The sequence below is a fragment of the Peromyscus maniculatus genome, chromosome 17 (genome assembly GCF_049852395.1).
Source record: "Peromyscus maniculatus bairdii isolate BWxNUB_F1_BW_parent chromosome 17, HU_Pman_BW_mat_3.1, whole genome shotgun sequence".
Lineage (NCBI taxonomy): Eukaryota > Metazoa > Chordata > Mammalia > Rodentia > Cricetidae > Peromyscus > Peromyscus maniculatus.
The window spans coordinates 20,152,360-20,293,246 of record NC_134868.1 but is presented as its reverse complement, the minus strand read 5'-3'; the positions used below and the strand labels follow the sequence as shown (position 1 = coordinate 20,293,246).

The 140,887-nt window shown below is 39.0% G+C and overlaps 1 protein-coding gene and 1 pseudogene across 2 annotated transcripts; both read right to left on the bottom strand.

Annotated features, from left to right (window-relative positions):
* Positions 1-19,677: 19,677 nt before the first annotated feature.
* Positions 19,678-84,212, bottom strand: Neil3 (nei like DNA glycosylase 3). 2 transcript variants are annotated; one of them, XM_006970907.4, is made up of 10 exons: positions 80,445-84,212; positions 56,706-56,830; positions 41,230-41,364; positions 40,012-40,225; positions 38,567-38,641; positions 36,923-37,089; positions 30,420-30,589; positions 28,586-29,006; positions 21,983-22,157; positions 19,678-20,132 (listed from the first exon to the last, which is right to left on the bottom strand). In XM_006970907.4, exons 1-10 carry the CDS (start codon positions 80,598-80,600, stop codon positions 19,950-19,952), a joined length of 1,821 nt encoding a protein of 606 aa, XP_006970969.1. In that variant the 5' UTR covers positions 80,601-84,212; the 3' UTR covers positions 19,678-19,949. The 2 variants fall into 2 exon arrangements, with proteins under 2 accessions (XP_006970969.1, XP_076409434.1); XM_076553319.1 differs by lacking the exon at positions 56,706-56,830 and having other exon boundaries at positions 80,445-80,566.
* A 29,174-nt stretch (positions 84,213-113,386) lies between these two features.
* Positions 113,387-121,566, bottom strand: LOC121823576 (small ribosomal subunit protein uS9 pseudogene; annotated as a pseudogene).
* Between the last annotated feature and the right edge of the window lie 19,321 nt (positions 121,567-140,887).

The window sequence follows — 140,887 nt, the reverse complement described above, 5'->3', positions numbered from 1 at the left end:
AGGCACTGTAAAAGCAAATCTTTCTCTGTCTTTTTCTTGTAAGGGTATTGAAAAGAAACAGTCTTTTAAATCAATAACTATGAGAGGCCATCCTTTTGGTAACAGAGTAGGCAAAGGCATCCCAGATTGTAGAGAACCCATTGGCTGAATTACTTTGTTAATTGCCCTAAGGTCTGTTACCATTCTCCATTTACCAGATTTCTTTTTAATAACAAATACAGGAGAATTCCAAGGGCTGGTTGATTCTTCAATATGCTGAGCATTTAACTGTTCTTCTACCAGCTCTTCTAAAGCCTGGAGTTTCTCTGTTGTTAAAGGCCATTGCTGGACCCATACAGGCTTGTCTGTTAACCATTTTAAAGGTAGAGCTGTTGGTGTCTTTGGAAGATCATCAGTTATTGTGCCCTGTTCTTGTATAATATGGATGGCTGGTGACCACTCATTAGAACAATATCTTCTAATATTTCTCTCAGTAACATGTGCTAGTTTATGATTTGTTTCTGAGATTGGAGGGATGTTAATCTGAGTATTCCATTGTTGCAACAAGTCTCGACCCCACAGGTTCATAGTTATGTTAGCCACATATGGTTTTAATTTTCCTCTCTGTCCTTCTGGACCTATACATTCGAGCCATCTTGCACTCTGTTTCACCTGAGATAATGTCCCAATTCCTAACAGTTGAACGTTTACCTCCTGAAGAGGCCAAGTTGGATGCCAAAATTCTGGTGCAATTATGGTAACGTCCGCACCTGTGTCTACCAGACCAGACAACAAAACACCATTTATTTTTATCGTTAATTTTGGTCTTTGTTCATTAATAGAAGTTTGCCAAAAAATTTTCTTTATGTTTTCTCCTGAATTTTCTATTCTCTCTGTTTCATCATTCTGACCAGCATGATTTATTCCAATAGGCATTTGGTTATTTAATCGCTCTCCAGAGCAGGCATTTCCTCTATGGCTGCCGGAAAGGTTTGAACTGGATTTGCACTGGGGGCCTGCCTGAGGCCCCTCTGGGAGTTTCCCGAAGACTGAGGCAAAGGATTACCCTGTCTGTCCTTTGTTGATCTACATTCGTTGGTCCAGTGTTTTCCTTTACCACACCTTCTGCATACTCCAGAAGGAAGGGGCATTCTGTTGCCATTGTTCCTTGATGAAACATTGTTTCTGGAAATGACCTGTCTACAGTCCCTTTTCAAATGTCCTTGCTTTCCACATCCAAAACGTCTAACACTCCTCAAACCTTTTGAAATTACTTCTCCTACCCATGTATCATCATGCTCATCAGCTTCAACATTAATTGTTTCTCTAATCCAATCTTCCATAGGTGCAGATCTTGCCCTTAATGGCCTGATTATTCTTTTGCATGCTGCATTCGCATTCTCAAAGGCCAAAGATTCAATTATTGCCTTACCAGCTTCTGAATCCGAGACCGTTCTCTTTACTGCTGAAGCCAGTCTTTGTAAAAAATCTGTAAAAGACTCTTTTGGGCCTTGCTTCACCTTTGTAAATGACTCAGATTTTTTTCCTGGTTCCTCAACTTTGTCCCATGCATTCAAGGCTGCCGTTCGACATAAAATTAGGGTTTGGACATCATATAAACATTGTGCTTGTGCTGAAGCATATTGGCCTTCGCCCATAAGCTGATCCTGGCAAACTTGTACTCCTTTATCCCTCCATTGTTTTTCTATGTTTTTAGCCTCCTCCTTAAACCAAGTCAGAAATTGAAGTCTCTGGCTGGGTTCCAGAACACCTTGTGCGAGGTCCCGCCAGTCCTGTGGTACTATCCTATTATATGTTGACCAAGTGTTTAACATTTGCTTTACATATGGGGAATGCATGCCATAAGATACTATTGCCTCCTTAAACCTTTTTAAATCCAACATTTCAATTGGAGCCCAAGTATTTTGTGTAGCCATTTGATCAGGCATCTGCTGTATTGTTACAGGATAAATTAAGGGTGACTGTGTGAAAACAGGCTTTCTTTCTGCAACCTTATGATCCCGACTTGAAACAACTTCACTGTTAATTTCTTCTGTCTGAATTTTTACAGGTTTAACAAGTTCTTCTAACGCTGTTATCCTGGCACTTAAATTGACTATCTTTTTAAATATTAAAATGTGGATTATTATAGTGATGAGGTGCATAATTCCACCAATACTAATATTATATAGTTGTTCCATTGCCAGACTGCCTAAAATTTCGAACAAAAACCAATTTTCTTCCAATGTACACATAAAACCCATTTGTTTTTTAATGTGGAAAAAATTCTCTTTTAGATAGTTTCCTTTAAAATATCTGATATATTATGACTTACCAAATCTGCGTAGAACAGTAGAAATCTGAGGGGATTTTCAAAGCAGCCACCTAGTGTCCCAGGTGTAAATCCAGAGAGAGAGAGAGAGAGAGAGAGAGAGAGAGAGAGAGAGAGAGAGGAAAGAGAGAACGCACAAGAAAGCGTAGCCGGCTAAAGCTTAAATGCAGCCACGTGTTCCCTCTTGTGCCGAGTCAAGGCTTGGGTCTGGCTTCCTTAAGCTCCGACCACGTGCGTTGGCTTTACAGGCAGGACCCTGTTCGGCAGGGCAGGTCTGAGTTGTTTGTAGCACCGGCTTTAGGCAAGCTGCTCACAGATCTAGGCCCGGGCTAGAAGTTGCTACCCGGACAAGGACGCCGGCAGCTTGGACTAAGAAGCCGATCGCCGCCGGCCGCCGTGTGCCGCCGCTGCCGCCGCCGCCGCCGCCGCCACGGGCCGCCTGCCGCCCTTGCGGGCCGCCTGCCGCCCTTGCGGGAAAGCGGACCTGCCGCCAAGCCAAGCAGTTTTTAATGGATTCTTGTCACGTTGGGCACCAGATGTAGATGTAACCAACCGTCTTATTAAATAAGAAACACAGAAACAATGTAAAAGAGAAAGCCGAGAAGTCAGAGCTCAGAGCTAAAATCTCACCCTTCCTCCTGCTGTCCCAGCTTCGCGAAAAGAGACCTTCTTCCTGTCGGTTCGTATTTTTAAAGTATGTTGTTCTGCCTTCTCATTGGTTGTAAACCCAAACACATGACTGCCTCGTCACTGTCTGAATGTACAGCCCCCTAGGTCTTAAAGGCATATGTCTCCAATGCTGGCTGTATCCCTGAACACACAGAGATCTTATGGGATTAAAGGCGTGTGCCACCACCGCCACACTCTTGCTATGGCTCTAATAGCTCTGACCCTGAACACACAGATATCTATGGGATTAAAGGCGTGTGCCACCACCGCCACACTCTTGCTATGGCTCTAATAGCTCTGACCCCCAGACAACTTTATTTATTAACATACAATCAAATTAATATTTCAGTACAAATCAAAATAATATTTCAATACAATTAGATTACCACCACACCTTTCAAAATAAGTCATAGAAATGCAAAGGACGTATATTTGATCTCAAGTGCATGTTTCGGTAGTGTTACAGTCTTCCATTTGTATCAGATCATTGGATCGGTGGATTCACAGCATAGATGTTATTCAGTCTATTAGTGAAGTATCTTAGGGTATATGAAAATTTCATTCAGCCTCTGAAATGCATATCCCATGGCCATTCACTTAGATAAAAAAGACTTGAAGCCTTTTAGGAATGATAATACTGTATATCAGAAAAGCTATTTTGAAATGAAAAAGGAGAGTTATTTATAACTTTCTATTTTTATAACTTTCTATTTCTATTTTCTATCCCATGACTTCTATTTCCTATTCCTTGTGAAGTTTTTTTTTTTAATTTTTTTTTTTTTTACTTTGTGTGTCAAGAGGTTACATTTCCAATAGGTGTATAATAAATAAAATAAAGATGTGTTTAGCGTATATTTACCTTTGTAAAATGGCACTTATCTTGCATTTTTCCTTGTGAAAGCATATAGATGTAATTCTAAAGACAGAGCAAGGGATGAACCTGATTGTGGAAATGGGAAAGGTAACAATCCCAGGCAATAACGGCTCCCATACTTTCACGTAATGTCTGTCAGAGCATACAGGGGTGTGATGCTGGGACACTCATCATTCCAAGAGTGTTTCAATTAGTGTGGAGCCTTCTGTACACACTTGAGTCTCTGGGGGAAAACAAAGAAAATAAAAATATTTCACATGATGCTGATTGTCGTATGCTGGAGGGGCTGGAGGAACATTTGGTTGCAGTGATTACCAAGAAGAAACTTTTCACTGTTGATCCCAAGAGTCTCTGTGAACTGGCATAGGATAACCAGCACATGCCTTCATCCTTCCCCACTTTTCTGCAGGCCTGAAACCATACACATAAAAAAGCCCCCACGACCAACATCTTCAGGATTTCTCAGTGTCTCTCTGTCTCCGCACCCTTGGAGCTGTATTCAGGAAGGGTAGGGGGGAGTGAGATGCCATGCTGTCACCTGACACCAATTCACCTGGGAAAAAGCTGCTTGGGAACTCAGTCGGGTTTCTTTCTAATGTGTGATATTGAGCGGCCATTGTTTTTTCATTACTCTTGACTCTGCTTCTGCTTACTCCGCTTTTCTGATTTGTTGCCGACATTGACATAAGCTTACATTCCAGGCCTCTGATGAAAAATTCACGAAAAGCCCTCTTAGTCTTTGTTAGGACTTACACGTGAATCACTTTCTACCACCACTCCTGAGATGAAGAACAAACAGCAGGAAAGGCAAAGAGGATAGAATTTGCTCTGCCTAGCAGGACCACTACTTACTTGCTAGGCCTGATTAGTCTAGGGGAGGGAAGAAATGTCACCTCAGGAGGTTGAGATAAAGTCACCCTCCCAAAACAAAGTCAGGAAAATTCAAATGTATTGGACGAGATTAGCTATCTGTAGAAATGCCTTTCCCCAAGGAATAGCCAGAAGCATTATGTGGAGAAATTTAGAAAGGCCCGAGGAATCTGACAATAGCAGAAGCCTGATTGTATCCTTATATTTCCAGCAACAATCTAATCACAGTAAATGGATGAAGCTGTAACACAATCAAGCAGTAACTTAATCAGTTATAGTGAATAGATTAAGTGCTCTAATCACAATCAATTTCAATGTAACCCAACTGAAGGAAGAATGTTCTAACAGAAGGGGGTGTCTACAGGGAAGTGGGGGACACCAAGAAGCCAGGCTTTGTCTGGGACTTCAGCTCCCTCCAGTGTAAGGTGTATAGCTACCAGCTGTTTGAGCAGGCAAGTGGAAACCAAGGACTGTTTCCACAGTAATTTGGATTTCAAAAGTTTATCAAGGAAGCAGCAGTCCTTATCAGCACCAGTGCCAAAGGACTGCATTTCCAGAATCAGAAAAAAATGGCCAAAGACAGCAAAAATAATGAAAGAATAGGATTCATATTCATTCAACAACCATTCATGGAATGGCTTCAGTAATGCTTTAGACACTGGCCTAGGAGCTGGAGGCTCAGTATTGAATAAGAAATCTTTGTACGTTCTCATGGAATAATCTTTCTGAAAAGGAACTAGACATTGTTTAGGTATTTATTACTTGTATATATTGTATATAGTTATTGTACTTTTGTATATAGTTTTTCTTATGCTAGTTATAAGCTTTTTCCTTTTTTCTTTTTATTAAAATAGAAAAGGGGAAATATGGTAATATTTTATTTGTATTAAAATGTTATTTGTATGTTAATAAATAAAGTTGCCCGGGGGTCAGAGCTATTAGCAAGCCATAGGAAATAGGAGGGCAGTGGTGGCGTACGCTTGTAATCCCAGTACTTGGTAGGCAGAGCGAGGTAAGTCTCTGTGTGTTCACGGATACAGCCAGTATTGGATACACATGCCTTTAATCTCAATACCAATCATAGAAAACCTGGAGGTCTATACAGACAGGCCGTGACGAGGCAGTCATGTGGTTGGGTTTACAACCAATGAGAAGGCAGAACAGAAACACGATAAAAAGACAGACACACAGGAAGTAGCTCTGGTTCGGAGAGGTAGGACCACCGCAGGAGGAAGGGTAAGGTTTTAGCTCTTAGCTCTGACCTCTTGGCTTTCTTCTTTGCATTGGTTCTGTGTTTCTTATTTAATAAGACAGTTGGTTACATCTACAATAGGTGCTAAGCCTTATCTGTGACATTACTTTATTACCTTGGTGATTATTTCTAGGGAAAAAAAAATATACAGGAACTGAAAAACATCACAGGGCCCCTAACTGATCTGAGACTTAGAGAAAGATCCTTTGGGTTGACCTACTTACACCTTATTAAAACAAAGAGACTGAGAACAGGAATGAATATAAGTTGAACTAAAATTAGGCTAATACTGTGAATAAAGTAAGTGACAATAAGTTCCTCAAAATGATCTGTGACAAACACAATAATTTGCATAGAGACTATTTCGATATACAGTTGCTAATGTTCCTTTAAGAATAGCACAGGGAGAGGCTTATGTGTTAGTCCCCATTCCATACATGTACTATTTATAGAAGAACTACTTCTGATACTTTCAGGATAATAGCTTCAAAGATTTTATACATTTGGAGTTGACCATGGACCAAAATGTGTGCTCCTGACACAAAATGAGGATGCTGGAAATGTGTTATGGCTCCAACCCCATTGTAAAACACTAGTCAATCAGCTACAGTATATAACACCAAGTGGAGCATGCAAGATATAGTAAAGCATAAAGGTACAATGATTACAGAGTGATGCTGAAGCAGAGCATTCTCCTATAATTTCCTACCCAAGGCAGAGAAGTGTTACTGTAAGGTTTTAGAGCAGCCAGGCGCATGCTCTAAGTGGGTCTCAAGGGCACTCAGGCCGAAACGGCATTGCCCAAGAATGTGTTAGAGGTTGGCATGCCAGGACATAAAATATGGAGTGCTAAAACACCACACAGTGTGAGATACAAGGAAGGCACGGGCATATGTTAGCTCCCTAGTCACAGATCATAACAGCAAAGAGTAGGATCCAATGAAGCAGGCAATGGGCCCATTGCAAAAGCATACCTCCTGGCAAACACGCAGAGGAAAAGCTCCAGGGATTGCGAGGCGCTTCCACTAATTGACAATATCCAGGATTATAAAATACCATGGTTTTTTTTTTTCCTTGACATATATGTCTTAAGCTTTTGTTGAGAAATTGTTTGGGGTGTTATGGTAAACGTAATGGGGTGAATAAATCGTGTCTTTTGAAGGTTTGTAGTTTACATATGCAAGATCTGGTGAGACATCAATTCAGCAGCAGAAACTGTGCAAACGCAAATGGTATAAAGGAAAAGAGAGCACAGAAGAATCAAATACCCTGAGTAGAAATAGAAGAATTTTTCCCCCATATCCTTGGCTTCCCTAACCTTCACTACCCAGCTTCACTTCAGTGAAACACTTCCCTTCTTATTACTTCTCAGGATCCGTGAACTGTTCAATCGACAATCAAGACAGGGTGCTTCGTACACTGAGATGAGTGCTATTCCATTTTGTTTTCTTCTAAAAGTCTCTCGGTGGGGGCGGGGAGGGATTTAATCATGAGGTCTTCATGGCAGTCAGTATTCATGAAAATAAGAATCTCTCATTCTAAATTTCTAAACAACTGTGCAACAAACATTAGACCCCAAAATGGGAATGCAGAAAGTCTGTTTTAACTTCAATGGATAAGAAACACAATAGTAAGCACAACCCACTCTGAAGCGATAGATACAAGGACTGATGACCAAGGTAATCAAAATGAGGCTGTGAACCATACATTGCTTAATTCTTCAAATGATTGTGTGTGTTTTTTTTAAACCTATTGAGAAACTGAAAAACACAATATTGCAATCTGTGGAGAGGTATTAGAGGTATTCTAATCCAACTTCCTGATGTTATGGCTAAGGGCTCTGAAACTGGAGTCCAGGGTCTTTACAGAGTTTTCCATTAGGAATGATAGTTATTATTTCAGTTTCATTAGTACTTTATGATAGATCTGCAATCAGATATTAGATCACCAGATTGCAATCCATTCACTGTTCCTATTCAACCTCACATTCCTATTTCACATCAAATAAATTCAGCCTAAGTATTACAATAACTCATCTAATTATTTCACTATATCCAGAAGTGTTATATAGACACTCTACCATGATGTATTAAAATGCTGTCCAAAACAAGTACAATTATTTTGCTGTAGAACAGTGGTGCTCAGCTCAAAGTCCTAAGCATCTGTAAGGGTCAGCTAGTGAGCTTGTTGAAGTAAATATTCCTGGTCCTTAATGCTGGAGAGTCTAAGAAGTCCTAACTGCTGATTTTGCTGGTCCACACTGCTGCATTAATACTCTTATCAGCAAGACCCTAGGAAACAGGCAAAAATTATTGTAAGCCCAAACAGTGCTCTACTGGTGCATGGGGCTGGGCAATATCAATTAATTTGTGATGAATAAGCAGCATGTATCAAATTACCACAACCAGGGTTGGTAGATTTTAGCTTTAGCTATCTTTTAGAAACTATTTCCACTTCCTATAGTATCCTTCTAAACTCCACTTGCAGCTGATAAACTCCTCAGCTGCCCAGAACTACCACTTTGTGAGAGTGCCCAGCATCCTCCAGGTTGCAATGACCTTGTGTTTGGATTTGACCTTCATACCCTGTGTCTCCTCACTATAGCTCTGGCCTTTCCGACCTATAACTGCTGCTTTGCATACTCATTTACTTCAAAGACATTAAAATCCTTAAGACACTCTATTCATAGTATCTAGAATAGCCTCAATCACAATCAAATGTGTTCTTTGGATTCTCACAAAAATAAAGATAAGTGGCATTGTGAAGGTGGCACAGGTCTTTAATCCCAGCTCTTGTGAGGTAGAGGTAAGAAGATCTTTGAGTTCGAGGCCAGCCTGGTCTACAGAGTGAGTTCCAGGACAGCCATGGCTACACAGAGGAACCCTGTTCTGAAAACCCCAAACAAACAAACAAACAAATAAATAAAATTAGACAACTGACAAAAAGCATAAAATATTTTAATAGAAATAATTATCTATGATGAAAATTTAGGGCCCTTAATTATATAAACATGATCTATCTAATACGATATAGATATATCATCCATCTATTATCTCTCTCTCTATCTATTATATATCTATTTATCATCTATCTATCATTATATGTATCTTATATGTGTATATATACAATTATCGATCATCTACCCCATATTTTTAATAAAATTATACAAAAATGAAAACTAATTTCCTATGAGGAAAATATAAACACAAGTAAAAATTCTCTATTGAAAACTTTCCATGCAAACATTGTAAACTTACCTCCCAAACGTCCAATACCATCAAAGGTAGCCACATTCCTTCATCACTGAGACATTTTCACCAGAGTTTTATTTCATGGACTCTTAAAATGGGAAAAAACTTTGATGGAAACCAAGGTCCCTTCTAACCATGCCCACCTTCAAATGAGGTTAGTATGGAACCCTCTGACGATACCACAGTGGACCAATTTTAGATTTAAGAGTGGTAATTTAGTTGGGCCTGGTTATACAATTCCAGCTGCCCAACTTGCTAAAGATGACAAAGCAAGAGGATTACCAGTTGGAGGCCAGCTTGGGCAACTGAGTAAGACTTTGTCTGAAAATAAAAAGTGTAAGAATCATAGCAAAGTCGTAGAGAGCTTGTCTAGCATGCATGAGGCCTTAGCTAGGTTCAGTCTCCAATAATGATAGAAATATATATTTGTTTTTGTTGGTTCTGTTTTTCTGGATAAATACAAAGGAAATATAATCCTTTCTTTTTCCATATATGTATTTCAACTGTTTCAATAAAGTTGTAATGCTTTTCTTAGAACATTTTCATTAGTGAAAACAGAATAGAAAGAGAAAGCCACATTTTTAAGTGAAAAAATATTAATATGTGTTTCTCTCTCTCTGTCTCTGTCTCTGTCTCTCTCTCTCTGTCTCTCTCTCTCTCTCTCTCACACACACACACACACACACACACACACACACACACACATTCTTGGTGCTCTTAAACTTAATCAGGTCATTAAGAGAGATTGCTAGAGAATGTAAAAAATCAAGTGTGAATTTAAAATAAAAAGTATGTCTGAAACACACATGTGAAAGAAATATTACTACTTGATCCCTGCTCATTGTCCTGTTTTTAATTTCCTATTTTATGAGGGTTTTTTTTATTAGTCATTGATAATATGTTCGTTTCAATAATTTCAGTTGCAGATCTATAGTTATGTGAACATATATCATCAGAAGGAAGTCTCAAATGGCCACGTACAATCAAACGTTAGAGTCTGTCCCTGATTTTGTTTTGTAGTGACACTCCCACCAAGTTCAAGACACGGCTAATGACTCTCCTTCCTACTTGAAGCCTCCACGTCTGATAAAAAATGGAATAGTTGAGTTTCTGCAGCTGTTCACAGGCTAATTATCTGCAATCATTTCTGATTACTTAATAGGCCATGGTAGGATGTGTGTTTGCTGCTATGTGGAGTTTACACATTAGGCTTTAATGTGCTGATATGGTTCCTTCTTGGGCTCACTGCTGCTGGCTAATAGGCCGTTCCTGAAAATGAGACCATATCTCAATGGAATTTGCTTGTTTATTTTAAATAAGTAATAACTACAAATTCAGGTCCTAGATCCAGTGTTTACCATTTTAAGAATGTACTTTCTAAATGCTGTATCATTTCTAATGCATGTGAATTATTCAAGTTTGCAAAACCAAGTTATTAAACTAACGAGTCAATACCTACTCAAATACACAGATTTAACATTTTTCCTACTCTGATAAGCATTCTAAATTCTTTTTTTGTTTTGTTTTGTTTTGCTTTGAATAGCAAAACAAATTCTTTTCAATGGCACCAAACAAGCTAAATGGGATAACATAATGATGAGAAAAATAGAGGCATATTAAAAGTAGACAAGCATTTATTAATATGAAGTCAAGATGCCCAATTTACCATTTGGGAGCAATACAGACCTGTTAATATGGAAGGTAGATAAGGAGTTGTCATCATGAGACTATGGATTTGTTTTGTAGTTCTGAATTTAGTTTGAAAAGCTTGAACATAGTGGAAAAACTTAGAAGGCTGGGGTTTTGTTGTTGATGTCACATGTCTGATTTCTGTTATTAACATGGATGCAAGAAATACACGTAGATGTTTTAGGGGGTTCGCTTCACCCTTCTTTGCTCACAAGCTCTGTTCTTTGCCCTATTAGCACTTTACCTTGTTTAATCTATTTTAAACAATGTGTGTTTCCTCCTCCAATGTTCTTGTATGAAGAAGTTAGGAAGTGTTAAATAATAAACAGATATCTCAATCCAAATATGTTTTTGACCCTGCAACTTGTAAGAAAAATCCAACCACTCCATTTTCTGCCTTTCCCACGGCAGACCCTGCTCTGTCTCCTAGAGCATCAGACAAACCCCATTTCAATAGCTTTCAGTGAACAGGTCTCTTGTCGCTTTGCTCATGCCCATCACCCTGACTCTACGAGATGCTGTCCTCTGGTCCTACACATCTGCTCTTCCAGAAACTTTATATACTGTATTTCCTGAACTTAAGGCCACGGGGGGAAAGAAATGGGGGGGGGGAAACAATGGGAATAGAATAATTATAATGAGTCAAGACTCATTATTCTGATACAGAATTTCTCTTTTGAAATCTCTAGGTGCATGTTAAGTGTGCATGATGTGTTTCTGAGTTCCGGTGCATGCACACCAGAATGCTTATGTAGAGGTCAGACTGCGGCATTGATTCTTGCCATAAACTTATTGAGGTTGGATCTCTCTTGCTTCGGTTGTTGGCTCTGTCTTCCAGGGTAGGGTAGGTGGCTTGTCTTTTCTGTCCTTGACTCACATTTTGCTGTGGTTGTGTTGGGATAACAGACTTGTGTCACTGTAAACTTTTTATAGATGTTTTAGTACTCTGCTCCAAGTTGGTAAGCACTTTGACTAGCTAAGCTATCTGCATGGATGCTATTCTATTAAGAATAAGAAATATGCTAAATATTAGAGTCACAGCTTTTCATGAATTGGCACTTTTATGTATTTTCATCTTTAAGTTTGGATGTCTCATTGATATCATAAAGCTCGCCCCAGCATCTTTTAAATAAAATGTTCTGCCATTAAAATGTTCTGTTCCTCAAACTCATCATGCTTTTCCTTATGTTCTAATGTTTCTATCATGCTCCTTTCAGTCATGCATTTCCTCTTTGTCCAATTAAATTCAAGTCCTTTAAGTTTCTTATCATGGCTATTTCTCCTCTGAAACATTAGGTAAAAAAGTTTGGGCAGATAGTAGTGGTGATGCTATTAATAGTGATAATGAAATTTAATCCAGACACTCAACTGTAGGGTCTGGGCTGAACCCCTTCCATTAATATTTACATTTTATCCTCACAGCAGTACTATAAGAATCCTACTATGATGAGCATTTAGCTGCTGAGGCAACTAAGATGCAGCACAGTAGCCCAAATTTTGTAAAATCGAAGTCCTATGGTCAAGGTCAAAGGTACACACTTTCCTACACAAGTCTACTGTGTGACGTCTGTTCCCACAGAAATTGTTTACTTGGACTGTGCTCAAGACAACATGCTCTCTGGCCTCGGCAATGCTGCTCAGCCAGCTCAACAGTATTCTGCAAACAGACCTCATTTGGCCCCGAGACCTTCTGTATCCTGAGCACATCTGGTGATAAGTGATGAGCAATACTCTGTAGGTTTTTCATTGTTTCTGTATCCCTGCTTTGAACTCTGAGCTCTCCAGAATAAAAGCTTCACAGAATACCAGAAAAGGACTGTTGCTCAGCATAGCCTTTGTTGAACCTTGAATTTTACTTCAGTTCCTCGAGAACAGTCACTAGCATAGAAAGGTTGGTACAGGTATTTGAACTAACAGCTTGACTCCAGAACTCACCCTTGTCTCAGAGTCTGAGTCACTAACAAGGTGTATCTCCTCTCCCTCAACAGTAGCTGAGTAGATCCCTTCTTATCTGTCCAAGTACTAATTAAGCATCCCAGTATACTGTGGCTTGCTTCTCTGCCAACAGGGTCCTTACATGGAAAGAGTGACTTATTTTATGGCCCCTGATCACAAAATTGACCATCTCAGGAACTCCACTTATATAAGGCCATGAAATGGGAACTGATATTTCTTTACACACTTATCCCCGTGTTTGCCTTCAGGTATGATAAATGGCTGCTTGACCAGTTTGTTGCTCCACACATCCCTCTCTGCCTGCTCCCACGGTTCCTTGCTTATGCTGTGCCAACCGCCTGAGATGTTGCGCCACACAGGCTAATCTTCAGCATGGTGAAATTCCAATTGCTCTCTTTCCTGAAGCTCTTGTGACTGGCAAATGAAATGCAATCTTTGCCTCCTACACCCCTTCTCTCTATGTATATTGAGCTATTATCTCTTATATATCAATTTCACTTATGTATTTATGTAATCTAAATCTAAATTTATCTAAACGTTCCCCATCAATGGATTTTTCACAAAGTAAATGCTCAATAGCAATTACATGAATTTGAAACCAAATTATGTAAACTACTTAGCTTGTTTCTAGACAAAATGAAGAAGTTCAAAGTCATGGTAGTGTAGGAAACAGTGACATATGTTCAGCTCTCTGTGTCATTAAAGATGGCATAGATATAAGCTAACATTGTTTTCATCTCTGCAGTGAGTATAGACCTGTTAATCCAATTAATTCTGATTTGCAAGCACATTTCTAAAAAATGTCAAAAGAGGATTTCTTTTCACTTATTCATTACGAAAGTTTAGTCTTTAGACACTGAGGAATTTCTTTTCTAACATACTAGTAAGTCTTCCTTTCAATGACATTTAAGTATATTCATGTTTGAGCAGTGGCAACAAGGTTGAAAATGTTTAAGAGACTGAAAGTATATTAAGCTTATCTACTACTAAATTCAACAGATGTACATCATGTTTCTACTATGTGTAAGCGAAATAATTAAGTATAACTCTATAAGGAGTAGGAGTTTGTATATGATCTGAAGTTTCCTGAAAAATACAATACCTACCTAGAATATTCTACAAACTAATTAGAACTACTGGATTGTGGGAAGTTAGAATGCTTTATCTTGGGCTGTCTTTAGTTCCCTTAATAGCCATTTATCACCAACCTCTGCATCTAACCTAACATCCCTTTCATTCACAAGCCTCTGAGATGCATTAATATGTCAGCTGACCGCTTGCTTCCACAACCCTTAAAGCTGAAAAATGTCATCAGAAGGCACCCAAGACCTGTAGTAGAGATTTTCCCACTTTGTTGTAACCACCTACCAACATGTCTGGTAAATACATTGAACTATGTCCATCCTTTGTTACATAATTCCTAGAGTTTATAATCACTTCTACAACAGATCATGTCTGCTGTGGATATCGCTCTGTATAAATAAAACGCTGATTGGTCAGTAGCCAGGCAGGAAGTAGAGGCGGGACAAGCAGAGAAGAGAATTCTGGGAACAGGAAGACTGAGTTAGGAGACCCTGCCAGCCGCCACCATGAGTACACATGTAAGATAGTGGTAAGCCACAAGCCATGTGGCAAGGTATAGATTTATAGAAATGGGTTAATTTAAGATAGAAGAACTAGATAACAAGAAACCTGCCACAGCCATACAATTTGTAAGCAATATAAGTCTCTGTTGGGTTTGAGCAGCTGTGGGACTGGCAGGTGAGAGAGAGTTGTACTGACCATGGGCCAGGCAGGACTGGAAAAAAACTCTAGCTACACATGTCATGTGAAATAACCCAAATTGTTCCAGGGCCATGGTAACATGGTCAAACTATCTTTATTCTCTTTGAAGCAGGGCCTGTGCTTTCTATCAATGTGTACAATTTCTTATGGAAGTTAACGTTAAGAAATGTGGAGGGTTTAACTCTTACTATAGTTGTTCAGCACTACAGACAGAAGGAGAGAGTCAGCTATAGTATTAACCTCTCATCCGTCAAAATATGAGGTACTGCAAAGATATACAAAGAAAAATGATTTTATCTTTTGCAGGATCTGTAACCATTTCTATACCATTTTTGTAAATATTGGTAAGATGACAAAGACATTTGACTGGGCCAAACATCAGCTGTTAGTCTGAATCTGCTGTACCCATCTATGCATTTTCTTATAAATTTCTGTTTTAGCAAAGATTCTGTCAGATTAGTCAGAATTGCCTCATGTTCCAAATTTGAACAGGTTCCCCATCATCTACCAAGTCCCAGATGTTGTTTGACCACCCTGGCTTGTCTTCATTAAGAATCCTGTTAGACTGATTTAGCTGGCATCCTCTTTATTATGGATGTTTCTTCTTCGTCATTCTCCATCCATTGCTCCCCACACTTCTCTGAAGCTATAAATTCTAAGTTGCCATGATGAGTTCAGAGCCCGATCTGTTATAGTGTCTCCACTGTTCACTTTTAAATACTTTATTTACTTTTTTTTTGGGGGGGGGGCATGGACAGCGTCTCTTCATGTGGCCTGGAACATGCTATGTATATTAGGCTAGCCTTAAACTAATAAAGATCCATCTGCCTCTACCTCCCAACTGCTGAAATTAGAGGCATGCACAACCACACCCTGATTCTATGGTTATTTTGAAGGTCCTGAATAAGATGTTCCTCAATCATGCCTTAGTGTTATTGAACACCTTTAATATGTATAGATTGTTATAATTTAATAAAAAGCTTTAGAAAAGTATATGAAACAAATATTTTTCCAAGGAAAATAGAAATTAAAGTAACGGAAAAAAAAAAACCTTTTTTTTTAAAAAATTATGAAGTAACACATTCTATAAATTTTATAGAATAAAACCCACGGTATCTCATCTTACTACTTGCAATTATTATCATTTGTGCGTTTCTTTCCTTTTATGTTCATGTCGTTTATGACTGTTAGCTATAATAAAACATGCATTTCTGGGCACTGTCATTTTTGCTTAAAGGGGCAAAAAGAATACATCACTTAGATGATGGGATTTAACACTTTGTAAAGCTTATTTAAACTATGACTTAATGAAACACACTTCCCTATTTAGTCTATACAAGGCTTCGTTTCATGGACTTGGAAAATCACTGGTAACATCGATAGCAACAAAAGCAAAATCGACTTGCCGGGGTGGGCGAGAGGATAAAAGAAGTTATCCACAGGAAGTGCTCGAGAAAGCAGCTGTCTTCAGTAAGAATTCAGTGAATAATGGCTCTTGAGGTTATTGTCGTCTTCGTACTTCATACTTTTCTTCTCATCTTTCTTTGTCTGTCATTAAAATACCTTGTGCTGGTGATGATACTGTCTTGAAATACCAGGAAACAACAGTCAGACCCAAGGAGGTGACTGCCAGACTACACAGCTTCTTCCACAAATTAAACTGAAAGACTGGCACATACAGTCTCTGGGATCCAGCAGAAGCCCAGCCCCTGAGTCTGCTTTGTGGGTTTCATTGGTTGCCTGAATTACTTCAAGATTTGGGTTTCCATCTCGTATAGTTCCTCCTTGAAATTCACAACCACAGTTACAATAACAGACTTAACATCCCTTTTAGAAACCATCTAATATCTGGACCATACTGGAGTTGATCCTGATGGGTTTTTCTCTGAAATGGATACAGACCCTGACTTTCATTTGATAGCATTCTGTGCATTATACCATGAATACTGTGGATATGATGTGGCTCTTGATTCTCTGTCTTTAAACAGTTTTGATGTTTTCATCTCAGCGGGGAGTTCATCTGGTGAGATTTGACTACAAACTGTCTTGGCTAGTGGTTCAGATCTTTAAAAAATTATCAATGTATTTTAATTTGTTCCTTGAGAATTTCATACATGTATGCAATCTATTTTAATCATATAGACCCCCAATCTCCCTCTCCAACTATCCCTAGACTTTAACATGTCAACCTCCCAACTTCCTATTTGTTTTTTGTTTTTTATAATACCCTACTGAGTCCAATTATTGCTACCCTGTTGTGTATGAGTATGGGGTCACCCACCGGAGCACAGAAAATCTACCAGTGGTCATACCCCCAAAAGAAAATTGACTGTTCCCAGCAGCCATCAACTTCCAATATCTCTTCAATAAGGAGTGGGGGCCTCATGAGATTCTGCCCCTCATCTATGATGGAGTTCCGACTCACTTGATTTTTGTGCAGGTGTTGTACAGATAACCACAGCTACTGTGAGATCATGGGTGTCCAGAAGATACCTCCACTCTTAAACTCTTTCTGTTCTCTCTTCCATATGTTACTTGAGCATTAGGACATGGGGAGTTGATACAGAAGTCTTATTATTCATGAATTCTCAGTATTTTGACCAGTTAGGAACTTCTGCATTAACTGCTGCCTACTGCAAAAATAAGCTTCTCTGATCAAGGCAAAGAGCAGCACTTATCTATGGGTATAACTGTAAATATTCAGGAGACCGTTTGACAATATGGCTATTTAGAAAAATAATAACAGTAGGTTCCCACCTAGGGCCTATGACCTCTGTAGCCATGGGCTTTCGGCCAGGTTTTTAGTACCAGGCATGAGTTATCTCCTGTGGAACATACCTAAATCAGAAAGTGATTGGTTATAACCATAACCTTCATGTCAATATTGCACCAGTGGGCACATCTTATCTGGCAGGTCACAGACCTAGAGAAGACCATTAATGACACTTCTTCCCCATTCCAGAAGCCTGCACAGAACGTCCTCCCATCACCATGCAAGCTAGCCAGTAGGGAGGGAGTACCCTAGTCAGTTCCAACTGATTTCTTGAAGTCCTGCAACCAAAGTGTCGTAAGTGACAGCCTCTTACCATCTAGTTACAGTGAGCAACCAAGAACAATGGCAATATTCTGTATGGTTGTGGGAGCCACTGGGACCTCCTTGAGCAATTAACTCAGAAAGAGGCACCCCATACCTTGTACTGAAATTTACACTTAAAAACCTATGTCTTTTGAGAGCAGCACTGTTCACCCAGGAAGAGTACCTCTGTACATACTCCTTTTTTATTTTTTTTTTAAATTAGCTTATGCAGCAGTGGGTTCTCACGAGGCTTACAATCTTAGTGTTGGCTAACCCATCTCCTTTCTCTCCTCCATCTCTACTTAGACCTTTGAGCTTCAGCATCAATGAGCTTTTGCTTAACATCTTTCACTATGAGCCCTATGGTCTACCTGTCCCACGGAAGGATGGTATAGTGACGATGTGATGGATTAGGCAGTACTGTAAGACAGAACAGAGGGGTTCTCCCTCTCTGAATACCTCCTTTCGGAGACTGCCTTTACTTTCTGGTGGCTCTGGTAGCCACAATGGATGAACTGGGGTTCCTACAACTCAATCCTATGATTTTGTTCTGCTCTCAGAGGGGGAAAAGAAGCTGTAAGAAATGAGAAATCACCTCCAGTGGCTTCTTCTTACAAAGCATTCCTTAAAAAAAAAAAAATCTATATTCTCTATTACACCATTGAGTATGATGAATTTATCCAGGATCTAGTTGTCTATGAGAGTTAGCTACTCAAAGGTTATTGGCAAATGGAAGAAAAAGCTCTCTTCTCATTGGGGAATTTTGTTAAAATTCAAAACTTAGATGGGAATCATAATGGTGTATTATAAATATTTAGCCTTGCTAAATAGGAGTGAGTTTTGTCTATCCAACCGAGTCTTTGGTGTTCCTCAGTAAAATTCTCCTACACACTTCCTACTAGCTAAGGATGTAAGTTTATTGTAATTATTGTAAATTGTGGTTATATTTTGATTGTATTTGTATTATTTTCAGCGGTACGTTTTAGGACTGGAACATCATGGAAGTCGTTGGATGGTGGCCCTTCTTCTCTCTGCTGCACATCATTTGCTTTCTTTCTTCATTACTGGCACACACTCTCTACTTAATGTCAAGCCAGCTGAGAGTACCAGTTGTCCAGTTCGGCTCCTGCTTTGTCACACAGATTTGTTGCCTCATTGAGCTCTTGGGGGAATGATCATTGATCTTAGGTTGTTTCTATCTTTGCCTTTTCAGTACAGAGTTAACACATAAAAGGCTACGAGTGTGATGTGGTGTTGGCAATCATTTCATGAGTTATTAACTTCAATAGTTCTGCATGGACAAGTTAATGGTAGACTAGAAAGGGTTTGCTGCCTATTTAAAAAATGCATTGACCCTTCTCTGGAAGGATTTTTCTACAAACATGCAAAAATACCTTAAGATTGATAGTTTTTTTTTTCTCCCCTTGAAAAACACAGTTGGTCTAACTTTAAAATAAAAAAAAAAAAACAAAAAGGAGTGCTAAAACAAAACTAAAAATAAATGATGACATAGGAATGGAGGTTTATGTTATAATCCATGAGCAAGGATCAGGTTTTTTCATCAGCATCACACACACACACACACACACACACACACACCAAATTAAAAAAAAAATTAAGGCTTTTGGACAACACTTCAGGTCATCATTAAAGTAATACAGTAAGATTTGGAAATGTATTTACTTTTTAAGGTAGCAAAGGACATTAGAATCAAGATTAGGAAAACATCAATCCACTGCATGTGACTTCTATCATATTAGTTTAGATTCCTACAATTTTCTATGAAAACACTGAAAATCATTGAAGGTTTCAGTGTACCTCTAGCATCTAACAGGAACTTAATATCTATAACAGAATGAATATCTTATAATGTTATGTATTACAAAATCTCCTAAAAACAAGGGAATTTCTGCTCACCGAAGAAGTTATGAGAGACCAAAACAATACTTTATTGAAAATACTTTATTGTCATTATTATTAAACGTATTGAATAGACACTTTAAAGGGAATGTACTGTCCACCTGGTGAAATGAATGTGTTCATTATGACAAAGAAGTGAGAAGATGACATTTAAACCAACAATACTTCTCAGATACTACAGCATCTTAACTCATATGTGCCATAGGCTTTCTATAAGCTTTCTACTAAACAACAGGGACTGAACATTGTGAGTTTGACAAACTGATATGGCAGACATTCTTTAAAAAGTGAAAATATTAACATCCTGGAATGATTTCCACTCCCGGTCCACTTTCTGCCCACTGGAAAAAATTGCACTGCTTTTCTTTTTCAAAAGGGCATACAAAAAACTTCTTCCCATTATTAGGTCCAATCTTCAGCACAGTTCTCATAATGGAGCGCTTGCCATGTCTGCACAATGGGAAGGATAAGTCTGCCCACTAAGGGAGAAGAAGACAGAAGACAGGGTATAAGGAATGCATGAGGTTACGATGGGCACAGACAGTCTGATGTGATACTAATTTCACTGCTGTGACTAAAATGTGACAGTGTGAAATAGATGTGAACTATTAGTTGCTGCACTTTTTGTTTTGTTTTGGTTTGTTTGAGACAGGGTTTCTCTGTAGGTTTGGAGCCTGTCCTGGACCTCACTCTGTAGACCAGGCTGGCCTTGAACTCACAGAGATCCACCTGCCTCTCCCTCCCAAGTGCTGGGATTAAAGGCGTACGCCACCACTGCCCAGCAGTTGCTGCACTTTTTAAATGTCAGATTCTATAAGAAGCATTTTATTTATAAATTTGCTTGAATCACACACTAAGTTGTCCTAATATCAAACTTCACTTTATCTAAAAGCATATAAAAATTTCCTCCCTTTATTCAGAGTAACTGAGAACTATCAGAATCTTGATATTAAGCTATCACCAGTGTCCTGGCTATATATCTGTTCTAGTTAAAATATTATCAAATATTTGTTATAACTGTAATACTACATCCCATTAGCCTCCTAGAAATAGGAAGACCCCAGCAGGTACTTGCCCAGACTAAATTAAGCAAAAGCCACTCTACTCCTCATTATTTGGTCTCAAGAGAGGAATGAAGGAGGCTGTGATAGTATCAGCATTATAAAATTACTAACACCATTTTCCATTACATTTAAAATGCTTCTTCAGGAAATCTACGAATCTAGTATGACAGAAGCATATCTTAGGTGTAGGACCTAAAATCATCGAATTTAACCTGGGAAAGTCCTTAAGAAAGTTCGCACACCAGACAGACAGACCAGTGTCTTATTTCCCAATAAGACGAACCAGCAATGTTCTGCTCCAGCACAGACACGGATCAACATTTTCCTTTTTCTACTAGGTGTCATAAGGAGTATAAACTAGGGAAACGCGTGTCTTTAATCACCAGAATAACATTATCACAATGTTGAGAATGGTGCACTCGGGGGAAAACAGACAGGGAGACTGGCTGAAGGGACACACATGCCTGTCTCCTGCACCAGATACGAAGACTCACCTGGGGCTGGATTATCACAGGCTGTCATTCCTATCTCCTCTACACACACGCCCCACCCCCAGGTTACACTTAGAGTAGAATTCACTAAGGTTATTGTAAACCCAAGGCGATTATTGCCATGTATGCTGACTTGTCTCGTGTACTCTCTCTAATTCATAAGTCATGGGATTTTAAAGAATTCTTATTTAGTATTTCTTAGTGACTTAATGCCTTCCTTCCTTCCTTCCTTCCTTCATTCCTGCCTGCCTTCCTTCCTTTCTTCCTTTTTGCTATAGGATTTCCCAATCCAGGCTAGTCTGGAATTCATTATACTAGTCTGGTCTCAAACTCAAGACCCTCTTGTTTCAACTTGCACAGTACTTGGAATACAGATGTGAATCACCACATCTGGCCTCAGTACTTTCCTACCTATCATTATGAATCAAGAACAACATTGATACACTTGTAATTACAAATATGAAACTCCCTATTAATCCAATAGCTATTCTAGCATTAATATTATTTGCTGAACAATACTATTATTTTAAGTTATTTAACACCCATGCTTTACACTGAATACTAATATGGCCATTTAAAATGAAAAGGAAAAGCTAGGTAGAGTGGTGTGTAAATGCAATCCTAGAACTTGGGCGGTTCCTGTCTCAAATAAATAAGCAAGCAAGTAAATAAATAAATGAATGTATAAGTAAAGCTGCAAGCACTGATATTTGTCACATTACAATAAACAAAATTCACTTGAGGTACAGTACGCACGGGAAATTTTACACATACTTGAAAAAATCCGCACTGTGCTTCTCTGGGTAGAGGGCAGGCATAAAACTGCCTCCCCTTGTTTTCTCCGTTCTTCCTCACAACTCGGAGAACACAGGGGCGGTGGTGCTTCTTACACCGAGGGGTGCCAGCATTTACAGAGGGAGCGTCATCCGCTGTCCGGGTTTGGAGTTCACTGTAATGACAGGTCACACAATAACGGTTGCCCAGCAGCACTAAAAGGGTCACTCATACCACCCGGCCCCATCCATTTAGTTTTCCACCTATAGAAGAGGCAACTCTAGGTTATTATGCTCTTAATGGGTTTTCAGGCAATTCTAATTGATTTTGAAACTCATTAGATCTCAAAGGCACAAACCTTAAATTTCAGGAAGAAAAAAGAAAAAGGTGAATTTCTATGTGGTCTATTGGATTTTCTTAAATTTTCACTTCTGATATTCCATTCTTCCCCTTACCATATATTACAGCATATACATTCGCTTCTGTTTCCTCTAAGATATTCTCAAGTCTACCTGGACCCTATCTCACAAAGCAAGCTGGAATACAATCATCTCTAATTATTTTCTCATCTGCAGAAATTCTCACTGCACTGAGGAGGCCATCTTGAGACCATCTATTGTCCACTTCAAAACAATTTTCTACGCCTTTCTTTGATCAAGATTACTATGTTACTCACAATAACATTTTCTTAAGAAACAAGCAGCTTGGAAGAGCAGAAATGTGAATTTAACAAAGCTTAGCAGAGGGGACTTTCAGCTCTACAATTAAAACCCAGAATGTTTGGAGGTCATGTCTGCACACAGTGAACAAAGACCAGGAGGTGATCTTGTCCTTCAGCTATATATGCAATTTCTTCTTTGGAAAAAAAAAGTTTCATTATAATTTTTAAGTTTCCATATCTTGTATGTTGTACGTAACACATATAAAGTGACCAGTTCAGAATAAAAGTGATCACGGCAATGAAAGAAGAACACGGGAATTTACATAAGTTGTAGACGATGTACTTAGCATGGGCAAAGTGGGTTCCAGCCTCAGCGCCAAAAGATAACAAATGCAACCGCTGTAACAAGACCAGGACCTCTGCATAACATCCCTGCTTTCAAAAATTCTCTTCACAGTAAAATAGTCTGCTTTTCACATGGTGGGAAATTTCTAACGATAACAATAATAATAACTGTCTTCAATACCTAAAAATTAGGAGTATTTTCCTTTTTCCATGGTTTCCAAGACTAAATTTTGCAGTATTTGTTTCTATAATGATACTTCAAGCAGCGTACCTAATTGAAATGTTCAGAGGATACGACCGTTCACTTGTGGTGTAAATGGACTTAAACTTTATAAAAGATATGATTAAACATATTACTTTAAAAATATCTGTTGGCATAGAACTTAAGCGCAGATATGGATGTTCATATAGCAGCTATGTGTGATACGAAAGTAGCTAGAGGCATCACTATGGACAGCATGATCATTAAATATTATCATCATTAAATATTTCGCCACCATTAAATATTATTAAATAGTTTTATCGCTAAATATTTCACCAGTATGATTTTGTTGTTTCTCTCTTCAGAGTGGCCAGTAGGTGATACTAATATTTTAGAAAGATGGCTCACACCAAATCGGGAATAGGAAAGCCTGAAGGGCCGGGCTTTTGTTCCCCACACCCTCCCTTTAAATCTATAACGTCCAGAGAAGCTAAGAATCCATACAGCTGCAGAGAAGTCAAGAGATGTCAAAACGGAAGGGGATGCCACAAATAGTATTACATTTAAGGGAGAAAGAAAATGAGGTTAAGGGTATTAGCAGACATAAACGGAAAGGTGCTTATGGAAATGTGCACGCATAAATACACAGTTTGTATGTACTTTTCTGATGGCCCTGGTAGTTCAGGCTTGAAATTCCAGTTCTTCAGAAGAATGGGAGAAGAGGTTTGTTTGTTCAAGGCCAGCCAGGTCAGTTTAGCAAGAGCCTGGCTTAAGGAGAGAAGGGCGGCCTCGGCATGGAGCTTACTCAGTGTTGCACACACCTACACTACTGTGAGAGGGGCCTCAGCTACAGCACCCAGAACAGAAGAACAATACAACAGTTTTATGCACGATTTTTAAAGTGCTGCCTTTGGCAGCATTTAGTCCGGCATTTCCTAATTCATTTGCCTTAGGTTTTAACTCAAAATTTCACAGCCCTAAGGAGAGATATCAATTTTTTTTTTCCTATGAAGCTTTTCTGAGGTACAGGAGTAGGGGATAGGACTCAATAGGCTCTGGGCCTTGTCTCTTCTTCATTTTTGTCTTGCATTCTGTGTCTTCCATTCTGTGTCGTCTTTGGCGTGAAGCTGGCTGTATGTTCTATCCTTGGTACCCAGAATCTGTTCCACCGACTAGCAACATTAGCATCACCCAGGGGCTCCTCAGACACACAGAACTCCTCGCCCCTCCTCCAAATCCCTTTGGGGTGGCATCTGCTTGCTAACAAGGCTCCCAGGTGATTCATATGCACATTAAGTTGTGAAGTGCGGAGTTAATGTAACCAAGCTCCTCCTGCCACCTGCATCCATCACATCAGCTCTAAATATGCACAAGCTAACTTCTGTTTTACGATGGAAAACATTATCCGGCCTAATTAAGTGTTCTGCTTAATCGAGGATATCTCGGTTTCTCTTTGTTTCAATCATTATTTAGAAACTTTCTAAAGTGGAGCAGAGCATTTTATAGGTAAATTTAGCATAAAGAACCGTTGAATTTTATTGTGGCGATGAGGCTCATCATTTGAATATTGATTTATAAACAGCATAGTAATATGGTAGACCAGGATTTGGCAAAATCTTTTCAGACTCATCATTTGAATATTGATTTATAAATGGCATAGTAATATAGTAGACCAGGATTTGGCGAAACCTTTTCAGACATGTATTTTAAGCTAGTGAGTCTGTGGCAACTACTCAATTTCATTGTTTATTAATACAAAAATAACTAAACAAATGGAAATGAAACATCACACAAACAGGTGTCTGTTGAATCTGTCCTTGCTGGCTGTAGTTTGCTGGAGTAGGCATCATCAGGATCATGGACAATGCTGGAAGCATAACAAGTTCCCCACAAATAATAAAAAGATAAAATTGCTGTCTGGCATGCGTAAAAACGCATGGGTTCTATTCTTAGTACCTTAAAAATAAAGGGACTAACAATAAAGAAATCAGACACAGATTAAAAATTGTCCTTGTAGCCAGGCGGCAGTAATGCACACCTTTAATCCCAGTACTTGGTAGGCAGAGTCAGGCGGATCTCTGTGAGCTCCAGGCCAGCCTTGTCTACAGAGCAAGATCCAGGACAGGCACTAAAACTATGCCGAGAAACCCTGTCTTGATAAAACAAAACAAAAATAAAAATAATAATAATAATAATAATAATAATAATAATAATAATAATAATAATAATAATAATTATCCTTGTGATGGAAAACTGTTATACTATCCATCATTAGTTTAAGTTATTGATTTATATATTGAATGATTTATTATAATAAAAATATTGCTTGAAAATAATTTTTGAATTAACCAGTCCAACTGAAGATTTGATAACCCAATATTATTTCAAAGATGAAAGTAAACAGAAATTAAATGAGTGAGGTAACTGAGGACTCCAAGAGGTGAAACAAGAAACACTTGCAAAGCATTAGATATACCTTCCAAACAACTAATGGGAGCAGACATGGGAAAAATGGGGATTACTTCAAAGGTGTCCTTTTACTCTCCCATGCGACCCTTTCTGTGATATTCCAGCTAGAACACACACTTTCTTTGAAAATGTATCACCATGTTTCTTCTGTGTTCACAGTAATTGGATCAGAGATATAAAACTGGTTTTAGAAGCTAATCGTTAACTGCTTAAAAATGGGTTCGATGATCTGATTTAACATCTGGTAACTGGATAACATTCAAGTATATTTAGAGACCAACCCAAAAATAAGCATGCAACAGCATGGCAAAGAGATCGCTAATTAAGGGAACAAAAGTCAAATTAATTACCCTATGATTATTAAAGAAAATAAACTGGCTATAAATCTGAGTGGAGCACCTGTTTTAACAGTGTTTTGTGGTGAGCCTCTGCTAGGCATCTTGTCCACGAGAGGAACACTCTAGCTGCCAGACAAGGAGAAAAATGAAATAAATGATAGTAATTTGCAATTTCTTCCTTGTAGAGTAGCTGGGTGCAGAAGGGATGCTGGGTGAACTCATTTCATCACATGACATTTACTCTGCTGGTTGATCTGGATTGATTGTGAGGTTTCTTCCTGATGCTCTTCTATTACACACACACACACACACACACACACACACACACACACACACACGGCTGTAACATTTCTAAGCAATGCTGTGCACTGTGATTAATCATATGATTCTACTGTTAATAGCTTATGAAGAAATCATTTAAATTTAAGGTTACATTAATGGTTTTTTTTTTTAATCCTTAATTCATTAGTTAAATTGTCTGGTGGTTTTATGTTGTTTGTTTTGTTTTGTATGAAAGGAAAAAATAATATGCCAGGATATTTCATCTGGGCACAGTGAATGGCACGCTATTTTAAAGCAGTCATTTTCACTTCCTTCCAGTTACACCACTGAAGAGAAAAACTGCTTAAAAGCTATTTTCTTCTACAGGACAGCCTCCCAACATAGACTGTACGTAGCTCCTACCCAATTTTTGTCATGAGGTACCAATTAGGGCTAGAGGGAAATGTTGCATTTAGCTAGTCAGCTAAAAGTTCAGGCCTCCATAGCTTCATTGCGATATATCACCAGTAGCAGTTATATCAGTCAAGTTAAGTGATTATGAACAAAATATTTTGCAAAAAAAAAAAAATCAGCTTTTCAAATCATCAGGATTAACTCATGATAGAAGATTTTGAGGTAGGATAAAAAGTTATAGATAAATGCATATACTAGGCAAAAGCTGTCTGAGAATTGTTATGAAATAAGCTTTAAGGATTCACAGAGTTTGGATTAGGAGTTTCCACCAGGCGGTCCATCATCCTACTGCCCAGAGGTAGAATCCCCCCATCCATAAGCACAGATAAAGGAACACGGACAAATGCGAATTCCCCTGAGATTACTTCAGGTTCCATGGTAACTGTCTTCCATTGGTAAGAAAAGACATGCAGGGGGAAAAAGACATTATTTGCTTTATTTTAATCTATATTTAAAATGCTACAAAGGATCAGTGAGATGGCTCAGCGGGCAAGTGTTCGATGCCAGTCTGAAAACCTGGGCACGATTCCTAGAACCTGCAGGGTGGAAGGAGAGAACAGACTCCAGCAAATTGTCTTCTCACCTCCACACACCACCCTGCTTCAAATACATTAATAATTTTTAAAAGAATCAAGATGCTATGTATAAGTAAAGCAACTGATTTGTGATGAAGTAATTTGAGGAAAAAGTGTGGAAAGATGTTCTCTGACAGATGCTTATGGGACTGTGATAGGAAGCCTAGGTAAGGAGAGGGAATGAGGTCAACAGGGAGGTCTACAGCCCAGCTAACAATTGGGGATCTTCTCCTGGCCATCTCGCTGGTAGTTTCATAAAACACCACTGGTATGTGTGGTACTTTGCAGGAATTGTAACTTTCATTTCAGATACAAAAACAGCATGGATGCTCTTTGGGAATTTTTGGTTAAAATAGCAAAAAAAAAAAAAAAAAAAAGAAAAAAGAAAGAAAGAAAGAAAGAAAATCCCACATGACCACAGATACAACTACTTTTTTTTTTTTTTTTTTTTTTTAACAGAAATGCAGCCAAAGGTATCTCGGGTTTTTCTCTTTTAAAATAGAGGACACACACTAAACTTCTGTATATGATGGTTTCCCTCAGAACTTTGCTTCATTGGGAAGAAATGCTTGGGCCCCAGCAGACCACAGTGCTCCTCACAAGGCTTGGACTTTTCCATGGTGAGCAGAAGCAGGTATGCAGTAGAAGGCAGAGCTCAACTTTTGGTCTTTACTCGGGCTAGTGGCACAAAGGCTAATAATTTCTCTCAATGATTGACAAGCTCTAACTCCCAATCAGGCACATGACATGAGGGAGAGAGCTGGGACCCTACAGTGTCGTGTACAGTTAGATTGATGTTAAGGTTGGGTGCAGGTAATGCATTTTCCACTTACAACAGGCTTACTGGGATACAGCTACCTTGGCAACCAAGGAATAGCTATACATAAAACATCAGCAGATAATTGGTATGATTGTGGGTGTTTTAAATAGTTTTCTATATATTTTCTGATATTTTCCAAATATGTCATACTGAACATATGGTTATATTCAGGAAAAGATGAAAAAAAAAAACTTGTTGGAGTTGCAGGAAAATCTGTTCCCTTTCTTTCCTGTTCTAACATCGATTAGCTAGAGAAAGAAAAGCAAGCAAATTATTATAATAATTTTTTAATGCTTATGTTACTAAAAGCAATTTAACTTTCATAGCAATGGATGGATTTTCTGCCTTCTTAGAACTGGGTGCAATACAAATGCCTTACTGATCTTAAAAATACTTCAAACAATAACAACAAAAACTTAACGCAAATACTGTGAAGACCAAAGTTAGAAACATCATACCTGTTAGAAAGTCCAGAGTTGTAATGTTTAAGGTCTGCTTCTGAAGAGTGAGCTGTCTTCAATTTTTTATGTGTTGAACTAAATAATTTAGACTGGGCACACACTGTAGGCGATATGTTTACCTTGTTGGATGGCTGAGTTATAGACTTTGTTCCTTCTTTGGAGGGGTACTGTAGATCACTACAGCATGCATCTGTAGGAGGAAGGTTTGGAAATTTCCCACCTCTTATCTGGTTTGGGCTTTTCTTTCTGGCCAAAGCACTGGATTTATTACTGAAATCAGTCAAGACAAGGGTCGTACTTCCAAATGCAGTTTTCCGGTTGATCTTCACTTCTGTATGTGTGTTCTCAAAGTTATTACACGGGTACTTCACTAAATTGCTGAAGTCAATGGGATTCTTTCCATTCTTGAGCACGGAATCTGGAGAAAGATAAGTAATTCTACAGTATTCTAGAAATATAATATGCCGACTATTTGAAATAGAACTGATTTAAAATTTTAGTTGTCACACTAAGCAAGTATGCACAACCATGTTACCAAGCTCACTTGGACAAGTTACAGTTGGGTTATCATCGGCTTAGGAAATAAAATATCAACAACCTATAGGAACCAAAAGATGGTGCCAGCAAGGATTTGTATTTGCTTTCTTATGTTTAAATATCCAAAGACTATTCAGCTATCAGTTCTGTTAATATTAGGAGAAGCAATTAGCATTGGTAATTAACAATGATCTCCCAGAAGGCCTCAGCTCTGCAGCTAGAGACTAATGTATGGTCAGGAACATTCATGATTGACAGGACCAAATGAAAAGTTTACTTAAGATTAGTAAAAAAGAATTGTAGACACTCGATGCTGATGAGAATATGTTTCAACAAATATTGTAGAATTTTGGAATCAGCATCATGATGTGATCTGTATTATGCTTACGATACGTATCTTCATATTAACAAGAAAGAGTTGATAAGACATATAAAGGCATTTCAGAACGCTGAAATAAATGCAGAAAACTAAGACAGTTTTCCAAGCTTCTCTTTCGGGTGACTGATAGTGAAGGAAGTACAGTCCCTCCTGCGACTTAGCAAAGCTGTTGGAGGGGTGATGCCCGCCTCACAGGCCCAGGGAACAAAACACAATACAGCCGCTAACACAATGCAGGGGTCCCTAAGTCAAGAGCGAACTTTCTCATCTCTAATTGGGGAAAGAAATAACACTTTGAGAACACAATGGGAGCCCCATCAGTGAGATGGCTCTTAATCACAGGTTTCCTCTGAGGTTTTACATTCTCTGAGCGCGGGAGATTGGGAGCTATAAAGAGTTATTTTGAAGGATTTCAATGAAATCAGTACAATTGTCTGGGTAAAGATTTTAATAACAAGGGGTAGGAAGGAGAAAGAAGAGAAAAAATTCAGCCTTTTCCAATTCCACCTGCAAAGATATTCGTACAGAATTCTTCCCTTTCAATTTATGAAACACTCGGGCTGAATAACAAACTGGAAAGTTGCTGAAATCTGCATAAAACAAAGCTTTATTGAATAATTCATTAGAAACAGTAGAGAACAGATGTGATCATCTCAGGGTTTGAGATACAAAGGCACATACTGTTTTAGGAAAAGCATGTTTCCCCTCCCTGTCTTTTTTTTTTCTTCTTCTTTATTTTAATATTTTCAACAGACTATCAGCCTAGTTTACATAAAAAGGCTGGCAATTCCCCCTAAACATCTGAGAAAGAAAGCATTTCACTTGGTTATGGAATGTCAAGGTGGAGTAAAATATATACCTGACAATACAATGCATCTTCTTGCAAACTTTAGGAACTCAAAATGTCAGTCTTACCAACAGGCCTTGCGGTCAAGCAAGCATCACAGGCCTTAGCAGAGGGTCTATTTATGAGGGTACAGACCGCACAGGACCACTGTTCTTCACACTTCCTAGCCACAGAGTCCATAAGGTAGTCTTTTCTCCTTGAAGTCCAGCTGATTACAGCTTCTCTCGTTGGCAGTTTGCTGTAAAATAAATTTTTAAATCAATCATTTATATTCTTAATGCTTTATTCTTATCCATTCTGGATATTTTAGAAACTGTTCTAGAAGCATTGGGACCCCAATTCTGTTTATTATTATTTAGAGGTCACTAGTGATTGATCGAAAACTATATCCTAAGCCCTACTGCATGCTGCTAAATTCTAAAATAAGCATTTTATATTTATAAAATTTATAAAAGTACTGTGTTTAAAACAAGAAACAAGCTAGCTAAAAGCATTTGCTATAACCAGTAGGAAGTATTTTGCAAATATTTTAAATAGTACTTTCCAAAGCAAATATTATTTATTCAATTAAATCAGAAACAGAAAAGATTATGCTATAAACAGAGTATTAAAAAAATGAAATAGAGGACATGCCCTTGAAAGAGTGCAAGGCAGAGTATGCAGGAGGGTTTGGAGCTAGGAAAGGAAAGGAAGAAATGATACAATTAGACTATAGTTGCAAAAACAAAATGAAAATTATACACTAAAATCTCAAAAAACAAACACAAAAAAATAAAAAAGGGAATGAGAAAAGCTTTACGTGACTTCATGTTTCCAGAAAATAAAATTCTAGAAATTCTAGGTTTTTAATAGTATTTGCTAAGCAATATGTTGATTGCTTAATCCATAATGATGAAAAAAAGATATTTATGTGTTAGTTCTCACAAACCCTTTTTACATCTACCAAGTCATCACTCTTAGACATGTAGTTAATAGGTTAAGGAACAAATGATAAAGATAAACTTGACTTTTAGTGACGAATGTAAATCATGATTCTGTACCCAGAAAACACTGGCTACTACTGAGTGACAAGAAAGTGCCCTTCTAAAGCTCTAATACCGTTCCTGTCCTGGGTCCCCTGCAGTTAAGCAGTACCATAGCAGCACCACTGATTCCAAGCGTTAACACCCAGAAAAGCTCTTGCAGAAAAACCTATGCAGCTTAATTCTTTTCAGAGCACAGGTTCTCTGCATCTCAAAGGGAGCCTTGACTTTTGTAACTTCTTGCTCCTTCTATACAAGCACACCAGCCCTGACATCCAGGCTTGTTTGGTAAAATAATGAATAGCCCAAGGAAGTCTGAAAGTAAGCTACATCTCATCATGACTCCTCTATCTTTACCTTGACTTCTCACACTTAGTATCAAATATGTGTATGGAACTGGAACCCTACAGAATTTGTTCCCCTGACCGAACTCCTGGCCATGACATACTCTGAAAGACAGAAGGCTGCATTTGTTCATAGTTGAACACAATGTAAGTGACCCTCAGATTCCCAGTGTGCCCCAAAGGTTTATCATCATCAGCTTCTCCTATTGTAATCATAAGAGGATGTACCTAACTTCATCTAGAGGCTTTTGAATCTCTTTGCTGCTGTTGCTCCATGCCTTCATTGCCTAGTATTAAATTCTCCCCATCTCTCCATGGATATGTGACAAGAACTCACACTTCCAAGGTTGTAGGAGACTGAAGAAGGATCTCCCAAAGACACCAGGTCATAATATCGGAGAACTGGAAATATTGATTTAGAAAGAGTCTTTTGCAGGGGAAGTTAAGGATATTGACCTAGGAAGTACTGTCCTAATAAGAGGGGAAAGGCAGACTTGACACACAGAAAAGGAGAGGGTACTGGTGACGCAGAGCCAGAGACTGCAGTGACATGACCACTTGTCAAGGAACGCCGGCAGCCACTAGAGCCTCCAAGAAGCAAGGGGTGGATCCGAGCCCGGACCATCAGAAGGAAGGCACACTTGTCAGTACGTTATTTTGGCAGGATGAAATTCCTCAAGCTTTTGGCATCCCAACTTGAGTGAACGAATTTCTCCTGCTTTATGCTGAAAGTGTGGTAATTTGTCATAAAACCCACATGACGCTAGTACAAACAAAACCCAACCCCCCCCCCCAGTCTGTAACCCTCCCACTTTGTTTCAGTAAAGCATTTTCATAACATAACAGGACAAAACTCTATCCTTCACCCTAACATGTCCTGACATCTGACACCCAGTCCATCAGCAAATCCTAAACTTAATCTTCTGCAGCTTAGTACGTGCTTCTAACAGTGTAAGGCGGAGAAGCTAAGGAGATGGAGGCATTAAGACCAGCTGCTTGCCCGGAGCACACTGTGACAGCACTGGATATCTGGGTCACCAGTCCTGAGGCTCCGGTTCCTATAGCCTTCAGCTAATCCTAGGAACTACCCTAATATTCATTTGACTATATGGCCCCTTTAGCCTATATTTTGACATGGCAACTGCAATCAATCCCCAAAGCAGCTTATCATAGCAATACTAAGTCACCATAGGGTTTCTTCATGTCTTCTAAATGCCCTCAAGTTGTTCCACCCTCCTGACAGGCGAGACCCACGGTAAGAACTTGCTTGTAGATCACACTAAGTTCTCAGTAACCTGCAACCAATTACAGTTCTATTCTATTCTAAACAGAAAGCCATGGTCAGCGCACTATGGATGTGTCCTTCCTTACACAGGAACGAAACCCCTGAACACTCGCCTGTGTGAGTCTCTAAATAAACAAGCTGTTTCCTCCCTGTCTTCCCCACATTCTGGTTCCCTTCTAGAGGTGATGAATCCCTGCTTCTGTCCACACTAAGCTGAGAAAGATGACCTTGTCCTTTCTTCCCGGATAGATCTGCTGCCGCCTCTAGAGCTCCCTTGTCATTAAAATAAATACAGTTCTCCCCAGCACCTTCACCACCGTGCTTTAACCATGTGACGTACCGATTTCCCACCTCACTACCTGAGAACTCTGAGGGGTGTGTGATATTCTGCCTTGCATTCCCAGAGGCTGCACATAATACCAAAGTAAATAATATATCATAAAAATTAAAAAGCAAAACTTTATAAGACTATAAAAGAGTCAGTTTCACCTAATACAGTCACATACGTAGGTTCTGCTGACTGAATATTAAGAGCCAAGAATAAATTATATCAGCATTTAAAAGGGGATGTATGTGATCAACAGAAATCAGAACAATTGGGAAGGCTTCACGAGAGTTAATGGGGTTGGGAGATTTTTGTGTGTGGAGAACCATTTGGATCATTGCTCTTGATCTATACAGGATTCTTTAAGTCATCTTGAAATACTCTCTCTCTCCCTCTCCCTCTCCCTCTCTTTGCAGAGTTCTCCAGCACCTGGGGATTGACATGCGACCTAAGCATTGCTAGGTGAGTGTGCTACCACCAAGCTCTAACCTCAAATCTTGAAATAACTTTAAATTAAAACAAAAAATTTTTAGTTAATATAAAAAGTGCCCAGATATTTAGTAGAAATAAAGACTGTATTTATTCACAGAAATCTTAAAAATGGGGCAAGTAGTATTGGTTTTCAAACTTTAAAAGCTATACATGTGCCGGGCGGTGGTGGCGCACGCCTTTAATCCCAGCACTTGGGAGGCAGAGGCAGGCGGATCTCTGTGAGTTCGAGGCCAGCCTGGGCTACCAAGTGAGCTCCAGGAAAGGCGCAAAGCTACGCGGAGAAACCCTGTCTCGAAAAACCAAAAAAAAAAAAAAAAAAAAAAAAAAAAAAGCTATACATGTATTTATCTTGTGTGAATGATTCTCCAGAGTGTTAAACTGTAGGCCAGTATATAAAACAAGATTAGCATGGAATGGAGGAGAGGGCTCTATCTACCTCAAGACCCAGCTATACCACTCCTGGGCATATACGCAAAGGATGTTCCACCATACCACAAGGACATTTGCTCAACAATGTTCATAGCAGCTTTATTCAAAATAGCCAGAACCTGGAAAACAACCTGGATGCCCCTCAACCAAAGAATGGATAAAGAAAATGTAGTGCATTTACACAATGGTGTATAACTCAGCTGTTAGAAACAACGACATCAGGAAATTTGCAGGCAAATGGATGGAACTAGAAAATATCCTCCTGACTGAGGTAACCCAGACCCAGAAAGACAAACATGATATGTTTTCACTTATAAGTGGATATTGGCTGTAAAGTGAAAAATAACCATGCTACAATTCACAGACCCAGAAAAGCTAAGTAATAATGAGGGCTCAAGGGGGGAATACTTGGATCTCCCAGGGAAGGGAAAATAGAATAGACTTTGAGGGTGGACTGGGGGCATGCGGGGAAGGGAACAGGAGGGATCAGGTGGAGGTGCCAGACAGGGAGAATACTGGAAAACAGGAGGGCATTATAGGACGAGCTAGAAACCTAGTGCGATGGAAACTCCCAGGAATCTACGAGGGTGACCCTAGCAAAGACTCCTAGCAATAGGGGACACAGAGCCTGAACTGGCCATCTCCCGTAACCAGAGAAGACTTCCAGTGGAGGGACGGGGACACCAACTTACTCCTGTGACCTTCGACCTACAGTTTGTCCCGCCTACAAGATGTGCAGGGGTAAAGGTGGCACAGAGATTGTGGGAGTGGCCAACCAATGACTGGTCCAACCTGAGACCCATACCATGAGAGGGAGCCCACCCCTGACACTGCCTGGAGCACCAGGACCCAAAGGCTGGGTAGACCAGAGACCTAGGATAAAACCAAACACGAATGGATTAAAAAAAAAATGTCAGTATAATGATGCCTAATGATACTTTGCTATACTCCAATTGTCCAATTTACTCTACTCCAATACTCAAGAGAGGCTTCATTCAGTAACTGGTGGAAACAGATGTAGAGATCTACAGCTAAACGTTAGGCAGAACTTGGGGAATCTTGCAGAAGAGAGGAAGGAAGAACGATAAGGAGCCAGAGGTGTCAAGGACCCCACAAGAAAACACAGAATCAACTAACCTGGGCTCATAGGGGCTCACAGAGACTGAACCGACAACCAGGGAGTCCACATGGGACTGACCTAGGCACTCTGTACATGTTACAGTTGTATTACTTGGTCTTATGGGACTCCTAACAGTCGGAGCAGAGGGTGTCTCTAACTCTTTTGCCAGCTTTTGGGACCCTATTTCTCATACTGGGTTGCCTTGTCCAGCTTAATCTGAGGGGAGGTGCCAAGTCTTACTGCAACTTGATATGCCCTGTTTAGTAGACATCCATGGGAGGCCTGCCCTTTTCTGAACAGAAACAGAGGAGTGGATGGGGGAGGGGCTGGGAGGAGAGGAAGGAAGGGAAACTGAAGTTAGGATGTAAAATAAATAAATAAAAAGTCATTAAAAATAAATAAATTAATTAAAAAACAGGATTAGGGTGGAATAGAGGAGAGGGATTACGCACCCCATGACAGTTCCAATTCAGCAGAGCTAACAAGTAAACCTAAATCTCTTTCAGGAACTCTATGAGTCTTTAAGCCTCATCTCCAAACCCTTTGGAATTGACAAATATCTTGTTTATATGGTTAAATATCTTTTACTGACTACTTGGAAGAAAAAAGGAAAACTTTCAATCTCAAAATCTGGAAGGAGCTATAGATGTAGACAAACACAGAACATTAATCATTTATTCAACAGACAAATACAGTGAAGGTTTTCTATGAACTAGATACTGTTAAGTGCATGGAGTCAAATACACATATAACTGTCCCATGAAAAATAAAATCGGAAACCCACACAACCAATACAATTAGCTGTCCGACGACGGTTCCTATAATAAAACAGGTGGACAGGAGGAGATATAAGATACCTGGGAGGCAGAGCAGGAGTTATACAGAAATAGAACACGGAAGGAAAAAGCAAGCCAGTGGATGTGGATATATTTATGAAAACATAAGGCGTGCCTCTATGCGCTCCACAGAATAATGACTCACCCTCCTCCTCGGGTTTTGCACAGCTCAGTGAGGCCTATTTCTTCCTGTTTGCAATCACATCATTTTGTCTGCTCCCACTCAAAAGCAATAGGTCACCAAAGCTCAGGTCTCGGTTCATTTCTGCTTCTAGTCTCACTGAGCTGAGCATTTTATGCTTCACCTAAAAATACCACGCTGGTAACCCTCGGCCATTACCCATCTTGTCATGTGGCCCATGAAATGTCCCGGGCGGGCACTGTACTGACACCTCGTTCAAAAATCTAACTTATTCTATTCCAACTTTCCCAATGCTGAAATTTCTAAGATTTGGTTTGGAGTTGCTTGCAATCATTCTTCAAACGAGACCCGTCACAATTCTTATTAACTTTAAAAACAAATAATTCTGGTTCTAGGTCTAACGTGTTGACTCTGGGTCTGACAATCATTCTCACCCATGCCTTGGCAATCATTTTTCATACATGTTTTCAATCTCTTTGTTCTGTAGTAACTACATGCGATCAGTAGTAGTCTGGCAGCCCTTTAGTTACATGTTCAGATTATTAGCCACTGGAGAGATAATCTGAGTTTTCTTACCATATTTGAACAGACTGAGGGTTTTCTTTCTGACAGTGAGGACAGAAATATGTCATCCTGCTGTTCTCCCCTAAGCGACACACAGTAATTTTGCAGTGGCACCGGCCACAGTTGGGACGCTGATAAACCGTATAGTGTTTAGAAATGGTAGATCCTGCTTTACAACACTAAAAAAAAAAGAAAATACATAAAATTAGTCTGTTTATGCTCAAGTCTGTTGTTATGGGGAACAGAGCTATATTCAGAAAATTGAGTTATCTCTGCAAATGTCAAAAATTTGTACATAGTTCCATATAATTTTTCATCAAAGTAAAAGGTATTGACAAAATTTAGTAATGTCTATCAAATAAGATTTGTATGAAATAATTGAGTCATTATGTTTTAACTTATTAGTATTCCAAGCTGCTCTCTGCTTTATCCTCTTATCTAAATGATATATAAAAGTTCTATATTTTAAAATCTCTTTTATGCTTTTAAGGCTTTCTTAATTAAACATAATTACATGGTTGTAAGAAAAGGGCTAGATTAGCTTCAAATCTGATTGCTTTTAGAACAAGGGAGCTACTCACTCAGTTTCAACGGCCAAAAAAGTTATTTTTAGGGGATAAAATTTAACGAGAGCATTTTCTTTGTTGGCCTGATAAAGGACTTTTTTTTTTTTCTGAACTCTAAAGATTTGCTTGAAAAGAAAATAAAAACTCAAATACTATCCTAACAGAGAATATGCTCTATTTTGGTATAAATTTTGTTTCAAAAGATGTTTTGGATTTTCTGCCATAGTTTTATTCTATACTCAGTGTTGCAAGTTCCTACAGAGAGAATATCTTTGGTTTCTACCAGCCGTATAAAAACATAAAAATTCAGAAATATGACTATATACGGGCTGAAACTACACAAACAGCATATGCCAATTTGAGCATGGTAGTGAAATGCCCAATTTGCTGTGGGCAAAGTGGACTGTTTCCTATAGTCATTTTTCTCTGGAAGAATAAATGGGCACGGGTCATTGTAAAATTGCCATGATTACTGAAGGTAGTCATGGACTGTGAGAGGTTCATTAACTTTAGGTCAATTAATGAAGACCATTATAACCCCTTCATCTCTGAGCACAGTATAAAAACACACAGTTTGAATTGTGGTGGGAAAACGGGCTTAGTTATTACCCATTGTTTATATGAACATTATACAACTTGCTAACTAACATGTTAATAAGTGCTTGTGTTATCTCTAGAACAGCTTTTGCTGTACAGACAGAAATATAATCTCTTATTAGATTAAAAAAAAAACCTAAATTATCGAAATAACCTAAACCACACATAATCATTGGCAAAACCTGAATGAACCCAAGTCTGTTTACCCCTAAGTATTAAGTCTGTGCTTTATATGTCCAGATATAATAAGAATTCAAGTAAAATACTAACATAGCTGCTATCTAAATTAGTATAAGCATAACTAAATATACTCAGAGTGAGGCGTGTTGACCTAAAATTTTAAGACACCAATTGCCCTTTAAGATGTCGCTCTTGCTCCCTGGAACTCTTTCCTCTTACCACTAGAGGGCGACCTGCAGCTTTAACACCCTGGTAAGTCAAAAGAGGAAACCACCGGTGTAACGAAGGCGCAGTTGAAAAAAATCTTTCCTACCCTATAAAAGAGAATGCTGAAATCGCGGATCATCTTCACAAGGTGGTGGATCTGCTCCTCTGATAGCTGACACACCTTAACGCAAAACAATATTTCATAATTTATTCGTGACTGTAGCAAAACCTCAACAGTTCTTTTACAGAGAATTAACAACAGATTCAAAATTCATGCCCATTCTCTCTATCATTCTCTCTTACTAACTCCAATGTTAGAGATCAAAACTGGGATCTCACATGCTAGACAGGCTATCTCCCAGACCCTTGGTTCTCTTCGAGAGAACATTCTCCAAAGAAGTCCACGTGATTTTTCAAAAGCTGATTTTTGTCAAGATCCTATTTCAGTATTGCTGCATTGAACTAAGTTGTTTTAAGTGTTAAAAAGCAGAACCTAACCTAATATTATCATGAACTAGTTTCTTTTAAATTTTAATTACTAATGATTTGGATTTTACCCAAATCAGCGAGAGAAACTATATGCACAAAACAAAGAGGTCTATGTGGACTTGTACGTAACAAGCTCTCCTTAGCAGAAACAGTTGATACAGTTTGGATTTAGTTAACAGGAACAAATGTGGGAAAGAGCCCTAAGTGCCAACTTCCTCCCTAGAAACAAATGTCTGGATGGATGCTGCCGTTCTGTCTCTCCCTTCTCAGAACCCTACTCAGTTAATCCCTATTCTCCATACCTCCTCTCAACTAATTCTGTCTCCTAGAAAAACAAGTCTCTTCAGTTGGAGAACAAAACAACAAAACTGAATCCATTCCTCGTCCTGGTATCCCATTCGAAAAGTCTACTGCTTTTCCCTTCACGCCAATCTAAGCTAATTGAACAAGGACTGGGGATTTTCTGTCTTCTGCTCTCTGCTCATTCATTCTTTAGTCCCTGCTACCTGAATTTCATCCTTATTCAGCAAGAGTTTTTTTTTTCTATTATTTATAGCTATAAATTAGAATCCATGCATATGGTGTAGAGTATATATTTAATATGCCAGATAGGGAAAAAAATGGTAAGCCTAATTTATTTATTCATACATACCACAAATATCTCTCTAAAGCTAGACACTGTGCTATTTCCCTATTTCAGTGAAACATCACTTACCTCCTTAGGGGTGACCTTCTAGCTGAAGAAGAGAAGCTTTTTTTTTTTTTTTTTTTTTTTTTAAAGCATTAAGTATAATGAGTAAAATACCTTTGAAAGTAAAACCAACACAAGGTATGGGGAAAATAAAATCAAAGCAAGCTAAGAATTACAGAGGGTAGGAATTGAGACACGGCAGCTCTAACAGGGAGTCAGAGATGACCACACCAAGAAGTTGACTCCTAAAGCCAAGACTTAAGAGATGCCTGGAGTAGGTAGAGATATGTCGCTAAACACAGCTTTCTGTTTCACACCGGATCCTTACGTATTTAGAAACAAGTTGGAATCAAATTTGGAAATACTCATACTTTAACAGCTGGATGGAGACCACTGTCAAAGAGAGCTTCATTTTTGATGATGTTCCCTACACCAGGCAGCACTTTCTGATCCAGGACCACATCGCAGAGCATCCGACCTTGCTGCTTTTTAACTTCGCTTTCTGCTCTTGAGAAGCTGAACTTCGGTGAACACACGTCCAGTTCTTCCATCATTCTTATTCTCTGTTTGCTTTCCATTGAATTCCTATAGGAAGAGGTATAGAACACATGAATCATAAGTCTGCCTCCTAAGTTTAGATTCATTAAATGGGCTTTGATATAAATGCAAACACTTATGGCATATGAATTCTTTGGGTGAACAGTTGTTGGAATACATCGCTGGCTGGTTAGAGGTCACAGTCCGCCATAAGCCTAGCAGTGTTTTTTTTTTCTCTAAGCTCAGCAATATGGAACTCCCTCCCTCTCCAGTAAAGCTTCTTGCTCTTGACCTGCCCTTATCTGGAGAATGTCCCTGGGCCTGGAGGGCTGACCTTATCCAAAAGCTGTCTCTAAACCAGATGCCTGTTTCTAAACTAGATGCCCGATTCACCTTTAGCTTGACCCGTGGCACAGATCCCTGCTAAGAAGACTTGTTCTAAGGAGCTCTGCTATAGGACCCTACTGCCACATACTAAGCCTTGTGATAGGAGTGTGCCACTTAATTCAAATTAGGGCTTGTCCCGAGGTTCCCCCACGCCTATATATTCCTTATGCTCTGGAAGAAAGTTGAGCGGATTCACGGAAGTCTGTCTCCTGGAGGGCTGTCTCCGTTCATGCTCATGGGCTGCATACAAAGCTTTCTGTTATTCCCTCTGCCTCTTTTCCCTCTCGACCTGACGGCCAACGGTCAACAGAGCAAGAGGACCCCCACAAACAGTGTTGACCTGATTAATGACATTTGAAGGTTCCTTTATGACATTTTGTGGATTATGACGTGTTTGTTAACTGACATGTGTGGTGTGGAAACCAAACTGCAGATCCCTGCTACGCTGTATGGCAGCTAAAGCACAGAGTGCCTTTCTCAGAATCTTTATTCTCGGTGCTAAAAGTTTAGCATCTCTGCTAGTTCTTCTGTTATCTAACCAAAAAATAAAACAAAAGTCAAGTCCAGTTACAAAAACAACTCTACTCCTTGTCCTGGCATCCTATTTTTATTTTTTTATTAAATGGTTAAAAATTCCTTTTTTTTTTTTTTTTTTTTTTTTTTACCTGAGTTCCACTGAAGAGTCGAAGAAACAGATCAAGTCACTGGTGAGCTGCACTTGGAGAGTTGGAGAATCCCCACCTCTGTTTTCAGACTCACATGGGTTAATCAAGATGGAGCCTTTCATCCCAAAATGAATCCTGAAACAGAGACAGCCCATTTTTGAGTAATAGAAGCATATCGTGCATTGCGTTAATTGCTTTTTAGAAATTATAAACAAACTAATGTTACACAGGATAGTTACTTTTAAAGATAGCTAAACTGCTAAAATCACTTCCTAGAGAAAGTGTAAAGGTTCCAACACTTAGCCGAAAAGAACATAACTGTTTTTCCCCCCGAGTCAGATAAAATATCTTTGTTCACAGAACAGTCTAGCATCTTTCCACATTTACTTATTCAAAAGCATAAACCCTAAAAATTGATTATGTTTTGTTTATATATTCTACAAAGCCACGAACATTCAGATTCCTTAGCTTAGCTACAGTGAATTGGAAGATTTGTAAAACAAGGTCTACAGTTTAATATACGCTTCTCTTCCCCTCTGTCTGAGCTAAGCATTGAGACATTTCACACACACACACACACACACACACACACACACACACACACACACACACAGATTTGTGATAGACATAAATGGAGGGAGGATGCGTCAAAAACTTGTCCAATTCCTTTCATTTTTCATTTACTTTTATATATATCGGGAAGAATGGATTTATAAATATTTACAGTTAACTTCAAAGCTACAATGGAGTGATGAAAAATTCATAACCTTTCAGATTTTGTAGAATTGATTAGCATGTCCAGTTAAAAAGAAGTGATTTTTTGTGAGACCTCTGATGAAGATCAAAAATTATCCTCAAGATGAAATGCTGTGTCCTGCCTTTCAAATGTTTCCTTACAGCTTTGTTGAGTTAATAAATACGGTTCTTTTGGCAGCAAGTGTTACTGCTGTGCGCTTCTAATTCCAAAGCACCGCGTTACAGTATTGTACAAGGTTAACACGTCTAACTTTTAAAATGTGGGTTTTAAACTCTGTGTGCCCTACTATCAATCATAAATGAATTTTACATGCCCCATAGTTCTTGACAGGAAAAATGGGTACCTGTAAGTACTTCATAATTTAGCTTATGGAGGCTCAGCCCCAGTGAAAGGTGTACAACTGTCATGCCCAGAAGCCATCATATCTAAAATCTTTTCAGCGGCACGGCTCATAAAGTGGATTCTAAATCACTTCCCATAATGAAACCACATCCACATCAAACACCTCAAAGGTTAAGACCCGAGTCGAAGGCAGGAGTAGCCCCAATAAGAACTACGAACAAAGCAAGTACACCTTTGTCTTGTAAATACATTCAATTTAGGGGCAAAATGCACATGAAACGACTCTATCTTGTATTCCTTTGCATTTATATTATTAAATAGCTAACTATTGTGATGATTAAGCTCCAAGCAACAAACAAATGTCATGTGTGTTGCTACTTACCTTTTAGAGTAAGAATATATAGGCATCATGAAAAACATGGAGGATTTTAAAACAATCGACACAGATTTGATTCTCTAAATGTCAGTTCATGGGCCCCTATTACATCCAGGAAAGAGATTTTAAGAGGAAGCCACCATTAAGAAAATAGGTAAGTAGCAAAGCTAATTTTTTAGGAAAGTTTTAAATATCACGTGTGGGGTAATGTGATGGTTTATAACCCCTACACGCATGGAGGAGCTGGGCATGAAAAGGGAGGCATCGGGTCAGGAGACAGAAAAGGGCTGCCTTTTGAACCCTGGGAGCATCCTTAAGAAAGCCTGTCTGCTTCTGGAACATTCTCTAACATGAAGCGGAAGTGTTGAAAGGTATAGCTGAGGAGTAGCATCCAATACCGCCTGTATGTGCAGAGGGCTCAGGACACCTCCTCTGCCCAAGCAGTAGGTTTGGACCTGATGTATAAGAGTTAAATGCCTGGAATAAGACAGGAAACCCTTTTGCCACCAGGTGAGGGCTAACGAGCGCCTGCTGTTAAGAATGAGGTGGAAACAAAAGCTACTGGTCCCTGGAGATGAACCTGGAAGCCAACTTCGGCACAGAATCCAGCAGAGAATCTCCTTAGGGAAGAGAAAGGGGAAGATCTGGACCCCAAGAGCACCCACAGATGCCATGTCAGAGACTGCCATGGTCAAGAGAGAGGCTGTGAGCCTGAATACTGCAACCCTATGGTCCACACCAAGGCCTGTTGAGAAGAAACGAGAACCTCGCCTCCTCCATTGGTCTATCAGAAGACTTTCATGAGAACCTCGCCTCCTCCATCGGTCGGTCTATCAGAAGACTTTCATAGGGTAACAGCAACAGTGGTCTACAGCTAGGGAAGGGAGAGTGGAGATCCTGGACCGTGAATTTGCCCGGATGGCTGAGAGCAGCAAATGGAGCAGAGTCAAGGAGAAAGCACACCGTCAGCCATGCAGCAGCAGTAAGAGCTGGATCATCTTCCTTCTCTTTTTTTAATGTTCAGCATTAATTATTAATGTTTAAAATGTTTGCAGAGTGGGAGACAAGTTTGCAAGACATCTAAAGACCCGGAATATAAACCAAGAATAAATAGTGATAGGGCCAGGGGTGGTGGCCCGTGCCTTTAATCCCAGCACTTGGAGACAGACACAAGGGGTCTTTGTGAGTTCGAGGCCAGCCCTGTCTACACAGTGAGTTCCAGAACAGCCAGGGCTACACAGTGAGACTAGTCTCAAGACAACAACAGCAGCTAGGAAAAAGAATAAAAGAACTCACCATCCTTCAAAAGAACAGGAAGAACGGTGCATAGGAGTCACTCCACAGTCAGGCAAGTACAGCCAGAAAGCAGTCTTACAGGTATGGAAGCTCAGTGATATCTGTAAGCAAGACCTCCCCAAACCCCATCCACCAGCCCCTAGGGCGCATGCGTACACACACACACACACACACACACACACACACACACACACACAGAGTCTTAGCTCTGCTGCCTGAGTGGGAACTCTGATGGGCCATTTAGAAACAGACTTCCCTGCATGACTGACTGTCCATCCATGTAAGTGATGAGAATCTAAATGTTGCCTGGTCTTGCTGGTGTGTGTGGAAGTGCTGGAAGGCATGAAACAAAGCCCATTGCTCTGTATATAGCAGGCTGTCACGGCTGGGCTGGGCTGTGCAGTTCTGGAATTTAAACCCAAACCCTGGCATATTCTGGCACTATCCCTGAGCTGTTACAGCTCAGCCTTTTTTTTTTTTTTGACAAGATCTCACTAAATTGTTCATGCTAGCTTGGAACTTTTGATTCCCTCTGCCTTGGCCTCCTGAGTGCCTGGGATCACAGGCATAAGCCAGAAGGCCTAGTGATGACAATGTTTTGTTTCTAAGACATGTGAAATGAATCTGTCAGGAGAGTCAGAAGTTCGAGACAATCCTCTACTGCAATGTAAGTTTGAAGCCAGCCCGAGACTTTAATACCTTACCCTGTCTCAAATAAGTCAACAAACCACTTGTACATACACTGTTAATTATATGTACAATTTCTTTGTCTTTATGTATGAGCTAAAATGTAATTCAAAAAGTGAAAATATTTGTGTTGGGCTTGGGATGTAACTCACTGGCGGCGTGCTTAGCTACCATGTGGAGAGTCCTGGATCCAACCCGTCATTGTATAAGTTTCCTCCGAGATTGAAATATTCCATCCTGCAGGGAAGCTCCTTAAGCAGTGAGGTAAACAACTCAAAATATATTTAGGAAGGCTTTGAAACTGGCCAGATTCACTAGTCTCCTCCTTGCCAGAGTAAACAAACAAACAAACAAAAAAAACAAACTGATAGTCCCTCTCACAAGGGCAAAGCCAAGCTGCAAAGCCTCCCAAGACCAGAGCAGCACCCTGGAAGAAACAAACCAGTTGAGCTACCCTGAAGAGGCACCTAGAAAGGACACTCTCCAACCTGATGAGCTGCCTGGAGGCTGGGCAGTGGCAGTGTGCTCCAAGTCACCAGCTTGGTGAGCTGTCATCCATGCTGGGGTGGGCTTGAGTTGATAAAGCCATCTTTGAATCATTTCTGCTCCTGCAAGCAACTCCAAGGACTTACCATTTTTATCATTTAAATAACAGAATCATCAGCCACAACCCTGTCTGTCCTCTCCTTCAGCTCTGCCAAAAGAGCCTTCCTTTAACATGCAAAACCCCCCAGAGTGAGGTAAGACTTAAAGATTCCTTCCTGGAAAGCACTCAGGGCCTCCCTGACACCCCACAGTGTCACTAGGGGTTGGAGCTTGCCTGTGGGACAGACAGACATGACTCTCCTCTTCCTTGTTGTGCCATGCTGTATCTTCCGGTCCTAGAGATGAACAGTAAACTGAGGGACCAGGTGAAACCCAGAAGGTCTGATTTGAATGAAGACTGGTTCAACACACAGAGGAAGTGGACAAGCAAGCGGTGTGGCTGCCCCGCTAAGGCCCTGGTTAGTGGCAGACAAGAAGGCCTTCATGAATGCCTGGAACTTACCGAAGCCCCAAAAGACCCAATGTAAACCAGGTGATGGGCCACGGTTGCCGCCAGCTCTCTCATAGACGTCACCATCATAAACCAATCACTTTTTCACATCTGCCTTAGACACCAGCCTGACGTTTTGGCCTCTTTGCTTGGCGGGCTCTTGCTGAGGTGCCAGCACAAAGCCAGCTTGTAAAACATTTCATTCATTCCCTGGGAGACATGTGACTGCACACCCAACCATGGGTAGCAGTTGCCCATTGTGGTAGAGGGGACTGAGTGGATTGAGGTGCGGGAGCCCACACACTAGGCCTTCAGTCACACACCCTAAGCCCTAAGGATGGGAGAAGGGTCTACATGAACTCACTTGCCGCATTTATTGTTAGGATCCTGCCCTCACTCCTGCACACGAGCAGTTAGGGGTCTTGCATCTTGCGTCATCAGTGTGCACTGGCGACTACATACATGCCTTAAAAAGCCCGATGCAAACCCCATCCTCTCTCTCCCGGTTCTCTCTCTGCTCTGCTCTGCTCTGCTCTGCTCCCCCCCCCCACACACACACCATCTCTCTCTCTCTCCAGGCCTGGCTCTCCTTTCTCTTTCCCCTCCCCCCTTCCCCTCCTAATAAAGCTCTGAAAACTAACACTGCGTTCTGCTGCGACCGTGACCTTTCCACTCGGTAACCAGTGCCGCATGGCACAACCAGCACCACCACCAGCACCATTTATCATCCTTTCATTGATTATCCTTAATCATTAACTATGGCTCCTCATGATAGTAGCTGGTCCAGGACCCTGCGGGTTAGATGTCATTTGTTCACTTTGAGAGCTCCTTTCCAAGCATCGTCACTAACAGAAGCTTTCTGGCCCCTTCCTCCACACACTCTCCTGGCCACTCTCCACAACACGTTCTTTCGTAATCTTGTGGCCATTGGCTATTTTTGTTGTTTCCAGACCAAATGCGAAAGACTGACGTAGACCTCAAGGTCATACACGGATTGCTTTTTAGTGTCTGATGTGACCTCAAAGGCCTCAGACGCTAGCCTGAATTTTTTGGCCTCCTCTTTGTTTGGCAGGTTCTTGCTGGGGTGGCAGAGCAAAGGTAGCTTGCAATACACATCATTAGTTTCCTTGAGGGAGGCATTTGCCCTCACACCTTGCACGTGGTCATAGTTTATCATTGTGGTAGGGGGAGACTGGGTAGACTGATGCTGTGATCTGGAGCTCTGTGTGATGAAGCCTGGCAGCCTGACGTCTCCAGGGCCAGGGCATGGCTGCTGCAGGTCTTGGCCACCAAAGTACTCTGTGGGGTAGAGACTGATGGACAGAGATCTCCAGGGCCAGGGCCTACACTGACATCACAAAGGGCCCTTTCAGAGTTACAGTCCATTTCACAGTCTGCAGCTACTGCTTAGCCCAGAGTAGTACGCCCCCATCACACAACACACACACACACACACACACACACACACACACACACACACACACACACAATACTACGAGGTAATAAGAGAAGAGGGCTACACTTTTTCTTAGGATGCCCTGGGGTATCCCTGTAGCTGGAAGTTTTCCTGTGTCCTGCCTGGTCCATAGTCGCTCAGACCCAAGTAAACACACAGAGTCTTATGTTAATTAAAAGTGCTTGGCCATTAGCTCAGACTTGCTACTGACTAGCTCTTGCACTTAAACTCAGCCCATTTCTGTTAATCTACATGTCACCATGTGTTCCATGGCTTTACCTGTGTGCCATTACATGCTGCTCCCTGGACAGCAGGCTGGAGTCTCCTGACTCAGCCTTCCTCTTCCCAGAATTCTCCTTGTCTGCTTATCCCACCTATACTTCCTCTCTGGCTACTGCCCAATCACCACTTTATTTATCAACCAATCAGAGCAACACACATTTACAGCATACAGAGCGACATCCCACAGCACTTCCCCTTTTCTGTCTAACCAAAAAGGAAGGTTTTAACTTTAATATATTAAAATTACATATAACAAAACAGTTATCAAGCAAGAATTACAGTTATAATATCTAGTCTATTTGTATTTGGCTAAATTAAAATATTTTATCAATCCTATATTTGTGAGTCTAAAGTTTCATATCTAATTTACCTTTTATCATAACCAAGGTAATTTATAATTATAACTATCAAAACCTCAGAAGGATATAATATTATCTAAGTAAACAGGAAGAGCATTGTAAGCAATTTCCAAAAAGCTGTGGAAATGACAGAGACAGCTGTTTATTTGGGTCTGAGTGACTGCAGACTGGGTGGGACACAGGAAAATTTCCAGCTACAAGTCCCAGTGGGTGTGGAAGGACAGATGGGCTGGGCCAGCAGCTGGCAGCCTTCATCCTCTCCAGGGAACAAGCCCATCACAGCCAACCCAGTCTGTCCCTCAAAAACTGAGGATGCTCTTTTTCCCATTGGTCTCAGTTTCTCCAGCTATGTGAAGCCAATCAAAGATTTTAACATGTGTGTATTCACATATATAACATAATATAATGAGTATATATACTTACACATGATTATGAGATACACAAAAATTAAATGATGGAATGTGAACTGTGGAATAGTTGTTTAAAAAGTAATTTTAATTATAATGTAATAATTAAAACACTAATTATAGTAATTTTACTTATATAATCACTCATTGATCTACTAATGATTGATATATTAAGACACATGAACAAATGAGAAATTTTAACATATTTAACTAAAAAAACAAATCAGAGATAAGGAGTCTCCTCAGTGAGCAGATTAACAAACTGCATCCGTAAATGAATTTAAACATCCAGTAATAGAAATAAAACAAAGGAGTAAGGCATTGATTTAGACACACTTAAAGACAAAAAAAAAAATCTATTTACTGCTGTTTCCTGTGTTTACTCTTCTTCCTGCAGATTCAATTTTTCACCAGCTATTTATTGCCTACGTGAGACAGACAGACCTCTCCACATTGCATGTCTGCTGTGTTGGATTCTCAGAGCTTTGTTCATTTGTTCCTTTCAAGTCTTTATCGTCCCTTCATTTTTCAATACATACTTTCGGTGACTTTAGAGTTCTTAGTTGAGGGGTTTATTGTTCTGGCAATTCCGGGGCTTCCCTGCTGTCTTCTGTCTTGCAGAGTTTCTGATGAAAACCCCAATGTAGTTTTCAACTTTGTTTCTTCATGTGTCTCTTTTCATCTAGTTGTTCCCAGGATTTCTCTTCATTCTTGGCTTTTAACACAACGACTAGGTCTGAGTGAGGGATATTTGTTTTTATTTGACATTCTGTGAGCTTTCTACTACATAGGGTTTGCCAAGGACAATACCTACTTAACTCTATTAAAATTTCTTTTTGTCCATTGGGTTAGTTACAAGCATTTGTTTTAGACCATCTGACTTATCTTAACTCCTCACTCACTCTGTGTCTTTCACACGTCTCTGTCTTTGCTAATTTTTGTGTTGCTATGATAAGACATCTTCACAAAATAATCTAAGAAGGAAAGAAGGGTTGGCTTTGACTCAAACTTCAAGGGTGTATACATATACATTCCTATCAAGGCAGTATACACCCCTATCAAGGTAGTATACACCCTATCAAGGCAGTATACACCCTATCAAGGCAGTATACACCCTATCAAGGCAGTATACACCCCTATCAAGGCAATATACACCCTATCAAGGCAGTATACACCCTATCAAGGCAGCATACACCCTATCATGGCAGTATCCATGCCTATATCACTATATAGGCAGTCGGGGCTTAAAAAATCAGGTCACACTATCTCTGCAATAAGAAAGAAAGCCATTTGTGTTCTACTCAGCTATATTCCCCCCTTTTATGCAGCCCAGTATCAAAGCTGCTCATCTTTGGGCTGAGTTTTCATAGTTCAAATAACTTCATCAAGATACTCCTTTCCAGGCATGGCCAGAGGCTAATCTAATCTAGATAATCCTTCACAGCTATGCCCAGAAGGCTTATCTTCTAGATGATTCTAGATCCTGTCAAGTTGATAATATTAACTATCACATTGGTTGTTACATTATTTTTTTATGTCACCTGTTTTGCTTTCTCCTTTCTTCCAAGGCCTCCAATCGCAATAAGCAAGTTAACAGTGTATCAGTAAAAATCTACATAAAAATCAGAAAGGACAGAGAAATTAACAATTAGTTGGAGGACAGTCTTATCCTAATGCTAGAATTAAACAGAAAAGTGCATAAGAACATAAAACTGTAGGACAACATCTCACATGAAAACAAAAACATTCTCAGTAAAAGACGATCTAGCAAGGTGCAGAATGGATAACCCATCATAACGAAGCAGAGGGTATGGTAGGAATTCAAGGATCACTCAAAATTCAATCCCTATAATTCACCATGTAGATGAACTGCCAGAGAAAGAGCATCAGCACTGAGTGTGCCCATAAAGCACCCTTTTCTCTTCCCACCTCAAGGGGCAATGAAAAGACCTGAACACATAGCTAGGGCTCTCTGGAAAGCCAAAGAACCAAAACAAACTGGTATTGTCTAGACCAAATAGTATTATTTAGAACAGGCCTGTTTCCTGAATACGTGCTGAGTCGGCTATTCCTTTACATACTGGGTGTTCGAGGACAAAGGAAGTTGAGCTAACGTCACTGTATTTTCTAACCTTAAAAACCCTTCTCCTTGCATTAACTGAGGAACGTAAGCGAACATTATGGAAAGGACAAGTACTTTCAGTCCATCCAACAGTCACAGGACTGTACCCATACTCAGCAGCACTGCAGGAGGATGCTGAAGAGAAGACCAGGGATTCCAGTGAGACCCAATGAGGGACAAAAGTGCTTCTGGTCCAGCCGGCCACCCCTGGACCTCAGCAGTGCTGCAGAGCAGACACTTCAACTCCTCAGCTATTAGCTTCCGTGTCTCTCTCTCGGTTTCAATAAACTTTTGATCTCACAAGCCACCCTGCGTTGTTTCATCCTGTCTGCCAGCAACTAGTGCAGCTATCTATGCTGGAGATGTTACAGCGTACAAACAAGAAAGGTGCTAAAAGATGCAGGGGAAAAAATAGCAAACAGAATGAGGGTACACTATTCTCACAGTCCATATCACAGGACGGTTCTTAGTTAGTGCAATCTAGGAAAAAAGAGAAATAAAATATGTTTGGGAAAGAAAGAGTCAACAGCCTCAGTTCACAGATGGCAGAACTATTTATACAGATCGCCTCAAAACAAAACAAAGAAAGAACCTATATAACACCAAAATATGCAAATAAGAAAACTAGAATAATTGAAGTCAGCAAAACTGCAGGATGCAAGGTCAAGACACACTCAAAAATTTTCCTAGAGACGAACAACTCAAAATCCAGCTCTTTACAAAAGTACACTTTACAGTAATACCAATAGTCAGTTTTTCTGGTTAACCTTGACGGTCAGCTTGACAAAACCTAGAGTCATTATGAGGAAAACTCCCAGTCTAGGAATTGCCTGGGTCAGATTGGTCTATGGGCATGTCGCTTGAGCATCATCTTGACCACTAATTGATATAAGAGAACCTACTAACTGCACATGGTACCACCCCTAGGTAAATGGTCCTAGGCTATATAAAAAGCTGGCTAAGGGCTAGCCAGTAAGCAGTATTTCTCCACGGTTTTTATTTCAGTTCCTGCTTGAATTATTGCCCCAATTTCCCTCAATGATGAACCATGACTCAGAAATGTAAACTAAAATGAGCCTTTTCTTGGTCATAATCTTTGTTAGAGCAACAGAATGTAACTAAAGCATCAACTTATCTAGAAATATAAAATAAGCCTGGAACTGAAAACTCAAGAACACAAATAAAAGAAACAAAACAGGCCTAATAAACATGTGCTCTGTGTTAACAGAGCAGGACACAGTATTGCTGATCTAACAACAGTCACCTTATTGGTATACAGATTCAATGCAAACTCTATCAAACCTTCAAATATCCTTAGACAGAATTTTGTAGCAATCAAAAAGCTGAGCCTAAAATTAGGAAAACCATAAAAATTAAAATAGCAAAAATAAACTTGAAAGAAAATGGATATCTACTACTATAGACGTTTTCTAAAATATATACATATATAAATTTAATACAGAGCTACTATATTATGAGGGAGACAATACCCAAACTACACATCATATGCAACCAAATAAAATCACCAATACCAGGAATGGATTAGATGTTTTTAAGTCACTGGGAAAACTGGTCCCATATATCACTTCCCCAAACATTATTGTTTATCACCAAACTTGACAGTAAGACTCTGTTGCTGAAGATACCACATACTTAGGGCATAGAACATGGAAAGATCCAGCAGGTACTCAACTGGAAGCTTCATCCTTATTGGCTAGAGTTCTTAGTACTGGAAGCTGTTATACACATCACTGGAGAAGAAAAGTAATCATGAATCTCACCCATGATTACTATGGTAATCTATGAGCTGCAAAAATGGTCAGCCCAATGAATATGTCCTCTGGTGCAATTGTGGCAGGGATGTCATGGGAGAAAACAAACACTTTTTTAAAAAAAAATGTATTTAAGTCCCACTCAATGAGACACAACCCATACCAGACAGTGCTAATGAAGCCAAGAACCTGAGACTAAATAAATAGGTCATGGACCCTAGAGGAAACCTACTACTACCATTTTGCTCAATGAACAAAGCAACAAAATGTCTCTTGCTGACCTATTGTTATACACATATATGAGTGTGTCACTCAAACCTAATCAGGGAAGCTTCTGCTTGTACATGGCTCTTAATACAGAGACCAACAACTGGACAACAATTAAAGAGTAAGAGACTTTAGAGTACTTAGCCCTATAAGGGATGTCCTTCCCAAGGCTCAAGGACCTATGTGGAGGTTGGGGGAGGGGGACAGAAAGATCGTAAGAGCCAGAAGTGGTGGATGACTTCAAGGAAACAGAGTTTTCCTACACACACAGAATAGGTGCACATATGAACTGACAGAGACTGGGAGAGCCTGCAGAAGACAAGCACAAGTTCAATATGGTGATATTTTATTTGTGCTGAAATGTGATTTTATTTGTATGTTAATAAATAAAGTTGTCTGGGGGGTCAGAGCTAATAGCAAGCCATAGAAGAAGCTGGGCGGTGGTAGCACACACCCTTAATCCAGTCACATGGCAGGCAGAGTCTGTGTGTTCAAGGACATAGCAGGCCTGGAGACACACACCTTTAATCTCAACACCAGCCATAGAGACCTGGAGGTCTGTATAGACAGGCAGTGATGAGGAGGTCTTGTGGTTGGGTTTACAACCAGTGAGAAGGCAGAACAGAAAGTCAATAAAAAGACAGACACACAGGAACTAGGTCTCTTTCTCAGAGGAAGGACAGCAGTGCCAGCGAAGAGATAAGTAGCTCTTAGCTACTGCTCTGACCTCTTGGGCTTTTAACTCTGCATTTGGCAATGTGTTTCTTATTGAATAAGACCGTTACATCTAGAGTTCAAAGCAGACAAAATTCAAATATGGAGAAGAGAAAGTCCTACCCCTAGCCAAGAAGCTACTCATGGTTGATAGCTTCTGGGCGAGTTCTTCAATGGCGTATCACTGGACATACCAACCAGACTTCAGGCGTAACTTGAGCTACACAAATCGAACTCCATTTTTTTGTTTGTTTGTTTGTTTAAAAAGAGAAAGAACATGAAGTTTGCTGTGTGGAAAGGATGGAAGGCTCTGGAAGGAGTTAGGGGAAGGGAAAGAATATAATAAATATATATTGAAATTCTCAATGAACAAATAAAAACATTAAAAAATGAATAAAGCAAGATGACTCATCTACCATATTTAAACTTACTTTAAAATACTGTATTATTGATGAAAATGGATACCTGGATCCATTAAAGAACATGGCGATCTCAGGAATACACAGATGAGGTCAACTGCTTCTCAATAACTTTGCAGAGAAATTTACTAGAGAAAAGGTAATTTCCACAACAAAAGTGTCAGTGAGGACAACTGGATAGAAACAGGAAGAAAAAACACAAACACACACACACACACACACACACACACACACACACACACACACTTACAAAAAAGTACAATCCAAGGGCTAGAGAGATGGCTCAGCTTTTAAGAGGACCTGGGTTCAGTTCCCAGCATATGGTGACTCGCAGTCATTTGTAACTGCCATCCCAGGGAACTTGAATGTCCTCTCCTGGCCCCAGAGGGCATGCATACACATGGTGAGCATACAAACATACATACAGGAAAGACACCCATATGTGTGTGAACACCAAGTATTTACAACTCTGACATATACAGTTTCATAGAATTCTTATCATACTTAAATTTCAACCAACATGTTTTGTGATGGAATATGAAAACTATACTAAGCTGCAAAACTCCTTTATAAGTAGTTTATACATCCCACGAAGACAGATTAGCAAACTAGGAGGAATGGTTATATTATCTAATGTCTATGAGATGGAAGGTTCATACTAAACTACAAAACTAATTATGAAAGTCAATTGGCAAAATATATAAAATATTAGAAATACAGTTTCTAGTCTCTGAATAGGTGTGCAAATCACAGTCAGTTGTCAGTCACATAAATCAGAAATCAGAAAGCACCAAGTGCTCATAAGTGGAATAGTTACATCCGTTTTGATGGTGAAAGTTAGTCCACACAGTAGATCTGACTGATCGGATAGACACATTGATGCATGTCCATGCTGTGCTAGCCATATATGCGTCTAAAGTAAATAAAAATGAGATTTGGTGGTGGGGTTATTATATGTGTTTATATTTCTTAGTTTGTGGTCGTTATTTGTTGCAATTAGGCCTGGCAAGATGACTCAGCAGGCAAAGGCACTTGCCATGGAAGCACCGTGACCTGAGTTTGCAAGCACCAACACAAAATGGGGAGAGAACAGACCGCACAAGGTTGTCCTCTCAGCTCCACATGGGTGCTGTGATATGTGCACACACCAGACAACAACAAATGCAAAAATTATTTCGCCTTGTTTTAGTTGAAGCGTGTTAATATAGACATTCATCTCACAAGACTGCAACCATGCCTATAAAAGTGCATATGAAACACTGTTTAGTATTCCATGGTACTATTAAGATCCCTTAGATGAAGCCTTTACTAACAGAAATATTAAACTCTCTAATTTGAATTTTTCTTAAGTGGAGCTTTTTACACAGCTAGCTGTCTTCGAGTGGACCATAGAATGATTCTCTTACAGTACATTCTCCTTTCATAAACAAATGAATCCCTGAAGGTTGATAATTTCCCTGTGAATGAACATGCGTAATGACTAAAATGCAAAGGGAATTTTGATTATGCTAACCTTGGTATTTGGAGAACTGAAAGAAATCTTCTAAGTATGTTGCTTGCTATACAATCTCTGAGATACAGACAAGGACTGTGGCCAGAAAGCAAGCAAAAACCAAAGACTACATTTCTATCTAGAGTGCACAGACCTGCAGTTCCACACAAATGCCACCTCTCTCTGATGGAGTCATTTATTCCCTCAGAAGCATAGGTCAGGAGTGCATTTTTTAAAAATTAAAGTCATATTGTAATAGGGGATGTAGTTGATTTTTGATTGCTAAGTTCAGATTCCAACATGTGCCAGTGACCTTGAATTGCTACATAGAATAATCATTAGGGCCGCAGGAAATTCAAAGTAAGCAAGCCGGTGAATTTTTTTTCCCCACCCATATAGATAGAGAGGTACTCTCCAGGGATGATACTGGTTCACGTAGCTTGAAGATGGGACTGCCCTTGTTTAGAACTTCATGGAACACTTACTGACAGCTCTTTGCTGAGAAATGATTCCTTCCTTATCAGTGTGGTAGAGAACATTTGATAAAAGCCTCCCTTACATCCCACCAAAATAAGTGTACACCTAACACCAAGAATCAATACCATATCAATGTTTTTGACTATCGTCCATGGGTCCCTTTGTGTATGACTCTGTCCAGAGCTAAGTGCTTTCAATCTCATCAATCTACTGAATGTAACCGGCCATATATCATTACTGCATGAACCAGCAGACATATGCTGATGTTATCAATTCCAGAGTAAGGAAAGCCAGGATGTGACAATGTTGCCCAAGGACAGAAGCAGCTGACAACTGAGAGAACACCTCACAGGGGAAGCAATTACAGAAAGCTGAAGTCCTCTAAATGTGCAGTAGATGAGACACAATAAATAACAATCAGAGAGCCATGTCACCTCTCTGAGTGTTAGTCACCTTCAGTTAGAAGCCCAGGATCCAGGGAAAGCTCTTTTCCTTTTCATGTGATAGCTGCTCAATCCTTTAAAGGGACACCAGAAAAAAAAAAGTTCCAGGAAGCAAACCCATATTCACACTTAGTCAAACCTGAGGCTAACCTCTAAAACCACACTGCGATTTAACAGACATAACGAACTCACAGACCTGCCTCATTTCCCTGTAAGTTAAATAGGTGGTCATGCTAGCCTAATTCTTATCAGGGCAATCAAGGCCATATACATATACATCTGGCTTGTCTTTCTTTGCTAATACATTATCTGCCTATTTCCACAAGAACTTCAGTATTTCTGCAGGGAGTTTATGAATTCCTTAAGTTCCCAAATTCCATTCAGAGCTTTGGAGAAAGAAGACAGAAAACAAAACAAAACAAATCTAGTAATGCACTTAAGCCAAACTAGAATGTCACAAATGCAAAATAACCTATGTTACCAAAAGCAATTAACATTTGCTCTGATGTACTGGAGAAGCCCAGCTAGTCTATTGACGCCTTCTTCCAAAGAAAAACAAATTGACCGGACTCTAAGTAATGATGACATCACAACATACTCTTCTTGAGCTTATTTCTTTCCATGGTAGAATCCCAGCCTCTCACATTGGAGTTCTCTTAAATCTGGAACACTTTCTATATGATTAAATGTGAAACCTGGCAAGCTGCAAGCCAGGGCTTCCACATACATTTAAACATGGAGCATCATGATGTATTGTACAGGTTTATCTTACCGTAAAGCTATTGGGCCAAAGTACATAAACAGCTCCTTCCCCAAGGTTTCCACGCCACTGTAAACGTATCCATTAAACAATCTCAAAAACTGCCAGCCAGGATCTTTAGTATTCATTGTAGCAGCCTAGTAGAAAATACATACATATGTAACACACACACACACACGAAAACTTTAAGCACAATTATAATGCAATTCATAAATCCATTCCCATTACTCTACGACCAGGTTCATTCCTAAAAGAAAAGTGATCTCTAAGAAGTCAAATAATAGAATCATCTATATACATATATTTTGTCCAATTACTATGCAGTGACTGGAAAAGAAAATGGCCAATGTTTTCAACTGAAAAATAAAAGTTACTATAAATAATTAAGATGACCTTTTCCCAAGACGATTGTGTGTGTGTGTGTGTGTCCACGCACTGCATGCATGTGCATGAAATTACAGGAAAGCTATGAGAATGTTGTAAAACTAACAAATAAAGCTTTCTACTTCCAAAACTACATATAATCAAGGTCCTTGAAGGGGTATTCTGATTGGATTACTAAAAGTGATGAATAAAACTAAGATGAAAACTAAGATTTTAACTATACTGGTGTGTGGTGGGCCAAAAGAATATATTATATAGAGTCAGCTGTGTATTAAAGTTATACTTTGAACAGCCAAGGGTCTGTCAAAAGGCAAGCCATTTATTATGAATATTTGACGTTATCTAGCTCTTAATATTTCAGCTGTCTTCTACTATGAAATTCTTGCGTGCCCAAATATTCCCAGAACAATTGGCAAACAGTTCAGCTCTTCAGATCTGCTGAAGGTCTACATAACTAACTTTCCTGCTAGAGCCAGTGCTAGAACCAGGCAAAGACAAGCTGGCAGGGGTGACACATAGCTTTGTTTCTTGTGCTAATGAGCCTCAGACCATCAATCCTCTTCCCTTGAGGCCTAGTGGGTCTCTAGAGCAATTGACTGAGAACAAAAAAAGGTTTTTACATATCAAGGTGGAAGGTAGGGTGGAGGAACATTCCTGAGGAGACAGAGAACCCATGGCCAGAGAGAGAGAACACTGCAGGATAGAAAGACTTGACCAGGAAGAAGAGAAGAACACAGAAGTAATGTGGATAGTAAGGCAGAACTCTTGAGCCAGGAGTAGAGAGCAAGTAGGATGGAGGGAGAAGAAACAGAGGATGATAATGAGGCAGGAAGCGTAAGAGCTTAGTGTTGTGCCCAGATCGTGACCCCCAGAGAGACCACCAAAGACGAGCATGCCGGAATGCAAAAGCAAGGTTTAATTCTGGATATCCAAAAGCAATACAAGCCTAGGCAGGGACTTCATCCAATACATCCAACGAAGTGGAGGCTGGAGGAAGCGCCCACCTGTCTGCAAGCTCAGTTTTTAAAGGGAAAAGTCACAAGGTTACATCATTTAGGGGTGCTAGTACGGGTACAATTCTGATTGGCTCGCTTCTAGAGACTTCTAGAAATTACTTCTAAGGGAGTGGTTGCCCACCACCATTTCTCACTGGCTGCCCTCAGGTGGGGGCATTTCTGTGGCCAGTTACCCTGGAAACCAGGGAGAGGACATTCCATAGTCTGGCAGGCATTACCTCGTGACTATCTTGTGACTGTGAACTTCTACACTTCCTGGTTTCTGAAATCTGAACTGACTGGTTTCAGTAACTAATGGCCTATTCCCAAAAGGAGAAATCTTAGGCCTTAATTTTGGGGTGAAAGCATTTCTAAGATAGCTCATTTTGGTCTCACACTTAGTTGTTAGCAGGACTTTGAGGAACAGTAAAAGAGAAGCAAAGAGTAACTAACTGAGTGTCAGGATGGAACTGAAGCTATGTAGACAGGGTTTCATCCCAGAGAAATAAAGTAGAGGGATAAAGAGTTTGGTGTATCCAGATTTATTTTTGTCCTGAATTCCTGATGGAACTGTAGCTGAATAGATGGAATTTTTTTTTATTTTATTTATTTATTTATTTATTTATTTTGGTTTTTTGAGACAGGGTTTCTCTGTGTAGCTTTGCGCCTTTCCTGGAACTCACTTGGTAGACCAGGCTGGCCTCGAACTCACAGAGATCCGTCTGCCTCTGCCTCCCGAGTGCTGGGATTAAAGGCGTGCGCCACCACCGCCCGGCTTGAATAGATGGAATTTTATCTTAGAGGAATAAAGTTAACAGACATAACATAGCGTACGTAGATTTTTATCCCTCAGATATCCCACACCGGATGTAGCGAAATCCATGGACCCTGGGTATTCCATACCAGTGAAATTTTAGGCAAGTATAGTTAAGTCAAAAATCCACACTAAAAGTTGGAGAGAACTAGCAAAGCCCTGAGCTATCCTGTAGCACAGGGACACTTAGGAGAGCTAAAGAATGTGACCTCCTCTTCCTATGGTCTGTGGAAGATGAGAATTAAAGCGTGGTGTCCAGAATAGGGAATCTAATTCAAGATCTGCACCACACAAACCATAATGTTAACGCAAAGAAAAGAAAAATTCATTTTCCCATCAGCCTTCCGAAACCAAACAATATAGGTAGAATTCCAATTCATGTAATCACAAACATAACTAATACAAAACATACATACAAAATACAGGTTCTTTTGACGGGGGAAGGTAAGGAATGAGATTTGGTTCAGATATTGGTAATGTTTGTTTTCTTAAGCTGGGAAGGATGTATCCTAGTGTTCCTTATATCAAGTTTTATCATTCAGATATGTTTCATAGGCATCATTTAATGAACACTCAAAATTGAATAAAAATTTTATATAAGATAAAATAAGTGAGGATGGAGAGATAGTTGAGTTCTTAAGAGGACTTGCTGCTGTTGCAGAGGACTGACTTTTGCTCCCAACACCGACAAAGAACTCATAACTAACTCCAATTCTAGAGCATCCGATGCATTTTTTCTGGTCTCTACACACATATGTGGTGCACATACACAATGCAAGTAAGATACTCATACATATAAAATAAAAATAAATGTATCATTACAAATGGTAAAACAGGCACAGATAATAACCACACGTTTTTAAAAGATGGTGTACATCAAGGACAGAAGAGATTGTTGATCCCTCGGGGATAGAATTACACGGATTTATGAGTCACCCAGTGTGGATACTGGGAACCATACTTGGGTCCCTGAAAGAGCAGCAAGTGCTCTTCACTGTGAGGGCTTCGATCTAGCCCCAATCTACACATAATAACATAAAATGTTATTTCTGTCCATCTAGATGAGCTTAGACTCATGTGCTTAAGGGTTGCGGCTACACTCATTGGGGTCAGAAGAGGGCCTGTGGTATCCCTTTCCTCACTCTGTCTTTTGTCCTGTGAGGTCTATCCCTGAAGCAGAGGCCTGTTTTCTCAGCCAGGAGAAAATCCAGCAAACCCCAATGGCTGTCCTGTCTTTAACCACTCAAGGCTGGGTGGCAGGTACTTAAAGGGATGCTCAGTATGTTAGGTAGGTGCTGAGGTCGGAGCTCTGGTCCTCCTAATTCTGCACCAATGCTCTAAACAGTTGAGGTATCACTCCAGCCCTCTTCCCCAAAACACAATCACACACACACACACACACACACACACACACACACACACACACACTCTACAAGCTATACTTTACACATTACCTCTTAATCTTGGATAATCTGTCATTTACCACTAATTTTTTTTCTTTCTTCTCAAAGGGACAAAAATGGCTCAGAAGACTCTGAACAGGGGTGAAAAAAGGTTTCATCTTCTCTTCAATTTCAGGTGAAGTAATATTCTCCCACAATTTTCAAACATTTGGCTCATGAATATGTGTTATTCTAAATGACTGATTCTAATGTTTCTATTCTTTATTTTTACTAAACTGGTCTTTGTTAAAAAAAATAAACTCTAGTGTTTATTTCTGAGAAATGATAAGCAAATATGCAAGAAGGCTGAGAAAAGCCATTCTTCCATGGCTCAAGATTACAGTAGAAACAGCTCATGCCAGAATTTTCCACTGCCTAAAGTTCAGGGACCCTTAAAGGCCTTTTAAGTCTTTCTTTTATACCTTTTCTTTTACTTTTTCATGTCCCTTGGTTCTTTGAGATAGGGTCTCATTATGTAGCAGTGGTTATCCTGGACTCACCATGTAGACCAGGCTGGCCTCAAACTCACAAAAAATCCTCCTGTCTCATCCTCCCAAGTGCTGGTATTAAAGGTGTGTGCTACCATAACAGGCTTAGGTCTTGTCTTTGTGGTCAGTATTGGGGAATTAGCTACAGGCTCAAAATAACTAATAAACACAAACAAATAATGGTTAGAATAAAAGCCTTCCAGTTCTGCAGAAAACACAGGAAGAGCCTGGAAGATTCTAGTATCTGAGTTACTAGTCCAGGAGTTACCATGTCCTTAGAACTTCTGCTTCTGAATCTTCTTCTTTTTCACAAATGAACCCAAAGACCTCTGTATGATGATCAGCTACTAGCAAGGCAGGCTAGAGTGTTCAGGGAGGGGAAAACATGTGTTCACATCTGCTCTGCTTTGGTAAATGAATATGTGACTGCCCTGGATTGACTAACAGCAAGAGTCTTGCTTTTCTGTCTCCAGGAGTCTCTAAGCCACTTACATACACTTCAAGCCAAGCATAGACTCCAACCCAGAGTTCAAGGTAGGTTTCCATAGCAACCGATTAGTATGTATAAAGTTCTTTAAACTAGCCAGGACACTTTTAAAATGATGAAATACAGAGCAGACATAGATCTTTTATGAGTAACTTTTGTCTAAGTACAGATTAGGTCACATTTTCAGGATTCCAGATTTAAAATCTGTCATTTTAAATTTTCACTTATAAGCTAATGTCTCAGAACCTTGTTTCTTTGCCATTCCAATGTCAACTATCTCTTATTCAGCCCTATAAATTTTTCATTAGTATCTGGTTTTAACCATACATACTCTCTGGAATGTTCTATTAGGGCTTCCAGCAGAGTGTCAGGGATGAATCACATCCAACACACACACACACACACACACACACACACACGCTTGGATCTAGCATGTTTCCCAAGTTCTTGGTTCAGCGGGAAATAGCTACTCGTGCTTTGAGCTCATTTGGCCCAATGGTTTTACAAATTAACACCAAATTTAAAATCTACCCAATATCTGGTCAATTACATATGCTTTTGTTAGCTGCCACATTGCTGTTTTTCACCTTAGGGTCCTATACCACGTTGCCCCACATCCCTTCCCTACATGGGAACTCACAGAATTAGATGGTTCTTGTTACCCATTTACTCCCGGCCCAGACGTTTTTCTTTCTTTCCTTTACCCAGTTCTGACTTCGCCATGGTTTATAATGGCTCTTGGCAAAGGCTCAGCTGCTGTCACAATACGGGATAAGATAGTAAATGAGACCTAATTGTCTCATGTGAAGTCTCCTCAAATTGCTAAATTAACAGCTTTGACAAGGACTTACATCATTTACGTAAAAACTGTAGAAGCCAAAAGCTGACAGTTCATGTTATTCTCTTCGCTTTGTCTACAACTGACGCTCTCTTGACAAGCAAAGTGGCGCATGACATCTAGAAAGACAACTCTTTCCATTAAAAATGGCCGATTCGTGACTGTTTAATTGGATTACTTCATTTCAGAAAAGTTTATTGACATCCTTGTATATTTCAGGCTGGGTTCTAGAAGCTGAACAGGTATTAGTAAGTCAAATAAATTAAATCACTCCATCATTGTGGAGTTTATACTCTAGTGGGGAAAAGACCAAGAGAGAAGTATCAGAACAGTTTTTTAGGATATTTCAAAAAGAAGTAAAAGCTGGGTGGTGGTGATACACACCCTTAATCCTAGCACTGGGGAGGCAGAGGCAGTCAGATCTCTGTGAGTTCAAGGTCAGGTCGGTCTACAGTGTGAGTTCCAGGAGAGCCAGGACTGTTCTGAAGAGAAATCCTGTCTTGAAAAACCAAAAAGAAATAGAGATTATTGGGGTTGGGGATTTAGCTCAATGGTAGAGTGCTTGCCTAGCAAGCACAAGGCCCTGGGTTTGGTCCTCAGCTCTGAACAAAAAAAAAAGAAATAGAGATGAGAAGATCAAGGTTGCGAAGAGGGTATAGCCTCTTGCAGTTTTAAATAACCTCACTGGGGAACTGGCATTTGATCAAGTTTTAAATGAGGCGAGGGAGTGAGCTATGGCTTTAGAAGAAGGAGTAACAGTGCAATGCCATTCTTGTGTCACAGGCCAGGGTGGCCACTGCACCGAGGACTAGTGGGATAAGATAAGTGAGCCTTGAAATATAAAAGGAGTCAGATTGCACGGCCTAAGGTCCAATTTAAGGAGTGGCTTTTTTCTCCTTAATGGAGTGAAGCAAAAATATGATCTGCATTAGTATTTTAAATGCACTCAGTGGTTGCTGGATAGAATTTTGGCTGAAGGAGTTGAAAGTAAGAGCCTGAATATGACTTATGAGACAACTGCAAAGATCCAGCTAAGAAACAGAAGGATCTGGGCCAGTGAGATGTAGCATACTGAAAATGGCCAAACTTTTAAACATATTTAGAAAGTCAAAGTATTTGCAAATGAACTGAATGAGGGAAAGGAGAGACAGAGATCTAAGATGATTACTTTGGGGCCTGAATAATAAGATGGAAGTCACAGAGAGACCTGAGGAAAACACACAGGACAGAGAAAGTGGGTTTGGTTTTAGACATGTTAAAGTTGAGGTGTCTGGTGCCAGGCGGTGGTGGCGCATGCCTTAAACCTCAGCACTCGGGAGGCAGAGACAGGCAGATCTCTGTGAGTTTGAGGCCAGCCTGGTCTACAGAGGGAAAGGACAGTCAAGGTTACACAGAGAAACTGTCTCAGGAAAAAAAAAAAAAAAAAGAGTTGCCATGTCTGTTAGGAAAACATCAAGAAGTCGTACATGGAATTCTGGGGTTTAAGGAGATATTTGTGCTTGAAGATAGACATTTTGTTCAGTGTTCTGCAGAGGAAATGTCTAAAATAGTGATGTTAGATGGGATGGATGGGACTATTTTCAAATAAACAGCCCAGGCACAACAAAGGTCTAAGGTACTCCAGAGTTAAGCTGTTGGGAGGAAAAAGGACGAGGTAAAAAGCTTATGATGTCAGGGAAAAGAGGACATGCCACAGGGAGACCAAGGAGGCAGCAGGCAAGGCAATAGCAAAACCCAGCAAGGCTGGCATGCCAGGAGCACGTGGAAAGCGTTTCAAGGAAGAGGCCACGTGGAAGGCTACTGACAAACCAAGTTAAGACAAAGTCTGAGCCTGGACCCTGAACCCAGCCACACAGGAGGAATTCACAGAAGGAGATTTAGAGACGTAAGAAGAGCAAATGCCTGGTTAGAGCAGCAGGATGGAGATATCACAGAGCAGTGTGTCCACAGAGAGGCAGAATGAAGTCTCAATGTGTACGGAACACACAAACGCGGGTGATAAGAGGAACCGGAGATCAGCAAATTTTTGTTCATTTTGAGATGACTTGTGTTTGTATGTTGATGGGAAAGATTCCTTCTTGGAAAGCAATCACACAAGAGAACACCTGCAGCACCATCTTTAGGAAGCAAGAAGAGAAGACTCAACATCACACGTAATGTGTTGGTCTGAATGGAGACACGCACTTTAATATCAGGATGGAGGGCAGACAATGCAGGCATAAAGGGGAGTCAGTATGGAGTCATGCCTGTCCTATTTATCTACTGATTGATGAAGTTTTCCGAGTACACTAGGAAACAAGGTCATCAACTAAGAGAAATACGGGGATCCGGATCCTCAAAAATTATGTGTAGTATGTGATAATGTTATGCCATCTCATCATCCTCAGGTTGAAGCCAATGTCCTCACACAAATGGTATCACTACTTCCATCCTCTCATTTAAAAATCTGCCAAAAAACATCTATGAAAAAGATGGCCTTGAAATCTCACTGGATAACACCAAGGGCACGCCCAACTATCACAACTAAAGCTCATTAATTAATTGTCCTAATTTCACTGGAAGAAAATGCTCTTAGTTGTTTACCTAGTTAATCTTGTGCTTACCTACATCATAACTCTCCTGATTTTTGTTTTTTAATTTTATAGATTCTGAAAACCTGGCCAATATCTGACAGGTATTTTATACCCTATAAGGACAACTGTCCCACTGTCAGAACACTGAAGTTTAATTCAGCAGCAATGTACCATTGTTGATTGTTGTAACTGGAGGACCAAAATATTTAAGTAAAATTCATATCTAATATTTGGTACCTTTTAAAGCTAAACCACTATATTCAGACATATATGTGGTGATATTTTATTTGTACTGAAATGTTATTTTAATTTTATGTTAATAAATAAAGTTGCCCTGGGGTCAGAGCTATTAGAGCCATAGTGAGAGCGTGGTGGTTAGAAGAGCTAGGTAGATTTCTGTGTGTTCAGGGATACAGCCAGTATTGGAGACATACGCCTTTAAGACCTGGAGGGCGGTACTTACAGGCAGTGATGAGGCAGTCATGTGGTTGGGTTTACAACCAATGAGAAGGCAGAACAGAAAGAATATTTAAACAGGGACACAGGAAGTACCTCCCTCTCTCGGGGAAGCTAGGAGCACTGCAGGAGGTAAGATTTTATCTCTGAGCTCTGACCTCTCGGCTTTTCTCTTTTACCTTGGCTCTGTGTTTCTTATTTTAATAATACGATTGGTTACATCTACATCTGGCGCCCAACGTGACAAGAATCCATTAAAAACTGCTTGGGGCCGGCTCCCTAGCCGGAGCAGCCGGCTCCCTAGCCCCGGCCCAGGTCTGCTTGGGCTCAGGCTGGACTGTGAGCTGCTTGCTTAAAGCCAGTGCTACAAACAGCTCAGGCCTGCCCTGCTACACAGGGCCCCTGCCTGTAAAGCCAAGCCTTGACTGGGCTCAAGAGGGAACAAGTGGCTGGCTTTAAGCTTTAGCCGGCTACCCCTTCGCTTTCGCTTTCACTTTCACTTTCACTTTCGCTTTCGCTTTCGCTTTCGCTTTCGCTTTTGCTTTCTCTCTTGCTTTCTCTCTGTCTCTCTGTTTCTCTCTCTCTCTCTCTCTCTCTCTCTCTCTCTCTCTCTCTCTCTCTCTCTGGATTTACACCTAGGACTCTAGGTGGCTGTTTTGAAATTCGCTCGGATTTCTACTGTTCTACGCAGATTTGGTAAGTCATAAAGGAAACTATTTAAAAGACAAATTTTTTCCACATTTAAAAAAAATGGGTTTCCTGTGTACATTGGAAGAAAATTGGGTTTTGTTTGAAATTTTAGGCAGTCTGACAATGGAACAACTATATGAAAAGATTAGTATTATGGGAATTATGCAGTTAATCACCATGCTTATTCTCATTTTACTATTTAAAAAGATAGTCGATTTAAGTGCCAGGATAACAGCTTTAGAAAAACCTGTTAATTTTAACAGTGAAGTTGGTTCAAGTTTGGATCATAAGGTTACAGAAAGAAAGCCTGTTTTCACACAATCATCCTTAATTTATCCTGTAACCGTACAGCAGATGCCTGATCAAATGGCTACACAAAATATCTGGGCTCCAATTGAACTGATGGATTTTAAAAGGTTTAAGGAGGCAATAGTATCTTATGGCATGCATTCCCCATATGTAAAGCAAATGTTAAACTCTTGGTCAACATATAATAGGATTATACCACAGGACTGGCGGGACCTTGCACAAGCTGTTCTGGAACCCAGCCAGAGAATTCAATTTCTAACGTGGTTTAAGGAGGAAGCTAGAAACGTAGAAACACAATGGAGGGATAAAGGAATACAAGTTTGTCAGGATCAGCTTATTGGAGAAGGCCAATATGCTTCAATACAAACACAATGTTTATATGATGTTCAAACCGTAATTTTATGTCGAATGGCAGCCTTGAATGCATGGGACAGAGTTGATGAACCAGGAAAAAAACATGAGTCATTCACAAAGGTTATGCAAGGCCCTAAAGAATCTTTCACAGATTTTTTAGAAAGACTGGCTTCAGCAGTAAACAGAATGGTCTCAGGATCAGAAGCTAGTAAGGCGATAATTGAAGCTTTGGCATTTGAGAATGCGAATGCAGCATGCAAAAGAATAATCAGGCCGTTAAGGGCAAGATCTGCACCTTTGGAAGATTGGATTAGAGAAACAATTAATGTTGAGGTTGATGAGCATGATACGTGGGTAGGAGAAGTAATTTCAAAAGGTTTGAGGAGTGTTAGATGTTTTGGGTGTGGAAAGCAAGGACATTTTAAAAGGGACTGTAAACAGGTCAATCCTAGAAGCAATGTTTCTTCAAGGAACAATGGCAACAGAATGCCCCTTCCTTCTGGAGTATGCAGAAGGTGTGGTAAGGGAAAACACTGGACCAACGAATGTAGATCAACAAAGGACAGACAGGGTAATCCTTTGCCTCAGTTTTCGGGAAACTCCCGGAGGGGCCTCATGCAGGCCCCCATAGCAAAACCAGTTCAAACCTTTCCTGCAGCTGTAGAGGAAATCCCTGCTCTGAGCGATTAAATAACCAAATGACTATTGGAATAAATCAGGCTGGTCAGGATGATGAAAAAGAGAGAATAGAAAATTCAGGAGAAAACATAAAGAAAATTTTTTGGCAAACTTCTATTAATGAACAAAGACCAAAATTAACGATAAAAATAAATGGTGTTTTGTTGTCTGGTCTGGTAGACACAGGTGCGGACATTACCATAATTGCACCAGAATTTTGGCATCCAGCTTGGCCTCTTCAGGAGGTAAACGTTCAACTGTTAGGAATTGGGACATTATCTGGAGTGAAACAGAGTGCAAGATGGCTGGAATGTATAGGTCCAGAAGGACAGAGAGGAAAATTAAAACCATATGTCGCTAACATAGCTATGAACCTGTGGGGTCGAGACTTGTTGCAACAATGGAATACTCAGATTAAAATCCCTCCAATCTCAGAAACAAATCATAAACTAGCACATGTTTCTGAGAGAAATATTAGAAGGCATTATTTTGAGTGGTCACCAGCCATCCATATTATACAGGAACAGGGCACAACAACTGATAATCTTCCAAAAATACCAACAGCTCTACCTTTAAAATGGTTAACAGACAAGCCTGTATGGGTTCAGCAATGGCCTTTAACAACAGAGAAACTCCAGGCTTTAGAAGAGCTGGTAGAAGAACAGTTAAATGCTCAGCATATTGAACAGTCAACCAGCCCTTGGAATTCTCCTGTATTTGTTATTAAAAAGAAATCTGGTAAATGGAGAATGGTAACAGACCTTAGAGCAATTAACAAAGTAATTCAGCCGATGGGCTCTCTACAATCTGGAATTCCTTTGCCTACTCTGTTACCAAAAGGATGGCCTCTCATAGTTATTGATTTAAAAGACTGTTTCTTTTCAATACCCTTACAAGAAAAGGACAAAGAAAGATTTGCTTTCACAGTGCCTACTTATAATAATTCTCAACCGGTTAAAAGATTTCAATGGAGGGTCCTCCCACAGGGAATGTTAAATAGCCCAACTCTGTGCCAATATTTTGTACAACAGCCATTGGAAGTGATACGTAAAAAATTTCCTAAATCTATAATTTATCATTATATGGATGATATTTTACTAGCTGACTCAAATGCAGATACTTTAGAAAGAATGTTTGAAGAAGTAAAGAAAATTTTGCCTTGCTGGGGATTACAAATTGCTCCTGAAAAAATACAAAGAGGAGATTCTATTAATTATTTAGGATATAAAATAGAGCTACAAAAAATTAGACCCCAAAAGGTGCAAATTAGGAGAGATAGACTACAGACTCTTAATGACTTTCAAAGATTATTTGGAGATATTTCTCATCTACGAACTATTGTTGGGGTAAAAAATGATGAACTGACTAATTTGTTCAAAACCTTAGAAGGTGACAAGGACTTAAATAGTCCAAGAGAATTATCACCTGAAGCTGAGAAAGAATTGGCCTTGGTAGAAAAGAAAGTACATGAAGGGCACGTGGATCGTATTGATCCAAAGCTGGATTGCATTTTGGTTATTTTACCCTCTAGGCATTCCCCTACTGGAATATTAATGCAGAGGGAAGATATTATATTGGAATGGATATTTTTACCAAATAAACCAAATAAAAAATTAAAAACTTATGGGGAAAAAATCTCTGACTTGATTTGGAAAGGAAAATTGAGACTTCGTCAATTAGCAGGAATAGACCCAGCAGAAATTGTCGTACCTTTAACTAAGGAGGACATTGAAAAATTATGGACAGAAAGTGAACCTTGGCAAAGAGCTTGCAGTAATTTTTTGGGAGAAATTAACAGCAAATATCCCAAAAGCAACAGAATTGATTTTATAAAGAGAGCTGATTGGATCTTGCCTCGAATTGTACGGCAAAAACCCATATCTGGAGTTCGTACATTTTATACAGATGCCAATAAACAAGGAAAGGCAGGTTACAAATCAGAAAATTTAAGTAAAGTGGTACAAAGTCCTTATAATTCAGTGCAAAAATCAGAATTGTATGCTATTCTGTTGGTATTAATGGATTTTTCAGAACCTCTCAACATAGTAACTGACTCTCAGTATGCTGAAAGAGTGGTGTTACATATTGAGACTGCAGAATTTATCCCTGATGCTTCAGAATTAACTTCACTATTTATTCAATTACAAGATACAATCAGGAAAAGGAGTCATCCTTTATATATAACTCACATCCGATCTCATACTGGTCTGCCAGGCCCTCTAGCACAAGGCAATGATGAGATTGATAAATTATTGATAGGAAATGTGCTGGAGGCCTCAGAATTTCATAAAAAACATCATGTCAATAGTAAAGGTTTAAAAAAGGATTTTCCCATAACCTGGCAACAAGCCAAAGAAATAGTAAAGAAATGTCCTACTTGTTCCTTCTATAATCAAACGCCATTACCAGCAGGATGTAACCCAAAGGGTACTCAGAGAAATGAAATCTGGCAGATGGATGTGTTTCACTTTGCAGAATTTGGAAAACTGAAATATGTACACCACACTATCGATACTTATTCAGGATTTCAATGGGCAACTGCTTTGAGTTCTGAAAAAGCTGATTCTGTAATCACTCATTTGCTAGAAGTTATGGCCATCATGGGTATACCTGCACAAATCAAAACTGACAATGCTCCATCATATGTCTCTGTTAAAATGAAACAGTTTTTTGCTTATTACAATATAAAGCATATTACAGGTATACCACATAATCCTACAGGTCAAGCAGTTATAGAAAGGTCAAACAGAACTCTAAAGGATATGCTAAATAAACAGAAAGGAGTAACAAAAACCCCCAGAAATAGACTGCATAATGCTCTATTAACTTTGAATTTTCTGAATGCCAATGAGAAAGGAACAACAGCTGCAGAGAGACATTGGGTAATAGAAAAAACTACAGAATTAAATCAGCCTATATACTTTAAGGATGTGCTGACCTCAGAATGGAAGCCAGGGTATGTATTACGTTGGGGACGAGGTTTTGCTTTTGTTTCTACAGGAGAAGATAAGCTGTGGATACCATCAAAATTGATAAAGGTTCGATTTGAACAAGAAAAACCTCTTAATTAGAGGAGGTGATAGTTCATCAACCAGCATGAACATCCAATTTAAACTAACTTGTACCTGTAACACATGTCTTTTCATTTAATCAGATAATAACTTGCCAAAAAGGAACATCCCCAAAATTAGTCTTGGGGGAAGGTTTTTGTTTTTGTCTTTTAGGAGAATGAAGGTTAAGGAATCTGAAGGACACAAGACAAATGAGACAACTGAAGAAAAGGGACAAATCATCTATCCCAGGAAACAGAGTATATGGGAGTATATGGCATATGGTTATATATTATCTAAAAAATTTTATGTCTTCTTAAATGTTTGTTTCTGCTTTTCTCTAAAGATTTAACACTATTGGTTTTCTAATAGTCCCAGTTCAATTAAAATTTAAAGCTGACTTTGGAGTTGGAGAATGGCTCTCTCCTTCTTTAAACTCAAGCATGTTGTTAAAATGAAAATACAAACTCCCTGTATCATGACAGAATAAAAGAGCCATTTTCTGCTATGGGACAGGACAAAAGCCAAATTAATTAAGGGACTATTCTATTACTAATCTCAACTCTTTGATTCTATTCTGATTCTTTAAACTTTTCTTAAAGTATAAATTTTATATCAAAATTTACAAGATTAATATATATATACATTTTAAACTTTGTTAAGATATGAATGGTCATATAGAGTACTAACTAATTCTAGAAAAAAGGCTTCAGTTAGCTGCATATATATGTCTTTGTGTTCGAGTCTCTTATCAGTTTTCTGCAGGAAATCACGGCCAGGCCTAACATCAACTGAAGTCTCCGGAAAGAAGATGGGGCCCCACAACCACAACAACAACAACAATTCCACGTGGACAATAATAATATCACTAAGCTGACAAACATCATCTACAGATCAGCTTTGAACTACAAGGTGCTCAGAACAATTTTGAGATGACTAGCTGAGATGATCCAGTCTCAAAGACTACTTGAATAAGGACTTGAGATAAACCCTGAACTTTGGCTTTATACACAGACTGGATAATAATGAAGGATATAGTTACCTTTCCTAGAATTTGACAATTAACCTAAATTTTTCTTTCAGGATAAAGATAACTTCACCCATACCCAGCAGGAAGCAATTTTAAGAATATGACACCCACATTGCCAAAGAAGTGGTGTGGGGCAGGTGGTTTTTTGGTTCTTTTAATGGGTTTTGGGTCTGGGATAATTTTCAATTGTTTAGGGGGGTTGGTTACAAGTTGTTGTCAAGGGTTAGGAAAAAGGCTAAGCAAAGGAGATTAGATTTAAGGTTCTCGTTTAAAAAAAAAAAAAAAAAAAAAAGAAAGAAAAAAAGACAATTACTAGTTTTAAATACTTTACATTATTACCAACTATTAGGATATAAAGAAATGAAAGTTAGTAGTTAGACATTACAATAGAAATTGTAGTCATATTAGATATGTTTTAAAAATTGAGCAGATATATTTTAGACAGGTCATCTTCAAACCCTTCAGAGATCTAATGAATATGGCATTTAAAATATTTTAATAACTTAGAAATTTTTCTTTTTTGAGACATGTCAGCTCCTGGCAGTACCAATCTACTTCAGAGAAAATATGGGCATTGAAGAAACTGCATATGGAGTTAATTTTCATTGTGGCAAAAGTTAGCCACTGGACAACAAAGTATCCTCAAATCAACAGGACAAAATGGACAGACAGAACACGAAACAAAGGACTACCGATTCCTGCCAAAACAAGTATGGTTATGGCTTTATCAGAAGGCATCTTCTGAGGCCAGGACAATATGGCACCATCCCTGAAGTCGCCTTCACAATCTGGAAAAGGTACAGTGCCCTTTTCTTTGAAGGCAGCTGAACAGGCAGTGGGCCGATGGCTTCTGTTGTGCAATGGAACAGCAACTGAAAGCTCACGCCTCTCAATAGTAGACTGGCATTTAATAGAGGGATGTGGAGAAGAAGAGGATACTGAGATGAAGCCATATATACACAGACAAGAAGAATGGACAGCTGAATTCAAAAACCATCAACAATTTCCAGAATTTAAAATCCTGAATCATGACATGACACTAGTGGAATTCAGGTGTTCCTGGTACATGGACTGCTCTCACCCAATGTGAGGTTGAACTGTTGACCTTGTGTACAACCTACTTCACAAATGAGTCTGTCAGATACGCTAAGCCTATAGGCTGAAGATGATGCCCCAACACTGTGGAGAAACCTCAGGTGACTGTCCAGGCAGCTGGCTGTTTCTGTCAACTCACAAAATTTTTGGAAGTTGCTTTTGTGCACTTCCTGTTTTTATTTTTGTTAGCTAATATTATTTCCTTCTTGGGTCTCTGAGGGAGTTGAAGATTAGTTAGTTATAGTTGAAGATTAATTAGGATAGAAAGTGAATTAGATACATTTTGGACTTACTAAAATAGGATAGATAAGGGAATTATTTTCTCTGATTTGTCAAATACAAATGGACTAGACATCGTTTAGGTATTTGTTACTTGTATATATTGTATATAGTTATTGTACTTTTGTATATAGTTTTTCTTTTGTTAGTTATAACCTTTTGCCTTTTTTCTTTTTATTAAAATAGAAAAGGGGAAATGTGGTGATATTTTATTTGTACTGAAATGTTATTTTAATTTTATGTTAATAAATAAAGTTGCCCTGGGGTCAGAGCTATTAGAGCCATAGTGAGAGCGTGGTGGTTAGAAGAGCTAGGTAGATTTCTGTGTGTTCAGGGATACAGCCAGTATTGGAGACATACGCCTTTAAGACCTGGAGGGCGGTACTTACAGGCAGTGATGAGGCAGTCATGTGGTTGGGTTTACAACCAATGAGAAGGCAGAACAGAAAGAATATTTAAACAGGGACACAGGAAGTACCTCCCTCTCTCGGGGAAGCTAGGAGCACTGCAGGAGGTAAGATTTTATCTCTGAGCTCTGACCTCTCGGCTTTTCTCTTTTACCTTGGCTCTGTGTTTCTTATTTTAATAATACGATTGGTTACATCTACACATATATCTCAGAAACGTCTTATAGAAAAGAAAATATGAGCTTTAATGGAAGTCTGAACTTTTGGCTATTAAAATACCCAGGGCTACAATAATACCTGTTAGGGAGAGATCCAAATCATCTTCATACTACTAACTATTCTAGATTTTTCTCAGGTAATTTCTAACAGTGTGCTAACTTACTATACAGAACACATAAAGTGGATAATACGGTTCTTGTATAGTCTATGAAGAGGACCTAAAATATCACACTTAGGGGTTGATTTTAACAAATTTTTGTTGCACTATAGACCTCTATGCATACATATAAACAGACACACACACACACACACACACACACACACACACACACACACGGTATACTCAAGGAAGCAAGGGTTGTCTTAGAGCATCCATTAGTACATCTACTGTTAACTATCAGAAACTGTAGGAACATCTAAACGTGAAAATTTTACCCTTTAAGTATTATAAAACAAAGCCTTCATGGATTGTCCTTCAAACCTTTATGATTCCGGGACCACTTACTTATTAACAACTCAGAGGAGACCATATGCCCTTGCAAATCAATTCTGTTGTGCCTAGGAGGAGGAATCCAAAAATATAAAGGCCAATATACTTAAAATGCATGAGACCATTATATATCTTCACACAGCTGTCAGGGAAAAGTGAAATATGTTGTCGTGGCTGAGAGAGCCTCTGAGAGCCTCAAACAAAATCCTTAAAGGTGTAAAACACATCTCACTTGCTCTACTGGTATTTTCGCCTATTCTTCATAGCTGAAGACAGTATACATTATGACATCAAAGACGAAAGCGTTATGAAATTAAAGGTTCTACCACGTTGAGAAAATGTTGATGGCTCTATGAATGTCTAAAGTGTAATGTAGGAGGTAGGAGAAGGGCAGGCAAGGAATGAACAGAGATGGGGAAAATATTTACTTAGGGAAAAACAATGACCTGAAACTATCAAATGACTTCAGCACAGCAGAAATTCATCCAACCACAGATGCTGTACGACCTTAGCTTGAATAGGTTTTAAAGAATTGGCTTTTTTTTTTTTTTAACCTAATGAGGTATTTAGGAGTTAAAGGGAAATGTTGACACAAATGCCTTCCTTGTTTATATCCATAGTTTAGACCTCGCTGGCTCTCACATTTCTCTATCGCCTACCTGGGGAAGCTTTCTGCTGGCCACATCTTGGCAGATTGCTTTCTCATCCACTGCCATGGTACTTATTACACTGAATTGTTATATGTCTGTGACTTGTATTTCTCCCCCATCTATATAAGTTCCCTGGGGACAGTGACGCTGTTTAGCTAATATCCTCAAGGGCTTTCTACAGTGTCTGGGGAGATTTGTAACATCCGTGGAATTAAACAGAACCTTTGTCCTTTCCCTTCTAAAATCAGGACTGGATTTAAAATATACAACTACTGTCTCCACCAAGGTGCCCTTTTTACAATTACTATTTCCAAAATTTCTTGACGGAAAAAGAAAGAGAAAAAGGAAAAAAAAATCTTTTATTTTCTAATTATCTGCAGTGGAAGGAACACAATGATTGTCGAATGCTACATGGAAGTAAAGTTCTATAACCAGCCCTTCAAATTTCCCAGGAAGTAAAGAACTTTATATGCTATGCGACCTTTTCCAATCAGATTGACTCATGGTTAGCAACCAATCCCCAAAGAACCCTATCCCGCTGTGCTTCCCCCTTTCTGACTGGTCCACCTGGCATTCAAACACGGCTTTAAAAAGTGTCCTCAGACATTTCATTTTGGGAGGAAAGTGACATGTACAGACCATTTTTAAATTTGGGTTATCCATTATGCAGGTGCTTTGCCCACGACAACTGATTCCCAAGACACTGTCACTTTTAAATAATCAACTATACAGAACACTCAGGGCAAAAGAAAAGTTTCAACTGTACTTGACTAGCTCTCACAAGCCCCTTCATATATTTTTCACTGCTTCTTCTTCTGCACCATCTCATTTTGTGAGCTTCTGCGTACAGACTGGGCAAGGCTTTTGCAATAAACCTAAGATATTTACAAGATATTCAGTCGTCCTGCTGTGGAATCTAAGGTTATCACCTCTTTCTATAAGCTTCTACTGCCCAGACAAATTCAAAAATTAATTTCCAGAAGGCTATTATCTTTGCTATAACTATACACAATTGCCCAATACGTATTTGACTTTCTCATGTTGACCCTTATAATCTTGTTACTGTGTTATTTGAACATTTGGACCTTTTCTTTCTTTGTCTGAAATAGAGATGAAAATCTCCTTTGCCACAATTTTAAGTATGATTGAGTAGGGTTCACCTTCCCATTTTCAAGTGGCTTAATAATATGAAATCTTCAAAACAACATATATTTCCAGAGACAGCCCATGATTTATTGTGCTGATTACCATTTATCTTGCCTACCCGTGGGTGAACCAGGAAGATGAACTTTTCAGAGAAAAACAGGACTTTCCTAGACAAATGTTTTGACTCTCATTCAGTTGTATATTGTTGCCACAGAGAATGTCCTATTCACTCTCATAATCTCAGTAATATACTTTTTAAAATTATAGGTCACTTATCTATCAATCTAACCCCTCAAAAACCCTAATTTCAAAATGATTTCCAAGATCCAAAATAATGTCTTTAGGACCATACATGAAAATGTGTTCTACACCCTTGAGAACTTTTGCGAAGGCTAAATAAGCTGTACCTCACCTGATGATATCAAGGGCTTATACACTCCTCATAAAACAAGAGGGCATTCTGACATATTCTAATGTAAGTGGGTCTGCTGAGGAAGCTGTGCTCCAGGAAAAAGAGGAGCAATCACAAAAATGTTTATTTTGCTAACTACTACACTAAGAGCTTTTAGGTCCTCTAACTTACCCTTGATCAAATGAAGTAAGATATGAGGACAAGCATCTCCACATGAGGATGTAACAAAAGTAAAGATGACCGGATGTTCTTTACAGCATCTGTTCGATGTTGGATCAAAGCTACAACAGCCACAGACAACTCACCACCCTCATCTGTAGAATAAATAGAATCTACTTCATTCTTCTTCCTTTCCTGAGTCCATGTAATAGTGGGTGCTAATAATAATGACCTCCAGTCTCTGGAAAAGTCATTATCAGTATCCACTTAAAAGACAAGAAGTATATGATGTATGTCCTACAAAATATATAGGAAACCCTTTTGGATACTTGATTAGCTTGTCCTTTCAAATAAAAGGCAAGAAAAACATCAATGGTTTTTTTGATTTTTTGTTTTGTTTTGTTTTGTTTTTTCCTACTTTGAACACGGGGAGACTTTTACTATGGAGTTTCTGTACTATGATGTAGCAATACATGCCTCCAAATGACACATACAAGTAAAGGTTCACATAGTCATAATAAGAGACTCCAGACAGACTCTTAAAAAAAATACTTAGCCATTTTACATTATTCAAAGCTTGGCTTTTCTCCATCCAGCCAACTACTATTTAAATAACTAGACTGTTCATGATGCTCTAAAGTATCATACAGATAAATTAAATGTTGGTAATATATTAAATAGATGTATGAAATCTTAAGGGATCCTCAGAATAACCAATGCATGTTTCAAAGCGATGAATGTTTATGAATAGACAGTTTCATTCTTCTGAAAGGAGATTAACTAAAAACACATGCAGATTACACACTGATTTCACTAAAATACTATATCAACCCAAAACTTAAAATTGGAGGACTGACTCTTCAAAGCTCATTAGCCGAACATGCTCATTTACATTCTGATATTGTTTCTTACCATAAGGTCCCACCAGCTCCAGCAGAGCTTGATGCAATGTGCTTACACGGTTGCTTGATTTTAAGCTGACAAGGCAGTGGGGCCACAACTTAGAAAAGTAATACAGCACGTGGATGACTGGAAGATGCCAAGATCTTCTACAGTGAGTGTTCTTCAAAACAAGGAGCGGTTAGCACAGGGGGAGGGAAATAAGTGGGTTTTCTATGGACTTGAAATTAGAACAAAGAGAAATGCTGTATGATAAACAGAGTAAGTGGTTCATTCTGGCAGTAGCTCCTGAGGTAAGACATTTTATGTTTGGTTTTAGGAATGATTATCTGAAGTTCAAATCTTTTATTTTAAATGGCCACTTAATATTTCTTTAGCTCTCCTTTGTTATTTTTTTCATATTTATTGCACTGTAAAGAATACAGTATGCAATTATTTTTAAATGCTGCTTTGAGAAAACTAATCATTTCAAGCCAGCAGTAGAAACATTAAATAGCTTTAGCTCTTTGGCATATATGCCTAAGAAACAGGGGATCATCTATTACAATAATGATCTTGCCCGAAGTTTGTGACAATGGTCCATATTTTAATGAAATTTAGTATAGATCCAACATCCCTCTCAAATGCAAAAGACTGCTGATATTTACAAAGGTTATTATTATGCTTTTTTAGATCAAAGGCCCAGAAAATGAAGCCACAAGAGAGTATTTAGAATTTTACGGAAAGCCACAACATTATTAATTCCATATTGATTTTCAATCCAATGTCAATAGAGGCAGATCCTTCATCCTAATCACAAGGCTCTATTCCAATAATTAGTTCTTCTTTCTATTACAGCATTATCCATAATAGCTTTAAATGCAGGGCTATTTATTTGTGGAATAGAGCTTAGTGAGTACTGTTGCCAAGGGACTCTAATCACTGCTCAACCATTAATAAAGCACTTATATTAGGTTATCAAGATGCACTCTTTGGTGCCATCTGAACACAGGAAAGAAGAGAATTATCAGAGCAGATAATTGACTGAGGTGAACAAAATTTAAGTGGTGGAGGACACCATCAAAACCCAAGGTCATACTTCTTCAGTTAATAAGAAATTGCTATCACATGCAGGGCCTTATGGTGGGCCATTGCATTAACCACTCTATTACTGAATCTTTTATTACTGAGTAGCTATAGCATACATAAAAGTATTTGTTTTGAAGTCTGAAGGGAGATCAAACCTTGGCCCAACCGCTTTCTACGTGTGATAGTGTTCAACTGATTTAAGCTCACCTTGAGCCCCAATATTCATTTTCTGTGGCATCAGGTTTATCTTTATTGTAGTACGTTCTTTCTCACGACTAGCTGTACTTCATGTTTTATCACAGGTCATCAATGCAATCTTAAAAGAAGTTGTTAATACTATTTTGCCTAAATCCCAATGAGATGATTATTTAAAACATAATCTTGGTTTCTTGCAACAGGAATCTTGTTTGGCTTTATTTTCCCAGTCACTAGCACAGAGTACATCACAAAACACTGTTGAATAAGATAAACCATGGTATCAATGAGGTTGCTCATATCTTAGGCATTGCTAAGTGCTACGTACAGTCTTTACTTCTAATACGGTGACGGGCTTCCTGCACTTAATCTCTACCATCAGCATCTGAGCCCAAGCTCCTCACCTGGATCACTGCAATGCCTACTTGAGATTTCTTCCAGTTTATTGCTTCTTCAGTATACAGGGTTCTATCCAACCTGTAAACAAATCTTACTACAATTCAAGGTTTCTCATGATGACTGAGTCATCATGATAAAGTCATGATAGAGGAAAAAATCCCTAATGTAAAGCATTTGAAATGGCTCTGCAGGTAAAGGCACCTAAGGCTGAAGTTGTCAATTTGGCTTGGTCCCCTGAACCCACACTAGGTAGAAAGACAGCTAACCCTGCCAGTTGTCCCAACTTATGCTGTGACACACAGGCAACCACATAAACAAGTACACACACAAAATAAAATGACACTCAAAGAAATTCAAGTCCCAATTGTGGTATATGGAGTTCTTTATAATCTGCCTGTCAGCTTTAATATCAAACCACCTTCCTATCTCACTCTTTTACACACACTGATTTTCTTTCAGGCCCTTGTATGCTATTCTTCTGCAGAGGCCCAGCTTCATTCCAGGAACTCTTGATCTCCATACATATGCCCCCTTCATATATCAGCTGTGTTACCTCCCTGGGAGGTCTCTATGTCCTAACAGAGAATCACATTCTCCCTCTGAAAACTTAACAATTTGTAATCCTTTATGTTATCCTTAATTGAATGGCTATGCACTTTCTCAACTACAGTATAAAAACAAACTTACTTTCACTTCCCATACTTTGGTACTTTAAGAGTATTCCAAATTTTGCTGAATGAGTGATCTTCATCAACATTAGTACTTTAGAGAAACCATTAACATAGATCTCTAGAGTACTCTGAAATAATTTCGAGAAACATGATAATTTAAAAAAAAAAAAAGAAAAGCACAGAGCACTTGCTGACATATCAAGTCAAAATAAATAGAGGCGCAACTGTTCAAAGATCCAAAACATTTCTTTTTAGTCAGCTTGAAAATATGTTTTCCTCGGTTCCTTCAAGTTGGGAACACATGCTAATTTCAGAGCAGAAAACTTCTTCCCTGGACCAAAGGCGATACGGAAGCTTTGCAAGAGAAATTGAAGTGAAGCACAATATTGCATGTATCCACGAAAAACAATCAACCACACGTCTAAGGGGCTTTAAAAGCATGATAGTTTAATCAGAATAATTTCAGTGCAGTTCTAAGTTCTTACCAAATGACTATCTAGCCATCTGCAATGTATGCCTGAGTGGCAAGAAGCTGTGCTCCAATTTACTTTAAAAAGAAATAAATTCACTTAAGGAAACCAGAACTAGGTTTTACTGCCCCTTCATTAGATGGCAATATTCAGCTGAGTGAGTATTTAGTGCTAAATTTTCCATGTGCAATTTTAGAATTCTATATTACTTATCAACTGCAGATTTTTCAGGCAAGCAAAGGGCTAGAATTTTATGTTGAAAGTTCAGTCTTACAATGTGAAGAAAAACAGACGCTGCACAAATCTGATGGTACTGTCAGTGAAAGTAGACGGTAAACACCAGAAAACATCTTTTAAGGACTGACTTACAGAAGCGGCTTGTTATAACTGAAATATCATCCAAGGAGCTAGCACTGGCAGTGTTAGCCAGCTTCTGGCTAGGACTCACTTCTTGGGTAACGATAAATGCTGGGAAAACACAGGTCCAAGAACACCAGGACCAGAGTAGATGCAGATGCCATGGATGCCAGGAACAGGCTGTTTCTGCTCTCACTTATCTTCCCGCTGCAAGAAAGCTCCAAGCGGGACATAGGACTGACTCACCTGGGAAGAGACTTCAGCCAGAGAGGCTGCGGGGGTCAACGCAAGGCCCACCAGGCTCTGCAGAGCTTGTCCCTGCACGCCAGTCACGGCTTGGCCTGGGAGCACGCGCGCCCGAATCTTCTCTGCATTCAGAGTACAGCCTGGCCCTTCCACCATCTCTGGAACGGGCCCTGAGCTCCTGCTAGTTGCAAGGCCTGACTGAAAAACAACCAAGCAACTTCACTTCCGGCTAGCCCAGACCCGGGCGGGATGAAAGTTCAAATCTCCCGCGTGCCGGGACCCGCCTAGGGCCCCCTAGGCCCCGCCCACCAGAACTCAAGCCCCGCCTATCTGCGTCCATGCCCCGCCCAGGAGTGCCGACTCTGCCTGGAACCCTGCTGCTCGCACCACCCCTGGCGCTGCGGGTCACACACACCTCGGTCTGGATCCAGTGCAAAGTGAAAGCAGTGCAAAGAACCAGGCTTAATGTAAGAACGCGGGGAGTTGGGACTTGAACACTTAGAAACTCTGTTCCAGCTACTCAGCCCATGCACTCTTCCTAAACCAACCTCTTAATCAGACCTAAAATCCGAAGTTATTGAAGGCAGAGTCTGGCAGACCGATGCTTGGTAAGCTTTCTTCTAACCTGAGAGTCAGAACAAAAGCTGAGAGGCAGTTTTAGGAGCCAAACAATATTGTCTGTATTAAAGACTTCTTCACTTTCAGATAGCTAAGTGTGCTGCACCCCAAAATCATACGTCCATTTTGTTTTGGGCGTGTACTGAGTGAATGTTAATTTGACCTTTTCCCCGTTTTATGAAGAGGAACTCTTCTATAAATTTGAGGCGGGGAGAATACATGATTTTTCAAACTACCCACAATGCTGAGCAAAGGTGAAACGCACATCTTCATATGTGATTTTAGGCGCACAACAAAGTTTGTAAGTTACAAAGAACTTACTCCTTTTTGAGCTGAAATACAGCACATTAAAACAACGTCAGTGTGTGGTTTCATAAAAGCCCAGCACTGTCCTGCAGTTAAAGTGGAAAAACCAATGTGGAGATTTTGCCTAGTGGCTTGCTAGTGGAAAGTGCTAAGTGGTTAATAGTTGTGAACATCAGACTCAAGACTGTCTGGACTCTGGTTAACTCAAATTCAGTTCTGATCTCTGGCCATGGATGGAGAAAAGTCTGAAACAGCCTTTTCACTTTTTACCTTTGTATTGTTTATCTTTATCTAATGGATGACATCATTTCTAATTTAAAAGTGTCTGTGAGTCATAAGTTGGCAAAGTCGAGCTGGATGGTTCTGGCTCCACAGTTCTCTAAAGGTTACAAGGTAGATTTGACTCTTGCTAGGAGATCCACTTCCAACAGGGTTCATTTGCATGGAGACACTTTGCTATAAACATTGCTTATTATTTCAAATTCTGGGAAAACTCTGTAAAGTCAAGGAATTCAGTTCTGCTCTTTCTTCCCAGAATACACTTTGTTCTTTCTATGTCTACTTTTCTCTGTAGTAATTCTAACTTTCTATCCATCTATTTATTTATTTTTTCTACTCTGAGCAATAGAACCAATAGTATGACTATATGAAAAGGGAATTTATTAGATTGGTGTACACAATGCAGACTGGGTGGTCCACCAATGGCTGTCTGCACACTGAAGAGACTGAGAAGCCCTTTAGCTTTTCGGGTCATGATGAAGCTGGATACCTTAGCAGTCCCAGTCTGAGGCTGAAGACCTGGAGAAGTCCCAGAGAGCCACTGGTCTTTGGTAACTGGAAGCTCAAAGACACTGGGTTCTGAATTCAATGAAGGATAGCAGCATCAGGGACCATGACAATCACAGAGTAGAAGAACAAGACATGAAGAGGCACTGTTAGAAAGCAATCACTTGTTTCTTGGACTTTCTTCTGTATGGGCCACTGGAAAATCTTGAAGACATTGATGGCGAATCTTCCCATCTCAAATAGCCTAATCAAAAGAAGAAAAGTCCTTCACAGGTACTTAGAGAGGCTTTTCTCATGGGTGATTCTAGATCTTGTCAAGGTGATAATCAATATTAACTATTTGTTTTTCTGAGATGGAGTCTTGCTATGTAGCTGAAGTTGGCTCTCATCTGTCGATGATCCTTCTTTAAGACCTCCTGAGTGCTATGGTCATGCACCACAAATGCCTGGATAGTCTAATGGTTTGTTTTTTGTTCTTTGTTTTTCTTTTTAAAACCTTCCTCTTCATCCTAGTTTACTGAAATTCTTATCTCAAAGAATAGTTACACAATCTCCTCTTGAAATCTTTCCAGATACTGTTAGAATGAGTCTCTTGTGCTATGTAGCTGGTCCTTCAGAGAATTCACCAAAACACCTTTATATTAGTTTGTGTATGGTGGGATTTCATGAAAATAGATTCTCCTTCCTTGATGACAAGTGGATATCCTGCTCATCCTTTTGCTTTTCATAGCCCTAGGATGCTCTTTGGCACATAATAGACATTCCACAAACAGGGAATTTAAAAACATTTGTATTTCTTTCCCCAAATATCCTTCATGTTAGCTATATATATTTACATATTTAATATTATTTACTTAAAGTAAAATTTAATGTTTTCATAAGCTATTTCTAAAATAAATTTTATTGAAATTAGATAACATGTAAAATTATCCTTTAATATACTTGATCTACAAGGTCAGCAAACCTGTAACCTTAGTTATTCCATGGGACACCAGACCTATAGTAAGAACAGCCATTTGTATATATCATTTTATATGCGTTTTCTTCACAAAGTCCTTGTAGCATAAGTCAGAATAGATGTCATTAATTTTTTACAGGTAGAGAAATTGATTATGATGATTAATTTTGATTGGATTAAGAACTGACATCAGGAAAGTTTAACTCTAAAAGTATCTGTGAGGGTATTTCCAAATCATAGGACAGTAATCTAATCAATAGAGTAATTCATTAATGGATTCAAAATTTAATAGACTATTGGGAAGTGATCGAAGTATAGAAATTAGGGTCTGATTGGAGGCAGTAGTTAATAGACAGTATGTCTTTCAAGGCATGTCTTACCCTGGTCTCCTCCTGGCTCCTCTCTGCTTCCTGTCCTCATCAAGGAAAATGTCTCCTCCACACATTGTTGCCACCCATGATGTATGACATGAGGTCAAGCAACCATGGAGGATTTGAACCCTTTAAATCACCAAGAATGTGAGGCTAAAGACATGTCTCAGTGTTTAAGAGCCATTGTTGTTCTTCCGGAAGACCTGGATTTCATTCTCAGCACCCACATGGAAACTCACAATTTATAACCCTAATTCCAGATCTAATCTCATTTTCCTTGGGCAGCAGGCATTCATGTCCTGCACATATATACACGCATAAAAACACTCATATACATCAAATAAAATAAATAAACCTATTTTAAAAATTTAAGCAGTGATCTAAAATAAATCTGCCATCCCCCAAGTTGTTTAGTTAGCTATTGTGCCCTGCCAACACAAAATGTAACTAATGCATGTGTGGACCAATATGGAAACAGAAACCAAATTTTCTGATTTTTTTTTTTTTTTTTGCTTTTCTTAACCAGAATTCTTTCGCTTGGAGAACAGGCATTGATCAAATAAACATATCTGACATACGGGGAGAGAGAGTTTACTTTCTGACCTCCAGCAGTCAGAGTACAGCACCTATATAGTACTGGTTTAAACGGTTCTTAAATGGTAGAAGAATTTGCTAGAAAGAGATAGATGAAAGACGAACATAAATGTCAGTTTTACTTTGAAGTGCTTCATTACCAAGAAAAAAAAAAAGCGTATTTGTTTGACACTGGTGTGTTGACACAAGACTATAATCCCAGCACTAGAGAAGCTAAGGCAAGAGGACTGGACATGGAAGATCCAAGACCAGTAAGAACTGCATGGTAAGTTTGAAGCCGGTCTCGACTACATAGGAAGACTTTATCTCAAAAAACAAAACAAACAAACAAACAAGCAGGCAAACAAATGTGTTCTCCGTGAGCTCTGAAGCCAGACTCTGAGGCACAAAGTTCTGTAGTTGAACCTTTGCAGGTAAAGACATTAAAGTGTGGTTAGAGATAATGCCATTTTTAAAAATTGCAATGAAAGGAAAAGAAGTCTCATGTCACTCTATATACAAAACAAGGATATAGATCGTGGAGAATTCGTTGAAGGAAAATGCTCAGAAAGACCTGGGAATTGAGTGGCCTTAAGAAGCGGGAGCTCCAGGCAAGTGAAGCGGGAGCTCCAGGCAAGTGAAAAGGTCAACTAAGGGAGTCCATAACAAGGCTAATGTGGGAAAAGATGTGATATATTTGAGCCATGGTGATTAATGCAATAATGTCAAGCAGGGAAGGGATGGATAACATTGGAAAGATTAGTAATGGGTGTATTGTGGAGAATTTAGGATAAAGAAAAGTTAAATTCATTTTTGGGGGTTAATAGACAGTCAGTGAAGCTTCTGAGCAGGTATAATGGTCCTTAACTTACAAATTTCAATACTTCCTTAATCTGAAATCCTGACTTACCTAATTCACTAAACTTAAACCCAGAACAGCATTCAGCTGTGAGATGAGCTAAAGCTGTAGTTTGGATATGGGTTTCTTATTGTTCCTTAAGGATAGTTGCAAATGACAGGTGGGTTTACTTTCCTTCATGATGCTGAATTCATAATAGTTTGAAGAATCTTTTTCCTCTTTTTAACGTTTTATAAAATCTTTATTGAAAATAATTCATATAGTATATAGTTTGCCTGTGTAGACGAAATTATAAACGGTCTCATTAAATAAGAAACACAGAGCCAAATGCAGAGTCAAAAGCCCAAGAGATCAGAGCACTAGCCTTAGCTTGCCACTCACTGCCATCCTTCCCCTGAGAGAGAGAGAGAGAGAGAGAGAGAGAGAGAGAGAGAGAGAGAGAGAGAGAGCTTCTTCTGTGTGACTTGTCTTTTTATTGCCTTTCTGTTCTGCCTTCTCATTGGCTCTAAACCCAACCACATGACTTCCTCATCACTGCCTGTCTATACAGACCTCCAGGTCTCTATAGTTTGTATTGGGATGAAAGGTTAGGGTCACTGCTTGGCTGTGTCCTTGACCACACCGAGACTCTGCCTGCCATGTAATCAGATTAAGGGCATGTGCCACCACCACCGGACTTCTGCTAAATGGCTTGCTTTTAGCTCTGATCCCCAGGCAACTTTATTTATTAACATACAAATAAAATCACATTTCACCACAAATAAAATATCACCAAGTGTCTTTTTGCAAAATTTGATAGACTTTAGTCCAGCATCCTCATAGGACCATGACACCATCACCACTTTCTAGTTTAGAACATTGTTGTCTTCAATTTCATATACACATATAATGTATGGTGTTTACATTCCACCTTATTTTTTTTAAATGAACATAATATTTGCAATTGTAACCATTTTAAGTCAGTGGTATGAATTACATTCAAGATATTAATTATACTCATGATTATTCATTAATACATTTATTATATTATATTACACTTATGATATTAATTACATTTGTGGTATTCATTGATTACATTCGCCATATTCATTCAATAACTATAATTATGATATTCATTAATTACATGAATTATTTTGATTTATTACATTCATGGTATTATGTCCTGATACTACTATCGTTTGTGGGACTTTTCCATCACACAAAACAGAAAATCTCTATTTAGGAAACCATTGCTCTAAATTCCTTTTTTCTCCATCTTGACATAAGATCTAATCTTTCTGTCTCTATGAATTTGTATATTCTATATATTTCATGTAATACAATTCTACAGTATTTGTCCTTTTTTAATGTAAAAAACATTTTATGTACAACTGCAGGAGAAATAATACACAGGTAGCTCAAACATAAAAACAGCTTATAATCCAAAAATCCAGGGTTATTTGAAACTGGAAAATATTTTCTCTGTAGAAAATAGTAAAAATGATAACATTTCCCAATAAGCCATTTTAAGCCAAATATTGATTAGATTCTGGGATACAGAAGAAACCTACCTTCATCTGTTCAGAAAGCTATGTTTTACTTAAGTTGTGTAAGTGAGATTCCTATTCATCTTTTCCTTCACTGTTTGATTTACAGCAGATAGTTTTTATGGGCTAATCCATAATCTAAAAATATTTTAGTCTCCCCTCCTAAAAGTACAGGCAGCATATTCTTCATCAGCTTAATACGGTACAAATTCTTATCCTAATAGTGAAATGTTTCACTAAAGTTTGCCCAGTGATTGGGTAAAACCAAAACTTAATATAAGCCACAGTTATCCTAGGGTCCTCCCTGCTATGTAGCCTCCCTGGATCTGTGGGTTGCAGTCTGATTGTCCTTTGCAAGATTGCCCCTAATAATTATCCCATGTTCTCCTTGATTCAAAGCATAAGGTGATAGTCAAGATGTTCATAAGCATTTTCCTTCCACCTTCCTCATAGTCCATTATAGTCAGAACTGTCACTGTCATTTACAAGTGAAGGACATGAGACACACAGAGGCCCCATTACTTATGCAAGGTTATAGATTTGGGATTGTCCAGGCCAGCTATAGTCAACCAGATAGTTGCAACAATATCAATTATATTACCCTGGCTCACAACCAGATGTTTTTTTATCAACAACTCAAATTGTTGAGTGGAAAAGAATAAAATCTTTAACCAGCTGTGGTGATATTTTAATTGTGCTGAAATGTGATTTTATTCATAGGTTAATAAATACAGTTTGCCTGGAGATCACAGGTCATTAGCAGGCCAGGAACAGAATTAAGGTTGTTGTAGCCTACGCCCTTAATCTGATCACATGGCAGGCAGAGTCTCTGTGTGATCAAGGACACAGCCAAGTGTGGTGACACATGCCTTTAATCCTAGTACCAACCATAGCGACCTGGAGGTCTGTATAGATAGGCAGTGACGAGGAAGTCATGTGGTTGAGAAAGTAGAACAGAAATGTAATAAAGTCACGAAGGAAGAAGGTCTCTCTCTCTGGGGAAGTGACAGTGGCCAGGTAGTAAGATAAGATGGTCTTGGCTCTTCGCTAATGCTCTGATCTCTTGGGCTTTTGACTCTGTATTTGGCTCTGTGTTTCTTATTTAAGAAGACCATTTAGAATTTCATCTACAATCAGCCTCACAAGGAAATTAAGGACAACCTAAAATATTCTCTGTCTTAATTACTTTTCTATTGCTGTGAAGCAACACCAGGACTAAGGCACTTATAAAGGAAAGCACCTAATTGGGGGATTTTTATAGTTTCAGAGGGTAAGTGAGTGATCATCATGGCAGGGAGTATGGGGACAGACGGACAGGCATGGTAGAAGAGTGGTAGCAGATAGCTTATGTCTTATCTCCAAGTCGGAGGCAAAGAGTAGAATTGGGCCCAACATGGGCTTTTGAAACCCCAAAGCCCACCCACAAGTGACAGACCTCCTCCAGCAAGGCCACGCCTCCTAATCCTTCCCAAAACAGTTCCACCAACTAGGGACCAAGCATTTAAACATATGAGCCCATGGGAGGCATTCTCATTCAAACCACCAAACCCTCTATCTAAGTATTATGTTTTGACATATTTTGGATTATGAAACTTCGCAAGGTCTTCAAGGAAACTCCTACCTAGAATGGCAACAGAATATCACGGGAAAAGTTGTCTTTTACATAAGTTACTTGAATATGTTTACATGTATATTACTATCCATTCTCTCTCAAAGCCCTCTTAGCTTGATCTTTGCATCAAGGAAATTGTCAGCAGTGAGCATTAGATGCAGGTGTTTTCAGTGGCACTTACTGAAAAGTCTCCAGTTTCTGAACATTAAGAGACAGTTTTAACATTAGACTACCCAAGAACAGTAGAATGCCTACTAACAGAAAACATTTAGACACTTTCCTTGTTTGACACAAACTTCCAATGTTGCAAAAGAGCAGATGAGTTTTGATATTTTTATCTGGAGGAGACCAGGGGTGTGTAGGTGGTAGTTGTCAGCTTGCAAAGCCAACATCAAAAACGGCCAGTTTAACCTTGTGCCCCCTCTACATAAAGCTCCTCTGACAAAGTATTGTGTCATCTGTGTTTGTGGTACTTGTTGGGGCTGTCCAATTCTTCCAAGAGAGATTTTTTTCCTTTCAAATTCAAGTTGAAACATTTTAAATAAAAATAGTTTTGTTTTGTTTTCTACAGAAGTGGCGACCTTGTTGTTACCATTGTCTTCATCAAGAGGGACAGAAATTACTGTGTGTTGTCAATACAGGCCATTGAATAACCTTTATTAAATTGAAAATGCATTCTTTTATCTGATCACCAATTTGCTTTTGAGAAACAATGTTTATTGTCAAAAGCCACTGAGACTTTAGGATGGGATGTTAATGCAGCATAATCTAGGGAGATATGAGCAACATGCTTATGCCTACAGTTAGACGTTTTGTCTATGATGACACATATATAGTGATAGAGAGAAAGAGATGGTATCATAGACAAAAATATCTATGATATATTCAGTTGCTTTCTTTTGTTTAATTAGATCTATGTGCTCCTACACCAGCTCTATGCTACATATTTATTCATTTATTTCATTTGAGCTGTTATCTTAAGCAAATTGTCCCGAACTTGTGGATGCAAGTGATCCTGTCAGCCCAGCTTCCCCAGTAGTTGGAACTATAAGCATGCTCCACCACACACAGCTTAATCTATGCTCTTTTCTCTTACTGAAGCCTTATAATATGCCTTGATATCTCTTAAAGTGAGTTTCCACTTTTAGTTTTTCTTCTTGAAATTGCTTAGCTTTCCATGACTATTTAAACTTTCAAGTTATATTTAGAATTACTTCAAGCTCCTACTGAATTCTGATGAGACTTTAATTATAAATACATTAAATTTATAGATAAATTTGGGGAAAATTAATAGCTTTACCACATTAATGTGACTCTTTTTATTAAGTTTCGTTTGATTAACTTCAAAAATTTATGTTTCTCTGTGAATACAGTTTGCTTTATTTATTGGCTTAGTTCCTACTTATTTGGTGGTTTAGACTGACATTTTGTGTAGCATATTATTTTCTATTAGAATTTTAGCTGGTTTTAACTGCATTAGTCTCTGAAGTCCATTGTAAAATGTATACACATAATGGAGGAAAATATTAGCACTCCCATATTACTTATTTTCAAAGATGTATTTATTTTTATTTTATCTGTATGCATTTTTTTGCCTACATGTATGTCTGTGTATCAGATGTGTGTGGTACCCACAGGGGCCAGAAGAGGGAATTGGATTTCCTAGAACTGGAGTTACAGATGGTTGTTAGCACCATGTACTTTCTGGGAATTGAAAGCTGATCCTCTGAAAGAACAGTAGCCAGTGCTCTTAATCATTGTCTTTTCAGTCCCTGTATGTATGATTATTTTTAATTCCTTATGAGAATTGGCAAGAGAAGAAGGGACTAGAGTCACAGATCTCCTTCTAGGCCATGTACTTTAATGATTTAAGAACCCTCTTTAGGCCCTATTTTTTGAAGTTACCATTACCAATTGGACCAACTTAAGAATTAAGCCTTTAATTTGCCCTTTGGTGGGGACATTCTAGTTCAAACCGGTGTAGTAGGATTAAAGAATCACAACTGAATGTGTAGTGATTGTATTAAATACATGTTGAGTGTACCTTGCATGTAAATTCATACAGAGATAGTAAGTGGCACTCTCAAGACATGATCTCAGGCACTCCTGCTTTTAGCCTCTCTATTGTGAGGTACATGAAGTACACAGTTGTAGTTTATAAATAACTAAATATAAAATGCATAATTAGTTCTACACTATGTTTGGCTTGCCTTTTAAAAATGAGGACTAAGGTTTTATTTGTCAGATTTAGGGGAACTAATATTTTAAGACTAGGATTGCAAAAAAAAAAATCATTCTCCTCCAATAACCATGATTTTGTAGCAGTAAGTGCTTAGCTGGGTTTCTAGCACCAGGCATGTGATCCCTCTTGTTGAGCAGGTCTTAAGTCCAATTAGAGAGCTGCTGGTGACCCCCAAGGTGTGTGGGCCCTGCTGCACCTGTGGTGTTATTGTCTCACGGAGTCATTGATTGTTCATCGGTGTCCTAGCTGGGGAGGACTGCTGGTTGCTTCACCTTTGGAAATTTACATGGTGCCTTCTGGAACTAGGGTGTTTTTGAAGTTTATCTTATGTCTAGCGATTTCATTTACTCTACTTGTGTGCCACATTCATTTGGTTAGTCTCTTGGTTTTTTGCTGAAGACCATTGCATTATCTGTGAATGGCAATTGTTTCATCTTTTCCTTTCCAATTCCTGTCATTGGTAGTTATTTTCTTGTCATGTTTTATTGGCTACTGCCTTCTTCACTGTTTTGAACAATAAATAGCATTGGTAAAAGATATCTTTATCTTATTAAGTTTAAATTTTTTCAACATGTACTATCTAGCCAACTCCCAAAGGAGATCTTTTTTTTGAATATAGTAAAAACAAACTGTAATTTCCTGAGTTGCCAGTTGTCTTTCATAGGGAGCTCCTTTTACACTTGCCTGGCCTTATATTAATATGGTAGCTTAGAAGAGAGACTCTTTAGATAGGTTCACATGGAGCTGGTCATTAATAAGACCAAATAATTAGAAGAAGACAACACTTAACTCCACTCATGAACCTATTGGTAAGGGAAATAAATGAGACTGAAGATTGGGCTCAACCAAACCTTTGAACAGATGTTTGGGGAACATCTTGGCTGGCGACAATATCTATGTGATGATAGTAATGCTAAGGAAGACATGGGACCCGGCTGCCTTTTCTCTTGGCCCTTGCCCTGGATCACCTCCTCAGCTGTTCCTAAATTGTCTCTGTTGTAATAAGCTAGAGTGTGTGAAGAGGCTGTCTTGCTGAGTTCTGCGAGCCTTTCTTGATTCTGTCAGACATTAGCTAATGGAAGTTTCGCATTAGAGCTGTCAAAATTACAGGTGGTCTGGGACTTGCAGTATCAGTCTGGACTGGAGGGTGGTCCTTTGGGGTGAAGCCTCTAAGTGGTATTGGGTGCATTAACTTGAGGTTAGGGTAAGAATTGATCTGAATTTTTTTTTCTTTTTTGGTTTTTCAAGACAGGGTTTCTCTGTGTATAGTTCTGGCTGTCCTAGAACTCACTTTGTAGACCAAGCTGGCCTCCAACTCACAGAGATCCACCTGCCTCTGCTTCCCGAGTGCTGGGATTAAAGGTGTCATGAACCGACACTGCCCGACCACTAATCTGAATTTTTTGAGCACCCAGTTGGTATCCAGAGACTTTGACAATAGGTATGAGGGAAAAAATAAATTAAAAAAATGAAATTAAATAAAAGACCCCCAAATGTCTGGTGTCACATGGAGACAGTGGCAGGTCTCAAGACAGAAGTATCCTGTTTGCTTCTAGATTTCCCCATATTTCATTTTTTTTGGTCATTAAGTGAAAACTTTTATTAAATGTTTTTGTTTTACATCTGTTGGAGTTATTTTTCTCAGTTAGCTTGCTCTTATGAGGGGTTACGTTGATTGTGCTTTGGCTAATAAACCGTTCCTTGACATTCATTACTTCTTCACATTGTTCTAGTCTTAATGAATTCAGATTTATTTGGTTAATAATTTCTTAAGCATTTTGCCATCTGTATTGAAAAATGGCCTAAGACTATGATTTCTTTTATAGTGTCCTTACCCAAATTTAATAGAAAGCTATTAGGCTTATATGATGACTCTTGTAGTCTTGTGGTCTCCTCCCTCCTTTTCTTCCTTTCTTCCTTCTTCCTTCCCTCCTTCCCTCTCTTCCTCCCTTCCTTCCTCCTTTTCTTCCTTCCTTCCTTCTTCCTTCCCTCCCTTCTTTCCTTCCTTCCTTTGTCTTTTGGAGAACTTTCACAAAATTATCTATTTCTTAAAGTTTCACTTATCAACCTTAAAAGGACTATTTCAGCTTCAGCAGCAAATATTTGTTAGAAAAAGGCATTTTCTAGGGGGAGGTGATTTAGTCAGTGGAATATTCTCCATAATTAATCATAAAACAAATGACTTTTGAAGTTTCACAACAGAACATAGGAATCCACAGTACTCGGCAGTTTTGGGAAGGGTTGAGGATATCAGCGCTCTTTTGCGTATGCCTCCTTTGCCGTTCTCATATTTTTTTGCCAATCCTTTTACAAGCTGGTTTTCCCCACAATCCTACCAGATTACTATGCAAACAATCAAAACAGCTGTGTCACTATCAACGCTGTGGGACAGAGGTGAGCGTTGTAAGCCAAAAAGGGTTAGGTCTCAGAAGGCAGGAATCACTATAGAAATTAGATTTCTGATGAGGACTGCGTTTGTTCCAGTCAGACGGTACATGAGTAATTGCTCTTTGAAACCAGAATTCCCACAGGAGGTGAAGGAGCAACTCTTATGTGCCCTGATCGAGTTAGAATATGAAGGGAAGAAGTTAGTGAGGAGCGCCGTACAAGTAAAAGCCGGAGGACTGGGATCTAAATATCTTTCAGCCAGCATTTCAGGCAGAGATTTATTTAAGTCACTTTAGACCAAGGACTGGAGTGTAAGAGGTTTGCAATCTTTTTTTGCAGATGGATCCATTGCCATTTGAAGGCTTGTGACTTCCCAGTAATGAGTAGCTGGAAAACTCTGAAAATAGAAACAAACTTTCTGCTTGTTTTCAGAGGCAGAAGGTCATCGGGAGAACTGGAAGCAAAGGACAGACAGCGTAGGAAGGGAGGCCTGACGGAAACCGAAGGGAAGCCGAACTCCTGGATGCTGCGAAGAAGAAAAAGAGAGGACAGGCTAACAGAACGGACCCGGAGTTTTTAAAAACAGAGCGCTTGAGCTGTGTCATTGTGCCACACTGTCCAGTCTGTGGACATTTCAAGCTCAGCTTGATCAGATCGAGGCATGATTTGAAGTGAGATAACAATGAAGTTGATGGCTGTGAAATGACAGCAACAGATGGCCCTTGCTAGCATGAAGCACTCAAAGAGGGGCGAAGTGTAGGCAGAAATACTCCATCCTGAGCTTGACAGACCATATAGAAGCAGGTTATATCATTAGCTAAAGGTCACATGCAAATATAGTGAGGTGGTTGAATAGTTGGGCATGCTCTAGCTTTTCTCAATCACATTTATATACCTCAGAGATAAGTTGTCAGCTATACACACAACCATTTTTGCTTACGGAGTGGCAGGCATAGAAATCTTAGGAGGCAGTTTTGTCCAATCTCTTGTTTATAATGTCTTAAAGCGAATACAATTGGTATAATGTAGTAAGATGAGCTGAAAATCTTACTGGAAAGGAGCAGTCAGTTTCAGCAGCCAAATAAAAGACCACTTACTGCTCAGCTAGCAGACCTGCAATTTTAATCAGCTGCCAAAGTCAACAGAACAATTCAGTCATATGTGATTTTCAGGTACCTTGATATCCCCTACAAAGGTAGAAGAGTATTTGGAAATGTTGCATCTTATGCAGGACGTCGTAGGCTCTATGTCCACATCCTCAACAGGGTTCCTTGGCATTTCTGACCGAATTTGGCTTAGATACAAGTTGAAGGAGTGACCAAACCACAACAGGCTGTATTTTCCATTATTAATGGCTTGGTTTTCAAGTTTTATCAGGATTGACGCCCCCCTTTAGCACTTTAAAATTCCAGATGTTTTCCTTCCTTATTTAATACTAGCATTTCTTTTTTCCCCCTCTTCTGTTCTAGTGATTTCTTTGGAAAATACTAAGAGGTGTGTGTGTGTGTGTGTGTGTGTGTGTGTGTGTGTGTGTGTGTGGCCACTGTGCAGGTAAATATGCATATGCTTTATGCTCCTTTGGGGACAAGCCCATATCTCTGCAAAATATTCTAGCTTATGTTGGTAAAGCTGAGAAATACTGCATTCACTTCATGTACTTTCAACTAGACCATCCAGAGCCATATCCTAGAATGCTGACTGGGATTGTAGTCTACCTTAGATAGGGAAGTTTGCCTTAGTAGGCATTTATCTGACAGCCTGATGATAAATAGATGATTAATGTCTCAGCACATGCATGTTAGATTTCGCTTCTGAGTAGGTGCTGATGTGAAAATGTTTAACACTGTGTGATGGGAATTCAGAATTGCTTTTGAGAAAAGGGTTAAGTATAGCATCAACCTAGAAAGGCCAAGCAGTTACAGGAACACATTTGGGAGGATTCCAGATATGAAAATAATTTCGTACGAATTTCACTCTGGAAATGCCTTTGAAATTCTCTAGGAAGTTGAATTGTCTTACACAAGGGCAGTCAACAACCTTCCTTTGTACAGTCCGGACTTAATGTTTCTTTTTAGGAAAAAATAGTGATATTTCAAAAAGAGAAAAGTACTCCTTGGAAGGATTTCTGATTACCAAAATGACGCATAATAGAGAAAAGTCCATACCATGTTCTCTGCATGATTACACAGAAACTTTTGAAATTTGTTCTTTATGGAAACTAGAGTTAAAAAAAATGTAAAAGCATAGCTCTCCAGCAGCAGTGTGGATTTGGCTTCAAAAGGACTCAGGAATTTTCTAGGACTTTCTCTCTTAAAGGTATCAGGGTTATGTTCAACTGAATATATTAGAAACACAACAGTGCTGGCTTTTTCTCATATATTAACGTAGGGCATGAATAGGCAAGGGGGATATAGTGGCTTCGTGTTATCTGCATCATAGGCTGAAGTTGCTTTTTGTATTTTCTTCATCCTCATGATTTCTGAAGAGTTGTGAAACAGCATTCTTCTCCACCAGTCTCCCTTCTCAGTTCCAAGAAGGAATGGCTGAAGCCTGGGTCAGCAATGCAGATCTGCCGAGGCAGCCCCAGCAGGAATCAGCTAATTTCCTCAACTAAAATGAGGCTTATAGGTTACATTTGCTTTAAGAAAACCTGAGAACCCTGCATAGATGTAACAGTTGTGAAGCTTGGTCTTCTTGTGGGACTCCTAACAAATTAAATAAGTAAATAAATTTTTTAAAATACAAGAAAAAAGAAAGCCTGAAAAATGGGTGTTAATTTTTAGTTGCTTTGCTACTAAATATTAACCAAATATTTGGGAGCTCTTTAAGTGAAGAAAACAAGGGAATAGACATTGGGCAGGCAGCTACATGTTCTTCAAAAGATTTATCAGTGCCCATTGTGAATTTATTGGCATCTTCCTGTGGCATTTGATTGTTAATTATCTTCTAAGGCACATATTCCTATCCATATTTTACTTGATTAGGAGTAGACTGTGTGCAAAGTAGCCTTAATGCATAGAGTTGAAGTTCTCAGGGAATAAATGACATCCTGAGAGCTTGTGCTGAATGGTTCATTCCTTCAAAGTGCCCCGAAACAATAACAAAAGCCCAATTATTCACACATCCAGAAAGGCTAAGAAGGTTATGTTGTATTAGTAATGCTGGGTAAGAAATCAAGACCAAATCCTACATTAGTCTTTCTGTGGCTTTGAGAGCTGAAGCCTAAATGACAGAATATATTGCTACTGAAAACATTCAAAGCAAAACCTGGTAAAAATAATGGAAAAGGAACAGATAAATCCAATGGTGATTCTAACCTCTTTCATCAAGTACATATGGCACAATCTCCAAGATTAATCATATGTCCTAAAATGCTCAATAAATTTACTTTGCTTTATATTGTAAATTGCTAACTGGTAGCAACAGGAATAAATTAGAAATCAATAACAGCTAGGAAAGCCTGAACATTTGAAAATGAAAGAGTCCCCTTTTTAAATATCTAAGAGGTCATTGGGAAAAAAAAATGAAGACATTCTGAACTAAATTCTAATGAAAGCACATTTTATAACAGTGACAGGGATACTTCTAAGTCAAGACAAGTTGAGTCTATAAGGCAAGGTTTAAGTTCATTCATATGAGGACTCAGGACTTCCAACAGTAGAGCCTCCTAGAGAACTTGGGTCCCAGAATTCCACCAGAGGAGAAACTGAGTCTTAGCCTGCTAGAACTTGAAGCAAATATGTGCTCCTGTTTAGTTTTCTAGGTTAGGTCCAGGCAGAACCTTTTTTTTCTTTAGAAAGTAACACAACCACTTGAGAGGCTGAGGACAGGTATGGTTGCCGTGGGTACAAGGCCAGCCTTGGTTGCATGGTCAGTTTCAGGCCAGCTTGGGGCTACAAAATGAGACATCGGTGACAACCAAAATGAATGAATGAATGAATGAATAAATAAATACATAAATAAATTCAAGGCCATCTGTATGGTTGTGCAGCATTGCGTCCTTTCAGTAGAGCTTGGACTCCAGGTGACTTGTTAAATGATTAAAGATGTATTTCTGGAACCATCAGACTTCATATCTGTTTTTTCCTGGGCAGTCCCCTTTTACCTGAATTTTGACAAAGTAAAAGCCTCCACGAGTGCCTGTCCAGGTTTTCAACTCTCTTGTTTTTTCAACTTCACCATCCTACCAATAGCATTTCCTGGAGGTGTACTGAATCATACTTGCTCTGAGCCATGGAAAGCCTTTCAAACAGTGGCTTAAACACAAATAATGCTTCATTTTCTCGTGGAAGCCATGTGTGGAGAAAGGCAGTCGGGGGCAGCTGTAGCAGAATCTACACAAAGTCATGTGTGTCCCTGCTCTGCCTTTAAGACAATGTGGCCCTTGTGCTTGCTAGTTTGTATATCCCCTCCTACAAATTTGTGTGTAGAAACTAAGTTATCTGTGTTTTGTTATTAATGTGTTGTTTTTAAAAGATGAAACCTTTGGAGGTGATGGTACTCTGGTCTGGGACTGTTACCCCTCTAAATAAGGCTCCAGAGAGCTTGCTTCCTCTGGCCTGTGAGGTCATACAGAAGCTGTCACCTCTGAAGAACTAAGTCTTACCAGATATAAAGTTTGTTGATTCTTAATTTTGGACTGCTCACCCTCCAGATGCATGTGCACTGAATTTCTCTTGCTTGCAAATTACCCAGACGATGGTATTTGTTACAGCAGCTCCCAAAGGCGAAGATGATGCCCATGTTTGCAGGATGGATGCTTCCTGTCTTGGTATCCCATTCCCAAACCAGACAGGAGGAAAGTAAGAGCAAATGTGTCTTTTTGTCTTTTCCTGGGAAGGGGGAGGCTGTTTTCTGGCATGTCTGTTTATATGGTGTTGGCTAGACTGGGTGGCATAGCTTCTCTTAGTGGCAGGGTCATTGAAGAAGTGAATATGTTTATGTATTAGGCTGGGAACGTGCATGCTCATTCCCAATAAAATCGGAGCTCATTGAGTGACAAGTGGTTTCTCCTGTAGGCTTACTGTAGAAAAGAAAGAAAGAAAATACAGAGAAATATCTCTCAGTTACTTCATCCCTCTCATTTATTTACATATCATGTCTACTCCTTTCTTTTGGTCCGGATTTGAAAATAAGAGCTTTGCCTGGCTTTACCTTAGATAGCCAGAGCAACTTTTTTCAAGCTTTCTGATACAAATAACTTGCAGAAAACACTCTGTCCCTCTGGAGAATTTAGTATCCCTAAGACGGAGCGTCTAAGGAAAAAAAATGTAAATAAAATTTCAGGGCAGCAATTGCAAATGGCTTCATGACAGACTGTCAGAATTTTATTTGGGTCACAAAACAGGCTATTCCCTGTCTTCTCAAAGCCCTGTTCTCCTCAAATCACTGCCCTGTAACCCCTTGTGTGAAAATGTGTGTCACTAGTGTCACAGAGGCAAGATTCCCCTGCTTCCCAAGGGTATGGCTTTTCCTTAATGGCACTAGACACTGATTGTGGGGCCTGGACTTGTTCATCATTGTCACAATCACCGTGGATTATATTTTTGCGTGCCCACAGGGGGCACAGCACTGTAGTCTGCATAATGTTTACTGTCCTATTTCTGCTTCCCAATCATTAGATGTTTTGTTCCCACCGAGCTTATCTCTGATTGCAAGCAATACTGTCCGCTGCTGTCAGCCAGCTGAAGTCAAAGCATTTCATACTGTGGGCATTCCCTGAAGGGATCTGATGGAAAGGGGATGCTACTACTTTTAACTTGGGTTTTTTTTTTTTTTCATCATTAATGCATTTACTCCACTCTTACTAAGTACTATATTTTTCATTATGTAGCTCAGTGATGACATCGCTGAAGTAAAAATTGGCCTGAACCTTCAGGATTTGGAAGAAAAAGCAAGCACTAATATTTATCAGACCTGAGAATACTACTAAATGTTTTCTATCTAACCTTTCAGTTATTCCTCTGAAGGAATAATTAGTACTTACATTCTGGAGACAAAGCTGTGAAGCAGCAGAAGAGACAGGAAGAGAGGGGGGAGGAGGGGAGGGGAGGGAGGGAGGAAGGGAAGGAGGGAGAGAGGGAGAGAATGCAAGTCACACAGCTAGTAGAAGTTCAAAACTGTATAGGAGTGTGGGTCCTAACTTAATTATTACTCAACTACTGTATAATCTCCTTCACAAATGTTACAATATTTCACCATGAAATGTAGTTGCAAGTTTTCTTTGGTACTGCCCAGCCCTATGGTCCCTCCCAAGTCCTCCAGCTGCTTGATCCCAAGTAAACACACAGAGGCTTATATTAATTATAACTGCTTGGCCATTAGCTCAGGCTCATTACTGACTAGCTCTTACACTTAACTTAACCCATAATTCTTATTTATGTTTAGCCATGTGGCTTGGTACCTTTTCTCAGTTCTGCCTTGTCATCTTGCTTCCTCTGTGTCTGGCTGGCAACTCCTGATTCTGCTCTTCCTCTTTCCAGAATTCTCCTCATCTGCTTATCCCATCTATAGTTCCTGCCTGGCTACTGGCCAATCAACATTTTATTTATCAACCAATCAGAGCAACACATATTCACAGCATACAGAACAATATCCCACAGCAATGAAATCACGAAACTTTATTCTTATTAATGAACTCAGTTAAACCTGAAGCAGTCTAAAAGGATTCATATCTTCTATAGACAATGGTTATTCAAGAAAAATGATTTCTTTCTTAGGTTAATAAAATTACTTTAAAAAAATCAGAGACTTTAAGAATAAGGTTTATTGTTTACTTCAAAGTATATTATGTACTGTGTTCTTTTAATATAGTAAAAATAAAATTGTATTATCTTATTGTTCAGTATTGTTTGTTCCTCTGAACATGTTTACATCTTTGTTCGGCTTGCTTACATTATAAGAGAATCTTCCATCAAAACAATTGTTTTGCTAGTAGTTTTTTTCTTGTTCTTAACATTCTTTGTTTCAGTGGCCGATTTGAATGGGAGGCTGTATTTGACACATGCCTTCTTTCTCTTGCTCAACTGGCTTCACTCTCTTCTGGCATTGTGTCTGAGTATGAATAGCTGTGCATTTTTTTCCTGAATATGTTTTAGAATCCTCTGTCTCCTATGGTGTTTTACAGACAGAGCTAGCTTTTCTGTTGCATACATATTTTCTCTGTGCTCATTAGAACTTGATGGTCCTGCTCAGGTACATGACAATTCACTAAGAACATGGTGATCACCGATGAATATTTGTAGCTTCTATTTCATAGGTGCTATCATTTTCGTTATTCCTGAGAATTTCATCTCTGACAATCTTAAAATTTATTTTAACCTTAAAGAGGAATCAGGATATCTTTTCTGTGCATTGTCTCTCTTTACAGAATTTAATGTGAAGGAGCTGGCTGCTGTTTCCTCTTACTATTCTCGAGAATGAAAAGTATTTATGCTGAAAACTAAAGTTTAAATCTGTTTCATTAATCTCTGCTGTATCTTACACATACTCTCTAACCTTTAACCTCATTTTTCCACCTGGCGACTTGAGATACACTCTGTATTTAGAGATATTCGTGGTTTTATTCATTAGCCATGTATTGTCTTGACACCTAGACACTGACTTTGGCAAGAACAAACATTTGTTTTTGGCACATGTAGTTTCCTATGATTATATGGTTAGTGGAAAAAAGTACCAGCTGTACAGCATAATATAATGGACTAAAACAAAATAGAAAAACTGATCTAAAAGTGCTTTTCAAAAAAAAAAACACATCAGTGAAAGAAAATGGACTTGCTTTCAAACAGAAAACTAAGTGTAAAATAGCACATTGTCTATTCACATTGTGTGTGTAGAGGAGTGAATGGTGTGTGTGTGTGTGTGTGTGTGTGTGTGTGTGTGTGTGTGTGGTTTTAGTAGGGATTAAAATTGTTTTCATGTGTGCTAAGCTACAAACTCCATCTTACCTTTGCACATATTTAAATCACGTAATCACAATATTGTTTTCCCCCAATTTCCATCAAAATGAAAAGCAGTGTTGCAGAGAGGATTCCGTATTTGTTTCTCTTGCAGAGGACCTGGGTTTGATTCCCAACAACCACATGGTGGTGTTGTGGGGATGTTTGTACCCTGTGTGAAGATGTATTGCTGTGGTTGGTGTAATAAAAAGCTGAATGGCCAATAGCTAGGCAGGAGAGAGAGGTGGGACTTCCAGGCCGAGAAAGGTCTCTGGGAAGAAGAAAGACAGAGTCACCAGCCAGTTGCAAAAGAAGCAGGATGGGCAGTATGAAGATGAGGTGATGAGTCACATACCAAAATATAGACTGAAAACTATGGGTTAACGTAAGTTATAAGAACTAGTTAGGAATAGGCCTAAGCTAAGGTCGAGCATTCATAATTGATAAGTCTCTGTGTCATTACTTGTGAGCTGGTGGTCCTGACCAGAAACTGCCTCTACAGTGGCTCGCAACCATCTAGAACTGCAGTTGTCGGGCATCTGATGCCCTCTTTTACCCCCCTGTGGGCACCAGACATGCACGTACTACACACACACACACACACACACACACACACACACCACCCATACACATACACATAAAATAAATACCCCCCCAAAAAAAGACCTGAAAAAAAAGTAAACAGAGAGCATTAGAACTATCAGTAATAAAGGACTGAGAGGTGTTCAATCCTGCCCCTGTCATCCTAGTAGGTAGGATAAGGAAAAGGACATAAACGCTGTAACTGAGTGTCATGAGCCGTGCTTAGAAAGAATATAGGTTTATTTAGCTCATAGTGCTGGAGGCTGGGGAACCCAGAAGCAGGTTGTGAGGGCTTCTTGGAGTGTCATACCATGGAGAAACATGGGAGAGGGTATCATATGGCAACCCAGAGCCAGCTGTCCTTAGCTATCTCAATCTCATCACAAAGCCACTTTCGTGATAATCTATGAATACACAAATGGATTTGCTTTGAAATAGAAAACAAAGCATAAAATAGCAACATTAAGTTATTTTGAGTTATATAGTTGGAGCTATTTGACTGGACTGAATAATAATTAGTATGATTTAACTTACGTTTTGAATATAGCTCAATTCTATCATTAATAAGTAAACAATGTTCCTTTGTTTTTGTAGGAATATTTTAAAAACATTTGGTGTTTGATTAATAAATTTGGTCAAACCGTTTCTTTGAATGTGTTTTGGTATGGCTTATCAATAATCTAATTTTAAGCGTGATTGGAATGCTGCAACCAGCTTTGTAAGCCATATCCAGATTTCACTGCCAAAAAGAACAGTGTCCTGACTGCTTATGCACTGGTGTACATAATAACTAGCTGAAACAGAAAAGGGCTGATTGGTGTATGGCAGGAGGAATCAGTTAGTTTTGATATGGGAATATTGAGTTTTTTAAAAGGGGTTATGCATATAATTTTATGTGTATGAAGGTCTTTGACTGCATGCCTGTATAATGCACAATGTGCCTTCCTGGTACCAAGAGAGCAAGAAGAGGACACAGGATTCCCTAGAATTGGAGTTAACAGGTGGCTATGAGCCGTCATGTAGATGCTCACAACTGCACCTGGATCCTCTCTCTACAAGAATGCAAGTGCTCTCAACCACTGGACCCCTCTCTCTAGTCTCTGTCGGGGGGGGGGGTGTTGAGAGTGATGCAGACTTCCTTGGCTCTTGGGGAACCTGGCTAGGGAACTAGGGTCCCAGAAAACCTGACAACCTCCAAAGCCCCTCCCATCTCCAAGTTTGCACGCTCCAGGTTCTTGTCTTGAAATTCCAAGCATGAAATCTATGAATCACAGAGGATGATTCTTAAAGAGATGTTTATGATAGATATATAAGCGAGAGCGAGAGCGGGAGCGGGAGCAAGAGCGAGAACTGAATCACAGGAAGGGTCCCAGAGTGTCCCAAGAAATACATTACCACCATATTCTGGGAGTTTTAAAAAGTCGTGTTGGCAGACACTTGAGTGAGGCACGGGGAAGAGGATGAGCTAAGCAGTCTAGATGATCCAACAACAAGATATCCAGGTTCCTCCACTCAGTTTCGGCCATGTCCTCATAGGCCTGAGGGCGGGCAGAAGTGTTCACTTGGAGAACATAGCAAGGAAACGGGACCCAGAGCCCTCTCCTTATCCTGTCTCCAGCAAGGACATCCTCAGAACTGTCAAACCTTGGGGTCCCTGCTCCACCTGACCAGTTTCTGTCTCCTGTTCATCACTTTATCTGTTCCTTGTTGGAATTTTGCTTTCTGTGAGTAATGTTGTGTATTAAGGAAAGCTTCTAAACTGATGTGAATATGCATTTTTCCTCTAATCACATTGATGCTGAATCATACTAACAGGAATCCTATAGCGTATCTTTGCTGTACAACCTCAATACATCTTTCTCCCTTTATTTTTAGTAAATTTTCTTTCCTGCAGTATATTTTGATCATAGCCATCACCCTACTCCAACTCCTCTCATATCTCCCCACCTCCCTACCCATTCAGCTTTGTTTTCTGTCTCCTTCCCTTTGCAGCCCCCTCCACCCCTTCACCCCGCCCCCTCTATCCCTTCACCCCGCCCCTTCCACCCCTTCACCCCTCCCCCTCTATCCCTTCACCCCGCCCCTTCCACCCCTTCACCCCGCCCCCTCCACCCCTTCACCCCGCCCCCTAGCCGGTTCCTCAACAAAAACAAACAAACAAGCTAACAAGTAAAAAACATCATTCTTCTATCCCAGTTGTTACTATGCATCTTCTGTTTCATAGGTCCCCCATGTATATCTCCCTTACACAACAAGGTTTTGATGTCTTCTTACAACGGTGTCTTCATTGTTTAATTTGAAGTTTGACTCCATAAATAGTAACTAAATCCAAGAATGACTGCAAGCATTGTTATAGTTGATGCTCCCCACCTTATTCTCATTAGACAAGGTGAGAGCCAGACAAATTAATTAAGATCTTTTACAAAGCAATAGAATTGATAAGAAAGAACCCTGAGAGTCCAACCAGATTTCCTAAGTTGAGAGCCTTTGTCTATTCAACAGTTTCGTGGTGTGCCTGTTATGAAAGTCTATGCCAGTGTTTAGAACTGTTCTATGAAGGCACTTTTTTTTTCTTCTCCTAAAAAAATTTTGCTATGGATACTTCATACTTATCTCTGGCACTTTTATGATGTTTTGAACCTCCAAATAGCCTTAAACTCCCTAAGCACAAAAGCTGTAGAAAGGGCAATTGAGAAATCTACCACAAAAATGACTGGGTATCTGTAGAGTACGAGCACCCCTCTAAACAATCCCTGGTGCTCCCCAAGGAGTGTGGTGGGATACTGTTTCCTAAATGTTTTGAGAAGTTCCATGAAGTTAGCACATTTCTGTGCTGCTGGGCAAGTGTGTTGGCTGTAAACGAATTTCTCAAGTCCAAGGAAAGTGATGGAAGCTCCCCGAGACCTTTGTCTGCTGAACGAAGGCTCACTTATCACAAACAAACCATTTCTAAGAATGGAACAATTTTGTTGCCTGCATTTCAAGACGGAAACACTCGGTTCCCAAATGCGATTTCAGTTTTCTAAAGGACACTTGTATTCTTTTGTGGCCATGCCTTGGTGATTATGTTTTCGTGGTTCTCTTTTGTTTAGGAGGGCATCTTGGTGTGCTTTCTTAGTAAACATGAAAAAAAGAACAAGCAACTGGAAGCGCCCTCTGAAGGCCCCGGGGAACAAACAGAGGGAGGACATCTATCTCCAGGAAACAAGCAGGGAGCATTAAAAATTGGTGGAGACTTTCAGAATCAGGTTCAAAAAATTAAGTACCGAACTCAGGCAGACTGATCCATTTTTGTTGTTCTTGTTGTTTTTGCTGGAGAATATCTATTTTCCATATTGATTTTTAAAATTTCCTTTGAAGGTTCTGAAATGTCATTGATAAAAATGATAGTCTTTGATACTTGGAATGAGATTTAATCTATTTATAAAAGATAGCCTTGAATTCTATTATTTAGCATATGTATGCCTTCTCTTTGACAGCGACTGCTTCTAAAACTGTTAAATGTGCTTCCCAAGCTCTTGCTGTTAGGTGGGCTTGTTGAGGTATCTGTCTGTTTCTTTGAGATGGGGAGTCTTGCTATCTTGCCTAGGCTGGTTCAAGTCTCGAATTCAAGCAATCTCCTGCCCCAGTCTCCTGAATAGCTGGTGCTGCAGCTACATCATGCTCCTGCACCAGACTTTCATTGGGATTTGTAGTTAGTTTGGTTTTTGATGAAGGATCTTCACAAGAATTTTAGAATGTATTACTCAGACTAGCAATTACTTCAGTATCTTTGGACATTTGTACAGATGTTTCCGAACTTAACAGTGGTTCTATATGAAATTTTTCTACTTCATGATAATATGAAGCCTGTATACACGCACAGTGCTTTGAACTTTGTATTTTGAGCATTTCCTGGACTAGCTATTGCATATCGCAATCTGATATTCTGTGATAGTGAGCAGAGACAAGCCACAGGGAACTACTTATCAGCAGCGCTGCTAGAAGGGTAAAAGCACTGGCCAGTCTCCTGCATTACTGGGTTCTGATGCTCAGTACTTTAGACGTATTGAGTTAACTTTACAATATTGTTGTGAGACAAGGTCTCACTGAGTAGCCCTGGCTGGCCTGGAACTCACTGTGTAGAATAGGCTGGCCTCAGACTCATGAAGACCCATCTGCCTCTGCTTCCTGAGGGCAGAGATGAAAGGTGTGTGCCCCCATGCCTGGCCATTTTTTAATACTTTCAACTTGTTTTCACTTTATTGGTGGATAATACCACTAAGCATTGTGTAGCAACGGTGGTACACTCCTTTGTCTACTGTGCTGGCTAGTTTTATGTCAACTTGACACAACTACCGTCATCTGAAAGGAGGGAACTTCAACTAAGAAAATGCCTCCGTAAGATGGGGCTGTAAGCAGACAAGCCTGTCCGGCGTTTTCTTAATTAGTGGTTGATGGTGGAGAGCCCAGCCCACCATGGGTGGTGCTATCCCTAGGAAGATGGTCCTAGGTTCTATTAAAAAACACAGGCTGACCAAACCATAAAGAGCAAGCCAATAAGAAGCACCCTCCATGGCCTCTGCATTGGCTTCTGCCTCTAGGTTCCTTCTCTGTTTGAGTTCCTGTCCTGACTTCCTTTGATAATAAACAGTAGTGTGGAAGTACAAGCCAAATAAAACTTTTCCTCCACACTTTGCTTTGGTCGTGGTGTTTCATTACAGCAATAGTAACCCTAATTAAGACCTTCCATCTTTTCTGTATGTAATCAAGTAGAATACACATTATTTATATATGCATGATATCTTAGAAAGCATAGTTTTTTTTCTAGCTTAGTTAGTAAGCCAATATGTAACTTCATATTATTTGGTTAGATGTAATAGCCTGCGAAAAGCAAATGAGGAGAAAAGGGGCTTTTTTTTTTTTTTTTTTTTTTTTTTTTTTTTTTTTTTTTTTGTGGTTCATTGTTCTAAGGTATAGTTCGTCCAGGCAGGGAAATCAAAGCAGTAACAGTGACTGGGTCACCTTGCATCCACTATCAGGAAGCAGACAGGGGTGGGTTCTGATGCTCAGCTAAATTTCCACTTTTACGGAGTCTTGGACCCAAACTTAGAGACTGGCGGGTCCTCCCACCTCAGTTAATCTGATCAAAATAATCTCCTACATTGGGCCTTGAGGTTGGTCTCCTAGAAAATTGCAGAGCTTGTTGGTAGTCAACAGTATCACCAATTTTTACCCTAAAGCTGTGAAAAATAAAGCTTTTTAGAGTAGTCACTGTGTGGAAATGAAGGCAGTCACACATTTAGAGTTTGCTTTTGAGGGGCACACCCCTAGATTATGAGTTTCTCTGAGGACTCTAATCTGTCACCCACTTTTGTGCTGAATGGAAAACACTGAAAACTGTTAAACCTTCTGCCCACTCATACAAGGAGTAGTTTAACCTATACCCAGCTTTTGTATGCCCTGCAATTGAAAAATAATTACACATTTGAATGGTTGTAAAATTAACATGGAAAAATATATGACTAGGTTACAAAGCTATTTAATGTATGTATAATATAGCTAAGCATTTATAACAGGTCTCCGATTTATATTTATGAAATATTTGTATATTTTTAAAACATGGCACTTCATGGAAAAAGTTCTCCAGAGCTGCTTTCATTTTTAAATACAAATTCTTTAATCTGATACCAGTTCCATTGAGAAGTTAATTTATCTAGGAAGGGGATCCTGTGACTTACTTAGGGTGATTTGAATGGCACTGGCTCCCATAAGCTCATAGGAAGTGGCATTATTAGAGGAGGTGTGACTTTGTTGGGGTAGATATGGCCTTGGTGGAGGAAGTGTATCATTGTGGAGACAGACTTCGAAGTCCCATATATGCTCCAGCCATGCCCGGTGTTTCACTTCACTTCCTATTGCGTGATGATCAAGATGTACGACTTTCAGCTCCAGCACTGGCTAAACCTCTGAAACTGTAAGCCATCTCATTAAATGTTTTCCTTTATAATAGTTACTGTGGTCATGGTGTTTCTTCACAACACTAGAAACACTAACTAAGGCACTTGCCGACCCTTTCTCTCCTATCAAGAGAATGATGTTTGGTCGACAATGCATTGCCTGTTGGCGTGAAACATGGCGGGCCATAACCAGTTTAGTCATTTGCTTGCTTCTTCTCTAGTGATTTATCTGGAGTAGGTATGTGACTCACTCCTAAAGATGAAACAAAAGGGGAGATATATAGAGACTTCCAAGATACAGCTTATTCTTTTAAATACAAACAGAAAGAAATATAGACCTTTGTTCCCACTACATTCCGTCTCGATGGGGACTTTTAGGTAAGGATGTGTTCATACCTTTGCGTGCATCTTATAAGCATCTAAACGAGGAAAAGTTCAGCATGTTGCTGACCCACCATTGTTCACTGCGGCACGATCAGACTGGCCCCAGAACAAAGGAGTGCCTCTAGCCTGCTTCTATACAGTACAACAGCAAACCTTTTCGATTTAGGCCACTGCTAATTTTGTATTCTGACATTTGCTGCCGAAACATCCAACATGATTGATTCATTATTTTAAGTCTCCCCTAACAATGAGCTCAATTAAGTTTATGAAATTTTTGTTTGGAGTAAGGAGTTCTCTCAAATGACTGAAATCATGAGTGAAATTATAGTGTTATCCAGATGGGGATTAATGTGACATGGCAGCGCATAATCTTGGAAATAGCCAATTGAGTTTTAATTTGTCCAAGAAAGGAGAGCAGGGTAGGTTCAACAATGGAAAATTAATTTTCTTATCTGAGATGTGTGTATGTTTATGCATTTGTGTATGTGGTCTGTACAAATGTGGATTTCATGCATTTAACTAGGTATTGTTCAGGATATGTTACACTAGGAATTAACGGAGATGATTTCTTTGGTTTCTTGGTAATGATATTTCTGGTCTACACTCTAAAGCTCACGCTCTTGAATTTCACTAGGAACCTTCCCTTTCCTTCTTTGGTGCTTGTTTCAGAATGGAAAGAGGTGTAAAATTATTGTGACATTGTTTTACCCGCTTCTTTAAGTTCCTAGTTCGATAAACTACATTTTCCCCCTTTCCTGCAGGAAGCTTCCTGGAACACTTAATTTGAAAGTCATCCTCCTTATCCTGCCATGGGCTCTAGTTTGTGCCATACTAGCTATTAAAAGCCTGCCACAGGTGAGCATTCATGTAGTTTGGTTGGATGTTTTCTGGAACCTTCAAATGGCTACCATGGAGAGGACACTTCTGTCAGTTGTGAGCTGGCCCTGCCTATCTATGTTATATGGTACAAAAAGCACCTCAGGGAGCCTTGTTACCTCCTTACCTGTCTCTGAGTTACAGTATTTTCTGTTATTGGTTACCATGTCTATGGCATTTCCTGCATTATTTTTCTTCTGGGCATTACTGCAAAATTTTGACTACTTAGCCGAGACTTTGTAAGTCCTGCATTTGTGAAGAAACAACTATTTGTTTCTTACCAAACTGACTTCATATTAAAAAAAAAAATAGAAGTATCTTTTTCCAAATAAATTTTAAAAAACTGCATTTATTCAAATTACAGGATATACCCAGTGCTTTTCAGTATAAAGGTCATTCATTTAAAAATTGTCCTATACAAACACTATGTCATCAATAAGTTATTACTTTTTATATTCATTTCATACTTCTTGAAAACAAGAGCTTTGAAAGTTCAAAACACAAGCCCAGGTCATGTTCCTTTGAAAAGGCAGATTCTGGCTCTAAACTCAGGTTTCCTGATCTTAGTTCCTTCCCAGAAGTAGGATATTTATTTTTTTCTTTAGTATTGTTATTACATTTTAAAATGACTTTTGAGAATAAAAAATTTCAAAACAGAATTTTGTCGAATCTAGTGGAAGTCAGGGAGCTTGTGAAACCAGCTATCCCAGCCGACATTTGTTGTCTTCACTGAAGTCTGTGAGCCTATTTCAAAGCTTTTACATCAAATTCTCTTTCAAAAATGTAGAAAAAAAAACCAAAAACCTTGTCACCTGTTAAGAACTCAGAGAAATCATTTGGAAGATGTATGGATGCTGTGACCCAAATCAGCGCGTATACAACGAGAAAGTTCATTGACACAGCAATTGTTTCTTTCTTCACCTGTCTTCTCCGAAGATGGCAGGATTCGGCACACCTGACTGTGTGCTTTCTCGGTGGTCCACATATGCATCATTTTCATTCCATTTTAATTAACCTCGAGACTCTGGTTTACAAAGCAGAGCAGGCTCCCTAATTATTTTCATAAAACCAGTGATCTCGTAAGCCATTAGAAGCCATGGCTAAGTCTCAAATAAGTGTATATACTAGAAAATTTAACAAAGTAGTATTTTTTTTAATGAGGGCTTTCTTTTATATTCTTTAATTTTATTGAATGGTGTTGCAGTTAGCTCTAGAAACTACTCAGGGGCTAATTTGTTTTTCTTTTTGTGCCGCTATTAATCTACCAATATGTTCCTTAGAGTACATTAAAGAAATCATGCCCCAAGGTAACGTTTTTCATCTCTGTAATGTATGTGAAAAGTTATTCTTGTTTTATCCTCTAAGGAGAGTTAAGACTTGGAATTGAATTCAGTGTTACTCACAGGCTGGCCTTGGCAGAGAAGGCCCAGGATTAGCCTCAGAATCAAAGCTTCATTATGGAGATAAAATGAAAGAGACTTTACCACTCTTTATGCAATTAAATGCAATCATTATTAAGAAAAAATTTCTGCATAGCTGTCAGGTTGAAGAAAATCTTTCATTATCAGTAATCCCTTTATATCTTTAACATGATTCATGATTCCAGTCCGAAAATGACAGAATTTTAAACCTTTGGAGGTAAATAGTACTGCTTGGTGGCTTTACTCTCAAAGACTTCAAGTTCTTTTTTCACTGAAGGACCCATTCACATGGCTGAAGTCCCATGTCTTGGTCATTTGTGTATTCAGTGGTTCATAAATGAATAGTTCAAATGGCCAAGCAGGACGTAAAGTGTCCCATTTACTTTTATACAACTGAAGTAATAGCTTTGAACCAAGATATGAATTAAGGCATTCTCATATAATATACATATTGGAGTGGAGATTATGCCATGTTTCAAATATTTCTGTAGTGACTAGGGATGAATGACGTGGTACCTAAGCCACTTGACAATATTTAACGGTTTTTTTCAATTATATTAATTGGACTTAAAATGTACTTTTAATCTGATATTGAAATTTGTCTAAATATCAGCCAACCCTGAATTCCAGAAGGTAAGATAGACACTCTTTGGGAGTCCTTAAAACTCTATGGATTGGGTGAAATTCAGTAATTCCCTAAAAGTCTGGGGGTTTCCTCTCAGTCCCAAGGTATACAGTTCTATCTCCTTTGAAGGCAGATAAGCAATAAGGGTGATTTCATAAGATCCTTCCCTTGAGGGAAGCTGATTTACTCTTAAGGTGAGGGTATCTTGTTCTTCAGGACATGGCTTTTGACGAAGGATTAGATTAGCTGTCTTGTCCTTCCCTGTACTATCCAAGTCTGCCTCCCACATAGCACATGGGTTATTGTTTATTCAGATCAAGTAGGACCCTGCTCCTCAGCCTAACAGAAGTCTTCATCATTAATTAGCAATTTGTAAAGATCCTCATGGGACAACTCGTTGTGATTATCTCTGTGTTCCTGCCCCCTGTCTTTGTGATGATGAGCCACCTTGTTTTCATACTGAAGTGCTGCTGTCTAGCCTTTATCACTCGGGAATCCATCATCCTCACTAAACTCAAGACTATACAGAGGTGGCATATTTCAGCTTCTTACTTGGTGTAAAAGCAGCGCCTTGCAAGGTGCTGGACGAACATTTTTATTAACACCTTTTTTTGTTTTTTGTTTACATTTAGAAATGACTTAAACCTTACAGCAACACACACACACACACACACACACACACACACACACACACAAAACCACTGCAATGTCTTTATTCATACTTTTTTCTTAATATTCATATACGTTGTCATTTTAGCTCACTGAAAGTTTAATAATATGTTGTGTAACCTCCTGGCTTTGTACCACTAAATAACTATTTCTTAAGATATTAATATGTCCTCAGCTGTCCACTTAGCATCTCCGGTAAATTAAACATGAATCCACTATGTTATGTAATTGCTGGTCTGCATTCTATTTCATCATTTAACCCAGCATTGTCCTTTACTGAGTTTGATTGTCCTTCAGGAAATCTTATACTTAGTTGTCACATTTTTTCATTTAATTTGGACTGTGTTATTATATTAGTACTTATATCAATTATAATCCCCTTCAGTTAAGAAATAGAAAAAGAGGCAGAATAGAATGTTTCTTATTTTATGTTTATTTATTTGTGACTGGATATAGATGTGTCATCCTTCTCAGACTATTGTGTAAGGGATGCTGTGACTCAATGTTGTTCTGAGGGTATCAAATCAAGAGTGCCATGGCATCCATCTCCATCTTGTTTTAATTAATTGATGATGCATATGTCTGTGTAGGGGTGTTGTCCACATGTGCACATGGAAGCTACAGATTGATAACCAAGTGTTGTCCTTCACTTTATGTCTTGGAAACACCTTATTTTTTGAGGCAGTTTGTGACTGAATCAGAATCGAACCAAGTTGGCTAAACTGCTTGGCCAATAACCTGCCAGGGTCGGCTTGGCTCCATCTCCCTAGTGCTAGGGCTGCAGATCTACACCAGCACACCCAGCTTTTACATGTCCACAGGCTTGTTATTTAGTGGTAAAGGACCAGAAGGTTATATAACTTATTATCGACTCAAGTGACAAAGTGTATGGATAACATGTTAGGAGGTCATTCTGAGGGCTAGATAGATGGCTTAGTAGTTATGGAGTTGTTTGCCAGTGAGGTCCCATAGATCCACAAATACTGTAGTCTAATGCCAACGCTGTTGCTTTCCTTCCAGAACTTGATGGTTAAGACTCTGTTGCTGAAGGTGCTGCATATTTGAATTATGGAACATGGAAATCTCAAGCTGGTACTGACCTACACATGTCTTCCCAAAGGCTCAATTTCTTAGTGATGGAAGGTGCTGTGCATACCACTAGGTAAGAAAAATAATCATCAACCTTATCTAACTGTGAACCCTGCAAGCTACAACAATGGCTGGCCTGGCAAGATATGCCCACTGGTGAAATAGTGGCATAAACCATCATGGGAACAACCAATCACTTTCTGATTGGATTTAAGTCCCTGTTCAGAAGGTGAGACTCATCATTGGCAATATTGTCATAGACAGGTTGTAGGTCCTAGCAGAAAACCTACTTTTATTATTCTGCTAAATGAACATAGGACTAATTTGACTTCCAATGACTTATCCTTAGACCCATAGATTAGTGCATCTCTCAACCCTCTCCAGAGAAGCTTCTATGGAAATTAATAGTTGACCACAACTGGTGAAGGTACACAGAATAAGAGAACATGGAATACTCTTCCATAAATGGGTCAGCTGTCCCATACCCTTTTCTTCCAAGGCTCAGGGATAATTGTGGAGGAGGAAGTGGAAAGAGTGTAAGGGCCAAAGATGGTAGATGACTATAAGAAAGCAGTGTCATCTAAACATAACAGGGTGGACAGACATTTGAACTCACAACACTTGTGACAGCATGCACAAGACCTATGCAAGCTCAAGCCAGGCCAAAACCCAGCATGGAGAGGTGGGATGGACATAAAGTTCTACACCTAGCCAAAGAGCTAATGACTTTGTTTTTGTTTTTTTTAGCTGCTGGGACACAACTCAGTCTTGTTTAAAAGTTTAAGTCCTGGGAAGTCTCCCACACTCCAATGGAAGGCTACTCATCCAAGAATGCATGAGCAGTACAAATTGGGCAGAAAAAAGGACACAAAGTTGGATGGGGATGGAAATGGGGCTGGGTCTAGAAGGAGTTGGGGGAAGGGATGTTTATGATCAAAACAGGCTATACCAAAATCCTCAAAGAACTAAGAATTTAAAACAATTCAGACTAAAGGTATAGCAGTCATTGCTTACTTTTGTATCAGGTACTTACCAACTGAGTTGTCTCCTCAGTCCCTGCATTTGTTTTTACTAACCAGTCACTGATGTGTAAGTTCGGTATTAATGAGCTACTTGTTTTCACTTTAGTACAAAATGCTATGGTTTGCACTGCAAAAGTAAATCCTGATCCTGAGAGAAGCTTATTGGTAGGATTTCTGGTAGTGAGCATGGACACCAGGACAAACTTAATGGACACACAGCGACAGGGGTGGCTACCAACCTGGTCTGGTTGTACTGGAAGAGGATATCTCTGATCTTCTCCATTGAAGCTTTATCCAACAAGGTTTTAGAGCTGGACTGTCACATATGACTAACATGGTTGCTAAGGCTACCACCCTTCACATGGACTTGGATGTCCATGCCAGCAAATCAGTCTCTTCCCAGAAGCAGAACATGTTCTAGTGCCTTGCACTATGGCTTGCAAGGCTCCATGATCACCAAGAGATGCTTGTTCACCTTTGTTAGGCCATTTCCCAGTTTGCAGTGCACCAAGGCTGTGGCTGACTTCTTGGATCCAAAGACCTGTACAGATTGCAGCACCTTGGACAGTGTGGGTGTGAGTCTGAACCTAAGTTCCTCATCATAAAAGGACTAGCTATTCCATTTTCTAATGTTTCATTTAATAAGCAACCTGTAGAGGCACAGTGTAAGATCATGCTGTTGTGCTCTTTTTTCAAACTTATGATCTTAATTTTGTCATCAGTTGAAGGCTCCTCTCTATACTATACTAACCTGTATTACAGTGACTGCAGATGATTAATTTCTTCCAACTTCTGCAGGCTCTCTAATTTCACCATTCAACCCTTGACATTCTAAAACAGGAGGCCTCATAGCCCTTAATTTTCTTATTTATTATTTTACTTGATTATTTTCTACTTATGTGTGCAGGTGCTAGGAATTGAACTCTGGTACTCTGCAAGAGCTGTATATGCTCTTGCCTGCTGAGCCATCTCCACACTCCCTCCTGCCTTTAATTTTTTTATAAGTTTATTTCTAATTTGCCCATGAAATAGAGGACCATCTTGTGGCAAGACAGCAGAGGTTTCAGGATTGACCTGAAAGAAGCCAGCTGGTGGGAAGACTGGAAACCTCTCCCTACCATAGCTACATGTAACAAATAAGAGCAAGCAGAGGTCTTCTGAAGAAGGCAGATAGGTAAATGACCTATAGAGGATCAAAAGTCAGTGAGCAGATTTTGAGCATCTGTCTTCTGACATGTCTAGCCCACTCCCAGCTTCAGGAATGCCTTTTTGTCTTTCTTAATATATTATCTTTAAGTACACAGTTATCTATGTGTCCTTGATCCAAGTTGCTGTTCTGAGATATAAGAATCTGCAAATATTAGCAGATGGATGCTGATCTTCATCTATAACACTCTGCACCTCCTTAGAAAGCCTACTTTAGATTGAGCATAAAGATAACATCAAATAAATCCATTCCATCCTTGTCTCTGAAATTCAAATTCTTTTTTCTGTTTTCCTTTTAATAATATTAGGACTCTCACTTTCATTTCTTGCAAGAGTCTAGACTCCAGTTAGTTCACCAAGCCAACATTTTACACCGTTATGGGAAGCATGGGGTGGCACGTTGAGTATATAATTTTGGGTGGGCATACACATATTGATATATTTGGCCTGATACATACATTTATGTCCCCTGTATCCAGCTATATTAGAACTTGTCATTACACAAAAACTTCAGCCTTTTGTTAATATATATTTTAGCCAAGTTGTGGATATATTTGATATGAAACATAAACTATTTTAGACCCAGTATCTGTCTCTTTAGAACAGCTGGGATTTTGTCAGAAGTGTAGAGCCAATGAAGTACAGCAGTAGGGCGGTCTTCTGTTTGGAAGGTGGTATTGCAGGGTTTCCAGATAAATTAGGGCTTGTTGGCCGGGCGGTGGTGGCGCACGCCTTTAATCCCAGCACTCGGGAGGCAGAGCCAGGCGGATCTCTGTGAGTTCGAGGCCAGCCTGGGCTACCAAGTGAGTTCCAGGAAAGGTGCAAAGCTACACAGAGAAACCCTGTCTCAAAGAACCAAAAAAAAAAAAAAAGTAGGGCTTGTTTTATATCGAGAACTGTTTTCTCAGGGCTTGAGAGTTGTGGAAGGCTCAGATTCATATGAATTCCACCAACATGTCTTCAGTCAGGTCTCCACTTTCTCTTGGGAAATGTTCCAGCTTTGACACACGAGGCATGGCAAGGTTTACCTTCAATTTCTGTTGTCATTTAACACATCTAGGAACTGACTATGCCCGATTTCTGTGTGTCAGTTTTGTGGCTGCAAGAGATGGTAATAGATGTTCTGTAATCTTCTCCCATGCCTTGAGCTGAGAATTTAAAACTCGGAGCTGGTCCTTTCTTCCCCTCCTCCTCCCTTTCTTCTTTCTTTTTAAACTCTCTAGTATAATGAGAAATAGCCAGAGTTCTCTATTCTTCATTCCATCCATAATGGTCTATCACAGGAGTCATTTCATCTGTCAAAACCTTCCCTTCGACAGGCAGTTTATTTCAAGTGACTGAAGGTGATGATGTGAGTAACTGTGTGCTGTGGGCTACGTGTTTTCCATTTTTTAATGGCATTGGGATCATCCTTGTTTCAAAAAATGGGTTTTACAATCACTCTACAATTTCCACCTCTGAAGATTTTTTTTTCTGTAACTACTGCTCTCTTAATACCAGTCAGAACTCAATGTAAAAATAAAGTTTAGTATAAATATTTTTAAAGGAAGAGATTAAATAGAAATTTTAGTCTCTTATTCAGGGATAAGGGCTAGTTGAGCCTCTGGGGATGACTTCTTCAATCACAGACAAATCAGTAGGGGGCCTGTTCCTAAAAAATAAATACTGGACTTGGACCCTGGATAACAGGGTCATTCCACGACTGTCCGTGACAGTTCCTTATGAAAATTAAAGAAGCAGTAAAAGCAGCAGCTCATAAATGAAGCAATTAATCAATAAATTTCCATGTGATCATTAGAAAAACTATTAACAAAAGAGACAAGAAAATGGTTTGAGTCTCACATTTACCTTCTAAATCAAACTCAAGTGTAATTAAGCTGAGGAACCCCATTTGCATCCTGCATCCCAGACCTGTTTCACATGGTCCAACAGTAAGAAGTGCCACACACCCAGACTCAGGCACTCACCAACTCAATAATGCCTTTTTTTTTTTTTTGGTGTTGGCACACACCTTTAATCCCAGTACTTGGGAATCACATGCCTTTAATTCCAGCACTTGAGATCATCTTTTTCATGATAGCTGTAAGCAGTAAACATTTGACTTAATTTTCTTTCTTTTTTTAAACGATAACCAGATTTATTAAACAGATAAATAAAGTATTTAACAAATTATAATACTTGTAAGCAAGGAGTTAGAAACTGAATTATTTTTCTATATATACTTTCCTATGAAAGAGTTAACCTGTCTCAGTCAATTTCCTTCTATCTTCTTGGGCATCTTCTTCATAAAGTCCTGATGAGTTATGGGTCTCTAGAAAGGCCCATCTGAGCTTTTAGCAATGTTTATGGTAGGGCATGTGCCAGCAAACAGATATTTCTCAGTTCCTAGCCTTTGCAATCATCATCAAACCTATCTGTGGAATGCATTTATTACTTCTTTGTTTTTCATTTAGCTTACTTTGGGAAGCCCTCTCCTGCTTTTTTTATTCACATGACTAAATCTGCATGCTCTAGACTACCCTACATCAAATAATGATAGTTATGTTTCTTCCTGCCTCTTTTCTCCAATATAGGTAGGCAAGTCCATAAAATAAGGGAGCAGTGTATATGAGTTTTCTATTGACTCAATTTCCACAGTGTGTATTTAGAAATCATATTTCAGACAACTCTTAAATGCATGATGCTGATATCACCCCAAACCATTTATGACATCTATTCCTATTTTATTAATATTTTTAAAACATGAAAATATATAGTATCTGGCTCATGGCTAAAGTGATTTTTGACATTCAGTCTTATATTTAATGATAATGTACTTTTCTTTTTTAATGATGTCTTATGTTCAAGTGCATGAGTCAGTAATTACATATTACTCATTAATATATTTGCATTTCAGGCAGTAGAGGGCAAGAAGGGAGTGCTGGAGATGTAGCTCAGTAGTAAAGTATTTGCCTAACATGTGTAAGGCTCCAGGATTAATCCACAGTACATAGGGAAGAGAGAGAGAAATGGGGGTGGGGGTGAGGAGCGAGAGAGGAAGAGGGGCAGAGAGAGGAAGATGAGATAAGAGAGAATGAGAATACATATGGGAACATATCTGTGGCTTTTGAGCAGCATGGTCAGAACAACTGATCTTTAACAGTATGCTTTGGAACATCCTATCCACCTGAACCTAGAGAGTCTTACCTTCTTTGAAATTGGGCCAAACAGTATAGCATACATGTTAATGTGATGTAGTATCTTGACTACAATTAATGAAATACCTACTTGATACATCTTAAAATGTAGGTTCAGATGTAAGAAGAAATTAACAATAGCCAAATGGAAAATATAACTGTAAGTTTACTTTGAAGCTGAAGGGTATTCATTTTATTATGGGAGAGCCAATGGAAAGTTCAGTGTGCATGGAGAACCTGAGAAGTATGGACCCGGCACAAGCCATGGGGGGAGGCTCCAATGTCTTCAAAATTGTTTGATCCAAAGGTGCAAAAACAGAAGCTAATCTCCTCTGTGTTTTATTATACTTGGTTATTTCTTCTAAAGATACGCATCTCATTAACTGAATAAAGATTCAATGAAAGGACAAAAGACAAAAAAGAAGAAATTATTTTTCAAAAAAATCTTTTAGGTGTCTCTCTTAACCTTATTAATTATTGCTTAACAATATTCCCCAAGTACTGGTGAGAGATGAATCTCCTTGGAGTGAGAATTGGAGCACAAGGAATTTAAAATGTCTTGGGAAGGAGACAAGAGAATAATCGTAATTGACATTTAGATGCAGAGTATTCATTTTATCAGTTGGGAATGGAAACCAGCTTAGGATTTAATGGCATTCATTCACTATGAAAATTCTATCTATAGTTTTCATCTTTATCTTCATGAACTTTTGAAGAAAATGGAAGAGGTCTCCTTGGTGTTATGAGAAGTCTTAAGTACAGACAGTGTGTGCCATCACTTGCCATGTAGTGTGGAAGTGCACTTTATCATGATGTCAAGGATGTCTGTGTCAGACCAGGATTGTAAGGCCACTGAAGTGGCCTTGGCATTCCTCTGTCACGGGCATTGCTGCTTCTCTTTTACTCGCTACTCTTAAAAAGGGCGGTTTTAGCCAGTTTGTTGACCTATGGCTTAATTGTTGAAGTTCCCAGCATGAACTTCATTGGCTTTTCAGCATTTTTAATGTGTTAATTTACCAAGTACTTCTGATAGAAATCAATTTCTGGAATAAAGTCTTTCTTGGTGTAATCAGGACACATATAATAAACTTAAGAACACAATTAGCCTTTATTAAGTACTTGCTGTGTGCCAAATACTACAGCCAACCATTTGCAGGTATTGATTTGCTTCCTTCCCAACGATTTTCTGAGTAAAAGGATGTTATTATCCCCATTTTGCAGGTTATGGAAACAAAAACAGAAAAAGGTTTAGTAACTTGAGGCAAGCACACACAGTAGGAAAAGGCTGATTTGCTATTTAAACAACTACGTTAATGAGAGGGTATTGGATTAGCATAAAAATGAAACAGAGGAAAGCAGCAAAAGCCACTGTAACAGGAACAGAAATGCCTTTATAACCATTGTTCTTTGTGCACATTTGTTCCTGAAGTGTGCATTTTGAGTGATACATATTACAACAGCATGCCCTTGGCATGCTTTATTGATTTAGTTAGCTTCTCCATGACTATACCTGCAGATTACCAGTCACCTCTTAAAGTCCAGAGTCCCTTAGTAATTTTAAGACAATAAGTCTGGAATTTTTCCAGAGAGGATTTTCAAGATACCCCAGTACATTTACTCAAGAAATTTCCAGAGTTGGGAACAAAACAAATGTGCCCTATATGGTTCTCACTATTATTGAATGCATATACATACATATACATATATATGTATATTGATATTGCTTTGTTCCATCCATATCCCTGACCATTAGAACAATGTCTAGAAAGTAGTCGATGCACAAAAGTTTAACAAATAAGTGAATTAAATACCGTCTTTGTACCAACATGGGCAATATACTACACTTAATCAGTTCCAAATCTTGAAGTACAGGATATTGGGAGGGCAAAGTAGAAGAGAAAATGCTTTCAGATTTCTGTCATTTTAATTACCCATCCCTCTTTTTTTCTTACCATCTAGGTAAGATACACGTCTGAGTGGAGTAGCAGCACTCTTTCATTAGTATCTGGTTTTCTATGCAGACATAGAAAATATTTTCATTCATTCATGCATTCAGATAATGAATACTTTTTTTTATACTTGTGGTAGTTTTGGCATAGACTATACATATTCTGGTAAATGTCTCCTTAGACATCTTTTTGGTGTGTGTAGCATCATAGGGTGTACTTATATAAATCTACATGGTTATTCATTCCACATAATCTCTTAATGCAATCAAGATACACAGTAAGGTATAGCTGAGCTCTTTCTCTGTCCCACCAGCCTGCTCCCAAATAATGACATGGACACTTCTTATTAATTATGAAAGCTTGGCCTTTAACTTATTCTTGTCTTTCTAGCTCTTATAACTTAATTTAACCTGTTTCTCTTCATCTACATTTGCCTCAGGGCTTTTTATTTTTAACCTTTCTTTCATTCTGTATGTCCTTCTGTATTTCCTGATTCCTCCATGGCTGGCTGGCTGGGCCCTAGGGTCTCCCTGGCATCTCTTTTTCTTTTCTCCCTCAAACCTAGATTCCCCCCCCATTTACTCTCCTTGCCCAGAAGTGCAGCCTGTACCTCCTCCCTCACTATTGGCTGTTCAGCTTTTGATTAAATCAGTCAGGTGCTCTAGGCAGGCAAGGTAAAACAACAACACATCTTCACATAATTAGACAAATGCAATACATGTTTACATAGTAAAACAAACATTCCACAATAGTAAGAGGCTGGAGAGGGTCAAGTGAGCATACTACTTTTGCTGTGAACCCAAGTTTGGTTGCATATATCCATGTTGGGCAGCTCACAAAATTTTGTTAACTCTAGCTCCAAAGAATCTAGTACACACACACACACACACACACACACACACACACACACACACACACACACAAAACGAAAAACAAAAACAAAAAACCCCAAAAATCAAAACTTAATAATAGAGAGAGACTTGGTAAGTCAGATATGATGGTATATGCCTGTAGTGCCAGGAGTACTTTGGCCCAGGAGTCTGAGGGCAATGTGGCCAAAGGGAGATACCTTCTCAAATTAGAGAGAGGTTGAGCATGACATAATATGATATCTTATAGCAGACATTATATATAGAGTATATTCTAGAATACAAGAAAAATTAACATAGTAGATATATGTTAGTAATTGTTTTATTTTATCATTGTCAAATATTGTTTATTCTATAGAATGGTATGTTCAGTGCTTGTACAGGATCATCACAATAGTGCCCTGGGCTGTGATGTGCAGTGGTTATGATGTCACTAAGCAATAGAAATTTTTTTTAGCTCTGTTGTAACTTTATGGAACCATAGTCATATATGTAATCTTCCATTGATTCATATACCAATATGTATCAGAATAATAAACAAAATATCATAATACTCCTCAATATAATATAATATAATATAATATAATATAATATAATATAATATAATATAATATAATATAATATAATATATATATAGTGACAGACATCTTTAAATACTTCTCAGTTACTAAAAGTAATTCTCTCTCTCTATACACACACACACACACACACACACACACACACACACACACACACACGGAAACCAGTTTAAACCAGTAAACTACAGTCCATACTCCAACTGCAGTAGAAACGAAGGGCACTTATTCACACAAGCACCTGCCAAAAGTTGCAAATGTTGCAAGTACCATGGAAGCAACACAGAAGCTATGAGAGAATGTCCCCGTTAGGGAGGACTCTGAGACAGTGACCTTGAAGCTGATATCCTGAAGCAGCTCCGAGGAGAGAAAGCAGTTCTCGGAACCAGAGACTGTATGCAAGGGCCGGGAAGGTCTAGCATATGAAGAGGCAGAATTGCATGGAGGTCTGTTCGTATCATCCGGCCAGAGAGGGGGAATGAATGCCAGACACTCGAAGCTGAGACTAGAAAGGGAGGTGCACAGTGTGTTGACTATGTACACTATATAAACTGTGTAGTCCATTCTCATTTCAGTGGGACGTCACTGTAAGGATTTAGTGGCCATGTCGTGTGACCCTATTTATGTTTTATGATCTCCTGTTTGAAGTTTGTGCTTTCCCGGTAAGGATCATGATGCTAAACAGAACATTTCTGAAAAAAACAGTCTATTACTGGGTGTTTCCTTCACTTCTCTAACTGATTGGTTTGTACAAGAAATACCACATGGAAGATAGTTGTGAATAAAGAAGCCACATATATTAATACATGTTACTGTAAATAAATGTGATAAATATAAGTCATGTTTATGAAATCTTTACATTTTACACTGAAATACACTGAAGAATGTGTGACTGAGAACTATTAAGTTCCTAGAAGTGTTATTTACAAAATCAGTATAAGTTACTTTTAGTAGTTTCCAAAAGTACCTAGTGCATAACTGTTAAACAACATAAACACATTTAAGCGTTTCAACATGATTTACTGTAAGTAGTATGGATATAGCAAAAACACAAACAGGTTTACTAGTACATAAATCTGTGGTAGGATTAATAAACTGGTTCAAGTTTACTATCATCCATATTTTAATTGTTATAAACCAAGAGGCAAAGAGTAGTCATCGTTATTTTAATGAAATCAGAAAAGAAAGGACACTTACATGATCTCTTATAATCAAACACTGAAAACAGCAGGTTCTTAAATACAGCAGGTTCTTTGAAAAACTATCATCTAGAAAAAGAATTTGGCTACCTTTAGGGTGGTCGTTGTTCGCACCTTATTGACATAAACAAATTATCTTTTGGTACCAGAAGTAAAAAAAAATCCATGGCCTATAGGTCCGGTTAAAGAGCATGCATCATTGCTCTAACAAAGAATTTTCCTCGTTTAGGGCCTGCTGGAAATTGGCAGGATGCAGCACTTAACAGTGAGAGCCGGCTCACGGTCCAGCAGCGCTCCCAGGAGGGCGATGGCAGAAATAGCAGGCTCATATGCTTCCCCGAGCAACGCGAGGAGCCGCATACCCAGGGAAGGCTCAGAGAAGGGGCAGGTAAGGTAAAACAAGTGTGCAGGAGACAGGCCAGACAGCGAGAGATGCATAACTTGGAGGCATCTAGTGACCCAAGTAGCTTTTGACCACTGAGAACATTACAAGACACTAGAGAAGGAAGCAGAAAGAAGCGAGTGTGATTTATCACAACAGGAAAACCCTTAGAAAATTTGAATATCCAGAACACACATCTAATATTTAGATTCCATGGTAACCATTCACTCATGCTGGTTTCATAAAAGCCATGCTACTGAATCTGCAACCTGTCTGGTGTGAGAAGGGGAATGGAAAGTCATTGTGATGATGAATGCCTGTCCTGCTGGTCAGTTTATCACTGATCAGTTAGGGGTACAGCCAAAATTATCACCGGGCTATTAGTATCAGTAAAGTGCACATGTTGTTAATTCATGTTTTAAGATAAACCAGCATGAAGAAAAGACGAACATGTAAGTGGAAAGCATTATCAGTCAGGTGACTGTACACATGCAATTATTGTTTTCCATGGAGCTAGGTAAGAGATGCCACTGAGGTACTGGGGACTTCTTCGTGGCTGTAAGGCAGGAGTGAGGAAAGAGCAGGGATAATTTTGATTTAGCAACAGCAGGGTGCTGTAATAGGTATAATAGGATTCTCAGGTCAGGACAAGGGAATGCAAAAAGAGCTGCAGAATCCCTCCTTTTTTGAGGGTCCCAGTTTCCTGCCTCTCGCTGTCTTTTGGCCACTTAATCAGTACATCTTGATAGCCAGGCGCAGAGCATGTTTGACAATGTTAGCCCAAAGCCTGTTGCTGAAGTGTGAGTTGATACGAATCATAGTACGATTAATGCTAAAACTGCTATAGTTTCAGAAGATTGTCTTTTGCACTTACAAGCCCCATGAGCATTTGAAATCATAGCCCCCAAGATGAGTTATTTTCACATATTGGAAGTCACTAATAGCTCCAAAGACTAAGGTTTTATGAAGCCCATGCCTTTATGCCAGGCATAGGTCTCTACTTAGAGAGAGAGAGAGAGAGAGAGAGAGAGAGAGAGAGAGAGAGAGAGAGAGAGAGAGAGAGAGAGAGAGAGAGAGAGACCTGGTCTTCCCCCTTCACAGAACTGGGAGGATACATTTTTAATTTAAATTTTTAATTTTCATCTCGTATTAGAATGAAGAGAAAAGTGGTTAAGGATGTTCAAAGATTTGGATCGAAAGTTAGGTGTCTGTACTTGGAATCAGAGAGCTTCAGAAGAGGGGATTTGGCAGTAGGTGGAATGGAGGAGCTATGGTGAGTAAGGATGGAGATGGTAGGTGGCAGCTACTGTGCATTACCCAGGATTCCAGCACAGTCCTCATGTCAGAAGAAGCCGGTGTTATTCACATTCTACCTCAGGAGACCTGAGGCTAAGGTGCTATTTAAATCTACTGCCCAGATCACACAACTGAGACTATATGTTTTGATGTATCTCACTCCCTTGAAAAAAGGAGACAATGGGAGAGTTTTAGAACGAAGTAACTAAAAAGATTAGGACTTGGACATATAGAAATAATAGATGGAACACCCAGAGATGCAGGTGGTAAGAATTGAGATGGAACCCAGTAATTGTGGTCCTTGTCTCCCTTGGTACTTTGCCTTATTATTGTGCATCAGCAGCCTTTGTCTGCTCAGAATGTTGCATTGATTAGACCTGAACCTGAAAGGTTGGGCTGTGTCAGAGACAATCTCGTACATAATCTTTAAAAAGAAGTGTGTGTGTGTGTGTGTGTGTGTGTGTGTGTGTGTGTGTGTGTGTGTGTGTGTGATAAGCTGTTTGGACCCCAAATCATTCTGCTAAGAGCAAGATATCAGAAATTCTTAGCAGGGGGCAAATGGGAGGTCAGAGCACGATCACGTTGCTGCAGTCAGTGGGTACCCAGCTGAAGGGAGCGTCTGACTTTGGGGCAGGAAGGATTTGGCCTCCTTTCGTTCATGATAAAATGCTGATGTGGCTTGAGTTATAGTTTTATAACCAGTGCAGTTGGACCACTGCTTCGCCATATGGGACTGCGAGTGATAAATATTCTAGATATTGGTTTTTTTCCTAAAGAAAGGCAAATGTAAATGTAGACTGTACTCTTTGTACGCATCATATTTTTATGAGGCTGCTGAAGAGTAGCTGAGTGTTGAATCAAATCACGAATTCTCAAGGCCATCGTAATCAAAGTAAGAAAAGTATATATTTGCTCGGGGAAACATCTGTTAAGGAATTTCTCCTGAGTCTCATCAGGAGTTGGCAAGCTTTACAGCTTTAGCTATGTTTTCATTATTGGCTTGTCTGCAGAATAGTTTACATTAGTTGTCCTCCTATCGTTAATTCACTAGTAGAGAAATAACCCTTCCAATGGCCCGCCTTTGTTAATAATGCCCCCTTGAAATTCAAATAAGCAAGTCACTTGCCGGTTCATATTTTATTCAGTTGTTTTCTTGGATTCTATGTGCTTGCATAAACTTCTGGAAAGGAAAGGAATAGTAAGTGGGGAATGAGCATGAACCTACCATGATACCTCCAGAAATTCTAAAAGCTGCATGCATACCTTTTAAGGCTTGGTTCACGATAATCACCACCTCATTTTTAACATTTCACTGAAATTATCAAAATGGGATGCATTACCATTCTTTTTAATCCAGATAGAGGTGACCTCCAGAAAAACACATGCTTTTATGAAACTATCAAGTTGATAACAGAATATTGTGGTTTTGAATCTGACATGTCTCCCACAGGCTGCCGTTTTGGAAGCTTGAAGTTATAGAAAGTGGCAAGTAGTTTTTAACTAGCAATGGGCCTTTGAGCTCTCTGCTTCATGTCTGCCATCCTGGGACCATGCTGCCTGCTGCTCCTGCATCTCATGCTCTTGCTATCTCGGTCTATTCCCATTCTGCCATGCTGTTCTCTATTAGTTCTTTTCCTGTTACCAGGACACAATACTCAACAAAAGGACTTAAGATGGAAGGGTTTATTGGGAACCACACTGGAATGCTCCAGTCTATCACAGTGGGGAGGGCATGGCGGCAGGGGCATGGGGCAGCTGGTCATGTTGCATCTGGTGTCCGGAAGCGAGAGAGATGAGTGCTCACACTTTCTCCTTTTTCTGTCTAGAGCCTCAGGCCATGGGATGGTGCCACTCATTGTTAGTGCAATTCTTCCCTCTTCGGTTAACCTAATCTGGACACTTGACTTTCTCATACCTGTGAGTAGAGGTTTGTCTTCAAGGTGATTTTTGACCATGTGAAGTTGAAAATCAATGTAAACAATGTCAACCACCTCCCATCCCCATTATGATACTGAATCCCTCTTAGCACATGAGCCGGGGTGAATCCCCTTCTCCATAAGTTGTTTCTGCCAGGCATTTTCCCACAGTAACAGAAAAGTGAGGAAGGAAGGAATTAAAGTGTTTTCTGGGAAAACCAAGGAGAAGAAGGCAGAAAAATCTTCTCTAACAGAGTTATACAAAAGATACATCACAAGTGACATACATAAACTGTTTCATGAATTTTGGGCTATATTTGAGGTTAAAGCAAACTGACCAGCATCCTGACGTTTTCTTCTAGGTCTCCATTTGGTGCTGTTATGCAGCCCACACAATGCTGTATCGAAACCCCTATCAATGACTGCGGCATGTAAATATACTGGAGCTTTGCAAGTAAATTATTCCTAATGCAACATTTGCTAACAAAGCAGTGTATAAGACTCATGTGATTGGTAATGTGGAATAATAGTACTGTATCTCTCCTTAGCATGTTATGTAGTCAAACTCTTGCTATAACTCAATTCATCACATAAACAAGAACAAAAGTGATATCCTAGGCATTTAGCTCAGTGTAGAGTGCTTGTGTAACCCACCCAAAACCTTGGGATGAATCTCCACAACAGAAAAAAAAAGTGGTATTCAGCTGTGTAAAATATTAACCTGCAGTTGTTGATGCTATTATTAGGTGTCTGTGATTGTCTAGGTCATCAATCTCTGGCAAGGAGCTTTCAGAATGCTTGATGATATTGCAAGCATCAAGCTGTGTTGCATTAAGCAATGATGAATCTCTTTCCAGGTAAAGCTTTGGCCTTTGGCTATCATAATGTATCACCATTTTGTTTACAAATGGGTATCCACTCTATTAATTGGCAATGGGGTGCATGAGACCCTACAACAGGGAGTGTTGGTACTAGCTAGGATCAGAACAGAAAGTACCATCAAAAGCCTAGTGAAAATAGCCACAATAACTTGTAAAATAGATTATTTTGGTAAATTGAAATCACTGTGGTCTAAGTATTTCAGTGGTTAAAAGATGTTATCTTAAATAACATGCTGAAAACTAACACACCTTACCTATTGTACACTGATTCTATTTTTTCTTTTTTTCATTGTGGCATGGGCAAATCAAAACCAGTGAGTGCTTCACGCGTGCTCAGCATGTGCTTTACACTGAACAACACAAACAGTCAAATATCTTAATTGAAAACTTCAGTGCTAACTTCAAAAATGGCTTTCAGTGTTCTACCTAAAAATCTCACAACATTATACATATATCTGATGATCTACAGATTTCACACGAGTCTCTTTCAAACTTGTGTGTTTGATTCATAGAACCATCAGATATTTACTACTGCCCATGTTATTAGAGTTTTGACTAAAATGTTATTTATTTATTTTTTGGTTAGGAAATACAAATACATAATGAAAATTACTCAATTTTCCCTTTTTCTGTTTGGAAAAAGGCAAATTTATGTTACACCTAAGCACCTTTAAAAATGGTCAAAGATGGCACTTTTTTCTTATAGAGGAAGTAAGCTGCCATGCCTGATGTCACTACTAATACATGTCTTACTAAAATATTTTGCCTTACATTTGTTTTTCTGTAGAAACATTTTCTTCTATTTGCATAATGAACATGGTAACAACTTCACTTTCACCAGAAAAATTTTCAAAAATATAGAAGTCTTTAGAAACAATATCATTACCACACTAGCAAATGTTGCTGAATCTTTAACAGTTTGATACATTCTTGTATTCCAAAGAAGGGAAATAGACAGAAGGTGCTACTGAACCTTGGCTACCTTCTCCTATCTGCTCCTTCATTCATTCTTGTTAATTCGACTACTTATTAATTTCATTTTATGCATATTTTCATATTGATAAATAATTTATCCTTTTGTATTTTTATATTTTAGTGTTTATAAATATATGCATGTGTAATATATACCACTATATAACTTACTTTATTTGTTCACTAGTCTACTTAGTTTTTACTCTGTATTACATACATATGTTATATGTAATACGTGCATCTGATTACATATTTAATTTATTTTGTCTTGAAGATCAGCCTTCGTATTTTCAGCATTTTGAATCATGCCTAAGAATTTTTCCCTACCTGGTTGTCAGAAAGACATTCTATATTTTCTTTAAAGAGGTTTTGTGATCAGATCTTTCATCTACCTAAGCTGAAGTATAAGGTATAGTTCTAAGTCTCCTTTTACAAGTAAATTAACACCTGTTCTTACAGTAGCATTTATTAAATATGCTGTTTCTTATTTTTCACGACACCTCTGCTGTCATGTGTGTGGGTTCCAAATAGTCACCCATGTGTCTCTGTCTTCTCAATTCTTCATGGCATCTCTTCACAGCAACAGAACAGTGAGCAAGACAATATGTTTGTACATTAGAGGTAGGTATGTGCATGTGAGTGCAGGTGCCAGTGGAGGTCAGAGGCATCAGAACACGTGCTGGTCCCTCTGGGCCCTGAGCTGTGGTGGCTCCTTATGCACACAGTTACAGCAACATATGTAAAACAACTCTGTGCTCTTCCCTTCATTTGGGTTTTCTTGATTTTTCTCAACAACGTTGCATTATAGAATACCTTTATACACGCCTCATTCATCATTCTTAAGAGTTTGATTTTAATTCATGTTTAAGTGTTATTTAAGAATCAATTTTTCCATTCCTATTTTAGAGGAATATATTTGATTATTGTGCTTTAGCTTTGTTCATACTGTCTTATTATCTGAAGAGGGCTGGTTTTTTTTTTCCATGTAACATTCTGAATTACTGTCAAGTTCTTTGCTGTTATGTCTAATATTTTTTCTGAAAATGTAGTTAGATACCTTCTATTTCTTTATAATCCATATTGTGTGTCTCTTATTTGTTCTAACATTTTTAATCTTTTTCTTCCTGTGCTCCAGTCTGTGTAAGCTTACGATGCCTCAATTAATAAAAATCTATATTTATGTGGTAGTTTGTCTGGCATCTTCAGATATAAAGATTTTATTGCTTATTCTCATATTTTCAGGATTTTTCCATACTTGTTTTAGTTGTACCAGTGTTTGCTAGTTTCCTTAATCAGGTTTTTCATTTTTATCTATTTTGAAAGGTTCATATAGTATTTTTTAAACAACAAAATCATTTAATTTTGAAATATAATGTCTTCATTTACTCGAGCATTTTAATCAAACAAACTCAATTTAATATTTTTATTAGATTCTAGATAGCTATCTCCTGATTGCTCTTCCATATCCCCTTTCTATCCTGTATGAGCTCATGTGGACTGACTGGCCTATTTCCTGCCCTCTGCTTCCTGGATTCTTCAGGGCTAGGCAGCAAGAGATCAGAGCATGGGAAGTGAAACAGCATTTAATTCCCTGATTGTCTGTAGTGCAGCCCTGCCATTTGGTGGAACAATAACTATAAACATTCACTGTTCTTTTAGATGATGCCATCCACCTACTGCTCCCACAGTGACCAGTAAACCCACCTAGCTGGAAGTCCAACAAACACTCTTTGCAATGGTAGGAAAGAGGTGAGCCAGTTGTAACTAAGCTATATTCTCTGCCTGCGGGTCCTCTTTCTTTTCCCCTTGGACAACCTACTCTCAGAACATATCTTAAACCACATGTCATTCATCAATTATCCTCCTCATGAAGTCATGAAGATAAAATGTATTTGTCTAACATCATCTAATTCAGTTATTTGGTAGACTGTGAAATATACTAAATGGTTAAGTCAGGATTTCTAAATTTAAATTATTTTCATTTGGCATTTCTTATTCAGTCTTGGTTTATCGACTTTCAACTGTATATAACTATCTTTGTATCATGATACTATATCGCATATTACTTGTAAAAACTCCTGGTTAAGGATTAGAAATGTGTGTGTGTGTGTGTGTGCGCGCGCGTGCGCGCGCACGCGCGCACGTGCGCATGCTCTGTTGTTTTTGTAATGTTTTTATAGTATGCTATTTTATTAATCTAAAGGAAGTCCTAAATGTACCATATATTGATATTTGTAGTAATGTCATCCTTCATTTGAGAATATCCATGCTGATAAATCCTATGTATCTGCATTACAAGTGTTTTATTTCCATATATTACATACAGCATCATTCAACTTCAGAGGAAATACTTAGGCAAAAGTATTACAATTGTACGACAATTAGTTTTATTCATTAATAGTCCCACTAAAATAATGAATAAAATTGCGTAATCCATATGAAAACTAAAATAACTAAGTAATTAGCATTTTGGCAGAGGTTGGATTAAAAGTTTGTATCTATGCATCTTCAAATGCTGACAAAGACCTTTTTATCTTTTTTTGTGAGAAAAAAGTGCTACACAGTAATTTTATGTTTTAAAGAAAAGTTGTAAAGGTTTTAAAAATTTAAACCTTATCAGACCAAAATAGAAATTCAGAGCTCAAAGAGATTCTAGAAATAATCCAGTCCGATCCCATACATTGAAACTGAGTCCGGAGGAAGTTAACAAACGCTGTGGGAAGCAGCAGGTTAGGGGGAAACTGAGGCACTGTTTGCTGTTCTGGTCTCTGTCAAGCACCTTGCTTACAGAGTGCAATTTAGAAACCATGAAAAGATAAGGTCACTAGAAAATTCACTCTGTCAGAATCCTTTTGGTTTCTCGGCATAAGTCCGTCTGATGGACAGAATAGAGTGTGTGTGGCTTTTCTACCTCACCCTTGGGTTCAACAACTCTGCTGTCAGTGATTAGAAAGCAAAGGATGAGAAATTATTTAAAAAATAGCCTGAGTATTTCCCACCCTTTCTACTGAGTGATGACTCCTCTTTTCTTCTTCCTATTTTTATTTAATTTTTTTCATCTTATGTACCAACCACAGATCCCCTCTAATTCCTCCTCCCACTCCCCCCCCAGCCTTGTCCCTGCTTTGACACCCCATTTCCCAATCCAAATGGGTAAGTCCTCTCAAAGCTTTGTGCATTCAGTTGAGGCAGGACCAAGTCCCTCCTCCCTGCATCGGGGATGAGCAAGGCCTCTGATGTAAGGGGCTCCAGAAAGCCAGCTCATGCACTAGGACTCCTTATTCTTTATTGTCACCAGCCTTTGTAAATTTTTATTCATAGAAGGGATTATGCATTCAGTAGGACTTTGTTAAGCATCTATTCCTTGTCATAAACCGGAGGCACCAGAGTATCAAGTAAGTTAAAGCGAGGAGACCCATGATATTCCCTTAACAAATATTTTATAATTCAAATAGTCTTTGCATTTTTCTAAAGATATATGGCACAGGGCTAGAGAACTGGCTCAGTGGTAATGCATTTGTTGCTCTTGTACAGGACCCAGGTTTGGTTCTCACCACCCCCATGGCTGGAGGCTCACAAATATCAGTGACTAGAGCTCCAGAGGATCTTATGCCTTTTCTGACCTTCGTGACCATCCAGAACACACATGGTGCACAGAAAACATGCAAGCCAAACACTATCCATAAAATTAATATACCTGAAAAGAATTTTTTTTTTGAGACAAGGTTTCTCTGTGTAGCTTTGCGCCTTTCCTGGATCTCGCTCTGTAGACCATGCTGGCCTCGAACTCACAAAAATCCACCTGCCTCTGCATCCTGAGTGCTGGGATTAAAGGCATGCACCACCACTGCCTGGCTATTGAAAAGAAATTTTTAAGAAACATGCTACAGACATGTGATACATAGTGTGTATTTATTGTAGATATGAAGGGCAAATATCTGGATCGAATGATCATAGATCATACGAAAATTAAAAACAAAGATGTTTTGATTTTCTGGGAAAAACTGAAGTTATTGAAAATTGAAGTGAAGAGTGAGGGAGAAAAAGTTTGGGATAACTATAAGGCAATTACAATGGTGTCTTTAAGTATGAATATGGAAATGGCCACTGAAGCCGAAACGCAGTTGAAAGGCTTGGAAAAAATTAAGTGGCCTGGGGTCTTTGGGTCTCACTGGAGATGGAGCAGTTGAGAGGGCAATAAGTGTGTGATCTAGAGTGACTAAATTGGTTGGTGTCATTCTGGAGTTTAGATTTTAGAGATGAGAAGAGTTTACTAGAAAAACAAAGTAAGACATCTGCCTGGATTTAAAGAGAACCTGTGCTGTTTATTGACTTGTGCCCTCCCCAGGTTTACACTAATGAAACTCTAGACTGTAAGTTTGCAATCGGCAGATCAAGATTATAGCTGAGAAACTCAGGCCAGATTTGATGCCACAGTTTTAAGACAAATTCATGGGAGAGGTCATACAAATGATGACAAGGACTTCTATAGGACATACGGTAGAACTGGGTGAAAAATGGCGAAATGAGCCTGTCAGTCCAATGTCCCATGTAGGAGGTATGTAGGTGCCTCTTAGATTCCACTACATCCAATATAGTTTCCAGTTAAGGGTACTCAGATTGTGGAAAATGGGAAGAAAGACAATAAGAAAGCAGACAAGGAAATAACATCTCCTTTGGCATTCTTGGCCTCTGGTCAAGACAGAACCCAGAACTTTTCTGGCTGCTAGCCTAAGACATGAATCACAACTGTTCACTCTCATGTCTCATGCCTTAAAACTGCTTTCCCATTTTTTATCATCTGTTGTCATCAGTGCTAGGCTACTAGTTGCTTCTCTCACAGAAGTCACCCACTTGGGGATGACAGTAGGTATGTGAGGTACCTAAGGTATCACTTAAAACGTATCCAGAATCTCTTTGCATTTTGTCTCTTTGGTAGGGAAAATGTAACATAAAAATTTCCCAATTGTTTAGTAACCTTGCTGTAGTATTTCACTCTCGATGATAGCCATTTAACGTTTCACGCAACTCTTCCATTGTACCCAAAAATGCATTCTATTTAAGAAAATATATTTATGACACTCATCACTACTATTACTTCACATTTACTGAATGATAAGAAAATAATATCATTGTCTTACATGTGGTTACCCTCATGTTCCAATTACGTAATTTTAATTTTAAAAAGAATGTGGCTTTATTATTGATATTGTTACATATAAAAGACAAAAGCAGTGCACAGATGGTTATGCAGAGGGAGCCCCTGCTTTGTTTTTTCAAATCCATGGGCACAGCATATGCATATATTTGCAGCTTGAACATAATTAAGCTGGGTGGAAGCCATTCATTTGAACCGTGGTAATACTGTTCTATATTTAAATACAGAAAGACTGCCGGATCTGATCCAAGATTTACAACAGTTTTCCTTGAGAACAGCAAAATCAAACACAATAGTTAATCCAAGAGAAATCCTGATGTAAAAAAAGTTGAGTGTAAATCTTATCTAACTAAAATTTATAAAGTTTAATTATCTTCAGAGCATTTGCAGTAATCAGTCTCCATCATTAAGTCTTTAGTAACATACGAAAAGTCAAAAGTAACATACAAAAAACAGCACCTCCCAAGTGGTCCAGCTTAAAAGGATTTCACAAATGTATTACAGGTGTATTTTCACTTTGCATTTTATAAACAGTAGTTTACTGCTGGGCAGTGGTGGTGCATGCCTTTAATCCCAGCACTCGGGAGGCAGAGCCAGGCAGATCTCTGTGAGTTCGAGGCCAGCCTGGGCTACCAAGTGAGTTCCAGGAAAAGGCGCAAAGCTACACAGAGAAACCCTGTCTCGAAAAACCAAAAAAAGAAAAAAAAGAAAAAAAAGCTTTTAAATCAGAGAATTATTTTATGAAAACATACCCACTGAATATTATATCACAGATTAATATCCTTATTCCAAGGAAAAGAAGACAAATAACATGTATATTTTGTGGAACTCTCTCATTATCTTTAAAACAGATCTCAAGGAAATCCCATCTCATACTGCCTCAGTTGAGGCCTAGACACCTGAACCTAGGTGGGCTCAAATACATGAAGTGAAAGAAAGAAGATACAGGCTAAATAGGAGGATGTGTTGACTACTTCTTACTCATTCTCACTTTAGCCTGCAGCTCTTTGGCTTATAGTACGTATATTGGTAGCCCAATGTACAGCACTTTAAAAAATTACACTCTTCTCTCCTTATTGCCCTTCCTAAAGTGCAATAAATGGATTAGTCTTCTAAGACTTTGAATGCATTTTAAAAATTTTACACTGTATTTATTGCAGATCCTATTGCTTTGTGCTAGCCACTTTACAACCACCTTTGAAATTCTCTCACATCCATTAAGTAAATGACCAAATTAGCAGATAAATACATTGCATAAGTTAGCAACTCCGCCTGTAGATACAAGATCGAAATGTTAACAAATGACTAATTGATGCCCTGGGACTTCCCCGTGGCCTTAATAGTGTCTCTCAAATTCAAAATCCATCTGAATTGCTTTCTGATGGCATATTTTCCTTTGGTATTTATAAAATAATTTTAGCTGGATAAACAAATGTAAATGGAGAGTATCAAAAACACTAGAAGCCAGACTTCGTTTTATTTTCTTGCAGAACTTGAAATTGTGAGAGCATTTACCTGATTTAGCTCTAAGTCCCTTTTCAACACTTGGGGACAGCCAGTGCTTTCTTCTGCTTAATAAGTGTACTTCTGAGTATGTCAACATCTCATCAAGCAAGTGTAAATGTTAAAACCAGCTCTACTGCTTCAGCTCTTAGTTGAGTGGCTGGAAGTTGCAGGATCCACCTGGTGGAAATATCAGAGTGTATAGATGTTGTTATTAATTCTGGTAATGTTTTTCTCTAAGAAAATATTGAAAGTTAGAAGTACAAGTTCTAACATTTAATTTACTTGTGTTTCAAAGTTACTTGGTGAACAACAGTCATCCAAATTCTTTCCTCATATTTACATTTCCATCTTTATATTTTTTTAAAGTGCCAACTGCCTGCCAAAGGTAAAAAAATTTCATATTCTGTATTATGAAATGGGGGGATTAAAAAATGATATTTCAGTTCTTAGCATTTATACCCCGAACATAAAGACACCCCAGTTTGTAAAAGAAATACTACTACAGTTGAAAGCACACATTGGCCCTCACACACTGATAATAGGAGACTTCAATACTCTATTGTAATCAATGGACAGGTCATCCAGACAAAAATTAAACAGAGAAATGCTGGAGCTACCTAACATTATAAACCAAATGAACCTAACAAATATTTACAGAATACTCCACCCAAACACAAAAGAAGATACCTTCTTTTCACACCTCACAGAACTTTCAGCAAAACTGACTACATACTCAGACACAAAGCAAGTCTCAATAGACACTAGAAAACTGCAATAACCCCCTGCATCCTATCAGAACACCACTGATATTAAAACTGGGCAGCAACAAAAGAACAAAAAGAAGCTTACAAACTCGTGGAAACTGAACAAACAACTCTCCACTGAAGGAAAAGTGGCTGAAGACAGAAATAAAGAAATTAAAGACTTTCTAAGAATGGAAATGAATACACAACATACCCAAACTATGGGACACAATGAAAGCTGTGCTAAGAGGAAAGTTCATAGCACTACGCACCTACATAAAAACATTGGATACATCTCATACTAGCAACATAACAGCACACCTGAAAGCTCTAGAACAAAAAGAAGTAAACATATCCAAGAGGAGTAGAGAGCAAGAAATGATCACTCTGAGGGCTGAAATCAAAAAAATATAAACAAAGAGAACAAAACAAAGAATCAATGAAACAAAAAGTTGGTTCTTTGAGAAAACCAACAAGATGTATGAACCCTTATCCAAACTAACTAAACGACACAGAGAGAGTATCTAAATCATTAAAATCAGAAAAGGGGACATTACAACAGACACTGAGGAAATCCAGAGAATAATGACATACTTTAAAAACCTATAACCCTAAAAATTGGAAAATCTAAAAGGAAAGGTTAATTTTCTGCACAGGTACCAAAGTATCAAGTATCAAGATCAAATAAATAATTTAAATAGACTTATAAAACCCTAGTGAAATAGAAGCAGTCATTAAAAATCCCAACCAAAAAAAGCCCAGGGTCAGTTGGATTTAGCACAGAATTATACCAGACTTTCAAAGAAAAATTAACACAGATACTCCAAATTATTTCACAAAATAGAAACAGACGGAATATTGCCATTTCTTTTTATGAGGCCACAGTTACCCTGAAACCCAACCCACATAAAGACTTAACAAAGAAAGAGAATTGCAGACCAATTTCCCTCATGAATATATGTGCTAGAATACTCAAAAAAAATACTTGCAAAGCAAATTCAAGAACACGTCAAAAAGACCATCTTTCATGATCAAGTAGGCTTTTTCCCAAAGATACAGTGATATCTCTGGGCTACAATGTATGATAACCAGTAAATGTAATCTACCACATAAATAAACCAAAAGAAAAAAAATATAGTACGTGAAGTTTTAAATACAGCAATAAGACAACTGAAGGAGATAAAGGAGATACAATTTGGAAGGGAAGATGTCAAAGTATCTGTATTTGCAGATAATATGATAATATACATAAGTGACTCCCCAAATTCAACTAGGGAACTCCTACAGCTGATAAACACTTTCAGCAAAGTGGCTGGAATTAAGATTTACTAATATATATATATATCCCTCCTATATATAAATGACAAAGAGACTGAGGAGGAAATCAGGGAAACAACCTCCCTCACAATAGCCTCAAATAATATAAAATATCTTGGTGCAACTGTAACTAAGCAAAAAACTTCAAGTCTTTGAAGAAAGAAATTGAAGAAAATATCAAAGGATGAATAGATCTCCCATGCTCATGGATCAGTAGGATTTACATAGTAAAAATGTCCATATTACCAAAAGCAATGTACAGATTTTGCAAAATCCCCATTAAAATCCCAACACAATTCTTTATACACCTTGAAAGAACATCCTCGGCTTCATATGGAAAAACAAAAATCTCAGGATAGCTAAAACAATCCTGAACAATGAAAGAACTATTGGAAGTGTCATCATCCCTGATTTCAAGTTGAACTACAAAGAACCATGCTAATAAAAATGCATGGTATTTGCAGAAAAACAGACATATTGATCAATGGAATTGAATTGAAGACCCAGACATAAATCCACACATCTATGGATATGAAATTTTTATTAAAAAGCCAGAAATACCCACTGGAATAAAATGTGCTGGGGCAATAGGGCAACAGAAATTCTGAGAGTGGCCAACAAATGTTTGGTTTTACTTGAGGCCCATGCCACTTGAGGGAGCCATGCCAGATAGTGTCTGGATGTCCAGAAACAGTCCAGAGTCCTGGGGTAGAACCAAAATGCCTGGCAAAAAAACAAAAACAAAAACAAAAACAAAAACAAAAACAAAACAAAACAAAAAAAACCCAAAAACAAAAAACAGACCAAAACAAACAAACACAATGAAATGATTCCTAATGGCATTTTTCTACTCTCATAAATTGGTGCCTTGTTTAGTCATCACCAGAGAGGCTTCCTCCAGCAGCAGATGGGAGCAGATGCAGAGACCTGCCACAAGACATTATGTGGAGAGAGTCTAAATGGGAGGTTTTTCATCCTGTTCCTCACCTTGGAAATCTGGGTAACCTGCAGAAGAGAGAGAGGAGAGACTATAGGAGTCAGAGGAGATAGAGGACACCAGGAGAAGATGGTCAACCAAATAACTAAGCAGGACTCATATGAGCTCACAGGGACTGAAACAGCAGGCACTTCGCCTGCATGGGTCTCTGCTAGGTCCTCTGCGTGTATGCTGCTGCGGCTTTTAGCTTGGAGCTTTTGTGAGACCCCTAACAGTGGGAGTGGGTGTCTCTGACTCTTACTTGATCTTTAGACTCTTTTCCTCCTATGGGGTTGTGTTGTCCAGATTCGATATGAGGTCTTTTGCCTTGTCTTATTGTGTCCTGTTTGCTGTCTCTTGGAGGCCTGCTCTATTCTGAAGAGAAAATGAAGGAGAATGGATCTGGGTGGAGGGGTGGAAGGAGGGGAAACTGTGGTTGGGATGTATTGTATGAGAAAGAATATGTTCAATAAGAAAAGAAACAAAAAAAAGGAAAAGAAAAAATGCTCATTGTAAATAAGATTAGAATTAAACTGACATTTTTCATGCATCAGTTTAACTTTTGACGAATAATTTTGCAAAGGTCTTGAAAACAATTTTATTCAATCTGGTTGTGCCAGGGTCATGTGTATGAGAGGGATGTCTATGAAGTCACCATCCATTGGTCTATACACTTTCATCACTGGGATATTCCTCCAATTAGAAAGCATATGTCTTTGTGACAAGAGGTCACCTAACTACTATTTTACAAGTACTTATACATTTATTAAATAGATATTTGTGGATTTATGAAATATAAAGCATGAATAAGACATCATATGTTATCTCAAGGAAACTGTTACCTAGCAAGAGACCTGTTGATACTTAACATCAATGGAGCGTAATCGGTGCAATGAAGAAATGTGCTGCAGGTATTATGTGAGACCTGAGGGAAAGATCGAATACAGCAATGTGGTTAGCAAAGGCTTCTAGAGTTGCTGATGGAAGACCTGAAACCAACAGTAAGACAGTTGAGACTGGAATATATATATTCCAGTACACATACACACATACACACCCTGCTGGAGTTCCTTAAAACTTCCTTCAGGGGTACTGATGTATTTTCAGTTTAACCCAACAAAGTAATTACTAAACTCTGATCCATGCTAGGGAAAAATGTTCAGCAACTGTGTGTGTGTGTGTGGGGGGGGGGGAGAATTAGGAAAAGCTTTCTTGAGGAAGTTACAGACATTCAACAAGTAATTACAATTGTGATGAATGTTATGGAGCAAAGCTGTGGTAATGCCAGGAAAAATCATTTAACCTAGTCAAGAGGGTCAGGGGCTGCCACACTTAATAAATTCCCAATTAAATTGAGACCTGTGGGGTGAGTACAGTTTAACAAAGGAAAGGAGGAAGGAAAGACTGGAACAATGAGAATTCAGTGTGGCAGGAATGTGGAGAGGGAGAATGATATAATGGGAGATTGGGTTTAAGCCGAGAGCTATTTGCAAGGCCTTGTGAGCTGGTTAGGAACTTCAAGATATGGATTCCTGATAGCCTTGCTGGACTTGAGGTTTGGAAATGGCATGCTCACATTGTAGAGGATCATCTGGCTGTAGGATCTAGATCAGACTAGATACAGGTGGGGGTTGGACGAAAAATTGGCAGCGGTTGCAATACCAAAAATACCCTGACTTTAGGCGGCTGGAGTCTCAGGGAGTGTCAGAAGACAAAAAGGTTTATTAGAACCACATGTGGAAGACAGTGTAGTCCTCAGAAACTAGCCTGTCTGGTGCAATGCATGGCACACACCACTTCTAAATTGATTAACTATTGGATCCAGAAGGGTGAGTTACAAAGTTATGGACCAGTATGGAGGTTTGAGAGGAGTCATTGCAGTGATTAAAATAGGAGTTCTGTGACGTTGTCATCTTTTTTTTTTTTTTTAATTTGGGTTTAGTGGCTGTTTGGAATACATACCTAAAGCTGACAAAAATCTAGATAGGCGTAGAAGTAAAGACCTTTGTGAAGTAGTTAAATTATGATGAACCTCGAACCAGTAAAAGAGGAGGAGATATAGAAAGAAAAAAAATCAAAGGTGATCTAGAACCATGTATTGATGGCCAGAATGGTTACGACCTCCAGTGGTCAGTTTCAACTAAGGTATATATTGCTTTCTGTTTTCACGTGAATCTACACTTTCATTAAGTCCCTAACAATTTTTGATTGACTTTTTTTTCTTTCTAACTTTAATACAACGGAAACCCCATAAAGATACTTTACTAGGAGAAAGCTTGTGACTAGTTCATGCTACGGGTTTTTGAGTTTAGTTATCACCCACTGCCTCCTGCCTAATGTGAGGAATAAATTGTCCCTTGTGGATTTCTCTAAACCCTGGGTAAATAGCTACTAAACAGTTGTTTAGGTTCATGCGAGTAGCTTCCAGACAAACTGTTTTATTGATACTGATCAAATTACATTGACAATTGCATAGGAACTCTTCCCACACTGCTGTTATTCTCACCAAGACACCACTGCTCAGTTACATTCTCAGTAAAAGGGGGAAAAACCCATGAAACAAACACTCCTGAGACCAACAACAAACAGTTACAAAATCACTTCCAAATTCCAGACTCAATGCCATGAAATGCAACTGAGTCCTTCGGGGGTTTTTCACACTGTGCTACTCACTGATGAGGGTATTCTGTTACATATCTGTGGCACATCAAACTGAAAATCACAAATTCTTCTTTAAAAAAACATTTAATGCCACCATAGCACGGTAGATATTGTAAGTGTTCACATCAAGAAGGAACTGCAAACATATATTTGGAGAAGTAGTTTATATATTTTTTTCTTACTCATGTTCTTCAGATAACGTGTGTGTGTGTGTGTGTGTGTGTGTGTGTGTATGATATGAGTGTGTGAGGCATGTGTTTATATGCTTATGTGTGTGTAGTGTTTGTGTATGCATGTGTATTTTTGTGAATATGTAAGTCTCTGCATGTAGGTATGTGTACATATGTTTTTATATATACATATAATATATAATATATATACATGTGTATGTACATGCATGTGTGTATGTGTGCTTATACTTCTGTTTCATACCTGAGAAATTTTTGTAAAGCTTGATTTACGGTTTTTCTCTCATACTTTATTGAGATTGTGCTGTGGGATGAACCTTCTGTACACTGTAAAGACTTGTTGCTGTGATTGGTTTAATAAACATGCTACCCAGCCAATAGCCAGACAGGATAAAGTTAGGCCGAAAAGCCAAACTAAGGAGGGGAAGAAGAAGGTGGGAGAAACACCACGAGCCACCCAAGAAGCAGGATGCTGGAGGACCGGTAAATCCATGGCCATGTGGCAAAACAGAGATTAACAGAAATGGGTTAATTTAAATGTACAGGCTAGTTAGTAAGAAACCTGAGGTACTGGTCAAACATTTCTAATTAAAATAAACCTCTGTGTGATAATTTGGGAAGCAGCTGCTGGGAATTTGGAAACAGGTGGGACAGAAACTTCCATTTACAAGTCTGGGTCTATATTAGACT

Bases quoted from the DNA above. Each gene is read 5' to 3' on its own strand.
- Neil3 (XM_006970907.4), bottom strand. From the start codon at position 80,600: ATGGTGGAAGGGCCAGGCTGTACTCTGAATGCAGAGAAGATTCGGGCG. The intron at 40,226-41,229 runs GTAAAAAAAAAA...CTCTTCCTATAG, and splicing joins GACTCTTCAGTGGAACTCAG to GAATTCAATGGAAAGCAAAC. The intron at 30,590-36,922 runs GTAAGAAAACTC...TTTATTTTACAG, and splicing joins CCTCAGTCTGTTCAAATATG to CAAACTGCCAACGAGAGAAG.